Below are 133,974 nucleotides of genomic sequence, written 5' to 3'. Positions count from 1 at the left end.
GTCCCAGTTTCCTCCCTTGTAATCTGGGGGTAATAATGGGGCCCCCCTCGCAGGATGTGTGGGAGGGTGCCTAGCCCTGTGTTTGGCACACACAGTGGGTATTTGAAACACGTTCATCTTTGCCTTTTCCCCTCCATCCCATCCCTTCTCCCTAATCCTGGCCCTTTTCCATTTCTATTCTCCTGCCCCCACCTCTACCCTGGGTACTTCCCGGCGCTCTCCTGCCTGGGCGGGTGGGAGAGGGAGCCTGGCTTAGGTCTGAGGAGGACTGACCACTGTGGAGCTAGTCCTGCCAGACCAGCCTTGGTACTTGCCCACAAGGCCACACCTAGGCCTCCTGCCTTTTATAAATAGTCCACAGGATTTGGGGAGTGAAGTAGGTAATGTAGAATGGGAGAGGCCAAGATATTTTAACCTTGGCTTATTTTTGCCCTCAATCTGACTCTTCCAGGGTCTGAATGGTCAGAGATCGTTGTGTAAATTGCTATGCGACTTTGGGCAAGTCCTGTTCACTCTCTGGGCTTCAGTGCACTGTGGGATAGAAGTGAAGAGTGCAGACCCTGGAGCCAGATTGTCTGAGATGGAACCCCCACCTCCACCACTTACTAGCTTGGGTTATTACCCTCTCTATGCCCCAGTTTCCTCAATTTTAAAATGGAATTTATATTAGATGTAGTTTAAAGGATTAGATGAGGATTAAATAAATTAGTTTGTTTAAAGCATTTAGAAGAGAGCCTAGCCCATAGTCAGCACTCGGTTAATCTTAGCTATTCTATGTAAATGGAGAGGCAGAGCAGGGTGTGCCTGTGGGGAGAGCTGGATCTTCCCTATGGGTATTCTAAAGTCCTGAAACCTCACATTCCTCCTCTTTGCTGACCTCTGGATAAAATGAGATCAGAATCTTGTAAACAAGGTTCTTGACTGTCCCAGAGAGACACTGGGAAACTAATCAGACTTTCAAAGCCAAATGGAACCCTCAGAGCTCATTGAATCCAACTTCTCGTGGTGTAGGAAGGGCGGGGGGGACGGGAGAGACCACAAGGACCTCTCTGAGATCACAGAGCTGTCCTGAGCTGTAGAATCACAGGTGGGGATGTGTGGGGCAGAGAAGGGCTTGAGGGGGCAGTGGGATGGTGGGGTGCTGAGGGTCAGAGCTCAGGCTCCGCGCCCTCAGGACAGCTCGGTTCAGGCACCCGCCCCATGGCTAATGTACTTGAATCAAAATAACTCTGTGAATCATCTCAGTCCGTACAAAATGCCCCCTTTATTTTTGAGGAAGATTAGCCCTGAGCTAACATTTGCTGCCAATCCTCCTGTTTTTGCTGAGGAAGGCTGGCCCTGAGCTAACATCCGTGACCATCTTCCTCTACTTCCCATGTGGGATGCCTACCACAGCATGGCTTGCCAAGCGGTGCCATGTCCGCATCCGGGATCCGAACTGGCGAACCCTGGGCCACCAAAGCAGAACGTGCTCACTTAACTGCGGCGCCATGGGGCCAGCCCTGATGCTCAGTGTTTAAGTGACTGTTACTCGCACTGAATTCTATGATTTCAAAGCCCCGTGACATAGGAACTACCATGGTAACTATTTTACAGATGTGGAAACTGAGGCTATGGAGCCAAAGTGATTCGCCCAAGGGTCATAGCCATGGAGCTACACACTGACATGCAGGTTTTCTGACCTGGGTTTCATTCTACCCATCAATTTTAAAATTCATTTTTTGTATATTTATTTATTTTTTTGAGGAAGATTAGCCCTGAGCTAACATCTGCTGCCAATCCTCCTCTTTTTACTGAGGAAGACTGGCCCTGAGCTAACATCCGTGCCCATCTGCCTCTACTTTATATGTGGGATGCCTACCACAACATGGCTTGCCAAGCGGTGCCATGTCCTCACCCGGGATCTGAATCGGCGAACGCCAGGCCGCTGAGGCAGAATGTGCGCACTAAACCGCTGCGCCACTGGGCCGGCCCCTCAAGTATGGTTCTTGATGTCTCGGGAATCCTTTTGGGGAAGATCACCTCAAACCCAGTGATAAGCTCCCTGCATTTCTTGGGCATTTGGGGGAGGGGGAGCCCTTCTCCAGGAACCTTTTGCCGCACACCAGGCCTGATGACATATTTGAACTTCACGGAGATGGTCCTGCCACCCAGAGTCAGGGGAGAAGAAGCAGCTGTTTTCGGAAGAGGCAGGGAAGGAGGGCTTAGGGCCTGGGGTGAAGCTTGTGGGCCTGCCTTGCCCACACTTCAACCAGGGCCTTGACTTGGACAGGAGGATGGTGAACAAATGGAAAATGGGGAGAAACTAGGAAGGGGGCCACCTGAAAAAGAACTTCTATCTCTCAAAAACAAAGTTTATAGTTGATATGAATTTATCAGTAAGTAGTATAACAGTGTAATATAAGAGACAGGAGGGGCCGGCCCGGCAGCTGAGTGGCTAAGTTCACTCATTCTGCTTTGGCGGCCCAGGGTCTTGCCGGTTCAGATCCTGGGTGCGGACATGGCATCTCTCATCAGGCCATGCTGAGGCAGCGTCCTGCATAGCAGAACTAGAGGGACCCACAACTAGGATATACAGCTATGTACTGGGGGGCTTTGAGGAGAAACAAAGTTAAAAAAAAAAAAAAGATTGGCAACAGATGTTAGCTCAGGGCTAATCTTCCTCAAAAAAGAAAAAACCACTGAGTGTCAAACTGACAATTGTACTCCTCCCAAGTCCAATAGATGGCCAGGTTCAGGAATCTATTCAAAGGGCCTTGCCAAGCCAGGAGCAGGGGAAGGTCAGAGTGCGGTTCTAGGAATGCGCTTCAACACGAAGGACTGTAAACCTCCTTGGAGAAATGTGCCACCTGGGAGGGTACAATAAACCAGGCGAACACAAAGATTCTCTCTCCCCAGGGATTCTTCAGCCCTTGCGCGTGCAGAGGACCAGGTAGAATTAGCTGGAACACAGATGGACTTAAGTCAGAAGAGGTTATAGGTCATCGAGTCCACACTCCTCCCCCTCCTTCTACAGGCAAGAAGACAATAGCCCAGTAAGGGGTTAAGGGCTGAGCGACAAGGACCAGGTATTCTATTCCCAGCTCAGGGCTGCTCCCACCACACCAAGATCAAAAGGGAGGGTGTGCAAGAGTGGGTTTACGAGAAATAGATTGGGCCAGTGAAAGAATGCCTCCCGTAGCGACTGTTTGGAAAGGGCTTCAAAATAGGAGCCATTGTGATAAAGAAGAGGAGGAGGAAAAGATGAAAAAGCATTTCTTCTTCTCGTATGGATTATGGATCAAAGCTATTTCACGTGGATTAGCTTGTTAATGCGTGGTGTGATGGTGGAACGTCACTGATGGGGCATCAGAGAGCCCATTCCCATCACCCGGCTCGGCCACGCAGAAGCTGTGACCTCGGGCAAATCCTCTCTCTGATCCTCAGAATTATCATTTGAAGTGTGAGGACAATGATGCCTACCCCACAGAGCTGATCCTTGGGGACCGGTTTCGGTAATGGATGTGGAGGGAGGTTGTATACTCTGTAAAATGCTCTACAAATGGCAACACAGCAAGGTGGTCATGCTGGTGAGGGTCCTGGATTGAGACCTGGGTTCCAGCCCCTGTTCCACCAATCACCGGCTCTGTGGCTTAGACCATTCGCTTAACCTCTCTGTGCCTCAGTTTCCTCATCTGTATAACAGATGTGGTGGGAATCAAATATGATAATGCACGTAGAGTGTCTGGCACAGTTCCTGGCACATACTAAGCATGCAACATACTGTTAGTTATTACTAGATGAGTGTGAGGGACTTTCTCATTTAATCCTCACAGTAATCCTACGAAGTAAGATTATTATTGTCTTATTGCAGATGAGGAAACTAAGGCCTAGAGAGAAGAATTGCTTACCCAAGGTCAATAGCTAATTAAAATATAGTGAAGCTAGAACTGGAACCCAAATGCCCTCTAACACTAGATGGCAAAGATGAGAATCACGGCGTAGGGCGGGCGGCAGTGGGAAGGTCTGTCAGTGGAGTCCAAGGGACACACTTCGAGGATCAAGGAATTAGATCATCTCTAAGGACCTTCTGGGCTGATCGTCCCCATGAGGGTGAGAGACCAAAGCCTGAAACACAGGACAAGGACGGAGTCTGACCCAGATGCCCTAAAATATTTTGGAGTTCAGGGTGAGGGCCAGGTGATTCCCATGGACCACAGACCCTGTAAGAAAAAGGAGCTGATGTCCAGAGCTGGTCAGCCTTTCAGCTTAGGATCTCTCCCAGATCCTTCCCCCCAGCCCGTTTCCACCCTCACCTGCACTTTACTACCTGAAAGGAAGAGAGAAAATTTTCTGAGCCACACCCCTCCCCTACGGAGGGTGGGGAGCAGGAGGTTTGTCTCTGAACAAAGGTAAAAGACAAGGTGTAAGGGGCACTCCCAAATCTATGCCCCCCCCCTTTGCTCATTCATTCATTCATTCATTCTTAAACAATTATTTATTGAATACCCTCTGTGTGCCTGGTACTCTGCTAGGGGCTGAAGTTACAGCCGAGAATGAAACAGACATGGTCTCCGACCTCATGTTTCTTACCTTCTAATTGGGAGGAGAATGGGATAGATCATAAATGGTAGATAAATAAATGAATGAAATCACTTAAAATTGTGAAAAATAATAAAAGAATAACAAAACAAAGTGATGGGAGGGGGCTCCCTTTGTCTACCATCCTCAGGATAAAATCCAAAGTCATTAAAGCCTGTCTCCATCTGCCCTTGTTCACCTCTCCAACCTGACCTCTTGTCACTTCTCCCCTTGAATTCCATGTTTCAGCCATGAAGAAGAGGGAGTGTCAAGGCTGGAAGGGGCCAATCAGCCTTCGATCCAGCGGTCCCTTCAGGTCCAGACACTCTTTCCCTTTCTCCCTACCTCCTTCGTGTCTCCCACCCAGCTAACTCCTCCAAGCTTACTGGTTACTTCTACCTGCAAGACGGCCCTGCTGCCATTGCTCCTGCTGAAGTGACCCCCTCTGTGCTGCCATATCTCCCTCTGAGAGAATCCATCACCCTTCACAGCTGGTTTCCTGTTGTTGCCTCCCCAGACTGTGAGCTCCTTGAGGGCAAGAGTCACGTCTTGTCATCACTGAATCCTCAGGAGCTGGCACAGTGCATAGCACATAGTTAAGTGCTTCGTAAACACCTGTTGCTTCCTACAACGCTTATTAAACACGTGGCTTAGTGAGCTTAAGAGCTCAGTAATATGAGGAAAAGACATTGAGGAAGACATGGCTTTGGAGACAAAGAATGAATCGGAAGGAAAAAAATAACAATTCCTCCCTCCTTTCTGCAGTTCATATTCCAGTGTCTTTTCAGCTCTGACACTCTATCAGAGCCTCCTAAAAGGCTCAATAATTCTGATAGAATTATTGACCCCATCTAACAGCTGGGGAGGGTCACGTCCAGAGGGGTGAATCTACTTTAGCTGAAGTTACCCAGCCAGGTGATGGTAGAGTGTATCTGAGTAAGGTTAGGGCCCCAGAGAGGTCGGGCCCAACCCCCTCATCTTGCAGGGGATGTGGAGGGGGTGGTAAAATGCAGACTCTGAACCAAGTGTCCTGGCTCATTTAAAACTCAAAGTAACCATTTGAGGGTGATGGTAACCACAGAGGAGACAACACGATTGACCCACAGTCCACCCTCACCCGGCAGACCCTCCGGGGCACTAGGCTATTTGTCCTTGGGGACTCCTTCCCTGGGGTCAGTTCATGAGAAACTGTATGCTCATAGACTGACTGGGATGGACAAAACCTCAGAATTCTAACTTCTTCATTTCAGGGTTGCAGGGAGTCCAAGGCTCAGAGAGAAGGGTCTGGTCTATAGCACATCCTGAGATAGAATCAGGACTCCAGACTCTCAGGCCAAAAACTTTCTCAAGGATACCTCACAAGTCCCCTTGACATGAACCTTCTGAGCTGGGGAAGGGGTCAGAAAGATGCGGACCTGCCCTGGCCATTTGTTAGCTGTGGTCCCGTTGGGAGAAGACAGGCAGGAGGGGTGATAAGCTACCCACCCCATCCGGTTGTCCTCCTCTAGAGTTCATTAGTTCCCTCTAGACCTCACTGGTTTTGTGCACTGTGAGTTAACCCACAGGAAGTAGGATGTGGGCTGTTCACTGTTTATTGACTGTTTATGAAAGTGGTTGTTGCTACGCCAGCACTGTAGTCTCCCAGCTAACAATAACCTAGGGAGGATGGAGGGCAGGTGGAGTGAGGCTGGCAGAGACATAGGTAGGGCTCCCTGCTACTAAGAAATGGGAAAAGGGGTACACATTTTGGGTTCTAGCAACATATAAGGACATCCAAAAGAATGGAAGGGACATTTTGACTTAAAGCTTAGGCGTGACTCTCATAGATGCCTGTATTTGCTGTGGGACCCTAGACAGATCATTCAGCCTCTCAGAGCATTAGCTCTCCAATGAGAGGGCTGAATGAGATAGTTTCCAGGGACGCTTCCTCTTTTGATAACTCTCTCTCCAACTAAGTGGGCTTTGGAGGGAGTGAGAGTCATTACCTCCATTTCAGGTAAACTCAGCAAATCTAGTGTTTTCTGGGCCAGGTCCTATTGAAGTTTCATTGGGAGGTCTACAGAAAAGAGTTAGCATAGCAGGCCGGAGATTGCTATCCTTAGAAAGATCTGTTTGCACGGTTGGCCTTTGGTTGGCATCCAGGAACTTCGGTTTCTGGAGGATTTCTACCATTCCTAGAACTGATAAGAGTGGCTTACTGTGCCTAAATTGTTTGCACAAACAATGTGGTTTGTGCTGAACAATTGCTTTCTCTCTGGGAGTCTGGAATTTGGGTACATGCTAGGCAGAGGATGCCTACATGGCTAGCCCCCAGTAAAAGCCCTGAGCCCTGAGTCTCTAATGAGCCTCCCTGGTAGACAACATTTTGCATGTGTTGTCACAGTTTGTGGCTAGAGGAATTAAGCACATCCTGTGTGACTCAACTGGGAGAGGACCTTTGGAAGCTTGTGCCCGGTTTCCTCCAGTCTTCTTTCCATGCACCTTTTCCCTTTGCTGATTTGCTGTGTAACCTTTCGCTATAAGAAATCATAGAGTGAATATGATTGTGTGCTGAGTTCTGAGTCCTCCTAGCAAACCACTGCACCTGGACGTGGTCTTGGGGACCTCAGACAGCAGATAAGCCTAGATTTCACAGAGACAACCAAAATCCTATACCAATTTCTTATAAATACATAGCTTTATTCAGGGCCGTCCAATAGAAATATAATGTCCATTGCATACATAATTTTAAACTTTCTAGCACTGGCATTTTAAAAAGTAAAAAGAAACAAGTGAGATTAATTTCAAGAATATATGTTCTTTAAACAAATGTACAAAAATATGGATATTTCAACATATAATGATATAAGAATTTATTGAGATATTTTCACATTCTTTTTTCATACTAAGTCTTCGAAAACCAGTGTGTGTTTTACACCCATAGCACAGCTCAATTTGGACTAGCCACATTCCAAGGGCTCACTAGCCACACCCAGCTGGTGGCTGCCATGTTGAACAGCACAGGCTGCGAGGTTAACAGCAAGGTTTCTGGAGATGGGACATCTGGATCAGACACCTGGTTCTGTCGCCTACCAACTGTATGACCTTTAGCAAAGTTACTTAACCTCTCTTTGTATTAGTTTCCTCATCCGTAAAATGGTGATAATAACATTAGCTACTTTATGAGGTCGCAGGGATATTTCAAAAAGTTAATAAATCTAAGGCAGCACCTGGTACGCATAGGTTTTAGGTGAATGCTGGCTGTTACTCTTCTTATGCAAAAACTTGGCCGTTGAGATCAACTTGTCTAACTCCTTGTTCTGTAGACGAGGAAACTGAGGCCCAGAGTTTGGGAAGCGCTAGTTTCAACAGCAAAGGATCTAACCACCTTTCCTCTAGATGGACTTCCTGTCTCCCAGCTGGCTCTGAAAGTAGATCTGCCAATTATTCAGGAAACCAGCAGCTCCAGGGCCCCACCCGGGTTCTGCAATCCCTTCTTGATTACAAAACAGGGCCACTGTTTGAAAGTTTCAGATGGAGGCTGGGTCTCCCTTCTCCTTCTCTATCTGGACCCATCTGTTGGGCTGGCTGACTCCACCACTGAGTCCAGTGCTTACTCAGCAATTATAGGGCTGCTTTCTATTGTTTTGGCTTTTAATAGCCCTGCTTGTTTATTAACTCATCTCCTATCTTCCTCAAAGACACACAGCATCAGCACTTTTTTTTTTTTTTGAGGAAGATTAGCCCAGAGCTAACTATTGCCAGTCCTCCTCTTTTTGCTGAGGAAGCCTGGCCCTGAGCTAACATCCGTGCCCATCGTCCTCTACTTTATATGTAGGACACCTGGCACAGCATGGCATGCCAAGCAGTGCCATGTCTGTACCCCAGATCTGAACTGGCGAACCCTGGGCCGCCGAAGCGGAACATGCGCACTTAACCGCTGTGTCACCGGGCCAGCCCAGCACTTTTTTTTAAACCTTCTTTTAAATCATCTGCAGTCCCCATTCATCCATCAAGCAGGTAGGTAGTGAGCTCCCTGTGTATGTCTCAAAAACAGAGAGTGAAGACCTACTGGGTGCCCCCTTGTCTGGGATGCAGTGGAGCACCTTCTCAGGCTGGGGGCAAAGTTAGCTTATGATTCCTCTACAGCGTCTGTCTCCACCCTTGCCTTCCCGAAACCCAGTGCAAATCATCTATTCTTCTCTGACTAGCTCACTCAGCGTAACTCATACCTCTCGACTCTTGCTAGCAACTGGACTCAGACCAGTTTTGTGGGTTCAAACTTGTTAGCACATGCTGACCTGAAGCTCTGCTTATTCTAAATGCCAAATAGTGTTTTACTGACATTCATTTATTTAATAGATATTTATTGAACATCTACTATGCAGTAAGCCCTGTGCAAAGTGCTGGGAATAAAACCTTTGCAGACCTTATGGTTTAGTGTAGAAAATAGACAAAAAAGAAATGACAATAAAGTACAACAAAGGGCTGATGTAGAAAGTGTCAAATGCTCTAGGGACTATAATAAAGCAAGAGGACCTGAACTCTTTCCTTAAGAAGTAGCATTCAAGTTGAGACCTGAAAAATGGTAGGAGAGAACCAGTTGAAGAGAGAGAATGTGGAAGGTTCCAGGCAGAGAGAACAGCATAGACAAAACCTGGAGGGGAGAGAGAATGGCCTGTTGGAGGAACTGAAAAGAAGTCCAGTACAGTTCGGGTAGAGAGAAGGGGAGGAGCATGGCAAAAGATGAAGAAGTGGCTAGATTTTTGAGGACATTGTCCGAAGCGTTAAGGAATTTGGACTTTGACCTGAAGGCAAGAGAAAACAACCTGAGAGAATCTTTCAAAACATAGGATTCCTGGGAACAAATCAACCAAATGTACTGAAAAGGCTGATGGTGGGAAGCCTGGGAAGTACTGTTTTCATTCTCGTCTCTATGGTCTTTTACCAAGTCTCGGGGCTCCTTTGAAAGTAGTCCGTAGCATGAAGGCCCTCGTCCATGCCCGGCCATGCTCCCCCTCCTCCCACCCCACTGTCCAGGAAATCAGTGCTCCTGAGTTTGGTGCCACATAGACCTTCCTTAGACCCTTTGGAACTGTAGAGACACAGAGACCACCACCGAGAGATTGTTGAGGCCCTTGTTTAACAGATGGACCAGCTGAGGCCCAGAGAAGGAAAGTAATTTGTCTGTGGCCCCACAGCAAGCCTCAGGCCTCTGACTTCTTCTTGTCTCCCTCAAAGAAACTGAACACTGGGGCTGGGGCTAGGGTGAGGCAGGTCAGGCACATAGGGTGCAAAATTTAAGGAGGCACTGACTCAGGTGCCAGCTCTGCACTTGCACGGCCCGATGGGCCCACTCGCCTCATCCTAGTCCTGGCTCTGTTGGATACAGCTTATGGGCAGGGACTGGAACTTCCAGAAAACTCTTTGACATCTCTCATAGTGTTAGTATTTTGAGGGTGACTGGATGCCTATGGATGCTAATGAACAATGGATTTCTGACAAACTAATAGGTATGCAAATGTTTGTATCTTTGGGTAAATACGATCTTCAAAAGACAGCAGAACAAAGCGAAGTGGGCCTGAGACCACAATCTAGAGACTTGGATTCTGGGTCCCTCTCTGCCACCGATCCGTCATGAGAACTTGGGTAAATTGTTCTCTATCTCCAGGCTTCAGTGAAATGAGCTGGTTGAATAAATGACATTTATTGGGCACATACTGTGTGTCAGCCACTGGTGACATGCTTCTGAGCTTTAACTCATTTAAAGACTTCCTGGCCTTCAAGGTTCCCTTCACTCTAACAGCCTGGGCTTTGAGGTAAGGAAGGCTTCACAGAGAGTGTGGAACTTGAGACAGGCTTTTCAGATTCCCACGGGGACAATAACATCTCAAATTATAGGAAAGACATAGCACCTCAAGGCTCTTCTTCACCAGAGGAGACTTCCAGAGGGCACCTATTCCTGCGACTTCCACCACCAAGATTGTGGCCACACCAGCTGCCTCAGAAGCGCCTTTGGAAGGTGGCTGAAGGCAGATTCTCAGCCTCCTCTCTAAGGATTCTAATGCAGTGATTCTGAAGTGGGGCCTGGGAATCTGCATTGAAAGCTTCCTGGGGGCCTCTGGTAGTCAGACAGATTTGGGAAACACTGATCCCAACACATTCCCCCATCTGTGGACAGGATCATGCCTAGACAGCCCAGACTAGAGCTACCTGATCTGATCGTAAGTATCTCCAAGCAGAGAAACGAATTCATGGATTGATTAATGTGGCAAATATTAAGTACTTGTTGTGTTCTACGCCCTATGCCAGGTGGTGATTAGGGTCCCTATTCTCAAGGGACTCCTAGTCTAGGTCTGTCACTTACTTTAGAGGCAAATCACGTAGCCAGAACCAGAAAGGCCTTAGACATCATCAACCAATCCCATCATTACACATTTGGGGAAACTGAGGCCCAGAAAGGGAAAGGAACATGTTCAACACTACACAGGGAGCAAATGCATTTTCTACTCCCAAAACAGCTGAAGTATCCCAATGTTCTTCCCAGGAAGGGGCTGCCTTCAAAATCCTAGGATACCCACCCTTTGCTTCTTAAGCCCTAAACCTATATTGAGTCAACGTTCCTGGAAGTCTAACTTCAGATCTTGCTAGCATTTTAAATACTCAACATCCCTTCAACCAGAATGGAGGCAGGAGGGAAGAAGGAACACCAGGAGGAACGTAAATTGATGCAACCACTATGGAAAACAGTATGGAGAGTCGTCAAAAGATTAAAATCAGAACCACCAAATGATCCAGCAATTCCACTTCTGGGTATTTATCCTGGGGAAAACATAAACACTAATTCAAAAAGACAGATGCACCTCTGTATTCATTGCAGCATTATTTACACAGCCAAGATCTGGAAGCAACCTCAGTGTCCACTGATAGACGAATGAATAAAGAAGATGTGATATACATATATATACAATGGAATATTATTCTACTATTTAAAAAGAACGAAATTTTGTCATTTGCGACAACATGGATGGACCTAGAGGGTATTATGCTAAGTGAAATAAGTCAGACAGAGAAAGACAATTACCATACAACTTCCCTTATATGTGGAATGGAAAAAAACAAAACAAACGAGTAAATAAAACATAAACAGACTCACAGATACAGAAAACACACGGGTGGTTGCCAGAAGGGGGAGGGGTTGGAGGATGGGCAAAATAGATGAAGGGGACTAAGAGGGACAAACTTCTAGTTAAAAACTAAGTTCCGGGGATGTAAGGTACAGCATAGAAAGAATATAGTCAATAATATTGTAATATCTTTGCTTGGTGACGGATGGTATCTAGACTTATCCTGGTGATCATTTCATAATGTATATAAACTTCGAATCACTATGATTAGCCCTGAAACTAATATGATATTGTATGTCAATTATACTTTAATAAAAATAAATAAAGTAAATAAACATAATCATAAAAATAAGTAAAGCAAGCAAGCCTAGGGGTAAGAAATGCTCCCCGGGACGTAGGCAGTTCTTCGGGGCTGCTTAACGCCCTTTCCCTGCTGTGCTGGAGGACATTGCGCCAGCCTCTTCCCGCACTTTCGAGCCCAAAGATGAGGGGGCCGCTTTGAGGGTTCACAAGGACCTGGCTCCCATCCCTCTGCCCAGAGACTTGCTTATGTCACTGTCGCCCGGAGCCTGGGGAGGGGGAGAAGCGGAGGGTAAGTCGTGCCCGCCCCTGAAATGTCAGCCGCCCTGCGATTGGCTACAAGGACTCCGCCCAGCCGCGGATTGGTCATCGCTGAGGGCTTGAAAGGTGGCTGAGAGCGTCGCACACCTCAGACGGACCGTGGCTCGGATCGGACAGCTTGTCGGGCGAGCCCGAGACGCGCCCCCAGCCCACCATGGCCCGGCTGTTCCGGGCATCCTGCCTTCTCTCCCTGCTCCTGGCCGGCTTCGTGCCGCCGAGCCGGGGACAGGAGAAGTCGAAGGTGAGTGAGCCTCCGGGTGGGGGCCGGGGGAATGAACATAGCCCCCAGGAGTCCATCTCTCGATGGCGAGGCACCCCTCTTCCCGGGCTCCCCTCCAGAAGGGCAACACCTAGGGGCGGGGACGCCCTTAACTCGGGTTGCCTCCCTCTCTGCTGCCGGGACCCCCGCCCCTGGACCGTCGGTCTCTTAGCAGTTGCATCTGTGGGAGCCCTGGCTGCCCTGGGTGGGCAGAATGAACAGGGGAGGAAGGTCCTTCTCCCTGAGTTCACGCTTTCCCCCCAATGGCTACCTCAGGGTCGCCTTGCTACATCCATGCCACGTCTGTCCCTGAGCTACTCCCCTCCTGTAGGGCCTGAAGCGCGTGGGGGCGAGGAAAAAGGCCTAGAGATTTGGCGCCTGGTTGGCTGCAGAGGTTCCCAGGGAGACTGGCAGGCAAGGAGAATGCGCAGAGTGGTCCCGGTCTTGAAGAATTGCCGCGGGGCCTCTTCTAGCGCAAGAATGATGCAGGTGGAAATGCTCCCTTGGATTCTAGGGCATTGGTGGAAGAGGCAGAGGTCTGTGAGAGAAAGAGCTTTGGGTTGGCAGTGCAGAACACCCAGCACCCTGACTAGATCCCTAATCCTTTCTGGGCCTGAGTTTCTCCATCTGCAGGCGGTGGGGGTGGGGCAGGGGCATAATGAAGCTGACGATTTCAGAGGGGATGCTTGAGAAGGTGCAACATGTATACGCTGTTCTCTGAAGGGTTTTCTGTTCTGGGGCTGCCTCACTACCCCCTACCCACTGCCCATATTGGCTTGAGCAAACCTGGTAGTTGGAGAAAACTGGGGACTGCCAGCTTAGAAGGAGAAGCAGAATTCTCCTGAGCCTCAGTCTATCCTCAGCAGACCGTGTGACCCTTGGCTAGGGTGGGGATGCTGAGGCCAGGAGGAGGGGTGACCCAGCATGCTTATCTCCTTGGACCCTATATGCCAAGGTGGGCCCCGTAGACCTCTCCTCTTTCCCAGAATGGGGAGGCAGAAGGCAGGCATAGGGATAGACCCAAAGAGAGATTTCTGCTCCAGCCTCCCAACACACATGACACACACGCACGCACACACACAGACCATGCTTGTGTAAGCTCAAGAAGAAGGTTTGAGCTTTTGTGTTTCTAAAATCCTCTGGGTCTTTATTCTAAGATCTTTTGACTCAATGATTCTGTTTCCAAAATCCTGTCTACTGCTCAGGAAACCCATTCCAAGTGCTGAATCCCTTCTGTCTGTTTCAATCTCCCATCCTGTTTTCAGCCTAAATCCCATTCAGTCTGCCCTCCTTGGAGTCAGCCTAGAGACTGAATGGCTATGAAGCCACTTCCTCCAAGTCTCCTCCTTTGCATCCAGCTTTGTATATAATTCCCAACTCAGAAGGCATTTTCCAGGGTAGGGATGAGGCTGAGTTTCAAGATTGGGATACAGGGTAGAGGTGGGGGTAGACCATGGACAGGCCAGTACCATAGAGTCAGTCCTATATCCCCAGTTTGGGGACAGCCAGAAAAAGCAAGATTAGGCACTGCCTCAAAAAGGCTGGAGGTAAGAACATGGACCCCATGAATAACTCATCATAGCTGTATGTTCTCTGTAGAACTCAAGTGGGATGGATAGATTCAGAGAGAACAGGATGGGTCTGGTCTCGAAGAGTTCTTAGGGTGAGGTGCAATCATATCAGATGCAACCAGCTAGGACTTGTTGGCTAATGACAGTCTGGGCATGTGCATCTCTCCTCCCAGGTCCTTAGAGAGTTGAGATGTCATAGCCCTGGGTTCTAGGACTCAACCACTTACCTTACTTCCAACTCCTGGGCCAAGGGATGGGGTAGGGGGCATGTGGAGAATGGGATGGACAAAAGGTGACAGCCCCAGAGGGATGTTTGCCTCCTCCCAATTCAAGGGAGGGGCTAGGGGACAAAGGGAATCCTTTCCTTGCTGTGTCACCTCTCCAGTCCAGCTTACAGCTGCTGAGGCTCCCTGTCCTTGCTGTACGAAAGGATTTTGCAGAAGCGGGAGAGAGTAACAACTGCTGACGTGCACGGGATCCTAGTAACCGCTGGTTTCTAGGTGACTAAACCAGGCAGAGAGAATCATGGAACCACAGGCTGACAGTCAGAGCTGAAGGGCCCTTAAGACAGCACTGAATCCGATTCCATCTCACAATGGAAGAGCTGGAACCCCACAGAAGGGAAAGGAGTGGTCACACAGTCAGAGGCAGGGCCAGGCCCAGAACTCAGGTCTCCTGCCCCAAGTCCTGTTCTCCTTGCGCACCCTTGCACTGATGGGAATGGTAAGATGGGAGAGGAGAAAGACACAGACCAGCCCCCCAAGCCCATGGGGCCCTGGCTGAGGCCCCTCTCTAACACTCAAGCCGTCAGAACTCTCCTGTCTTGTCCAACTGTGGGAGGACTGAGGCACCCTCGCTGCCTCTCCGCCCCACCTCCTCTGGCCTCACTATGTAAGGTGCCGGGCTCTGGAACTCCACGGGCCCAGAAGAGGGAAGGGGGCTCACGTAAGGACTGGGCTGCAGTGCTCAGTGGTGAGTGCAGGCTATGGCTTCCCCCACCAGAGGCCACCCTCTGACCTCCATCCGTCTGAACCCACAGCACAGGCCTCACTGGCCCCAGCAGAAAGTGTAGAGGCTTTGTCACTGGTCCCTCCTCGTGGAGACACCCTGCCCGGTCTGCCTCATTTTCTTCATACTAGCTGGGGAACGTTGGGGCCCATTTCCCTAGATGCAGGCAGAATAATCACCAGCCCTCGATGTGGGGATTTCTTTCCGAAAGGCTTTCAAGGCTGTTTGATGTGCCAATAGATTCTCACAGCCATTTTGGGAGGCAAGTGGTATTCTCCCTGCCTGTCAGCAGGCAGAGGCTCAGAGAGTGAAAGTGACTTGCCCAGGGCCACACAGCCAGCAAAAACTAAAACTTAATGAGAGATTCCTCTTGCCCTACTCCAGCCCTGAAACTGTGCCCAGAAGCTGATCTTCCTCTTGTTTACAAGCTTCCATTATGTGGCCAATTTCCTGGCTTTTCCCCTCTCCCTTTCCCAGAGTTCATTTTTGGATCAGGCTGGAGTGGAGGCGGCGGGGGGGCGGGCAGAGAGGCCTCACCTTCCAGCTGCTAGACCTCTGTGGCCAGCTGGGGTGTGTTTGTCGTGACCTGGTTGTTGGTATTTTGACGTGGAACTGACCACAGCTGCGGCCGAGGAGGCCCAGGGGCTGGAGGAATGTTGATCTTAGGTCCCAGGCCTGCTTCCAGCACCCACCAAAAGTCACAAGGCATGGAATATTAGACTCACGTAAAGCAAGGAATTTGCCCCGAAGCCAAGAAGAGAGCTTGAAGCTGTCAGGGACTGGCTTGGTGGAGGGAGCCCAGCTTCACCTGGCTCAGCAGGCCTGCAGTGGTATCTTCAAGACAGCGGCCATTTTTCTACACCCTCCTGGGGCCACACCGTGCCAGCCCAGATGGCTCCTTTCACCCACTTGGGCCCAGGTACCTCACCTCAACAGCCAGTCTTCCAGGACTGATGGGAGGAGAGGGCATGAACTTGCTTCTCTAACCCTAACCACCTTTCTCTGTCTCCGGATCTTTAATACTCGTTTGCACTCGATTTGTTTATTGTCTTTCCACCTCTGGTAGGATGCCAGGGCCAGAAAGGACCTCAGCAATCACCTGATGCCATGGTTGCCAGCTTTTTCCTCTCCCCTCACAACCGGTCCGTCCGCTGATTGTGTGATTGATACAATGGCACCCTTTCAAGAGTAGACCCAGATTTTTGTAGTCTGTGCCAAAAACTGTAGCAATGAGATAGGAGTAGAGTGGAGACAAATGCAGTATCCCGCTTGCTGGCAGGAGCCCCATTGCCTCCTCTCCCACTGAACGTGACACTGTTGAGCCATCAAGGTTCAGAACAGCTGATCCAGTTCAAGGTTCTGAGCTTATAAATGAAGAAACTGAGGCCCCGAGAAGAGAAAGGGCTGGTCCAAGACCACACAGGGAGTTCACGGCAGAGCTGGACACGGAATCCTGGCCCCCTGTCCTACAGTCCATTGTACGCCGTCCCTACTTGTTCTGGAGGTTGACTGGAGCAGCAGTAGGGCAAAGAGGAAGGTATAACAGTCATCGAAGCCACGGCTCCCTTACAGAGAACATCTAATGTGTGCCAGGCACTGTTGCTTTACCCTTCCCATCACATGCAGTCCTCGCAGAGGCCTTTCCTCAGCCCGGGCTCCTATCCCCCTTCCCTGTGTTATGACAACAGTCTCAGCTTCCAGCCCTCCAGATCGAGAACTTCAGAACCACCACTCTCCACTCTGCTGCTGCCTCCCCTCGGTTCAGGTCTTCCTTCACAACGGTCGAGTTCAGGACCTTGTCATCACTTGCCTGCCTTATGGCAACAGCCACCCAACCAGTCTCCACCAGCCCATGCAATGATGCAACCACCAGCATCAGGGTAGTCCCCCTCGGAGCCTGGTAAATGTTTATAAATTGACATGTAACGCAGAAGTAATGATCACAGTAAGTAATTCTCCAGGGTCACATGGTGCTCACCAGCTTAGTAAGTGTTTTCAGCATCATTATCTTGTACAAGGAATTAGGAGCATTCTCTAGTCCAGTTCCAATTCTTAGAGTGGTCTCGGGCAAGTCAAGACCACTTGGGTAAGTCAGTTCCACCTCTCCCTGTTGAGATCTTTCATTATCTTGAAAAGGGTGATGTCCAAGTTTCCTTCCAGCTCTAATGGCTCCCTTGTGCTGATCTTCTGTTCCAGACGGACTGCCATGCTGGCGTGAGTGGCACCATCTATGAGTATGGAGCCCTTACCATCGATGGGGAAGAGTACATCCCTTTTAAGCAGTATGCAGGCAAATACATCCTCTTTGTCAACGTGGCCAGCTACTGAGGCTTGACAGGCCAGTACGTTGGTAAGTGCCCACTCCCCCGCCCCCTGCTTTATTTGGGGCTGTTTCTGCCAGTTGGGCACATTTTAATCACAAGAGCTTTTTTGGTGCAAGGGGGAACGGGTGACAATGATCATGAGATTCCAAGCCCTGTATCCCAATTCTACTGTGTTCCATGGGTTTATGAAGATAATTATATAAGCCTGAGGTCTGATCATCTTTGGACATGTTCTAGAAGATTCCCAGTTGCCCTTCTTCATCCCTGGGCACCTCAACTGCCCTCAAAGCAGAAAGATGGAGGAGATTGGGTTTGTGCTTGGTTGTGTTTGTGTCCTGTCCTCTCATTGGAGTAAGAAATGGTAGCTTTAGCTTGCTGAGAATTTCTCATCTGCCCTCAGCCCCATCTGCCTTAGTGTTTCTCTTGGCTCTCATCTGGAAAGCAGGCAATGGGCCTGAGGCCCCAGAGTGTGTGTTAGTGGCAGAACTGAGCTTTTCACTCAGGTTTCGTGATCGCTAGTGTCCTCACTCCTTTCTCCCTAGCTGGGGCAGAGTAAAGAGCCTGAGGGAACAGGCAGGTCAAAGGCCTCTGACAGTATCCACAGGAAAATGTTTTGGGACTGAGCACAGTCTGCTGGTGGGCACTGTGGGGAGCCGAGGGCAATCTGGCCCTGAATGTTCCACCTGGCAACTACAGGCAAATTCCTGGAAGTGGAATGACAATATGCTGGATGGCCCACTGGGCAGTGAGGGCTCTGTCTGGCCCCTGGAATAGAGCAGAGTGCGTCTGTGTGAGATGGGCTGGGTGGAGGCACTGCACAAGAGGCCACGAGGTGCTGAGGGAACTGGGGAGCTGGGCCAGGGCCTCCATGGATTCCTGAATCCCTAGAGTATGGGAGGGTTGTGAGGGCCCCGTCCCGCCCCATTGCCACACTCACTGGGGGATCTTGGGCAGGTGCCTCCCCTGCTGGGCCTCAGTGATTTCAGCTGCACAGCAGGTGAGCAGGTAGAGTGGGACGGCTGTGACAGGGCTCCTCGCCAGGCTACCCCTGTTTCTGCTCTCTCCCTGGCCCAGAACTGAATGCACTACAGGAAGAGTTTGCACCATTTGGTCTGGTCATTCTGGGCTTCCCCAGCAACCAATTCGGAAAACAGGAACCAGGAGAGAACTCGGAGATCCCACTCACCCTCAAGTGAGTGCTCACTCAGCGTCCTGAGAAACCTCCTCTGGCACAGCCACCCTGTGTCCCAGGCCAGGCTCCGGCTTCTCCTGCACTGGCCCTGGCTCGGGATGGACATTCCTCAGCCACCAAGAACTACTCTCCCCTTCCAGGACCCCCAATTAGTGGAATGAGTGGAGGAGGGGACAGGAAAGGGAGAGGGACAAGGATAGCTGGCTGTGAGTGCATGATGGGGGCGGAGGAGTGTAGCTGGGGGGCAGGGGTGACTGAGAAGGCAGCAAACGGGAAAAAGATGACTGCAGACCTGCATCACGCCTATGCCCATTCAGTAGTCACTGGCTCCCACTGTGGGATAAAATCCAGATTCCCAATGTCCCTCCCTGTTGTGTGCCTTCCTCTCATTTCTGAGCCCTGTGCCCCTCTCCTTGGGACCCACATAACATTCCTTGTAGGTATGTCCGGCCAGGTGGTGGCTTTGTCCCCAATTTCCAACTCTTTGAGAAAGGGGATGTGAACGGGGAGAAAGAGCAGAAGTTCTACACATTCCTGAAGGTAAGTGCACAGCCACCTCTGTAGGAGCCCCTGTGCCTGGTGACGCTGGCTCTGGATAGGGCTGCAGCCACTCCCGGCTCCAGCCCACGTGGAGACAAGGCCTGTGCCACCCTCCCCTGCTCCTGGGCCCTTGGGGAATTTCTTAATATCCGACTATTGTTCCAACCAGAGGGCTCTGCAGATCGAAGGATCTCATCAGCCCATTTTATACCTGAGGCCCAGGCAGGGACCCAGACGGAAGAAGCCAAAGGTCTCACAATGTGCCAAAGCTGGTTCTGGGACTCAGTTTTCTAACTCCCAACTGGTGCTCTTTTCTCAGGGCCAAGCTGTTCTCCTACCCCCAGGAAGGCCTGGGGAGGACGCGGGTGGGAGGGGGAGGGCAGGAGGGGCCCCAAGCAGGGTTGACGCTATTCTCATTCCTGCTGCAGAATGCCTGTCCCCCCACCTCGGAGCTCCTGGGCTCACCTGACCGCCTCTTCTGGGAACCCATGAAGATCCATGACATCCGCTGGAACTTTGAGAAGTTCCTGGTGGGGCCAGACGGCAAACCCATCATGCGCTGGTACCACCGGACCACGGTCAACACCGTCAAGATGGACATACTGGCCTACATGAGGCGGGAGGCGGCCTTGGCGGCCAGGGGGAAGTAACTGAGGCCCGCCCCACCCCATGTCCACCATGCAAGGGCTGGGGAGGGACTCTTTCAGGAAGGAATCCATGTCTCTAAGCACACCACACTCCCACCATAAACCCCTTACTATTACACAAGGCCCCAGCCCGACACAAACATGTGCATACAACTGTGTCTGTTCTGCTGTGCGTGTAGCTGTTGGCACACACACCTACAGGTGTGTGCACATGTGTCTACAGCCACATGTCTACCTGTGTGAATTCCCAGGAATGTGTACCATCTGTGTGCCCACAGCTGTGTACTGTGGAGAGCGCTAGAGAATAACTCCCCTTTCTCTCCAGTTCTCTGTTCCAATGATAACAATTCACTTTCAGCTGAGCCCAAAGGAAAAACCAGCTCTCGACTCATTGTTCTGCTCTAAACTGGACCTCAGCCTTGGGACATCTCCCACTGCCTCTAAATACTACGAGTGAAGTGCCCAGAAGTGTCTGGGTCTATCACACTGCCCAACCTCCCTCCTCTCCATTGTGCAGCCTCTCTCCTTCCTGAAGGGCCCTCCTGAGCCCCAACCCCACCCCATAGTGCTCCGAGAGCAGCCAAGGCAGATGTGAGAGCAAGGGCTACATTCCCCATGTCAGGGGTGGCATCTCCATGATGGAGGGGCCCGAAGCCCTGGTGGGCGGACCTCCCCAGAGCCTGTCTGAAGGGCCAGCCCTTAGTGCATTCAGGCTGAAGCCCCCAGGCAGGGACGCCACCCCCGCTCCTTTGGGGGACATGCCCTCTCCCCTCACCCTGGCCCATGGCATTAGACTCACCCCTGTCTGCCCAGTAAAGGCCTTTCTGCAGCAGCTCAGTCTCCTGTGATGCTTCCTCAATGGGGCCGCCCCAGCTGGAGGGGAGGTGGGGAAGTGGAGAGAAGAAAAGAAATGAAGGGGGGCTGGTGTGGTGGCACAGCGGTTGGGTTCGCACATCCTGCTTTGGCAGCCCGGGGTCCGCCAGTTCGGACCCCAGGTGTGGACCTAAACACCGCTTGTGAAGCCATGCTGTGGTAGGCATCCCACATAAAATAGAGGAAGATGGGCACGGATGTTAGCTCAGGGCCAGTCTTCCTCAGCAAAAAGAGGAGGATTGGTGGCAGATGTTAGCTCAGGGCTAATCTTCCTCAAAAAACATATATATAAAAAAAAGAAAAGAAAAGAAAAGAAATGGAGTACTTCCAGCCCCTGCTTTTTGGTTCCTATCTGGGCCCACGCTGCTTCTCTAACTCAGCATTTGGGGTTTATAAAACCAGTTCACATCTACTCTCATTCCCTCCCACAATTCTCTATGGCACCTGGGGCTGAGATGGGGCGTTGCATTTGACAGGTGAGGAAACTGAGCCTCATGGAAGGCCCAGGCCTTGCCCAGTGCCTCCTGATGGGGGAGGGGCAGGACTGGAATTTACACTCAGGGCGCCTCTCAGCCCAGGCCCCTTTGATGCCCCTCGCTCAGGGAGGCTCTGGGAAGGGCCCCGGCGGATTATCTGTCAAGAGTAATGGCGAGGCTCTGGGGACTGGGGGGCTGGGGGCACCGAGGGAGGGGACCGGGGAAGTAGCCCTCTGAGTGACCGGGAGGGGAACATTAGCAGGGGCATGAAAGAACACCAGTCAGAGAATGTTGATCATCAACTTGGATTTATGTCCAAGATTCGTGCAAACAGCTGTCCAGGGACAGACACCCTAGTCCGGGCCTCTGGCACCACAAGCCTCCAGCTGCAGGGCCAAGGGCTTGGCAGCTTCAGGCTGGGCCCCTCAGCGGATGTGGCTGGCATGGCCTTCATCCAAGGCTGCAGTGGCGCTGGCAAGGCTGTGGTGGGCAGAGGTGGAGGGCTCTGCAGCAGACTGTTCTCTTCTGCTCCCGGAGGCAAACGTGCTCTTCCCGCAGCCATTCATAGAAGGGAAGGGATGGGTGTGGGGCAGGTCCTGCTACTACAGAGCTTAAAGCAAAAGTATACGCAGACGTGAAATGAACATGGTCCCCAGAGGGGCTGGAACCACTTCTGGGGAAGTTTTGAAAGGAAGGGGTCTCGGCTGCATCCCACTCTTGAAACTGATGTCCCCCGGCGGCTTCCGCAAAGGATGGCAGGTCGAAGCGGGATGAGGCCTCTCTCCGCTCACTTGGTGGCAGGGTAGTGAGTTTTTCCCGGGCACTCCAAACAAGGGGCCCAAACGGAAGCCTTCCGGGTGGAGCCTCTGCAGTCCGTCAACAGTTCAGGGCAGGGCCAGGGCACAAGCTGGCCACCCATCTGTCTCAGCCTCCGGTCTGGCTGCGGCCCTGGCCACACAGAGCACGTGGCCTCTAGTTTTTCAGTAATCTGAGATCAGCTGGCTCTGCAGGATGGAGATGGAGCCCAAGTGACGCAACCTGGTCTCACTGAGGCCTCTCACGGTCATTTTTTGTGGACTCTAAATAAACAAAAATTTTGAATGCTTAGATTATGTGCTACACTAGGTTTCAAAGTCCTATGGAAACCAATATAGTAACAGTGAAAATAAGAGCTAGAGTTACTGGGTGTTAGCAAGTCCTAGGGCCCAGGCTAAGTGCCTCAGGTCCATCTGTCAACCAATCTTCGCTCAGCCCTATGAAGCGGGCAGATGATTAACCCTCCATGGAGGAGGAAGCCAGGGCACAGAGAGGTTTTAAAAATCTGGCCCAAAGTCCCAGATCTAGGAAGTGCTGGAGCCTAGCCAGTCTGTCTCCAGATCCCAGAAGTGGAGCAGTTCTGGGGGAGGGGACAGTCCTGTCCACTTGGCGACCCTCTGCCCCTCATCAAAGCAGCCTCCAAGGGGCTGCACAGAACCTCTAGGACTCTACAGAGAACCATTAGGAAATGACTGAGCAGCTGGGTCCTTCCTCCCCACCACTAAACCCTCCAGACCACACTCCCACAAGTCACCCTGCAGCCTCTGCTCACACACCTTCTGGAAGCGGCACTCTACGTCCTGGTCGAGCCGGTGCTATTTCTGCACAGCTGCGACCCTCAGAAAGCTCCTCTTCGTGCTGAGATGGGCTCGACCTCTGCATCGCTCCCACCCACTGGTTACCTTTCTGTTCCCAGAAGCCCACAGGCAAGGCAGTGCCTTCTGCCCAACGAGAGCCTTGCAGAAAGTAGTCACTAAGGGCCAGAGTCTTCTCATGACTAGTGAACACAGTCCCATCCCTTCAACTGTTTATGGTGGGCACCATGGCCAGAGGGAGCTTTTCAAAATGCAAAGCTAATCTGTCATGCTGCTCTTTAAAAGGCCTTTAAAAATGTCCAAGGACTGGTCATCATCCTTAAGCCCCCTGCCACAGTCAGCAAGGCCCTGCCTGGCCTGGACCCCCCCACCTCCCGACCCTGCCTTGCCTGTCTCTCCTTCCCCACCTTGTTCTCGGCTCCAGCCACAATTGCCTTCTCTTGATCCCCATTCGGCCAGAATTCTTCCCTCCCTCCCACCAAGGCCTTTGTATGTCATTTCTCTGCAAGAACATCTTCCACTCCTTCCTCTTCACCGAGTGAATGCCACTCCCTCTGTGGGTCTCCACGCCAAGGTCATTGCTCCCCGTCCTCTTCACCGAGTGAATGCCACTCCCTCTGCGGGTCTCCACGCCAAGGTCATTGCTCCCCGTCTAGGTCAGCTTCCTCGGTTATCTCCTCTGACAGACACCTGCTCTTCTTCCTTCTGGGTGCTTGAGTGCAGTATGCCTGCTGGTGTGACTCTTTTTTATTCATTTCTGCCTCACTCTCTAGACAGGAAGCTCCATCAGGACAGGGACCACACCTGCTTCTGCTCTCTCGGCTCCCCCAGCCCTCAGCCCAGCTCCTGGCATTCAGACACTAAGTTACAATGAATGAATGAATGGTTTCGATCCCCTCACCCTGGAGGTACTGTCCCTTTCCTCTCAACACTGTTTCAGAAAGCTGGGCCTCTCCTCCACCAAACTCAGAATGTAGCAACACCATCCCCCAACTGGGGCGATCCTGGCAGATAAGAAGTTATCTCCCCCAGGGGGAAGACAAGACCCAGTCCGAGAGATCAGGATCACCTGGTTCCGTAGGCCTGGCTGTGGGCGAGTCCATCACTTGGGAGCTCTGATTGTGCATCCCTCCACAGGCCGGCCGCCAGGTGTATTCTGGCTGCAACAAAACTGGGGCTTAGTGATCAATAACCACACTCAAAAATGAGAATAGCAGCTACTGTGCCAGAAGAGCACTAAATACATACTAATCAAGTATAACTGAATCCTCTCCCTAACAACCCAGATTGCTACCCCCATTTTACAGGTAAGGAAACTGAGGCTCTGCGGGGTTAAGTAATTTGTTGAAGGCCATCCAGCTAGGAAAGTGGCCAAGCTTCAATCTGAGTTCAGGTCTCTATAATCCCAGAGCCAATCTCCTAAGCCCCACACTACACTCCAGTGTTTAAAGAAGATGTGTGCAAGGAATGGTCATGGGGGAGAAGCTGGAAGAGAGGCCAATAGGAGCTGCTGTCATCGTCCAGGTGATGTGGCAGACGGATTGGAGAGGATGGGACAGGTGACGGCAGCTCTTTGAAGAATGATAAGCAAGGAAAAGAAAAGCAAGCAAAAAAAGAGAAGAGAAAAGAAAAGGAAAGGAAGCTGAAATGGAAAAGAGAAGAAGAGGCAGGGGAGAGAATGCATGGCGAGGATCTGGTACCTGGTCACAGGTGGGGCTATGAAATAAAGTTGAACCCAAACTCATCATGACCCCCTGGCCTGGCTAGCTGGAGGGAGCCCTTCCCGCCCAACTCTCTTCCTCAGCCTTTCCTGTCTACACCGGTGACCCTCAGCCCAAGCTTGGGCTGCAGTGTCCTGCCCCTGGGATGGCAGGGTGGGCCCCGACATCTGCCGTGCACTGCACCGCTGTTCAGGAAGGAGCCGAGGATGCAGTTTCTGCCCCCTCACTTGACCCTGCCCTCTGGAAAGAGTCTGAGGTGGCCTCTGTGTGTATCCCAGAGTGAAGGAGGGGCCAGACTCACCAGATGAAAGAGGCGTGAGTTGGGGAGTGGGGGCGGGTGCTCCATGGCCATGGGGGGTGGGGGGTAGCGGATCTGGGACCAGTCGTCAAAGCCGTGGTGTGGCATCCTGGCTGGTAAGGGCCGGTACATATAGGGGTAGGCCCCGCAGACGTGCTCCGGGTGGGGCTCCACGTGGTAGCGCTCTGCCGAGGCCTGCAAGAAAGGCTGACGTCTGGCTCTGGCCTGTGACAGGCTGCACAGGCCATCCCCAGTGACACCCATCGCATCTCCCATTCTCTATTTGGAACTTAGTTCTCTGAAGGCAGGGACATGGGCACAGTGGCTGGTACACGGGGACAGAATATCAAGTGATGAGAGCTAATGTGCCACGAGCACTTACTCTGTACCAAGTGCTAAGTGCTCTCCCTGCACCCCCATCCGTGAGTGGGCCCCTGAGCAAGCGCGACCCCCCATCAGACTGCAGACCCTGAAGAAGGCGAGACGAGGTGAGTGCTGCGCGTCTCTCAGGCCTCCTCACCTTCGCTTTCCTCTTCTGCTGTTTGAGGGCTTCTTTCGCCTTTTCTTCATCTTTGAATGCTTTTAGCTGAGAGGAGGAGGGAGAGAAGGCTGTTGGCACAGGTGCTTCCTGGCCAGGCCTGGACCCAGGGCCTAACCAGCCTGGAGGGCTGACTGCTGATGCACACGGCCACCAGCCTGGGGTGTCCTGCCTGCCCAGCCCCGGGGAAGGGCCTGTGGGGCATGCACAGCGCAGGTTGGGGGCTGCAGGTAAGGGCTGAACCCAGGTCAGGAGGGCTCCCGGGAGCTTCTGTGCTTCAAAAACAGGATTACTATCTCTTAGTTCCCCGTCTGCGAGAAAGTGGGCGCCTCGGGGCCAATTCCTAAATTTGCTCTTTAAGGCATCAAAACTGAAAGGGGGCAGGGTTTGCTGAGCTACACAGAAGTCCGGTGGCAGAGCTGGAAGAACCAGTGAGTGTCCTGACATGCAGTCTTACCAGGGACCCTCCAGTCCACGCCCCATCCCATGAGGACAGGCCAGTTGCCTCTTGGCAGGTCCAGCTGCTCTCACCTGGGCGTTTGACATGGTGACCTGGGCCTGCAGCTTCTCCACCTTCTTCTTCAGCTCTTCCTTCTCCTCGTTCATCCGCTCTCGATCGCTGCGCTCCCTCTGGAAATCCTCCTCAAAGATCTTCACCTGGAGGCGAAGGCGGGGTGAAGTGAGCGAGGAGGGGCAGTTCTGAGTCGGGGCTCGGAACCGGGCCTGCTGCTGGGAGTCACCGCGGTCAGAGCTGGTGTGACCCCGTCTCGACGTCACGGTGCGGAGGGGAATGGGTGCCCCCCCCCCGCTCCCTACCCACAACTTCTAACAGAGTACTTCTGGGTCCATCTAGTTTACTTTCCGGGATTCAAAATAGGGCTTTATTTGAATAAAGGATGCATGGGGGAAAAAAATGTCAAAAGTCACCCACCAGTCCAATCCTTTCATTCTGTTAAGGCCCACAGAGAGGCAGGGGCCACAAGCCCAGAGTGTGGGTGGAGACTGGAGCTCAGGTCTCTCTAGTACCTACTAGTCTCCCTTGTTAACAGAGAAAGAGCAGGCTTCAGGCCGAGAGCCTTCAATGGGCAAAGGCACTTGGCCAGAATTTGTGAGCACCCTTCCATCTTCATTGTATTTATTGTTGGAGTTGTCATCTATTTATTATAGCAATGCTGTCTTCCATTTACTCCAGCAAAAGTTTTCTTTACAATGATTTTTTTTTTTTGAAGATGATTAGCCCTGAGCTAACATCTGCTGCCAATCCTCCTCTTTTTTGCTGAGGAAGACTGGCCCTGAGCTAACAGCTGTGCCTATCTTCCTCTTAAAATGTATTTTTAAAATACTGGTACATGATAGCCCAGTTGGGGCATAGAGATGGCTAAATCATAAAGGTGGTAGAGGAATGACCTAGTTAGGGATACACTGCTGGAAAGGATAGACCCATAACCAGACAGGGGTCCTGGCCAATGGCCAGAGCATGGAGTACTAACTACAGCTCCCACCGAGCACCTCCGCTCTGGCCTCCTGCCCCAGCCTCACCTGCTGTTTCAGCAATTCGTTCTGCGTGACCAGCTCCTGTTTCCTCAGGAGGGCTGCAGCTCCTTCCGGGCTCCCAAATGCAGCCGATGGAGATGATGGGGAGGCCTGGATGCTCAGTGCTTCCTCCAGGGCCTGGGAATAGGAAGAGAGGAGGCGGGCCCATCAGCAGATGCCCGTGAAGTCAGGCCCCATTGAAGGGGTCATGCTCAGTGACCCCCCTCCTGATAATAATGATAATAATAACCACCACCCAGTACTATTTAATAAATGCAACCCTGTTTATTAACACTCGACACACATCATTTCACCAAATCCTCTCCCCAGTCCCATGAAGAAAAGACTATGATCATCACCCCCATTTTACAGATGTGAAAATTGAGGTTCAGAGACCTGAAGTGATTTGTCCAAAGTCACACAGCTAGTAACCGGCAAACCAGGGCTTCAGACTTAGCATGCACTCTTAACCAGCAGCCTAAACTAGAGTCCGCACGTAGAAGGGAGAACCTCCCCTTCCTTGAGCAGGTGTGGCTCAATTCTTAGCACCAGACCCAGAAAGAATATTAAGTCCTCTGGGGGAAGCTTCAGTGTCCCCGACAGCTGCCCTGCCCTGAGGTTCTGCAGCTTCCGTGGGACTCTTTGGTTTGAGCAGCCCGTTCCCACGAGCCACCCCTTCCAGCCTCAACTCTTCTGTAGACTAGATTTTAATTTCAACTGATTTAATATTTTACCTTTCTAACCCTGAAAGTGGGCTGAAACATCACCAAACAACACTTTGAAAAAAAAAAAGAAAAACTCCCTCCCATTCTACCAGCTCACAAAATCCTTCCCTCTGTGTAAAGTGTCCTCACATCGTCTTAAAAGGGTTCCAATAACTGGCTTTCTCTCTCCACCCTGTGAACCTGTTACTCAGGAACTTTGGAACACCTCTCAGGACTGGCCACCTGCATCACCGCCTGGACTCCAGCCCGCTGGACGGCAGGGCCTCTGCCCGCCATGCGTCAGCACTGCCCACAGTGTCTCCTCGGACAGTGGGGAGACAGAGGAAATGCTTCTCAACTTGGTCCTGGGCCTCTGCTTGGTCTCCTTGACTCCCCCAGCTCAGGACAGATCATTCTTTTCTCTGAGAACAGGTCCCAGGGGCCCCAGCCTTGGTATAATCAATGTTTATCAAACACCAAAACCAAACACTGGGCCAGTGAATGCAAACCCAGGACAGAGCCGCAGAAGCAGAGTGAGGAGGCGGAAGGCAAGGCAGACAGACAGGACGGGGGAAAGGCTGAGTCACAGACGACAGCTCCTCCAGGCCTCCGGGAAATGCTGCCTTTCAAGCTCCCTCCTGTCAGCTGGCTTCCTTAACCCCTGCCCTGGAAGGTGGGCAGGGCTAGAATGATTCCAACCAGGGTTCAGATAGCAAAACTGAGGCCCAGAGAGGTTACAATGGCTAAGTGGGGACTAGAACCAGGCCCCAGCCCTGGCCTGGCCCACTGCCACTGGCCGTGGCTCAGAGCACTGCTCTACCCAGCCTCCACTCCGGGCGCCCATCTCCCTGGGTCCCATTTCTCAAGGGCAGGAACCCTTCAGCCTGTGCTCATCCACTGCCTCCAGTGAGTATTTCCTGAACACGTGCTGGGTGCCAGGCGCCAGGCGTGGGGCCAGGTGCTGGCGGTACGTGCCCCGGGGAAGACGTGCACCTCCCCCCACCGGACGGGAAGACAGAAGGTTAAATAAGTCATCCCAAGAAAATGCGGGAAGGGTACGAAAGAAGATGCTGGTGCTTTGGGCACATAGAAAAGGGTGACCTGAAGGAGACCCAGGGAAGGCTCGCTGGGGAAGTGGTGTTAAAGCTAAACCTGGACGGTGAGAGGAAACAGCATGTCCCAGGGCTGGCGGCTCAGCATGTGGGGAGGGAAAGGCAGAGGCGGCGAAGCACAAGGCCACACAGAGGCCCTCAGTGCCCGCACCCTGACCCAGGGGTTGCCCATCTTGAGCTGAGGGTGGGGGACCCTGGAGATGGGATGGGCATTGTGGCTGGGCTCAGGGAAGCCCTGCCCACCCACTGGACTGGGGCCAAGGCCCCCACCTTGTTGAGACGCTGGATCTCCTTTTCCTGGTACTCCCGCTGCCGGGTGAGCGGGCTCAGCTGATCCTGCAGGTACTTGACCTTCTGGCGCAGCTCCTTGGCCTCTGCTGTCAGCTGCTCCTTGTCCGTCTGCAGGGAACACAGGGTTGGTGAGCAGGAGCCTCTCCAGGAGGCTCAGACTCCCCGCACTACCTGCCCCCACCCCCAGCCATGCCTCCTTTCGCTGCCACTCTCAGCAGTCCCCACAATGCTCACTCGCAAGGCACGGTGGCTGAGAGCAGTAACGCCCAGACCGTCCTGTCCTCCAAGAGGCGGCTGGTGGAGTGAAAGGCCCTGGTCCTCACACCGCCTCCTCCACCAGGGAGCTGAGACCTCGGGCACTGTCACAGCCATCTCTGGTCTAAGTTTACCTATCTGCCATAGGTCATGGGGTCTCAACAGGAGTCATGGATGGACTTTGGGTCTGTGAGCCCCAAAAATGAATGCAAAATTTTGTCTGTGCAATTTTCGAGAGAGAAAAGCCGAGAGTTTCTACCAGATTCACACAGGGGGCTTCTGTGACCTACAGGAAGTGACAAACCATGGAGAATCTCTAAAGAACCTGTCAGCTCTTACAGTCTCTGAGCCTAGAGGAGGGAAGGCACTCAAAGAAACAAACACTGCATAAGGAGAAAGTGTCCCTCCACAGAGAAACAAAGTTCTGTGAGGTTAAAAGAAAGAACACTACAGCTAAGAAGAAACCAGGGAGAGCTTCAAGGTGGAAGCACTGCTCCCACACCACTATGGAACAATCAGGGCTTCTTCAGTGCAAGGGCCTCAGCTGGAATGCCCTTTAGAGAGCACCAAGTCCTAGCCCCTTTAGACAACCAGAAAGGAATGTTCAGAGAGGGGAGGTGACTTCCCCAAGGCCACACAGTGACCTGGGGCTAGAACCCAGGTCTCCTAATTCCAGTGCTCTCTCTCTCTCCCCCTGCAAGTCCAAGGAAGTGTTTAAAACAGGGGACGGCAGTCAGACTGCTGAGGACAGCCTTGGTCAGGACTTGTGGGAGTTGTTCTGGACTCCCCACTTGAGAGGCTCCAGATGGCCTCTACCGCCACATGTCCTGTGTCCTCGTCTGCAGGGCCATGCTCTGTCTTGACACGTCCCACCTCTGCCCCAGCTGAGAGGGAGGAGCTGTCAGATTCCAGGGACTTGTCTCGCCTACCGGTAGGAGCCAGGGGAAGGGACCAAAGAGCCGGGGTCCGGCTGCGAGTCACAGGGTGTGACTGCACACGAGAGAAAAGACAGGCAGTGTCCTTCCCAGCACACATCTTCAGGGTGAGGAGTGGCCACCGAGCAGGCTGGCCACTGAGTTAAGGCTCCCGGGTGGCACATGCCAACAGGAGGGGACTCTGAAATGTTCATGAAATTTCAACCCACGGTGAAAACGTCCATTTCTAAGTTTGGCAAAGGCAGCCCGTGTCCAGTTCCCACAAAGCAGAAGACATGTCGACATAAATAAAACCTCCCGAGAGTCTGGGGCCAGATGACCTTTCCTCTTTAAGCTGCAACATGACACCTGCCTTGGCTGCTATCAGTCATACGCATGACAAATCAGAGGCTCCTTCTTCGGGGGACCTATTCCTGGAGCCCCCAGGCTGAACCGGGTCCCCCTTATGCCCTCTCCCTGGTCCCCGTCACCTCCTGCATGGTACCTCTACATATACTTCTGCTTGTTTGCAGCTGTAATTAGTTGTTTAGTGTTTCTTCCCCCTCAAGGGTGGGCTGGACTGTTGACCACTGACTCCCTGCCCAGCACAGCACCGAGTGCACGATCTGCTGAACCAGGACTAGACAAATGAATACAGGAAGCTTTGTCTGATATGTTAGCCCCTCCTGCACAAACGGCCGTCACTACTGCAAACATCCAGCAGCACCGCCCTCATGAGGGTAATCCAGCAGGCCTGCCTGCATCTCTCCTGTATTCTGTGCTTCTCTGCACAGTCCCCTGGTCCATAAGATTTTAACTCAACCAAAAGCTCTTCTCTAGGAAAACAAGAAAAAAGGAAAAGCAACAGGCAATCCAATCTCCTCAATTTTCAGATGGGAAACTGAGGCACAGGGAAGGAAAGTGCTTTTGCCTACAGCCACACAGCCCTCTAGCATGGGAGTCCGACTCCCATCCCCGGCTTGTTCACTCCACTGGGCTCCCCACTAATGCGGAGGGCAGGGCAGGCCTCCCGCGCTGAACCTCAGGGACCAGCAGCCACACTTGCCTCCTCCATTTCAATCTTGGACTTGGCCAGGAGGAGCTTGCGGTCAAAGTCGCGCTGCTTCTGCTCCCGCTCGGCCTCCAGGTCAGTCACCTGCTTCTGCAGGTCCGCCAGCTTCTGGCGCAGCTCAGTGATCTGGGTTCAGAGGCAGGGAGAAGGAGTGTGTGAGAGCAGGAGCAAACGTCCACAGTGCGAAACTGCTGGGGAGGAAACAGCAAGCAGGAGCCTGCGGATGTCCCCAGAGCGCAGCCGAGAGCCACGGTTCAGGCTTGAGTTTCCAGAACCCCCACGTTACCTTCTGCTCGTACTGCTGCTTCATGGACCGGAAATGCTGGTCCCATTGCTTGTTCACTTCCAGCAGCTGTGGGGCGAGACGGGGGTTAGCAGGAGATAAGCAGAGAAGCCACGAGGAGAGTCAACTCCACATGGACCAGCTTCCCAAGGTGCGTGCAATGTGTGCCAACGGTGGCTGCAGACACTGCCTCAATCCTTCGCTTCTCAAAGACACAACGTTCCTCAAAGCAATTCACCTTTACCAACCGCCACATTGTATCCCTGCCAGGAAAGTGAGACTAATACCAAGACACAGAAACAGTACACAATTATGGAACACACACTTCTTCAGAGGGCAGTTTGGGACTATGGATTAAAACTTCAGGGACCGGCCCTGTGGCACAGTGGGCAAGTTCGGCACATTCCACTTTAGCAGCCCAGGTTCGTGGGTTCTGATCCTGGGCGCAGACCTATGCCACTCGTCAGCCATGCTGTGGCAACAACCCACATATAAAGTGGAGGAAGACTGGCACAGATGTTAGCTCAGGGCTAATCTTCCTCAGCAAAAAAAATAAATAATAAAACTTCAAGTTCACATTTTCTTCAACCCAATAATTCCATTCTGAAAATGTAACCAAAAGAAGTGCTTGCACAATTGTGCAAATATATATGTACAAGGCTGACCATCTTGGCAATGCCTGTATTACAAAAAAAGTCTGGAGGAGAACCTAAGCATAGGAGCTTGGTTAAAGGCATTGTGGGACAAACAGAAAATGGAGCACTGTGCAGCTGTTAAGAAAATCAAGCATCTAATACATGGCCTTGTTTCTAAGACGACACTAACTATCTGCCATACTCTTATTGTAACAATTCCTCCAGGAGGAAAAACAATCCTACATCATTAAATACATAAAACCATGGGAAAGGGTATCCTAATTTCAGAAACATTAACATATGATAAAGAGTGCTCAGAATTCAAAGACTATAGTACATGTTTAACATATAAACAACTATCCTCAAAGATATGGTTAATTTTAAAGAAAGAAGAGTGGTCATCTGCAATGCAGTACATATCATTTTTTCTGCTTATTTTTAAAAACAGATTATACATTAGTAAGTACACAGAAGAAACTGAGGAATATGCAATGAACTGCTAGTAACTGTGGTCATCTCTAGGAGGTGACATTCTCGATCTTTCTATCATGAGCATTACATTACTTTTGTAATCAGAAAAAACACCTACAGCAAAACAAAAAGAAAACTACAATGAATATGCACGTAGACAAAAAACTAAAGGAGGTCTGACTTCCCACTGTGCCGGGGGACCAGGCCTATAGGAAGGCCCAGGGACCTGGAGAAGGACCTGAGCCGGTGGAGAGGAGGGGCTGAGAGAGCAGACGGGAACTGGGCTTCCACCTCCCGTCTGGGAATACAGGCCTGGGGGTGGGAGACGGAGGAGGAACATGCACGAGGCACAAGGAACAGCCTCAACTTCTGACGACTTCCAGCCGGTTAGAAGCAGTGCTGCAAGAAGGCTCGGATCCTCTCGTTCTCTGACAGTCCCTCCCTGAACCAGCTGTGTGGTGACAGATGAATGCCAAGCCCCCATTCCTGATGCTGAAACTTGCCTACTTTATCCACCATGCAGGACTTCCCACGGAGCCTTCCTAAAGGACCTTCCTGCCAACAACTCCAAGCCGTGCCCCAAACGCCGCCTCCTTAGAGTGACCCCTGGGGGCAGGGGGACTGATCAAGAAACAAGAGCCTGGGACAAGGCAGCAGGTCTTCCCCATGGGCAGATGGCTCGGAGGTCACCATGGCAACTCTCCACAGTGGCTGGGACCAGCCAGGCAGCCAGGGAGGGCCTTTATCTTGCCGGTCCCAGGAGGGCAGAGGGGTCTTCCCAGACCACCGCCTCCCCCTCCCGCCACCTACCTCAGTGCGCTGCTGCTCCAGCATCTTCACCTTCTTCTCAGCTGCACCCAAGGTCCCCATCTCTGGGGTCTTACTTGCTGTCACACTAGCCTGGGGAGAAACACAAAGGGGCCTTCAGCAAAGCCTCAAATAATTCCCTCACCCACTTTGCGCTCCTCCAAGGCCCCTCACCCCTAAGGCCTAGCCCTTGTCTCCCACCTCTCTATCCTTCCACCCACCAGGACACTGCCACACACCCAGCCATAACTAAGCCCCCTTCAGGAAGTCTATCAAAATCATTACTCCCCCTCCCTGACCCACAGTGGCTGCCAGACCCTGCCCCCCTCCTCCCCTCCCCACGGCCACTTCTTTCCCTGCTCAGGCTGTGTCTCCAAGGCACTGCCCACTACCCTCCCCTCCCCCCAAACAAATCAGCTCCAAATCCTGTGACCTGGAAGGCAAGAGTTATATGTTTTTTAACATCTCATAAAATGTTTATTTTAAAAATGTTTTTAGGGGCCGGTCTGATGGCGTAGTGGTTAAGTTTACATGATCCGCTTCAGTGGCCCAGGGTTCACAGGTTTGGATGCTGGGCATGGACTTAACACTGCTCATAAAGCTATGCTGTGGTGGCATCCCACATACAAAATAGAGGAAGATTGGCACAGATGTTAGCTCAGGGCCAATCTTCCTCACCAAAAAAAAAAGTTTTTAGAAAGATACAAAAATAAAGATGTCTGTCTATGTGTGATGGGTACCCATACATGTACTTCCTAGCTCTGTCCTCTGAGAGGGCCCAAAGCAGTGACACTCCAGGAGCAAGGAGCACACCTTGTGCCCAAATCTTGGTTTCTAAATGCCATTCTCCAACAAAAAGAAACAGGGCTCCCTGGAGAAGTGGTTAATTCCAGGGCTGGAGCAGGGAAAACAGAAGGCAAGTTCGGAGCATCTTATGGTGCCTGAAAGTAAAGAAGTACTCAATAACGATACTAAGAAGAAGGGCATGTCAAATGGGCACAGGAGACAGCTTGAAAGAGCTTCTTACGGCCAAAGGTGGAACAATTTGAACAAGAAAATAAATCACGATAATACTGGATTATAACCCAAAGAATAAAATAAATATCCTTGAGTCCACACTGGTAGAAAGGAATAGTTAAATAACAAATAAATGGGGGAGAAGGGACGACTCTCCCTCACAGAAGAATTCTAGGTAGCGAATGAAGAAAGAACGAGGGAAATACAAAATCGCACTAGAATGCTATGGTAATCATAATTGCAACAGGTGCAGTCCACCAACGGATGCTAAAATGAGAGAGCCAAAGTTTAAGAAGAAACAGGATTTTCACACAGTCTCAAACTTCCTCCTCAAAAGTAAATATTTATTAATTACAAAGGGAAAATTAGTCACTTGTGGTGGAGAAATCTGACAGACATCCCCTTAACTGAGTGACGGAGGCTGACAGTAATAAGACACGCTGACCTCACATGCCCCCGACAGGACGCACTGCGAGGGCGCGCTGTCACTCCTGTGGTCGTCCTGCCCGAATCCAGAACCTCAGTCGAATCATGAGAAAACACCAGATAAACCCAAACAGAGGGACATTCTACAAAGTACCCGGCCAGGATAACTCAAGAGTGTCAAGCTCCTGAAAGGCAAGGAATGCCTGGGGACTGTCACAGACAGGAGGAGACTAGAGCAACGTGACCACTGAATGCGGTGTGGGCGCCAGGACTGGATCCGGGGGCAGGAAAAGGACATGAGTGGAAGCCTGGTGAGAGCTGAACGAAGCCTGCAGCTGCGGGCAGGGTGTTGTGCTGGCGTTCACTCCCAGATTTTGATCACTGATCAGGTAAGATGATAAGGGGGTAGGGATATGGGAACTCGCTGGACTGTTCTGGCAACTCTTTCGTAAGTCTAAAGTTATCTCAAAACAAAAAGTTCTAAGTTTTTTCTTTAAAAAATAGGAAGGGCTGCTTTGAAACAGCAGAACAAGGCTAGGAGCCCAGAAGTTGAGCCCCAGCTCCACCTCCAAGGCCCTGCATGATGTAGGTCGAGACCCACACCCTCTCTGGGCCTTGGGACAAGGAGAAGATCAAACAGGGTGGGCTCTGAAGGCCCTGACCTCTGATACCCTGGGGGACTGTCAGCACTTGTCCTGGGGTCGCTGTCCACATTTTCTATTCCTTCCTTCCAGTCCACACTCCCCTGTGGCTTGGGGTGGGGCCTGGGGACAGAGCTTGTGAGGCTCAAGCGCCCCCTACAGGCTAAGGTCTGTAAGCACACCACAGACCCAGGGAGTGAGGGGAGCGGCTGGGGGAGCCCCCCACAGACCATCGCCTCCTTTAAGACAGGCGAGAGATGGGCCTGCGCTGAGAAGCCTGCTGCCTCCTGTAGGGAAGCTGTGCTTAGCATTACTGGGGAAGGAGAAAGAGGGGATGACTGGCTTATGGGGGAGCACTCAACCTCCACAAAGGAGAGGAGTCAGCCGGCGGGGCTGCTGGCGCCAAATCTGCCATTAAGAGCAACCGGTAACATTCACTGTTCACCACGTGCCAGGTGCTAAGCGTGCTTTACATGCACCACATACTGAATCCTCCAATCCCCCTTTAGGGCAGGTATCATCATCTCCGTTTTACAGAGGAGGAAACTGAGGCCGGAGAGTTTACGTAACTTGTCCAAGGTGGCCGCACTCACAAAGAGCTGGAGCTGGCATTCAACCCACAGGGGACTCCAGGGCACAGGTTCCCCACTGCCCGCACGGCCCACCTCCTCTGGGACCTTCCTGCCTGGTGGGGCGGGAAGAGCATCTGGCCTTTCCGGGAGCCAAGTGCGATGAGTTGATACTAAAGGGTTGGGAAATGTGAAGAGGCCTGCCCCTAGCACTCCAAGCCCCAGGGGAGCTGAGGGGCGCCCACGAGTCACTCCCACCAGAAGGTAGACAAGGCAGGCTGGAGGGGCTTCCCGGGCAGCGATTCCGAGGCCATTTATCTGCATGTGTCTCTGCCCTACCCCATGTCTGCCTGATGGCAAGTGATGCAGGAGTCTTGATTACGTGATGTCACATGACCTCTCCGAGCCTCCTGCCATAGATGTGTCACAAGGTAGCAGTTCCAGCCCTGCCCACCTTACATGCAGAGAGAGGAGATCCAAATGAGGTAATGGATTTGCAAGTCCTGGGTCAACTCTACATTGCCACATAGCAATAAGAAATTAAGTAATTAGCATAATTACTACTATTACATAGGTGTGGGGTTTGTTGAAGATGTGAAGTCCTGCTGCGCAGCCATTAAACCCCATTAAAGGGGAAAACGTGTCAGTTAAAAAGTTGGGGCTCAGCTCTGCAGCAAAGGGGAAGGCACAGGCCAGGCAAGGGAGGCGAGTCAGCTCCTGCTTGGGAACTGGATGTGAGTCATAGCTGGGAGCAGCGTTGGGAAGGGGGCAAGTGGGCCAGCTCCGTGGCATCCCCAGGCTGTGCCAAGGTTGGCTGGTGCCCTCCTCTCTCCATGTCGGAAGCTCCAGGATGCAGTCCCAGGAACTTAGCAGAGTCGCTGAGGGCCTTTCTCACCTAGCAACCTAATTCTGCCAGTAAGATCTGAGATGTTAAACTGCCTTTTGGGAGCCACCCTGTAGGAGAGACCTTGATCAATGGGTTTAGGGAATGTGCCCACACTGAGCAAAGGACTGGACGCCACCTTCTAGCAGCAACGACCAAAGGGACTGCAGCTATTCAGCCTGGAGAAGGGGCGTGTGGGGGCCACGGAGCCACGGTCACGGCCAGCAGCCTGAACGTGTGTCCCAGGAAATGCCATGCTCCGTGTGGCTGAAGGCAGAATAAAGGCTGAGGAGTGGAAGCTGCAGGGAGGCGGATGTCAGGACAAGCTGAGGAAAAGCCATCTAACAACTAGAACCTTCTAACCGTGGAACTAGCTGCAGCAGGAGGTACTGAGCTCATCGTCACTGAAGGTGGCAGCAGAGGCTGGGCACCAGCGATCGAGGAGGCTGTGGAAGGAGTTTCTGACCACATACCTGCTGCTGTCCGGCCACCCCCTTCTTGATCGCGCCTTCCATCTTTGGCGAGCCTGGCCGCCCGGAGGCGCCCTCTTTGCCGCTGCTCATCAACAACTTCTTGAGCTCCATGTTTTCCTCCCTGGTTGGGGGCAAGGAGAGAGGTCACGTTGCTGGCCCTGGGTCAAGGAGGCTGGGGGCCTCTGACCTACTATTCATCTGAGTTGCAGCTGAGTCCTGGGGAATAAGGACCCTGAAACCTGCTCTCAGGTAGAACCAAAAAGGGCATCTGTAAGCCACTTCGCTGGCAATCTGTGGGCTTCCCAGGAGTTCTAGGACAGAGACTCTAGAACCCTAGAGGGGTTTCCCCAACTGTGGATGTCTGTATACAAGTGATCTTCAGGATGTGTCCACACTGCACTGAATGACCCTCGGTCACACTGCTGAGAAAGTTACACCCTCTCCAGATCTCTTCAAACTTCCAGCATAGAGCATGGGGAAAGCCTCAGTTTGGTGCCAGGAGGTCTTGAGCACCTTTCTAATACCTACTAGTCTCCCTCGTTAACAGAGAAAGAGCAGCCTTCAGGCCCAGAGCCTTCAGTGGGCAAAGGCACTTGGCCAGAATTTGTGAGCACCCTTCCATCTCCATTGTATTTATTGTTGGAGTTGTCATCTATTTATTACAGCAATGCTGTTTTCCATTTACTGCAGTGAAAGTTTTCTTTACAATAATTTTTTTTTTGAGGATGATTAGCCCTGAGCTAACATCTGCTGCCAATCCTCCTCTTTTTTGCTGAGGAAGACTGGCCCTGAGCTAACATCCATGCCCGTCTTCATCTACTTTATGTGTGGGACGCCTGCCACAGCATGGCTTGACAAGCGGTGCGTAGGTCTGTACCCAGGATCCAAACCGGTGAACCCCAGTATAATAATTTTAAGTAAAAACACGATTCAAACTAAACTCTTAAGTAAATAATAAGGTAGGTGATACTGGACATAATAAAGGTGGCGATGCGGATTAAGGTACGACTGGAATATGGAAAATATTTCTTTTTTTTTTTAAAGATTTTATTGTTCCTTTTTTTCCCCAAAGCCCCCTGGTACATAGTTGCATATTTTTAGTTGTGGGTCCTTCTAGTTGTGGCATGTGGGACGCCGCCTCAGCATGGCCTGATGAGCGGTGCCGTGTCCATGCCCAGGGTCCGAACTGGTGAAACCCTGGGCCGCCGAAGCGGACTGCATGAACTTAATCACTCGGCCACGTGGCCGGCCCCTGGAAAATATTTCTTTAAGTCCTATTTGAAGGCTTGGTTTCCACATAATAATAGAAAAACAGAGAAGGTAAGTGGCTTTCCCAAGGTCACACAGCGGGGACTTGTGCTATTGCCTTCTAATCATGAGTCTGTCCTCCAACCTGGATTTTGGGATTCATGGATGGAGTCATTATGACTATAATACCTCAAAACTTTTGGCCATCCAAAAGTAAATAAGTATATGCTGATTCAAAATGGCCCTGTGACCCACTAGTTACACATTATCGTGGCCATACTTAAGAAATTTATAGGGGCCAGCCTGGTGGCACAGTGGTTAAGTTTGCACGTTCTGCTTCTTGGCGGCCCGGGGTTCGCCAGTTCAGATCCTGGGTGTGGACATGGCACGACTTGGCAAGCCATGCTGTGGTGGGCATCCCACATATAAAGTAGAGGAAGATGGGCACGGATGTTAGCTCAGGGCCAGTCTTCCTCAGCAAAAAGAGGAGGATTGGCAGTAATTAGCTCAGAGCTGATCTTCCTCAAATAAATAAATAAATAAATAAATGTCATTAAAAAAAAAAGAAATTTATATTCTTTCTCTTTCTGTCGATTCTAAAATAAGCAACAGGAAGGGGAGAAAGGGAGTGGCAAGTCCTGGCTATAACACAGAGCTTTCCTGCATGTACCTGAGCCCAGCTAGCACCCAGCAGATGATTCACCCGAAGGATCTCAGACCACAGTGCAGGCAGGAATTAGAGCCACTCCAGTGAACGGGGAGCAAGGAGGCCCAGGTTCTCACCGTGAGCCCTGAAGCAAGTCCCTGCCTCTCGTTAGGCCTCGGTCTCCCTCTGCACAATGAGGGGTCTGGCCCGCCTGCTCTCAAAGGGCCCTTCCAGGTCTGACAGTCAAGTTGAGGGGTTCTCAAGTGCGATCCTGGGCCCACCTACATCATAACCACAGGGGCCCGTGGGAAAACGCAGACGCCCAGGTCTCGCCTCAGACCGGCTGAGTCAGAACCTCGGCAGGGGAAGGAGGAGTGGGAGAGTGAACTTGTAGTGCCTTCCCCCACCCTCAGTGATCCTGCACGAAATCCGAGCCCCACTAGCCCAGATGAGGAATCCGACCAGCCTCAGGAAAACAGAGCAGGACGGGTGGTGGCCAGCAGGGGGCAGCAAAGTCCTGCGTCCTCGCCAGCAGCCAGCGAGCCGCTGTGAACAGGCCACCGGGCAAGCTCCCGAGGAAGGAGTGCAATTTGTACACACCCTTCTGAAGCTCTCTAGGCACTTTATGAACAGACGCTCCCCAGGTATTAAAAGGGCCAAAGAGGAAATGCCAAGGGATCCAGGTAGAAGGACCCAGAGACCCATCACCCAAAGCAGGGCTCTGGACACAGACCTCGGAGCCCTCACTCCAGAGACCAGCGCCGCGCAGCACGGCCTCCTCCTGCCCACCCCGGGGCCTCACGCCCTCCCTGAGGAGCCGGGACTCACCGCAGCCTCTCGGCAGCCTGATCCCGCTGCTCCAGGCCCTTGTCCAGCTTGGCCTTCAGGGCCTCATTCTCCTTCCGAAGCTGCTCACACAGGGTCTGCAGGGCAGAGAGGTAGACGGGGATAAGGGAAGGGAAGGGATGCACCCCAAACGCATGCTGATGTTGGAGGACAGGGGAGGGGCTGCAGTCAAGCCAGGTCCCAACACTTACCCCCTTTGCCTGGCCTCACCCAATCCCTCTCAGGACGGCTGGGAGCCAAGCCGCGAGGCTCATCCAGGCCCTCTACACATGCTCTCCCTCAGGAGCCAGCGGTGAGGACGCCTGACCAACAACCAGCCACAGGGTCTCCTGGTCCTCCAAGGCAGAGAGCTCCATCCCTCCTCCTCCTTTGCTGCTGTTCCCACAGCCTAGAACACTCTTCGCCCCCCAGCCTTCCCCAGACTGACTTCTACTCCTGCTTCAAGTCTTAGTCTAAATGTCACCTCCCCAGAGAAGTCCTCCCTGACTTCCACATCTCAGGTGTTAGGTCACCTCCCTTATCCTCACTCAGCCACCTGCTCTCACCCTTCTTGGTACTCAGGACAATTAGAGCTAAAGAACTGTTTGGGTCATTGTTCTTAATAACCCTCCCCCCCCCCCCCCCACTAGCCTGAGACGCCCCCACGGTGCCCCCGCAGTCTCTTGTCCACTGCCTGATCCCCAGCCCCAGCTCAGGACCTAGTACAGGTCCACACTTAACTGCATGAAGGAAACCACAACTGAACGACTAAGTGGCCAAACGAATGAATGAACAAGTGACAAAGTGAGTCCCAGGAGGCCTGCGAGCTCAGCCGATTTGGAGAGTGTGCGAGGCTTCCCGTGCCGTCGAACGGCAAGTCGGAAGACAGGGCGCCGGGTCGAGACCTTGGCCAGTTCCTCAGGAGTGGCTCAGGCCTCCTTCACCCCGAGACTCAGTTCCCTCCTCTACAAAATGGGGGCAACCATTCCTTCCTGCCTCCTTTCCAGGGCTGCTGTGAGCACAAACAGGACCATGACGGTGTAAGCGCCTTGTGACCTGCCAGGCACTCGACAACATTTGAGGACTTATGCTGGAAGGGCTGCAAGGTGGGGGGCATGGAGAGGACGGCCAGACACAGGGCCTCACTGATGGGGAGGGAAGGGAGGCGCTAACTAGTGACGCTGAGGCGCCGTGTCAGTCCTAAGTGACCCAGTCTTTAACAAACACGTAGCGAGCACCCACACGTGTCTCGTCCATGGCTGGGCGCTCCTCCCCTCCCTGCTCGTTGGAGCCTCACAGCTTCCCCAAAGCTACGTAATGCGTCTCTATTTTAAAGGTGGGCTCATGCAGGTGAAATAATTTGCATGAGGTTGCACAGCTGTTAAGAGTCACCGCTGGGATTAAACTCCACCTGTCAGACCTTAAACTGGTGTCTCTCTCCCCCGTGATAAAAGAGCAGAGAAGGGAGGCAGCGGCCTGTGAGCTGGGCTGGCGGCGGAGACTGGAATTCACCAGACATTTCACCCGCTTCTTCCATTTCCATTTTCCAGGCGACCGTGTGACTAGTTCTAGCCAATGAAAGAGGAATGGAAGTGACAAGGGTCACTCTGGGCTGGCCCATGCACAATTCTCTGGTCTTTTTTCCTTGTGTCTATGGCTATTGCTGCCTCACATTCCAAAGGGCATGAGATGGTGGGGCCTCCGTCAGTCTGGGCCTCTAAGTAAGCATGGAGCAGAAAAAAGCCCCTGCCACACAGAATAAGAGGGAAGACTTTTATGTTATCAAGGGAGATTTCAGAGTTGTTTGTTTCCACAGCAAAATCTAGCCCTTTCTGACTAACATAAGAGAGACGGGAAGGCTGAATGGAGGAGACAGCCCAGAACGGGAGGGTGGTCGGGCACGAGGGATCCGAGGCTGAGAGAACAGAACACTATTCTGACTGGTTCCAACGCCCAGCAGAGGCCCTGTGCCGTACCTGGATTTGAAAATGTTTGTTGAGTGAACCAAGAAACAAATCAATGAATGCATAAAGAAGAACCGGATTAATCTGCCTCCACCCACAGGCTGGGTAAATACCCAGGATGCCATGGCCCTGGGCGAGGCCTCCCAGAGGACAGAACACCCTGCTCCTGGTCACTGTGGGAAGGCCAGGACAAGGTCTCACGTGCTGTTCACCCTTCCAGTCTAGAGCACTGTTTCCTCGGAGTCCCTGGGTAAACGCCCTGGGCACAAAGCAGCCAAAGTAGAGAGGGCATCATCTTAAGGCCTTCAAAGGGCTTGACATAGCTCACGTGTGTGGTCACCTGCTCATTCATTTGTTCATTCACCAAATGCACATTAAGCACCTACTAAGTGCCAGGCACTGGGCTATGACAGATGTACATGCCCCTCTTGTGAGGCTCACATTCTAGCAGAGAGCGCAAGGAAAGTACACACAACGTAAAGAAACCACCTAAGAAAACACGCTCATTCCAAACTCTGACAATGGCTAAGAAGGAAACAAACAGGGGCCTGATGTAAAAACAACAGAGGTCGGCAGGACCCCTTTTACGAGGCCTGGTATCGATGCCCTTTTCAAAGCCAGAAAGCTGACGCTCGACGTGACCCCGGGCAAGCGATGCACCGGTTCACCCCACAGGGCTCGGCTCTGACACCTCAAGCCCCGCTCAAGGACGCGTGTCCCTCCAGGCCTCCCCTGTGTCCCCAATCACTCCTCCTGCCCGGCCACTCGAGGTGGGATCGGGGTCCTGAGCTCTCCCTGGAGTCCTCTGCTCCCCATCTCTCTCCTCGCACCTTGTCTCCAGCCAGGGCGTCCCTCCTGCTCTTGTCGACCCAGGCCCTTCCCAAGGTCACACATGGTGGATCCCCCTTCCACGGGGCACGTGAATGTCTGCCGATGTGGGGGAGCCCACAGACCAGTGACTGGCCGAGGATGGTCTGGGACAGAGGAGGAGACTTCGTGATAGCTCCGTCACTAAGATGACAGGTGCTCAGGTCCTGAGCAGGTCCTCTCCGAGCCTCAGTTTCACCATCTGTGAATCCTTCTCTACCCCCAAACCCTCAAGGCTAACATCCCCTTACCAGTATGAACGACTGATGATAAAATCCTCACAGTGACCACGTGTCAAGCACTTACTGTGTTCTAGACTGGACTAGGTGTTCCATTTAATACTCACAGCAAGCCCCTGAGGGAGGCATTCCCAGCCGACAGGGATAGTGAGGGACAGGGAGGATAAGTGACTTGTCCAAGGTCACACGGCAATAAAGAGTCACCACTGCAAACCCTACCAAGAGCAGCAGAGCACTGTCTGATCTAGAGCTGGAAGGGGAGAGGACGGCGCAAAAAGACCGGGCAGGGATCCGCCCTGCTGACACAGGGTGGCTTGGAGTTGGAATCGCCTCGACGGCACTAACAACAAACTAGAACCCAGGACCGTACGCCTCCAAGGCCTAGTCTGGCCCAGGAAGGAAACGTGACCTCATTTCCATGGCACAGGGAGGGTTATGAAAGGCAGCCCCCTCCATCGTGGAGGCAGAGAGGGATGGTAGTTAAGAGCATGGACTTTGGAATGTGACAGATTGAGGTTCAAATCCTAACTGCACCATCTACTAGATGGGTGACCTTAGACAAAAAAATATCACCTCTTGAGGGCTGTGTCCCCATCTGTGAAGTGGGGATAATGATGGTCCTACCCCAGGGGGCTGGTCCTTGCCCCCTCCCTTCTCCTGCCTGTACATCAAAAACAAAGGCAGGGCTGCCGCCGACCTGCCCACCCGCCATTTCCCAATTTCCTTCCTCTTCCTCGTCCCTTCCCACAACTTCTTTACCCTGCCCACTACCCTAAGCAAGAAGCCCAAAGTTGGCCCCCAGCATCACCCTCAGAAGCCCCCTGGTACCCAAGCGTTCCCGGGACGACCTGGAGGAAGCCGAGGGGAAGCACCCCTGCTGAGCCCAGGCACCCTGCCTGACGGCCTCACCTGCAGGATGGAGGTGCGCTGCTCATTCTTGTGCACCTTGGAGGCCAGCCGGTTGAACTCGAGGGCCATGCGGCCCAGGTGGGTGAAGAGCTGGCTGTGGTCCGGCTCCTCAGCGCACACGCTCAGGGTGGTTTCCAGGCGCTGCAAGTGCAGCATCAGGTTGGTGTCCTCGTGGGGCAGGGGGCCCAGCTCCTGGAGGGGGGAAGGGGACATGGATCACTCTTCACCAGGGTCTGAGTAGACGTGGCCAGCCATTCTCCCTCTGCTTCCCCATTCCTCGTGACTCAGTTTCCCCCTGTGATCCCAGCTCAGCCCAGGGAAATTCTCCAGTTACGCAGGTTCCCTGTCTGTGGCTGACTCACAGGGCAGGAGCTGGGCCTCCCAGGCCACAGGCTGGCTTACCAGCAGCGGAGCCACCCTCCTCCCACATGCTGGGCCTCACTGAGTGCCTGTGGGTAAATCACTTGTCCACTGGGCCTCAGAATGCTCATCTATGAAATGTCCACACACCCTTCCCGCCCTCCACCTCACAGGGCGCTTATGAGGGGACTGACACTTGGAAGCAGCACGCGCAGGAGAGGGGTACCAGTCTATACACAGCACTGCCTCTTCGGCTGAGGGAGTCCTGACCAGGGAGCCACACAGAAACCAAAACAGTCCAACTTTTATGTCTGTACACATGTCTTCCAGGGAATGGTCCAAGCACTCACCAGCTTCTCAGAGGACCCAAGACTCAAACAGGCTAAGAATCATAGCTCTAAAGAGTTCAAAGAATCGCAACCTAGTAGAGTACATGAGAAAGGAAGCATCCTGTGCGTAGGACAGCCCACTCTTGACCATCACTCAATCTCTCCCTCTTTCTCCACCTCCCCTCTGTCTAGAATACTCTTATCAAAGACAGTGCCTTGGTTATGCCACCACCGTGCCCAAGGCCCACAGGGGCACCTGACAACTAACTGCCAAGCCCAGGCCCCCTGCCAGGCGTCCAAGTCCTCATCTTCCTGGCCAGAGCCCCACGCACCAGGCCCTGCGGCTCCTCATTCTTCCCTCCCGCAGTGAGCCCTCTGCTCATCTTTCCCCGCCCTGCCCACGCCGCAGCTCCTCTAGCAGGCTTCCCCTAACACCCATGGGAGTCACAGGACATCAGAGCTATGAGGGGCCTCAGGGTGCAGGCTGGGGAACCAAGCTCTGGAGAGACGGACCCTGCCTCAAGTCACCCAGCGAGTCAGTGGCAGAGTCAGGACTGGAACTCAGGCCTCCTGACTTTTGATCTGGTGCTCTGTCGCACTGACCTCTGAACTCTGCCACAGTAGAAATGCCCCAAAGCCACACCATGGCACTCAGTGAATGCCCCTGTAACATTGTGAGCACCTTATTCTAATAGGAGTTAACGCTGCTACCTCAATCCTGCACTCAGCCCCCCAATGCCTCTTTCCACAAAGGATCGGAGGTGGCGATGCTGCTCTGTGTATGGCTCATGAATTGCTTTATTCCTCTGATTTCTCCAACGAGGGCGACAAGCTCCCAGAGGGGCAGGGAGGCTGTCTTGTCTTTGCTCAGCACAGCCCAGGCACGTGGTGGGGATAGGATGAACTTATTAACAAGATGAAGTTACTGGTCTAAGATCAAAGAGTGAAAGATTTTCTGAGCAGGGTCATCTTGCCTCCTCAGCCAGCTTCTCAGGGCCCTTAGGGACCAGACAAAGGGACAGAACTTCCCAGGATACAAAACACAGAACCTTTCTAATACTCAGAGCTGCCTGGTGTGGTGATGAGCCCCTCGTCACTGAAGGCATGCTAGTGTAAGCTGGATGACCAGACCACTTGATGGGGAACTTGCACTGGGGACCGACAGACACAAGATGCAATCAGTGAACCAAATTAGCAACATTTGTCCCTCAAATCCTTGGTGGAACGAGGCAGCGGGGACCAAGGCGTCAGTGAAGTAAGGTCAGCCCACTTACTGCCTACATAACAGACAAAAAGTCTCAAAGTGGGGAGGGAGAGAGAAGGAGGAGAGAATAAGACTTGAAGACTTTTGAAGAATGTTCCAGACCTTTTGCCCTTGCAATGGTTCTCCAATAAGCCTGCCATTGTAAGATAAAGCAGGACATCACTGGAATAAAGGCAGCAAGTAGGGTAAGGGACAGAATGAGGATGCTGGGTGGACAGCCCCGAGCTGGAGGAGTGAGAGAATGAGTGTGTGTGTGCACGTGTACCTGTGTGTGAAACGTTTAACGTCCTACCTGGACGCCCTGAAGGGGAGGCTGGGAGGAACAGCACGCCTGCACAGAAGGGTAGGTCACCTGCCTTGAGCCGCTCTGGGCCTCTCGGACCCTCTCCACTCTACCTGGGCTCGGGACCCACAGGCCCGAAGGCTGACTCACAGTGTGTGAGGTGCCCTGCATTGGTGGAGACAAGGGGGCTGGCACTGTGCCCAGGCTTTCACAATGGTCGGGTGCCTGTGCGGCCCAAGTCGGGGAAGTCACCAGCCAGGGATTTGCATATGTGAGCGAGAAGCATCCCCTGCTCTGGCCCCTCGTGTATCCCCAAGTGACTCCAGGGTGCCCAAGGGACCTGTGCGGGTCCAGTGGCCCTCACCCAGGGCTGGGTGAGTGAAACAGAGAGGAGACATGGGACATGCCCGGGGACCTGCCATCCACTCACCATCGTGTTCCTGGTGCGGCTGCCACTCTCTGGTGGTGAATTCTGGTCATCGGTGGGGACCACTTCAAATTCAGAGGAGGAGCCCTGTGCAGAAAGGGGGGAAGAGGCTGCCTGAGATGAAAACTCCTGGCCCCTCCCCTGGGGCCCCGCAGCTGAGAGCAGCGAGGGGGCAGAGAATGGAAGGACCAAAGCCCTCTCACATCCGAATCACTCGGGCAGGCCCTGCGTGCGGAGGCTGGGCTCACGGGGCAGTTACACTTCATTTCATGTGAGACCACAAAGCAGGAGTCCCAGGCTGCCTGCGGCCCACTGTGTAATATGATGCCATGTCCTTTTTGCGGCCAGTTTCCCCATCTGTAAAACGGAGATGTTGACCAGCTGACCTTGAACTGCTAGCACTTCAGGATTGTATTTTTCTTAAAGGCCTTGCACTTTTAAAAGATTTTCGTGAACTCCATTATTTCTCAAAGCAACCCACGGAGCAGTCAGAGGGTTACATTCCCTGTAGACAGATGAGGAAACTGAGGGAACATCGTTAAGGCAAAAGTAGGGACTGTACCCAAGCAGTGCAAACCCAACACCCCTGCTACAGCACCAGAGCTGTCTCCCAGGCCAGGGCTCACCGGCTGGTCGCCTGGAGAACACACAGTTGGTATGGCTACTGCCAAGTGGTCCTGTGCCAGCCTTGCCGACCCTGTCCCGGAGGTCCCAGAGGAGCAGACTGATCTGGGATAAGTCCCAAAGATGTGCCAACAAATCTGGAGAGACTTCTTCAGGATTCACCCAAATCCAGGGTGGCCAAGGACACCCAGACGTTCTCACATCTCTCAGCCATTGCAAGCAAAGGTACTGGTTTTCAACCAATGGATAGGCCAATGGGCCCTCTGAACCAGCAAGTGGCTCTGGGATTGCTACTAAACCTGGTCTACAAAGACTATGCCAGCCTTCCTTCGTCCACGAAAGGGCAGACGGATGGGAGAATCTCTGTGCTCAGTTTCTGCTGAGCCTCATGGCCGCCAAGAACCCAGCTCTGGATCTTGACCCTGCCTTAGAAACTCCCATTGACCTCTACCTTCCCTCAGTGTTTGCGTGACCTTGGAAAATGCTCTTCTCTCTCTGGACCTGATCTGTAGGATGAAGATGCTAAACGATATGATCACTTGGGTCCCTTCCAGTCTTAGGAGACCAAGCAAAACTTCTCAAGGCAAATCTCTAGAAGACAGTTCCCAAGCCCCCTTTGAGATGTGAGTTCCACGTCACAGCCATCTGTTTTCCGAGCACTGTGCTCAGTCAACATTACACATCAGTTAACATTGCACAACTTAGTAAACGGGAGAATTCCCTGTGCACACAAGGGTCTTCCTGGTAAGTTTTAACTATGACCTTCCTTTGAAAACGGGGAAACCAAGGCCCCAAAGAGATTGAGATCAACTTGCCCAATATCACCCAGCAAGTTAGAACTCAGGCTTCTTGACCCCACCCCTCTCTCTTCACATTCCTGGATCTGCCAACAGGACCTTAAAGTCCAGGCAACCTTCAGCTGCGACTGCAAATGCAACTTACGCTGGATGGAGGTTTCTGGACTGGCTCTGGCTTCTCGTTGGGGTGTGCGGGGTCAGCGGGGGGTGCTGGGACGTCTGCATCCTTTTCTAGAGAATTGAGAAAAACATGGGTGAGCAGCAGGGAAAGGGGACCATCCCCTGGAGGACAGCCCTGGCCAGAAGGGTTCTCCCACAGAGTTCCCGACTTGAGTCTGGGCAAATGGGAGGAGGTCCCACGGGGCCAGAGAGCCTGGGAAAACAACTGGCCGTGGAAGGATGGGGACAGAACCTGGGCAGAAAGACTACCTTCCCTGGACTTGCCGGGAAAATCCCAAGGTGGCCGCTGCTCCTTGCTACCCTGGACCTGCCTCAGTGATGACAGGGATGACAATTTACAATTAACGAAGTGTTTTTATAATATTTTTTATCTCAGTGGATGCTCATGACAGCTCTGTATCCCCATTTTAAAGATAAGGAAACTGAGGTGTGGAAAGGTCACCACCTGGCTCACAGTCACAGAGTCAGGAACTGCAAAACCAGGACTCAGACTTGGCTCTCCCTCCCCCACCTCCTTGGGCTCTAGCCTGGCACCAATCTGGGACTCAGAAGACACTGCTGAAGGGACAAGTGGTGGCTGACTACGCCCCCTGACTGCAGCACAGATGACTCAGACATCATCACTTTCCTCCATTTGTCCATTCAGCACATGGAACCACCAGCCAAATGGAAGGCTGGCGCACTGGCCTGGGCCGGGACCGCAGGCGGGGCTGCAGCAGGAGGCAACCTTAGCCCCAGGGGTGGGGACCGCTTCCCTCCACTTCCCACCTTGCCCTGGACTTGGAGATGCGCCACAGGAATGCATGGTGACCACACACAGGACTTTAACCCTTAGTCACAGTCAATGTTCTCCTGTAATACGCAGCATATATGCAACCTCACATCTGAAATACATAGCAGCAGGCAAGTCCAGCTTCTTCCATGGGTCTCAGCTTCCCCAAATGTAATATGGAAGGAGGGGGCCAGACCAGAGAGCTTCTGATTCCTTTGCCAGCTCTGCATAAACCAAAGTAGCTGCCTGGAGCCCTGGGCCTGGCACATAGTAGCTGCTCATCAAATATCTGCTGAATAAATATGCTGACAAAGATCCCGGAGCCACCTCTCAGGTGCAGTGGACAGTTGTGATCTACCACCAGTGTCTGCCAGGGCCTCAGGGGTGCTGAGTCACCAGCCATTTTTGGACAAGATTATTTTGAAGTCCCTTCCAAACCTGACCTTCTCGGGATTCTGTAGCCAAAACATGATTGGGAGGATGGTCTGTGGCCTAAGGATAAACGAGGGAGATGTGGATTTCTGAGTAGGAAGGGAGAAGGTCCCCTGTTAAGGGTGTGGAGAGCCAGGAGTGCGGGGAAAAGTAGAAGACAACCCAGGCCCCACGTACCTGTGAGCTCAGCCAGGTGGTCGAAGGAGGCCAAAGACGGAGACGGAGGTGGGAGCAGCTCACCGTCCTTGACCAGCTCCTCTGCCTTCTGCCGCAGCCTGGATGCTTCCATCTGAGACTCTTCCAGAAGCTCCCCTGGGGACACAGAGGGGAAAGCAGGAGCGAGAGGAATCGCTCAGCTCAGTGCACTACTGCTCCCAGCCCCACGCCCTAAGCCTGCTTCTGCCTGGCTCTCTGGGCCCTGGGCTTCGGTGCCACCATCGCCTTGTGGGCTGAGTGGGACACACATCATTCTAGCTCCCTGCCAGAAACAGGCCAGATAAGGAAGTGGGCCCTGCAGTCAGGGAAAAAGGAGTGTAGGGGAATCTAGAACAAACTCCTGGCCCCCAGCACCCTTTTCTGGCCCCACTCCCACCACACCTGGCCGAGGACTCCATAGAAAGCCAGGGGCTCTGTTAGGCCTACGATCATGGCATCCTGGGGTACCCACAGCCTACACCCCACAGTCAGGGCTTGCCTCCAGGGAGGAGACCCTCCATAATACCGCCCCTCGGGGCCTCAGTTTTCCTTTTCCGACAGGTGGGGAAGGGGAAACTCCAGCCTCCCTCCCCGGTCTGCCATCCAAGCAGAGATCCGCCAGGCAAGGAGAAAGTATTTGGAAAATCGGGGAGTTGTGCTCGTCCCCAAAGCCTGAGACCAGAGAAGGTGGAGCAAGACAAAGGAGTAGTTGTAGGAGCTTGGAGGAAAGAGAGCCCTCTGGATGGGGACATCAACAATGCCTCACACGGAGGAGACGGCATCTGAGCTGGGTGCTGACGGAGGGGCGACTCAGTCACATGGAGGCGAGTGGGCTTGCTCTAGGCCATGTGACAGCCGGAGCAAAAGCCCGGGAAGGAGAACCAAGGGACCGCCCCCCCCCCCCCCCCCCGTTTCCATGTCCACAAACGGGGTCTTCCAGCTCCCTCTCTCCAGCTCCACGCCTCCTTCTTGGCCCCTCACAGTATTCTGAGTCCTGTCATCGCGGTTCTGGGGTGCTGGGGATTCAGGGCTGGGAAAGGGCCCACCACGCTACAGAAGAGCATGAAGACCCAGCTGCAGGGCAGGTGCCAATGTGGGACCGGGAGGGACAGAGGGATGCTGGGGCAGAGGCCCACGTGGCCGGCGCTGCAGGGACAAGGCCTGCGGGAGAGTGCACGGTCTGCTTTACCTAACATCTTTATCCCTTGCATTTTTTCCTTCAGTCGGGAATTCTCCTCCACTAGGCGCTCAAAAGCCGCTGACGCCTCTCCCGGAGGCACGCTGCCCCCAGGGTCGTAGATCCGGTATGGTCCTCTCCCTTCCATGAGGGTGGCTCAGCCCCTGGAGTGGTGCCCACCTGGCTGTAAGGACAACAGCAATATATCAGGGGGCTGGCCGGGCCATTGAGGCATCCTAGTCAATCAGTGCCCCAGAAGGCAGTCCCCACAACCCAGAAGAGAACACAGCACTTCAGGCTGGTCTGTCCACCGTACAGCAGAGCAGGACAGTCACCTCCTTTGATCGGGACACTGTGCCTCTATTAATGCAACCTAAGAATGGCATCAATTTCTTTTAGCAGCCTCACTGCACTGCTGGTTCATTTGGAACAGCAATCAACTGTGAGGTGCAATGTGGAGTACAGGAAGAGCACTGAACTGGGAGTCAAAAAACTTGAGTTCATGGAGCCAACCCGGTGGCGTAGGGGTTAAGTTCGCATGCTCCGTTTTGGCAGCCCAGGGTTTACGGATTCAGATCCCGGGTACAGACCTACACACTGCTTGTCAAGTCATGCTGTAGTGGCCTCCCATACACAAAAAATAGAGGAAGATGGCACAGATGTTAGCTCAGTGACAACCATCCTCACCAAAAAAATAAATGAAACAAGTTGAGTTCATATCCTGTCGACGGGGTCCCAAAGGAGAGGGATGCTGGCTCACTGCATCCTCAGCACCCAGCATGGTATTAACTGTGACATGAATGCCCAATAAACACTGACTTAATGAATAAAAGGTCTATCCATCAACTCACTGTGGGATCGTGCAGCCCCTTCCCCTCTCTGAGGAGGGGAAATGAAAGCCTTACACTCAATCAGTGATCTCTACAGTGAAATGCTCGTGCCCTAAGGGATACGCAAGTCAATCCAATCCAAAGTTCCATGTACATGCACATTGCCTTTTTTAAAAGAAAGAAGAGGAGGAAAAACCCTGACTGTGTTTAATAGACTAATCGACACTGCCACCCTCCTCCTTCAGTCTCACATCATGTAGGGTCTGTCCCTTCCGGTTTTAATGAACAGAAGAATTTTCCATCGAACCACGATCTACCCGTGCTGCAGGTGTTCTGCATTAGTCTGTTCAATCTCATCTGCTTTATTTCATTTGAAATTACTCTGTGAAGTGACTTCAGAATCCTAGTTCTGTGACTTTGCAGAGCAACTTCTTTCTTGCACTCACTCCTTCATTCATCCAACAATTATTTATTGGGCATCTACTCTGTGCTGGGTCCTAGTCTAGGTGCTTGGAAATTATCATCAAACAAAACAGACATGAACCTCTGATGGAGCTTACAGATGGATAGGTGGGTAAACACAGTATTAGGGGTGATGAAACCATCTATGGACAAAAATTAAGCAGGAAAGTTTGAGGCCGGGACTTGCATTTTAGCAGAGACCTGAAGGAGGAGAGGGAACTAGCCACACAGATATCTGGAGGAAGAATATTATAGGAAGAGGGGACAGTAAGTGCAAAGGCCCTGAGGCTGAAAAACTGATCCAGCTTCCAGCCCTACAAAGAGCTCGCCAACACGAAAGAGCTCCAAAGGCCTCCACCGGGGACCTCAGAAGGACTTAGTCACCACCCCCAGGGCAAAAACTGTTTGTCAGGAATCCTCAAAGGCCCTTCGAGGACCCACACAGTGAGCTCACTGAGAGAAAAGAGTGAAAAAGGACTAATAACCACAGCCACCATTCCTTCAACATCTGCTTGCCAGACACTGCATTAAACGCTTCGGAAGCATCCCTTCAGCTAAGCTGCACGACAACCCCAAGATCCATACTTAGTTATGCTCATTTGATAAGGGAGGCTCAGCGAGGTTACGTAACTCAGCCAGGGTTACAGCACTCCCCTCTTCTCCACTGTTTCACTTTCCATGGTTTCAGTTACCCGCAGTCAACCACCGTTCAAAAACATTAAACGGAAAATTCCAAAAACAAACAACTCATGAGTTTTCAATTGTGCACCGTTCCGAGTAGTGTGATGAAATCCCACACCGTCCGCTCCATCCTGCCCAGGACGTGAACCCTCCCTGGGCCCAGCATCCACGCTGTGTACACCACCTGCCTGTGAGTCCCCGCAGTGGTCTTGGTTATCAGATTGACCGTCGCAGTATCACAGAGCCTGTGTTCAAGTCACCCTTAGTTTACTGAATAATGGCCCCAAAGCACAAGAGTAGTGATGCTGGCGATTCGGATATGCCAAAGAGAAGCTGTAAGGTGCTTCCTTTAAGTGAAAAGGAGAAAGTTCTTGACCTAATAAGGAAAGAAAAAAAATCATACACTGAGGTTGCTAAGATCTACGGTAAGAATGAATCTTCTATTCATGAAATTGTGAAGAAGAAAAACAGAAATTCACGCTAGTTTTGCTGGCACACCTCAAACACGTAACTACTACTGGAAAAAACAGTATACATAGGGCTCGGTACTATCTGTGGTTGCAGGCATCCACCAGGGGGTCTTGGAAGGTGTCCCCTGCGGATAAGCGGGGACTACTGGACACAGTCAGCACGAGAGAGCCAAGACGCAAACGCAGCCCTGCCTGCCTGAGAAAGCTGAGCGAACCCCCTGCCAGACTCTCACAGCTCCCCAATCAAGACTCAGGCCGGAGCGGCAGACGGCGGGTTCAAGCCCGTTTGCAGGGGGACGCCAGGCTAGGGGCCCTCTCTGGACTGTCCCCCCCGCCCCGGTAGCACAAGAAATAACAGGGATTTTGCCCTGAAGGTCCCCATTACTGGCCCCTGCCACCATCTCCTCCTACTTCTCTAACATTCCATTCAGGATGATTCTAGACAGTTGAGTGCAGTCTGAGTCCAGAGCGTACTCTCACAGGACCACTGAGCTGGACACACTGAGGTATGCCCCTCTCTCCCCCTCACTTATTTGCCCTTATGGGATGACGTGGGCCAGAAAGAAAAACACCGTTCCGGCGAGCAGGGCCCCTCCCCCAAAGACTGACAAACAGAAGATGAACAACACTTCGACACCCACACCCTCTGGGCCCCATGGAGGAAAGGACAGCTGTCCACCTGCCGACACAAGTCATCACTCAGCTTCCCAGGGGGACTTGTTTGTACCTTGAAAGGTCAACGTTACACAGCAGAGCAACCAGGCACTGGAGTGCTCAGCAGATCAAGACACAGTGGGGGTAGAGCACTCGGCACAAAGACTGGCACACAGCAAGGTGCTCAAAAACGCTGGGAGACATGGCGGGGGTCCTTCCTCTGTGCTCCCCCCTCTCCTCATGTGCCTCCCCAGCAAAGCACTGACTGCCAGGTACAGTACGGAGTGTGCTTGACTGGTGTGAGCGTTTGCGCACGGGACTGAGAGTTTCCTGGAGGGAGGAGCGTGCTTTAGTCATCTCTGTCACCAGCACAGGTCTGGCACTTGGAAGGCGAGCCACGACTGAGGGCTGAATCAAGTTCACAAACAGGGAGAGCGAGAGCTGGAAGGAGCTTGCAGCCACCTTTGGTGATAGTGGCAGCAGGAGTCCTGGTTCCTGCTCAGCACTCCACATTCACCCTAACAGAACTCACGGTTGACACTGTGTGATGAGTGAGACATGTTTTTACTCCACATCTTGCTTGCCCAGTAGATTAGAAACTCCATGAGAGCAGGGGCCGAGTCCATCTTGTCTCCTAAGGTCTATTCAGAGTGGTCCAGAATGGAGCCTCAATAAACCTCTAATCAGAGCAGAAAGGCAGAGAGGACCAGGAGGCCCTGCCTCTGCTCCTGCCTCCAGAGAGGCCAGATGCAAACATCCCAAGAGCCTGGCCGGGACCTGCTGACCAGGGGCACTCTAGACGACCATACACTTCTAGGATCAGGGCTGGCACAGCCATGCTCCCTCAGAGATGCCCAGATGTAAGCCAAGCGCAGAGCAGGATGCAGGACACAGGAACTGAAACCCATCTCCACATCCTCCAAACCACGAAACGCTCAGGCTCACCCTCAGCCCTGGGGAGCCACCAGGGAAGCAGGGTCAGCGGAAGCAAAAGAGGGGCAGGCAGGGCATGCTCCTCGACTCCAGCCTCGCTGGGCAGAGCCCGGGGGCGGGGGAGAGAATAGGCTGCCGGGGGGTGGGCAGAGGGAGCCCAGACGAAACAGTCTACTGTGCGAAAACCCTCTCTGGAGATCAGAGGAGCCACCCAAGGGACAGCCTGGGCTTCTGGAGGAAAGAAACACAAAGAGAGAAATGGGGAATTTCCGTGTCTGCTGACCTCATGCCCAGATGGCCATCGGCAGTTCCAAGATGACTGCTGGGCAGATGGGAACTCTCCTCCCGGTCAGTTTGGTTTGTATAACCTTTCCTGGAGAGGGGAATCATTCCCAGGATGACAGAGCCGCACAGGAATCTCCAAGGGCAACCAGGCGAGTCCCCGTCACCAGGCGTTCAGAGGCTCTGAACGAGGGGCTGCGTCGCTCCCCTGACCCCCAGGCTGCCGGCGCATTTCCCGTCCATCCATCAAAGGCCACCGAGCGTGTGTGCAAAGGTGAAAGGAGCCGTGGGCCGGGCTGCACGGGGCAATGCCGGATCAGCACCTAGGCATCCCGGGGCATGAGCTCATCGGACTCTCCCTCATTGTGTGAGGGCACTGAGTCAGGGCCCAGAGCACAAAGACCAAGGTCACACAAAAAATCAGGATGGAGCTGGAACCAGAAGGTCCCTGCGCTCTCTCCAGTCTGCCCACTGCCCCCGCCCTCCATTTATACTCCTGCGTCTGGATCCCACTGCATAGTAGAGGCCCCCACTCTCCTGCCTTGTTCCTGCGAGGTCTGGCCATCTCCAGCTGGGCCCAGTTCTAGCAGCTGCAGATCAGCAGGGGACCCACCAGCAGTGGGACACCAACCCACCTTCCCAAAACAGAAAGAGCCGGTGGTGAAGAGGCAGCGAACTCAGTCCTTGTTCCAGAACAAGAGCTCAGCTGAGGAGGGCCTCCCCGAGGGGCCTGGCAGCGCCTGCAGGAACCAGAGAGGCTCGGTTTGGGGGCAGAAGGGGGCGCACAGAGTGTGAAGATGGAAGTGATGCTGTTGAAACGGAGGGAGCTGTCAGCCTAAAAGAGGAGGAGCTGGTGGTGTGACACAGAGACAGACGAGCAGCTAAGGGGGTCTGAGGAGGGTGGGAGCGTGGGCCCAAATCAAAGCCTCCACTGGAGAAGACCGCTGAAAAAGGCTAGATTTGGAGTTAAATTTACATTCCAGCCTCTGCACTGAAATGCTTCGCCCACCTGAGGCCGTCTTGAGATTAGCCACGTGCTAACTAGGGGGGCTCCCAGGCCCCCCACATGATATGGATTTGCATAGCCAGCAACATTTGCAAAATACCTAGTAGTTTCTCAAGCATTGTTTTTCTGTCTGATTGTCACACAGCCTTGGGAAGAAGGCAGGGCTGATGTCTGTTTGACAGATGAGGAAACTGAGGCCCACCTGGGAACTTAATCAGCCCGATCTAATGCCACTGGGCACTGGCTGCATCCTGGGGCGAGCTATACCCTGCACCCCTGGGAGAAGCGAAGTTCTCCCTGCCCCACAGGGAAAAGCACGAGCCGATTGCTGGTCTTGGAAGTCGGGAGGGAGGTCATGGCAGCCAACGGCCACCTCCTCAGGCAGAGGCAGGGGCTGCCAGGGATGCTGGTGGGTAGGGGTGATGGAAGGGTGAAGGGAAGGCTTTCCAGGAAGGAAAGCACAGGACAGAAAGTGAGAAGTCCTAGCCTCTACTCTGCTGCCCGCTCTCATGGCCACGGGCGAGCCCATCCGCTCCCTGCACCTCAGTTCCCTCGTGCGCAAAGCGAGGAGCCTGGACTGGAGAGAAACCAGCTGATGTCTTACAGCTGGCCTAAGGACCAGCAGAGACCAAGCCCCAGGAGCCAGCAGCCTGCCAAGCAAAGAGAGAGGATGGGGCACACTGGAGATGAGACAGCCTAGGAGTTGGGAAGTAATAACGGTCGAAACAGGACGGGCTCTACAGTGAGGCCTGCAGGCCCATGGCCCTGAGTGGGAGCCCCCCTTCTCTGTGGCCCCTGGGGGGCCTCACCAGCGCTTGCCTCACCCTAGTCCCAGCTCTGCCCACCCCTGCAGGCTGTGTGATCCTGGACCAGTCCCTCCCCTTTCCTGAGCCTCAGCTGCCTCATCTGCAGAACAGGAATAATAACAGAACCTACCTGGTGTCAGATTAAAGAAATGAGATGAAACAATACGTATGCAGTTGGAAAGGGGTTCTCAGTTTCTACTTCCTGATTATTTGATTTATTTAATGAGAAGAGTATTCATTTTATAATAATATTTCAATACCACTAATAATAATGGGTGTATAGTACCAAGCTAAGTACCCAACACACAGCAGGTTCTTAGTAGAAAGTTGAGGCAGCCCCATGACCGCGCCCAGCTGAGCTAAGGGCCAAGTCTCCCCCTCACATAGTCCCTCTTTCAACAGAGTTTTTAGGTTCCTCACTAAGCTAGGCCGTGGCATCCACTTAATTTCTGGTAACTGCAAATAACCGTGAAGCAGGGACACGGGTATACCAACACGGCTCGTGAAGATGGAGCTACAAGAAGCCCACGGACCACAGGACCACACTTATGAAAGACCGGCAATCCTCGGAGCCTCATTTTCCTCGACCGTAAACAGAAATAGCCTGCAATTCCCCCAGGGATCAGAGGAAGCGAGGCGGCACAAGAGCACCTCGCAAACGAAGCAAGATCTGTCCACGTTCACGGGTTACGATGATGACCTCCAGTCCTCCCCACCCCCTCACAGTCAGGGAACTGTGGCCCCAGGGCCATCCACCCAGGGGCAGCCTGCGGCCTCTTGAGGACTGTCAGCAAAGACACAGCACTGACTTTAGACGGCGCGTACCCAGGGAGCCCACCCGGCATCCTTGCCAGCGAGGAGCCAAGGACTTAGTCTTTGCAACCACTTGGGTAATGAAGAGGCTGCAGGCGAGGCCGCGCTGTGAGGAACTGGGGCTCAGGACTCGGGGGATGTAGTCAAGCCCTCAGTTTCCTAAAAGGAGGGGTTTGCAACAATAGCAATAATATAACATAGTAGGGTAGGCTAGACAATAGCAACAATATAACGCAGTGGGGTAGACTAGACAATCTTCAAGGCCCCGTCTAGTTCTAACATTGCAGAACTTGCCAGTTACAGTCACCCCTTTCTAGAACCTTCTGACCTGGAGGGGTTACTCTCCCCAGCTCCAATCCATCCTAACAGCCGGGTGGACGTCCCTGATCCATTAGACTTCCCACAGTGCTATCAGGGCTGCTGTCGCCCCGTCAAGAGCAGTCAGAAACCCCAACGATGTCTGCAGCCCTTTGCCGGGTCCTGCCCTCCTCCCTGACACGCACCCAGACTCCAGCCAGCCTGAGGGCTGTGTCCCTCAGACACGGCACACATCTCCCCCGTGTCCCCTCCCTCCCCTCCCCTCCACTGACTCCCCACAGAGGGAGCCCACTGCCACCACTCAGCCTCCAAGACTCAGGCTCCACACCACTGGCCTGGGGACAAAGAGGGGTGGACCAGAGCCCTCAGCTGGCTGGAATAACTGCGAAAGAAGGCCAGGCAGCATCTAACTAAAGCTGGGAGAGGGCCTGACAGCTGTTAAGTGCTACCACATGCCAAGCACTGGGCTGCATCTTTATGCGTATGACCTCATTTTCTTCTCACCACACAGAGATAAAAATTAGTATCCCTATTTTCTAGCAAGGAAACCAGTCCTCTAGGATAGACAGCATTATCTCTATTTTTCAGATGAGGAAGCAGACTCAGAGACGTTAAGTCACTTGCCTAAGGACACACAGCTGGTTAGTGGCAGAATCCACCCTCGACCTATCAGACTCCACCACCAGTGCCCTTTCCACTGGCCGGCACTGCCTGAGAGGCAACAGGCTGCAGCTCAGGGGAGGAAACCAGCCCAGCTGTCTGGCTCTCTGGACCTTGACCCCAAGTTCCCAGGGCCTGCCTCCACATGTCTCTAACTTTGTATGCAGCCAGGTCAGTGTGCCCCGATCGCCTGCTGTCACCAGGGCTTAGAATCTCAGGCTGGAAGGAAGCTCAGGGGAAATTCAGGCCTGTGCAATCCAGTCCCCAGGGGACTACCGTTGACCAGCTTCAGTGACCAGGAGCTCAGCAACTTCCTCCCCAAGGAGCCTCCCTGGGCAGCCAGCACTGGCTGGATTTGGGCTACTCCCAGTTCTGCTTCCACTTCCCCCGCTCTGCTCTCTGGGGTCCCCAGAATAAGGAACAAGATGCCCCTCTGCTCTGTCTCAGCCCTGAGGAGATCTGGAGGCGGCAGCGTTCTCCGGCGGCTGACGGCCCTTGTTCCTTGCACTGCTCCTCACAGGGACTGCTTCCAGACCCCTGCCCAGCCGCCCCCTCAGCCCTCCACCCCACCCACCTGTAGCTGGTCCTGAAACTGGACACAACACTTCAGGTGTGGTTTGCCTGACCAAACAGCGGAACTTTCACCTCTACCCTCATTTCTATTGATGTAACCTTGGATATACTGGCTTTTCTTATAGCTGGGTCACCCGCAGTAAAGAGTGTCCTTCCTCAATGATGTCAAAACCGGCTTGTATGCCTCAGTGGCTGAGAACAAAGTTCTCTCATAGAAAAGTATGCTTGAGGAGGTTTCAATTATCTAAAGGGCCAGAGGTAACTGACTGATTCAATAACCTCCTATCTAAGAATCTAGAAATCTTTGCCTCACTGTACACAGGGGCTGGACAAAGATATGCACTGCCACATGCTTTGCAACAGCAAAAATGTCCTGAATGTCCATCAAGAGAGGATTGGCTTAATGAACTATAGTATTCGATGGAATACCATGCAGCCATCAAAAAGAATGGAGCAACAGAAAGATACCCACAAAATATCTCTAAAGGAAAAAAGCAAAATATAGATTTATATGTGTAATAGGATGCTACTTTTTTAAACAAAACCACACAACTACATATATATATGTGTGTGTGTGTGTTTGTATGTATGTGCGTATATACACATATATATATATATAATCTTAAGTGTGTATTAAAAAAAAAAGTTCTGGGGGCCAGACCCATGGCCCAGTGGTTAAGCTCACTTAACTGGGCTTTGGCGGCCAAGGGTTTTGCCAGTTCAAATCCTGGGCGCAGACATGCTCAACAAGCCATGCTGAGACGGCATCCTACATACCACAACTAGAGGGACCCACAACTAAAAATACACAACTATGTACCGGGGGGCTTTGGGGAAAAAAAGAAAAAAATAAAATCTTTAAAAAAAGGTCTGGAAAAGTACACACCAAACCGTCCCTAGTAGACAGCTCTAGAGAAGGACTTGGGACAGGGTACCGGAATCAAAAGAAACTTCTATTTTACCTGCAATTGTTTAACTCTTTACAAGGGAAACCTGTAACTGTAGAGGAGAGTTTCAACCTGAAACCTGCCGGAAAGGATCCGCCTTCAGGAAGGTCAGGGCTGGCCTTGAGGTGACCAAGGCAGGAAGAGAAGCAGCGGACTTTGGATGACCCCCTCAGCAGGGAACAAGTGCGAGGCTTCCCGCCCACTGCCCGTGGGTCCTCACACCAGGCCTCACCCCTGCTCTGCTGGAGAGGCAGTCGAGTCCAGACAGGTACAGAGCTTGGCTCAAGGCCGCAGAGCTCCCAAGGGACAAAGCAGAACCCCCACCTAATCATCACATCACTGGTCCCCGCCCTGTGCTCCCCACTGCCAACAGCTCCTAAGAAGGGCTGAGAAGGCAGCTCAAGCAATGCCAGCCCACGTCCCTTCTGCCCCTGCACCCCCCTGCTCGGCTCCTGGGCTCCACGGGGCACACACTCATGCCTAGAAGCCTGGCTTCCCTCCCAGCAGCTGGCACCTCACTTAGCCCAGGGGCAGTGCCTCAACTCTCAGCTACAGGGACAAAGGGCACTAGGCCCAACCTTGGGACAAAAGGGATGGGTGACTCGACTGTCCCCAGTATGCCCAAAGCTGGTTTATCCGATGAAGGGTTTCTCCAACCTTGTACTCCCCACTCCAGGGGGGAAGAAGACAACTTTTGAGAATTCCTCTTATGCCAAATATGATGGAAAGACGGTTTAATGGGTTCAAATCCTGGCTCTGCTCCCTCGCCAGGTGACCCTGAGCAGGTCTCACTGTCCTTCCTTCTCCCTACAGAAATGCTGTGAGGACCAACTAGAAACCGTAGAGCTCTCTGTGGACCTTCAAGTGCTCCCCCAACAGGAGCCATAATGGTTGTCAGTGATAACGCTGGGAAGGGGACGGCTGGAATTGGGTAGGACCACTCAGATAAATGCCAAAGATGTCTTGTTTTAACAGCAAAGGCTGGAAACTACCTAATGAAGAAGAAAATGAATAAATATATTGGGGCAATTTCATGCCAGGGAATACTACACAGCCATGAAAAACGGACTGAACCAGAGGTAGAGATATAAACATGGATGAATCTCACAAATATAATACCAAGGCAAAACACGCAAGTTGCAGAAGAATACAGACAGTATGACAGCATTTAAATAATAATTTAAAACATACAAAACAATATTACATATCGTTTAGAGATGCATATATTTAAAATAAAACTAGAGAAATGCAAGAGAATAAACTCTAAATTCAGACCACTTGTTACTTCTGGAGGGGAGCAGAGGGGGAAATTTCAGTACACAGGCAAAGTGTTATTTCTTAAGCCAGATGGGTGGATGCCCAGGTGTCTGCATGTTACCCTCTACGTCTGAAGGATTCCTTCATATTTTCTAAAAGTCAGTGTTGCCATCCTCAGACTCCTGTTCCTCTTCCCAGGGGCTGGGATGGGGGGTAGCACTTGCAGAGGGAGAAGTGGGGGTGTGGAGGGACCAGGGCTCCTCAGATCGCTGACGGAGCTGGCCACGATGGAGGCACAGGGCCACAGTCTGCGGGCCAGTGCAGAGCGGGGAGTGCACTCTCCAGTGTGGGTGGAGACCAAACCAGAGGCCCCTGACTCATGGGACACCCCCCATGCCCGCCCTAAATATACCAGCTCTGGCCTCTGAGTATGACTCCTTGGTGACACGAGTCCCACAGCACCCCCCGCCCGCCCCCGCACACACATCTGCCTAGGCCGGCCGGTTTGTCCACCCCATAGCTGCTCAAGAACACAGTCAATGCTCTCAGGGGAGGTCCTCGGGGAGAGAAGAGTTCAGCCCTGCTGGGGGACAGCCCTCAGACCAAGAGCCCACTGCTCCTCAGGCCAGTCACCAGCTCCTATGGCAAGAGTGATTGTCCTTGGCCAGTCAGAGGGGAAAACATCCAGCACTTCCTGCAACTGGCCGGCCTTGCTGGCTGCCACGGTCTGTCTCTGGGGGGGTGGGGAGCTCTGCTCCCCACAGAAGAGGAGCTTCCCCCTGCTTCCCTCTACCTTCCACCTGCAACTCTCCAGAGGGCCCCAGACACCCTCCTGTCAAAGAGAGATGCGGAAAGGAGGGCAGGCACAGTGGGCAGGCAGGTGCAGCAGCGGCAGGCTGGAAGGTGGGCACAGAAAGGCCTGGCTCGTGGGAGGAGATCAGAAACTGCCGGAGCCAGAGAGAGGGTGGCCCAACCCCTGGGCTGCAGAGTTCTTAGAGCTGGACGAGAACACCGGTCAGACGCCAGCCAATGCAGGCCCTTCATTTTGCAGCTGGGTCACCAAAGCCAGCAAAGGGAGAGATCTGCTCAAGGCCGCCTGGGACAGTAGTGACACCAAGGGCAGGCAAACCCGGGTCTCCTGGTGGCCAGGTGCGCACTCTTTTTAACCACACCACACTCCTGCCCTCTCTCTCTCCTTCCCCTTGGATGCACACCCTCCAAGTGGTCAGGTGAGCAATGAGGGGAAAAAGAGGAGGAGAGAAAGGAAGAACCCGTCGGTACCCAGGTGAGGCAGGCCCCCAAAAGCGAGCCATCAGTAACATCACGGGAAGGGGGTGTCTGCAAGCAGAGACCTCCCTGACTCTGGGCGTGGGGGCCAAGCAGGGGCTGGGGAGCTGGAGGCTGCTGAGGGAATTCGGGCCAGAGGTCCTCTGAGCCCTTCCCACATAGAAGCTTCCACTATTCCAAACAGGGACGGAAAGATGTCCTAGATAAAGCAAAGGGCGACGCATCCAGAGAGGACACAGCATGGTCCACCACAGCAGAGGGTTAAAGGCAAGTCATCCCAAAGCACGGAACGTCAGAGCATCCTCCTCATCTCCTACTGAAATCCTCTCGATATCCTCGTGAGTGTCATCATTAACAAGATCAGCCACTAGCATTTACTGACCCCTTACCCCGCTCGGCCGGCCGGCGCTGAGCGAGTGCCTGACTGTCTCACTGACTCGCACCACGCCAGAAGGCAGCACCAGCACAGACTCTCACAGATGAGGAAGCAGGGGCAGCACCCACCCAGGTGCGCCAAACTCGAAAGCATGCGTTCCACACAGGGTCTCTCAAAGAGCGGCCGGCCAGCAGCAGCAGCATCGCCACCACCCACTGGAGCAGACGCTCAGGGGGGCGCAGCAACCTGTCGAACGATCCCCCAGGTGATCCTGATGCACGCTTCACTTTGCCAACCAAGTGCTCTAAACACTTCCCAGTGCGGCAGGCCAACAGGGAAAAATCGACACTTCTCTGCCTGGTAGAGACGCTTCTCAGATCCTCACCCCAAATCCTCTGCTCAGTCTACTAAGTTCCGGAAGGGGCTGAGGCCCTGCTCTGCATCTCATCATCTTTCTAGGGCCTGCCTTGATGTCACCCCCTCCAGAAGCCCCCTAACTACCTGGCACCCCCAAACTGCTCTGCACTCCAGTCAGATCGACTGCCGGGCACTTGCGGGCACTCAAGGCCTTTCCGATAGCGCTCCCCACACATCCCTCCCCATACCAGTACAAGGTCCTGGAGGGCAGAGCCAGCTCCTCACGCAGCTGCACAGCAGCTGCGCATCACGCCACTCTGGACAGCACCGGGCCGTCAGAAATGTTCGCTGACTATCAGAAGGGGAAAAAATGCCTCGGGGAGCAAGTTCTGGTTCTCATCCTGACTCTGCCCCTACCTCTCTGGGATAAGCGCCTTCCCATCTCTGGGCCTCAGTTTCCTCACCTGTGAAATGCACCGTTATCTACTTTCTTCTATTATCCATTGAACAAGCCCAGGAGAGCCTGACCCCAGACACCCTTATCCAGTATCAGGGCTGCACAGGCGAAGACTAAGAGCTCTCTCACCCATCTATTCCAGGAAAAGAGAGAGACAACAAACAAGTAAACACTAAAAATTACCATATGCCAGACACTAAATTCTATACCTATACTTTCTCATTCGCAAACAAGATTTCAGAGCATGACGAATGTATAAAAAAAGTACAATAGTAATATGACAGAAAGTGAAAAAAGGGGCTACTTTGCATAGAAAGGTCAGGGAAGGCCCCTCCGAGGAGGTGACATTTGAGCTGAGACTTGACTGATAAGGAAGAACCAGCCATGGAAATAGCTGGGGAAAAGTGTTCCAGGCAGAAGGAACAGCACATACAAAGGCGTCAAGGCAAGACCAAGCTTGGCACATTGGAGGGGAAAAAAAGCAAGCTGCCATGGCCAAATCACAGCGAGCGCAGGAGTGAGTAGTACCCAGGGGTACCCAGAGAGGGAGATAGATGGCCGACCTCCTACAATTCGGAGGTGCTCAAATCAGGTCGGCCCGACCCAACCCAGGACATCCGGGCCCCGAGTCACAGGCAGCACTGGGGGTAAGGGTATGAGTCAGACCCCACGGCTTCCTGGGGGCCCAAAGGACCTGGTGTGGGCATAGGGGCAGGTACCAATCCTCAGCATGAGTGCCACGCCATACCCACGGGACACCTGGGGGGGGGAACAGGGTCACATAAGTCGTAGAACACCGGACACACACAGCTGCAGCCTCCAGAGGGCCATGATCAAGTGCTTCCGTGAAGTGCCAGTCTCTGATCCCATTATGTCCCCAGGACACAGCCAGGACAGAAGCCTTGGTCAGTGGAAAGGGAACAGGGCCCAGGGTTCAAGGCTTACTAGTCTTGGACAAGTCTTCACCTTTCTGAGGCTCAGTTTCCTCATCTGAAGCTACTAACAGTGACTATCTCCTGGGGCTGTTGAAAAGGTTAAAGGAGATACTGAAAGTAAAGCACTGTGCCTGGCAAACAGTAAGTGTTCGTAAACGTAAGCTGTTATTATTACTAGTATTGGTTTCTCACTGCCTCACTTCCCTCTGCTATAGAATAGAAATATTAATACATCACAGGATTGCTATGAGTTTGTACTAATAAATACTCCAATATTCATTGTGCAATATTCATTGTCGGGAATAAAAAAAAAATTTGAGAGTACCCTTTCCTGACCTCTCATCAGATGCCGAATTCCCCTCGACCATACCCCATTGTTTGGAAAATGAGTAAGTGCTGATTGAATTCCACTTTGACTGTAAAATAAAAATGATGCATTAGGAATCCACAGATTTCCCTGCACTGTCATTCTGCAAGGGGGTGGGGACGGATGTTGCTGATTCTTCTGCATCATCCACAAAAGTCCCCCCCAACCAAAACACAATCTCTCACCTAGTCACACAAAATTCCCACCCACTCCCATACACAATTAGTGAACGTATAATGCAATCGCTTCCATACACACCATTACACACACATGCACACCAATGTTCGACAGTAGAAAATTCACCCATATGTAGAAAGTCCACACCCAAAATCGCTGCCAACAACTCACTACAGCTACCCTGCACACGGCACACAAATGTTGTCTCCAACAGTGTGCAAAATATGGTCAACACAAACAGTATAGCCACATACTGAACTCCGGAGCCAAATGCCAGGGTTCAGCACCTCGGTTTCCTAAACTGTAAAATGGGGATGATGATAATACCACTACTCCTTTTGAGCATGGGTGTGATAACTAAATGAGTCTAAGACATGTAAAGAGTTTTGATCAACACTTGGAAAGCGCCCAATAAGAGTTATTTTCCTCATCATCGCATGTGCACACTGCTTCCAAAACTGGTCTCGCACACTGTAAACAGACCCATGCCCGCACACTCCTCCGACCCGCTGGGCTGCACGCTATGCACACCGCCTGCACGCCGCTCCTAGACGTGCTCGCTCACGCAGTGCGCACGCGCGCCCACCGCCCTCCCCGCCTGGCAGGGATTCCCCGCACCGCCCGGCCGCCCGGGGAGGCGCCTCGCGCCCGGGATCTCGAGCGCCGGGACCACCTGCCCAGGCCTGACCTCCCACCCGGCGGCCGGTCACTGCCGAGGCTCTGAAAGGCCCGGTCCCCGACTCCCGTCCTCTCGCTCCATCCCCGCTCCGGCCGGGCCGGCTTACCTGAGGGTGGGGGCCCTGGGGGACAGCGCCGCGCTGTCCGCGTCCAGCCCGGGGTCCAGGGACACGGTAGTGGCCCGGGCCAGGCTCTGGCTCGGCGGTGCTCAGCGGCTGGGGCAGGGGGACAGGGTCGGAGACAAGGAAGTGCCAGGGGCCGGGCCGCCCCACCCCTGGGAAAGTCCCCGGTGATTGACAGGCCGCCCGCCCAATCGCATCGCGCCCTCCCGGCGGTCCCGCGGCCGCCAGGGAGGGACGGAGAGAGGTAAACAGCGGCCGCCGGATGGCCCGGCCCTAGAGCCGGCCCGGTGGCCACGGGGATCTCGTCCCGCAAGCCGCCCCCTCGGCGGCCTTCGCGTCGGCCGGGGACCTCCCCGGGTCCGGGCAGCCCCGCGCCGGAAGCCCCGGGCCTCGGAATGAGGCTGGGGCCACCCCGACAGCCGGAATTTCAGAACGGGGACGAGCCGCAGAGACCACCCCACCCCTTCCGAGCGCGGAGGGGCACACAGGCCGAGCGGGGAGGGACTTGCCAGCAGGCACGTAAGCGTTTCGAGCAGAGCCAGAGCTCCGGCTCGGCGCCCCAGAGTTCCGTCCAGGGCTTTCCTGGACTTCTGAGCAGAGCTCGTAGAAATTCCGAGCCGAAAGGACCCTTAAACAAGCTTATCGTTACGGCTGATTTCTTTTTGCTTACGTACAGCCCCAGCCATTGCAAGCACTTTGCACGCATCACTTTAATTCGCGCAGCCACCCTAATGAGATGAGTTTATCCCCCTTTTTACCATAAGTAAATTAATATACGCGGCACAGAGAGGTTAGATGACCTCAGTAAGTGGCCCAGTCAAGATTCAAAGCCACGTAGGCAAATCCTGGCCTGCCTCCTACCCTGCCTCCCTGTATGTGGGCCAGATGGTCCAAACAGGCAGCTTCCCAGACCCACAAGGAGCAAGAACTTGGTTTAAAGTTGGGAACACTTTTTTTTTTCCTTTTTAAGCCCATCATTTTATTTAAAAGAGGGTAAGTTTTAATTTCAAAAAGTGGAAGGGCCTAACCTTGAAATAAAAGACAGCGCTTTAAATTGGGTAAATACAGCTTTATGAAAAACCTTTTGCAAAAGCCTCATTTCCCAGAAACTGATGAAAACTTAGTCGTTGACAGGCCCTCTTCCTCGGAAAGGATTTGGGGAGCTATTTCATACAGGCCCTCATTTTACAGGAGAGATCCGTCAATCAACTGTGACTGTGTGTGAAAACACACAACACACACACACACACACACACACACGCCTGCCCAACTATATGCCTAGTCCAAGGATTCTCCTTTCAGGCTTTGTGACATCCTGGGATGCCTTCAATTACTACAAACGTGTTACCAAATTCTCAAAAGAATATTAATTCTAGCTCATTTGAATTATGAAAATAAGTACACATATACCCTGATTTTGAAGAGACGGAGGGAGACAGGGCTGCAAACACCAAACAAATTACCACTGAGTGTTACCAACGGGGCAGGGTACAGGGAGATTAGAATCTCGGCCCTGTTTATTCAGCAGCTCTGAGGCATCACCTCTACACAGTAGGTCCCCCCAAACCGGTTTTCTTCCTGTTCTTCCTCTGTACTTCCCAATTTGCCTCTTCCTAGAATGTCCTCTTCATAATCCCAACCCAAGTCTTCTCATGAACACTGAAATTTACTTTAAAAAATGAGTTGTCTCCAGATGTTTGCATTTTGTTTCCAAACTTTGTCAACTGTTTTTATAAAATGTCTGTGCCTTAGAGAGCTAGGCAAATAGTTCCATTCTCCAAAGTGCCAGATGACTCCTAGGTAGGCTTGTTGGACAATGCTCTAGTATGACATAAAAAGGTCACACAGTCATCTTTTTGCCTGCTTTCTTACTTTTGGATAACTTTTCTTAATAATTACAATGCGTGAGAAAACACGTCTCTTCGAAGCCGTGACTGTGCCCACCCCTTCCGTCCTTTTAAGTCTTAGTTTGACTTCAGAACATCCTACTGTGTTAGAGGCCACAGAGACCATTGATAACAATCCCCTATGTAAACTGAGGCCTCAGTGTAGCAACCGACTTGTTCAATACCACACACACTGGCTGGTACAACCAGGGTTGGAACCCAGGACCTTGGCTGCCAGTCATATGTGCTCTTTCCACTGCACCATGTTGTCTTTACAATGTCATGATTTTTCTTCCTTTCTCACAGAAACTCAACACTCATTATGAGCAGAGGTTATGGAGCTAACTGATGGGGTTCTGATACCTTCTCAACCACTTACTACCTAGGTGGCTTCTCTAAGCCTCACTTCCTCTCTGAAAAATGGAGATAATAATTGTACCTACCCCTCAGGTGATCGTGAGAGTAAAGGAGAAAATGCAAGTAAAGCTCAAAGCTTGGCACACAGTAGCATTCAAGAAATGACAGTAGTATCATTAGTAGACGTGGATTACATGCATTGGGCAGAACTTCACTTTTAAACCCAGAAATGCAACCTCCCAGGTTCCATCCCACCGTCCACATCCTCTATGGAAACCTAGACTCTGGGGGCCTGGCAGGGTGGGAAACAGGCCCCCAGCCGGGCATCCCCTGCCATCCCCAGATCTGGAAGGAGATTCACAAGCTAGGAAGCTGGGCCCGACGCTGAGAGCTGAGTGACTCAGGCAGCTGGGGACCTCTTGCCCTTCCAGATTGGTGACAAGCACCGAGCAAGGCCCCACCAGGGAGGAGAATCAAAAGGCCTGTGTTTTGTTTTATTTTGTTTTGTTTTCAAGCACGCAACTTTGCTCCCTACTCCCTCCCCCTCTACCATGTCCACCAAGGCTGCTCCAGAGTCAGACCTAAATCCACATTTCAGGGAAATAAAAAAGACACCAAAAAACCCACCTATAACTGAATGAGCTCTAAATCAAGTGCCTAAAGAGGAGTGGAGGCTGCATATTAAAAACATTAAAAGGTAACATTTATGGAGTATTTGCTGTGTGCTAGGCCTGACTTTTACATAACATATCTCCCAACCACCCTCTGAGGTCAGTACCACTATCATCCCCATTTCACAGATGGAACTGGGGCTTTGAGGGGTTTGATCATTTGCACAAGGTCTTATTCAGCAGCAGGTAAGGGGAGGATGAAGACCCAGGCTCTGAAACTCTGAATGCTCTTAAGCATTACGCTATGGAGTCTTGCCAGCTAGCAAGACGTAGAACTCAAAATACCAGTCCCTAAAAGTCATTAGAAAGGATCAAACCCAGGCTTTTCCTTGTAGAGATGAAGCCACTGAGGGCCAGAGAGGGCCAGGGGCTTGCCAGAGGGAGGTCTTAAAGCGAGTTTGCAAGTAGCACTCGGGACTAGAACCCAGAGCACTATTTCCACAGCCGGCACTGGTGGGCAATGGAGATCCTAAAGCGAGCAAGCACGTGCCTCTCTCCATCAGCTGAATTAGGGAGTCAGGGCCTTGGCTGGGGGTAAATGAAACTCAGGGGGAGCAGCTCCTGGATTAGGAAAAGAGCAATCCTGGGCCTGGGTCCCTTCCTTTGATCTGGTCGCCCGTCTCCATAGCCTGAGGCAATCTCGGGAATGTAAAACCCTACAACCCTATGGTGGATTCTAGGTGGTTTTCAGCGTTGGGTGTGTGTGTTTATGAGAGCGAGATTTCCGTGATAGTTAAATGAGAATTGCGTGTCAAGCACATGATGTTGACTGAAATTGTACTAGGTAATCATATTTTTTGGTAAGGAGTAAATAAGTGAACAGAGTTTACAGTCCCCGCTTCCCACCCCCAGCCAGAGAAGGTATTTTTAATTCTCCCTACCTCCCTCCCAAATAAATGCAGGAGGGAAGGCTACGAGGGCAGTAAGATATCCATAACCTTTCACATCCATCTGGCACCTTCAGGTGAATTAGACCATATAATACGCACCATTTGCCCCTCCTCCAAGAGGCCTGTTGGGTAAGGGTTAGGGCGTGGGCTCGAGTCAGACCTGGGCAGATCACAGCCCAGCCACTTATACCTCGTGATGGCTCTCTGCCTGTTTCCTCCTCAATAACATGAAGGCCAGAACAGTGCCCAATGCACAGAGTAGAGAGAACGAAATGCCACAGTGCCTGGCATCATTGAAAGGCAACAATGATAATTTTGATCACCAGCCCCGTAGGGTGGGCAGGGTTGTTTATCTCCTCTTTCCAGCGAGGCCCCCAGGGCTCGGAGCTGTGGAGGAACTTGCCCTAGACCTCACAAAGTGTTCTCAGAGGCACCGGGCCTAGAAGGCATTCCTCCTACTTGTTCTCTAGGGTCTTTCCTGGATTCCTCTCTCTCTCCATCCCAAATGTTTCCCCTGCGTTCCTGGGCCTGCCTGTTACTCTAGGGTTTCTAGGGCACCGCTGGAGGAGAGGAAAGGGCACAGTGACACTTGGGGAAATTCCCGGCCTCCAGCATACGCAGCCTAGCCAGGCCCCTCCCACAGCTCCTAGGAGCCCCAGGCCTCCCTGTCTCCAGGTCAGGGTGTCAAGCCAGATATGGGTTTGGGTCCAAACTTGCTGCTTGTCATTCTCCTGAAAGAGGGAAGAGGTCTGCCAGGCCGGGCCCGGCCCTTGAAGGAGGCAGACCCATGGGAACCAGAGCATTTCCTAATCCTGGGAAGCCCTGACAGAGCCCTGAGAGCACTCCTCCGTCAGCCTCACCCCACGTCCTCTCTCAGGCTCCCTCTTCTAGGGCCCCTCCCGCGTCTCCTTCCATTATTCTCCAGCCCAGAAGCCACTACGACAGTGACTTGGCCTCCACTCCTTGCCCATCCTAGCCAGGGACTTCCCTGGGCTGGGCCTCTGACCAGCTTTGGAAAATGTGGACTGTTTGTGATCAAAGAGGTGGCCGCATCAGCACTATCTGCCAGCCCTTCACCCACTCCTAGTGCCTCGGGCTCTCCGTTAAAGAAAGGTCCAGCAGCCCTGGGAGTCAAGCAGGTGGGAGAGTGCTCCAGAAATCCATTTGCTCCAGTGCTAAGGAGGGTCCCACCTTCCATCCTGTTGCCAAGGGAGGCTGGGGGAGACTCCCACCTGGTCTCTTCCTGTCTAGCTTTAGATGGCTAAAGGGCCCAACACACACCCACACACTCAGCCTCAAAAACTCACACACATTCACATCATGACCCAGACACTCACAGACACCCACAGACACACTCACATAAACACGCTCACAAACCTTGGCTCACATGGACAGACACACATACACCTCCGTAGGTCTGACACACGTTCACAAACACGGACACTCGTTCTCACACACAGAAACACATCCGCATTCACGCTGGCAAACCTACTCCCTTTTCTTGGGGGAAGGATAAGACAAAAATAGACCTTTCTTTTCTTACCCTTTGGAAAAACTAGAGGCGACTAGAGAGAAAAAGACTGGCTGTAAAGGCAGGGCAAGAAGAGGAGGGCAGGAAGAGGAAATAAGAAATGGAGGGAGAGAGGCAAGAGGAGAATGAGGCCAGGCAAGGAGGGAGAGAGGCCCCGAGCTCAAGCCCTGGGTTGGGGGCCAGGGAGCTGGGCGGGGAGGCAGCTGACCCCAGCTGGCAGGAAAGCGGGAGGCCCGGTGGCTCTTGGCCCAGAGCTGGGAGGGTCTGGTGGCTCCGGCCCCCTTGTGCAACAAGCCCTTCCCCTGTCCTGGGCTGGGTCACTCACCTGGGAAGGCCAGGAGGAGACGAGGGTGCATGCGGGCGGGGGCCGCGGCCTTGTGAAGGCTCCTCAGCTCGCTGTGCTTCTGCAGGAAGGAGGGCTGGGCTGGGCTGACTTTTAGGCAGGAGGGGAATTCCCCGAGATGGAGGAGCCAGCCGCCAGGCAGCCCCACAAGGCCCAGCTGAGGCCCCATCCCGCCCCCTGGCAGAGCACAGGGCCCTTTGTCAGTTCCCCACCTGTCACTTCCCAGACTGACTGTCGCTTGTGTGAATTCCAGGGAGGGGAGGGGGCTCTGGGGACGAGCTGGAAGCCTGATGATTCTGGGGTTGCCCTGGTAACTGGCCCAGGGGCCACCTGGCCTGCCCACCCTACGCCACCCCTGGGTTCTCCCAAGGACCTCTATTTCTTCCTTTGCCTGAGTTGGGGGATTCCAGCGCCCAGAGTCCTGAGGAAATTGCCAGATGGCCAGCCCACATCCTCCTGCCCCGTTCCTATCCATCTGTTTCCACTTAGTCTCCACGGAACCTCCACAGGGAAGGAAAAGCCCCCTCCTTTCCTCTGTGCTGGGTCTCATTTGGATGTCAGCCTACCTGCCAGGGACCAGCCCAGCTCTGCACTAGCCACCTGGTGCTTGGAGCCTTCCTTCCCCATCCTGAGCCTCAGTGATCCCCTCCTGTAAAATGGGATAATGAGCCCGGCTTTGCCTGCCTCCTGCGATAGTAATTACAATAAAATGAGGGTTTGCGGACATCCTTTGTCAACTATTGACTCCTTTACAAACAGAAGGTCTCGCTTCATTATGTTCAGAAAAGATGCCTGGGGAGGGTCCGGGAGGGGCCCATCTGGATAAGCTGGCCTTTCTCGATTGTTCGTGCTTCCAGAGTTTCTTCATTCTTACAGCAACATTATAGGCCACTGAGGATACAGGAATGGGCGTCAGACCAGCTTCCTGCCCACTCAGAGCTCAGACTCGGGGGCTGCCCTGTCCAGTCCAGTAGCCAGTAGCCACACATGGCTATTTAAATATAAATTAGTTAAAATCAAGTAAAATGAATAGTTCAGCTCCTCAGAAGCACCAGCCACATTCCCAGTGCTCAGTAGCCACTCTGGCTACCACAGTGCACATGTATAGCACATTTCCATCATCACAGAAAGTTCTACTGGGTAGCACTGCTCTGGGGCCTGTAGGCAAATTAATAGGTAATTACAATAAAGGGTGGTAGAGGTGTGTTTTGGCAGGAGAAATATAGGCAGCCTGGACAAGGGAGCATCTGGTTGGGATTTGGGGATCTGGGAAGTCTTCCTGGAAGAAGTAACACCTCAGTTGAGACCTGAAAGTAGCCAAGCAAGAACATAAGGAAGGGTGTTCTCAGCAAAGGGAATGGAATATGCAAAGAGAAGAGAGCGTACATTCAGGGAACTGAAAAACGTTCACTCTGAGTGGAGCATGGAGTTTGAAGCAGGCAACAGGGAAGTAAAGAGGTGGGCCTGGAGAAATAAGCAGGGCCAGGTCACAAGAGGCCACGTTGATCTCTGGGGGAGGAAGGGTTGTCGGGAAGTAGAGGATGGGAGCGAGGGAGGGGGAGGGTCCGCTGAATCCAATCCTCAGCTGCTTCCTGCCCTTCAGGTTGGGATTGCACGGGGAATGCTAAAGAGACCTCCAGGCCCAAGGGCTTCATGTCACAGATGAGGAAGTGAAGGCTAGACAGGGGAAGTGACTTTCCCAGTGAGTAAATGGAGGGACTTCCTGACTCCTGATCCAGTGCTCTTCCCCACGCCACGCTCCGTCCCTCAGTCACACTGGCCACTCTTTAAATGTTCAATAGCCACATGAGGCAAGTGGCTACCGTACAGACTGTGTGGATAGTTCCATCACAGCAGAAAGTTCTACAGGGCTAACAGCACCAATCGTTGAGCTGGACCAGGCACAAAGGATGATCTGCTTCCCTGCACATAGACCCTTCTCTCTGCAGGGAGTAAGAATACGCCTTCCCACACCCACGCTGTCAGATGCTCCCCTCTCTGCCATCTCACACCAGATTGCAGGGCCTCCCTCACCTGTGTCCCCAACAGATCAGAAACAGGCATTTGGGTTGGTGGCAGGACTCAGCATCAGGGAGAGAGATCTTGTCCCTGGCTCCCTTTGAGAGGCTTCCTGGGGGCCTGGGATCAGCCCCCTGGGTCATCCAGAGCCTTCCGTGAAACTGAGGACTGTCCCTTCCTTGAGGAAATGGAGTTTCAGATTCCTCATCAGTACAATGTGTCATTCAGCCCTGATGTTCCTGGATTGCAATATGCCCTCTATACATGAGATTTTCTCATCAGAGGCCACAATTATCACAAATCCTCTGTGAGTTCATGAACCCCGGCTTCGACCAGTTCCCACTGATGGAGTCTTACATGGCGGAGGGGCCTTGAAGGCTAAGGAGGCTCAAGGAGCTGGACCCACAAGAGCTGGAATCTCCACTTAGGACCACCTGGCTTACACATTCTGGCGGAAGATTAGCTCTGGGCTTTCCCTGCTGCAGTGCTGAGAGCAATCAGCTTCTCCACCTTCTCTCCCACCTCATCCTTCTTCCGGCCATGAATTCTCTGAAATTGCCTTCCCTCTTCAGGCCTTGGGATAAACATCAAGGAAGAAGAGGCCCTTGGATTGGGCATCAGAAGAGCTGAGTTTGAGTCCTGGCTCTGCTGTGCGGACCTGGGCAAGTCCCTTCCCCTCTCTGGTCCTCAGATTCCCCTTCTATAATGTGAAGGAATCAGACTAGATAATCATTAAGGAGGCCTTCCCTTCTGACACTGTAAGAAAGTCCAAAAGTTCAGCAGAAGGAGAAATCAGGTCAGGCCAAGATGGTCAGGACATAATGACACTAATAGCTAATGTTTAAGATTAACATGTGCCGGGCACAGTACTAAGTGCTCTTAAATGAATTATTTCATGCATTCCTCATCACAACCCTATGAGATTGGTACTGCTATTTTACAGAGGAGGAGACTGAGGCTCATAGTGGCTTAAGCCAATAGCTAATAACTGGCATAGCTGGAGTTTAATTCAGGTAGTTTCCAGAGCTCACCTGGAGGAGAGAAGACCTATGCTGGACCTCAAAAGATGGATGAAATTTGGATATACACGGGGAAACTCTCCCAGGCCCACTCCTTTGATGCTTCGTTATCCAACCCCACCTCTCCCACCCTGACATCTCTGGTCTCGTTGTTCATGTTGTGGGAACAGCATTGGGCCAGTCTCCTAATGGTCAATCCATATTTGTGTAACGAATGAATGGCTCTGACTCCAAGGGTTTCCTGACTCACCAGTTATGTGGAAAGCTCCCTAAGGATAGAAACTCCGCATGCCATTAGGACCTAGCCCAAGACTCTGGGAAGATTTCTGGCTCCCACCAGAGACCTGAGATATCAGACTCTCTTGGGGGTGGGGCCCTAGAGGCAGCATCTATAATAAGTTCCCAGGAGTGATCTTAGTACGTAGCCGGGTGCCAGAAGCCCAAGCTCCCTAAGCTGAGTCTTCCAGCTCCAAAGTGAGAAGTAGCTGCTGGTCTACGGGCAGCCAAGGAGAAGTCACTGTCGTGAGCCAGCAGAAGGTACCAAATGTAATGTGCTTCTCTGGGCCACCCAAGCATCAAATCCATGACTTTTGCAAAAACGCTTTGAGTCCATAAGCATCTACTAGGTGCCAGGCCCACTACTGTTACTAACTCACTACGTGACCTCAGCAGTAATTTCCTCTCTTTGTCCCTCATCTTCCTCAACTGTGAAAGGCGGTCAATTCTCTTTGACCATCTATAACCCTGCGAATAGCTGTCTGCATAGACGGGGTGCCCATTAGGGTAATTTCACAAAGAATATCATAGGTCAGAGGTTCGTCAGTTTTAGTGTCCATCAGAATCATCTGATCCATTTGGTTCGGGGTGAGGCCTTGCATCAGCAGTTCTCAATCCTGGCTGCACATTAGAATCCCCTGGGAGCTTTCTGAAAGTAAAGATGTCCAGGCCCCACCCCAGACTAATTACATCAGAATCTTGGGGGGGGAGGGGTAGCCTGGGATTCGTATTTAAAAAGCTCCCCAGGTGATTCAAAGTTGAGACCACTGCTCTCCAAGATGCCCTTCTAACAGTTGGTTCTGGTGCAGGTGGTCCCAGGACCTCACTGCCCTCCTTTTTGTACCAGGGAAGGTGACTTCTCAGCACCAGGGTGAGAGACCATGAGGACAACAGATCTTAGAATCTGGAGACAGGAGAGCTCCATCCCACTCTTTGTGGGTCACAGAACGTTATACGTGGTGGATGTGAAAGGAAAATTAAAACTCAAACCAACCCACCATGAAGAGAGGAGGTACATGCAGTTCTGTTAGCATCTGAAAAATGGGATTCAGGGACACATTTTGAAAAATTGTGCTTTCCAAGGAAACAGATACAGGGCAGTATGTTGCAAGGTTCTTGTCAAAGGAAGAAGATCCAAGGACAAATGTTGCAAGACTGTTCTGCTAAAGGAAGTGGCTTTTAGCCCATCAGATCTGGAACAAAGCTTAGAGATTGTCTTGGCCAACCCCCTGGCTGGACAGAAGGGGAGACCAAGGCCCAGGGAGAGCAAGCCATGGGCCCAAGGTCAGGCAGAGAGTTGTTGAGAGCTGGCATTACATTCCAGGCTTCCCAACGCCCTCCTGCCTGCTGTCCTGCTCTGTGCCTCAAGTATCCGTCCCTTCTGTTTTTGCTCCAGGTCCCCAGCCCACCCTCTACACTCCCACCCTCTCCGACAGTACCCAAGGGAAAGGATGGGACTAAATCTGTGAGCCCAGACCTACACCTGCCAGACAACAGGGGCCAAAGCCGGGCCCGGGGGGAGCTGAAGAGGAAGAAGCAATGTCTGATGATGTGGCCTGACCTCAGAAAGGAAGCCTGGTCACCAAGGGGAAATTCCCCGGGGTGAGGTCTCATGTCTATGCAAATGTTGCATTCCAATTAACCTGGACCCCCGGATGGGAGAGGGGCGAGGGCAGAAAGGACACTGGGAGAGACAGGGAACTGGGGCCTGAAACTCCCGGGGTTCCGGGCATTGTGCAGGCTCCTTGTATGCTTAATCTCATTTGGTCCCTGAAACACCTCCTAAGGAGGAGAGTTGGGAGCCTGAGGCCCAGTGAGAGGAAGTTACATTCGCCCAAGAGAAGGCAGTACATTCCAACCCAAAGGGAAGGCCAGCCCTCAGGGAGAGGCAATGATGATGAGGAGATGGGGCTGCTGCTGCTGGTGACAGTCATGACGCTGAGTCCGAGAAGTCTAGCAAAGTTTCATTTTAGGTTTCCATCTCACTCACCTGGGGAAGTTTATCCTGGGAACAGCTAAAAGGCATCCAGGAGGCAGTGACCCTGCCTCCCCTTGGGCAAATCCCAGCCTCAGGTTTATCAAGGGCTAACAGTAGGGGGCGTGGCAGCTGGCACTGTTAACCCTTTCACGCCAGCTTCTAGAATACTCCTAGAAAGGGGAACAGACCGAGATGGAGGCCCTTGAAAGAAAATCTCTCGCTCCCTCCTGCCTCTTGACATGTGACTCACCTTGAGCCTCACTACCCCAAGGAAGCCTTCCCTAGTGATTCCACTCGTTTCCAAGCTGATCCCCCTTACTGCCTGGCTCTCCAGGGAGCTGGACTTGCCTCCCAGAGCAGGTGGCAAGTAGGACCAGAGCTCAAGTCAGGGCAGTTAGGCCCAAAGTCTGCCCTGCATACAGCCTGGTTGTTTCTCCTATGGAAGAACGTGCACAAGAGCAGGCAGGTCACTGACTTCTGGAGTCGTGTGCCGCACGCTAAGGCTGTGTGCCCAGAGAAGTGTGAGTGTCTACATGCCCAATGTGTGTGAAAAGCACGTTTGGGGACTTATGCGAGGCATTTCCTGAGTGGCCAGTAGGATGTGCGTGGACAATAATCTACATTCTGTTTGTGACCAGCAGTGTATATGTGGGTCTAATCACTTTATTTTCCTCTGTGGTCGACAATGTGTGTTTCTGGGTGTTACTGGCACTGTTTCTGATTCTGGGTGTACATAGTGTCCTTGTGGGGGTGACTGGCAGTGATTTGGAATTGTATATGTGTGATAAGTTGTTTTTATGGGCTTTGAGTGTGTGCCAGACGTATGGGAAAGTGGGAATGGAAATCGCTGGCCCAGCACAGGCTTAGGATCTCTATGTCGATCCCCCACCTTCCCTGCTCTCCTGTCAGGCCCTCCCATCCCTGCCCATGGCTATCTCCCGTTCAAGGTCCATGGCCATCTCGGTGGAGTAGCCACTAGGGGATTCTGCTGGCAGCTGGCAGCACAATAGGCAGACGGTGATAGCTGGGAGGAAGGGGTGGGACCATCCTACAGAAGGAAATGCACGTTCTGGAAACTGCTACAACAGCTGGGCCTGGGGGAAGGGCCCATTCCCAGATGGCTCTGGTTTAGGGCTTCCTCAGTCCTTGCCTAGCTGAGAGGAGGGCAGCGGGATGGCCTGCACCAGGGGCCTTTGGCCTCACATCCTGCCTTTAAAAGCACTTCCTGCCCCTGGATTCCTAGGTAACCACACCTGGCTTCACATCTGCCTCCCTCTCTCACTCCCCTTAGCAGGTGGGGCGGTTCCCTTGGTTTCTTGCTCCCCCATGACTTTCTTCTCTCTTCTCCACCTCCGCTTCCTCCCCTCTGGCTCATGTCCTCATCCCTCCACATCCGGGGACTAACTGCAAGCCTGTCCAATGGTCTCCCGCCACTGGCCCCCAGAAACGTGTTTCTAAAGGACATCTCTAATCACGCTAGTCATCAGAGGCTGTTGAGAGAGCCTCCCCTCTCTGAGTCTTTCTCCTGTATGATGTGGACTCCAGCCTATTTACTAAGGACAAAGAGCTGATATTTACTGAGTCTTTACTATGTCCCAGACAGTGTGCTTAGGGATATGTGAACACTGCCTTATTTAATCTTCCCAGCAACCCAGAGAGATAGAAACCTTTATCAATCCCCTTTTACAGATGAAGAAATCAAGGCATACAGGGGCCAAGTGACTTATCTACTTCCACGTAGTTGACTAGGATTTGAATCCAGGCCCGCCTGCCTCCGTGGATCTAACACTGAGTGGAGGGCTCAGTTACAGAACTAGAATTCCCCACTTGCCTACTCTGTGAAGTGGGGAAGTCTGCCTTGGGAAACCTGAGGTCTGAGGGGAGTGGGGAGGCATGTCAGAGCCCCGATTTAACACTTCTGGGTTCCGAAACTTGGGTTGGGCAACTTGACACCCATTCTCAGCTCAGCCTGGCTTCCGCCATCAAGAGGAAGACGAGGACACAGAGGATGTGTCAGCAGAGAGGGCAGGAATCAGGAGCCCCAGGTGCTAGCCCCAGATCTCGCCCTTCCTAACGCCGTGGTCACAATCCTGCTCTCTGGGCCTCAGTTTCCAAACTTAGGAAACAAGACGGTTGGTTTGGATGATCTCTAAGACCATTTCCAGCTCAGTCAATCCATGATGTGCTGCTTCTGTCTTCTGGCCATTTGTTTCCCCACTTGGGCCCTCAGGTTCCTCATCAGTAGGATGGGGGCGACCACTCCTGCACCATGCAAGGGAAGTGATGGCTTCCGAGGAGAAGCTCCGCCCGTGCTCTCAGCAAAGCTGGCGCTCGGTAAATGTCACGAAGATTTAAGTAGCCAACTGTTCCTACACTGCTCTCCAGCAGCAGGAAATGCGACAGTGACAATTCCCAGACAGCTGCCCTCGGCTCAGGTTAAAAGGGTAACCCATCGACCAGCCACTTCCTTCAGACATCTCCTTGAGGCCCCAAACACCAAGGCTGGCACATCCCAATCCAGAGCTTCTGAAAAGCATTTGTCCTGAAGGGAAAATGCGTGGCTCGAGGCAGGAGGGGGAGCAGTGAGGGGCGAGAGGGGATGACTCCGGGTTGAAGCCCCCCTCAGAGGGGAAGAATGAAGACCATGGGAGAACGAACAGGGTGTTTATGAAGCACTGGACCGGGGCCAGGACTGCAGGGGTCCAGTTCTGTCTGCTACTAAAATGCTCTGTGACCCTGGGCCAGTGGCTTCCTCTCTGTGGAACTGACAGTTGTCTGTCTGTAACTGAGGGAGGGAGGTGAGAATTTCTGAAGGCCCCTTCCACACTTAGAACATCACAACCATCTCCTTTTCTCCCACTTTGAGACAGCAGTGGTTTGGGCTTCTGCTTTCTCTTTCCTTTTAGTTTTAATTTAGTCCCTACCACTTCTCTCCATTGACCTTTGGCACAGAAGCAATCTCCGGTGTCATTTAAAGTGGTGTTCCAGAGAGAGCTGCGTGGGAGGGACGCTTGAATGGACACTCTTAAGGATTAGCACCACAACGGTCTAACTTTAGTACCTAGTACGTAGCATGTATATGGGAGGCGTTTGATAAGTACAGGCTGCACGAGTGAATGAATGAATGAATGACGTGCCTCAGATTCAGAATAGTGGCTACTCCCTCCCCTGCCACAGCTCCAAGAAAAAAATGTGGTTTGTTCTGCAGGACCTGGGTCTCAGTGGGATTGTCGCAATAGCCTCCCAGTTGGCCTCCTTCCTGCATGCATTCTTCTTCAGCGCATGGCTAGATGCACACTTTCCCTACCCAAGCACCTCCAAAGGCTCCTGGGTTCTAAGATAAAATCCTGACATACAAGGTCCGCTATAATTGGATGCAAACTCCCATCTCTGATCTCATCTACTTCACCCCACAAACCCTGAGGGCTCCCTCCCACTACCCGCCAATCCCAGAATGCAACCCACTGGAACTGAAAATTAAGTGAAAACTGCACGTTGAGGGGTTAGAACAGTGTCTCGTACATGGCAAGTGCTCAGTTGAGATATCCTCATTCCTGGTTTCCAGGAGTTACAGAAATTCCTGGTTTCTCCGCTTTGTGTTCCCCTCAGCCTCCCGGAGCATTCCCATTCTGTTTCCTCAGATTCCATCACTTTTCCTTTCCACTCCCAGCCTATTTTGCCTTTGGTACATATTTTTAATTTGTCTTTGGATGCCTGTGTGATCTGCAGTGGACTGACTTCTTGAAAACAAAGCTCGGAAAACATCTTGGAGGCCACCTTTCAGCTCCTACAACGGGGCCTGGCTCAGGGCTGGTAGTGCCAACAGCTGAATTCAGCCAGGCAGGACCCTGCTGAGCAGGTCCATGCATCATCTCATGTACCCTACAAATGCTGAGACAGGTAGAACTGGGAGCTCTGTTTTACAGACAAGGAAACTGAGGCTCAGAGAGATGACATGCTCACAGGTAGTCAATGGCAAAGGTCTGACTCCCCAGCTCTGAACCGTTTTAATTTATCTTTCAGTAATAGTTAAATTAAGTTGGGCAAACACCCAAAAAAGCTGTCAGCTGACCGTCATGGGGATTGTGCTCACAGCCTGGAGGAGGGAAGGAAGTGGAGAAGACACAACAAGGTGAACTGTCTTACTTTCAGCCTCATGATGTCAGAGACGAAGACAGGGCTCTTCAAAACTGCTGGGTCCAACCCCTCACTGTACAAATGGAGAAACTGAGGCCCAGTGAGCACAGGGGCTGGTCCAAGGTCACACAAGACCAGACCCAGCAAGTTCCTCCCCACCCCGCCCATGTTGCCTGCACAGCTCCTACAATAAACACACGCTGAAATGCCAGGATGAGGCACACAGCCAGGATAGGGAGCAGAGCCCTCCAGCCAGCAGGCACCTCGTACCAGGGTCGCTGGACAACTTTAGATCCAAGTCTCAGAGCAGAAACAGAGCTGGGGGAAGGGAGAGAGAGAAACTGCAGTCGAGTCTACTGCTTATCAGTGATCTTCTCGAAGTGGAAACTTTCCACAGGCCTCCCCAGATCACGATCGCATCTGGTGCCCTTGAAGAGTTCAAAAGAGGAAGTCTGGTTTTGGTTGTAATGGATGAAGACCGCAGAGAAACATCCAGGCCGCAGAGGGAGGAGAGGGGACCTGAGACCCAGAGTGGGCTGGGCCAGCCTTCCTAGGCTGGATGCAAGCTCTGACTCTCATTTGGGATTCCCAGGAAAGAGCATGAAGATGGAACTCACTCCTGGGCAGGTTAACACCCCAGGCTCTAATGGGGACAACCCAGGCTGCAGGTTCTCGGTCCAAAACACAGATCCCCATTGGAAATGTGCTTATTGTCTGTATGTCTCTGTTTTATTTAAAGAGAGAAGTGGTAAAGGAAGGATTTGGAGGGACGTCCTAGAACATCCATGTTAGAAGAGAAAGCCAGTATCTTTTTGTCCAGCCGTCTCATTTTGTAGATGAGAAAATAGAGGGAGGGAAAGAGATTGACCAAAGGCCAGAAAGCAAGTCCGGGGCAGATGGAAATCTGAAGCCAGGTATCTGGACTCCTGGTTCAGTGCTCTAGCACAACAACCTGGATGGAGGTGGGTGGTGAAATGGCAGGATTGTCAGTTGGCCGGAAGATATTTACTCCTCCCTCCCCTCCCCCAGAACACTCAAATTGGCACCTGGCACCACACCCCACCATTCAAAGCACACACATCACTCATTTCACAGACAGGAGGCTCAGTATGTTTTAGGATTTGACAAAGCCCAAACCAGGGCAGGGGCTGTGGCAAGGGACAGAAGCCGGGGAGGGCTGAGGAGGAAGACGAGGATTGGAGATGGATGGCATCTATGGCAACGGTTCTTCAGGTGCTCAGATGTGAGGAGTGACCGTGCAGGGCCCTCAGCGACCCGTGGTAGTGGGAGCCTTTCCTAAACCCCAGTTAAAGATAAGAGCCCACCCCTGACCCCCTCCCCCCACCCCTGTCTCTTCCTTAGTCCCCGGAGCTAGAGCAGTCAGGCTTGGTCATGGCGGCTGGGGCTGTTGAATTTCTCGGCAGAGGGCCCCACCAAAGTCGGTGCCCTAGTCCTCGCCCCCACAGACAGCCAGCAAGGCCTTCATGAAGTCTCCGGAGGTGTCGCCCTGGCAGGGGCAGAGGGAGAGCAGAGTGAGTGAAAACAGTCCTGTTGGTCTCGGTGCCCTCCTCCCAGCTGCTCACAGCCTGGATGTCTCCCCAACACATAAATGTGACCATCCCTGCTGTGGCTCCCCGTTACCCTCAGGAAAACATCGAAGCTCTCAGCCTGGCTTCAAGGCCTTTTGTGATCTGACCCTCGTGAAACTCTGTGGCTTCACCTCCCCTCTTCCTTCTGGGAGCATCTTGGTCATCTTTCTACCTTTCTACCCACCATTCCTCCATCCAGGACACCCTCTGTGCCACCCCAAAATCTGGTCTGCCATCAGATGCCCCCTCCTCTGTGAAGTGTTCCTGCCCTCTATTCTTGCCTCAAGCACAGTGAACTCCTACCTCCTTTGGCTCCCTTCACTCTGCTATTACCCTCACCTCACGGCCATTAATACATGTGCTGCAGGATTCCCCATTCCAGCAAACACCATCAAGCACTTACTGGGCACTGGGCCCTTGCAGGAATTAACGTGAACATCATCATGTTCACAACACATCATAATGTCTGGCATACAGTAGGGCTGGGGGAGGCCAGACTTTCTCCCTCCTTTTGGTGGATCTCCTGTCATTTCTATGATACATGTTTTTTTCTTTTTTTTTTTTTGTAATTTTTGATATATGATTAAAAAATATATCATCGTTATAAACAATTCAAATCAAAGGAAAGATGAAATTATAAGTCTCCTTCCCATCCCTGACCCCTAATTTCCTAAATCAAGAGGCAGCCACTGTTACTACAGTCATGAGTCACTTAACGACAGGGATAGGTTCTGATAAACGTTTTGTTAGGCGATTTCCTCGTTGTGTGAACATCACAGAATGTACGTAAACACACCTAGATGTTAGAACCAGCCTACTACACACCTAGGCTATTGGGTATTAATCTTATAGGACCATTGTTGTATATGCAGTCCATGGTTGACCAAAATGTTGTTACGCAGCACATAACTGTATTTTCTTGTATGGTTTTCCAGCAAGTCTGTGAATATACAACTACGTATATGTGTATAATGTCCTTTTTCTACACAAATGGACACATAGCAGTCACACTATTCTGGGTCATACTTTTTTGACTTAGAAAAGATCCCAAATCAGCACAGAGAGCCTCCTCATGCTTTTTCATGGCTGTATTGTATTCTATCGCATGGATGTACCATAATTTATTTAATCAGCTCTGTATGGAGAGCTTCCAATCTTTTGCTACTATAAACAAGGCTGGCATAAATATTCTCTTACATGTCTTTGGGAACATGTGTGGCTATGTCTGTAGGATAAATTCCTACAAGTAACATTACCAAATCCAAAATGTGCACATTTTAAATTTTGAAACTGCCAAACTACCCTTTAAAGATGTGCTACCAATTTACATCCCTGCCAAGTCTGGGTGAAGCTGCCTGGGGCATTTCCTACAGTCTTGTCAACCAAGTATAGTATCAAACTTTAAGATCTTGCCCAGTCTCAAAGGCAAAAAACTGGGCTCCATAAGTGAAAAAAGTCAGACACAAAACATCACATATTACATGATTCCATTTATATGAAATATCCAGAAAAGGCAAATCTATAGAGACAGAAGGTCGCCTGATGGTTGCCTAGGGTGGGAGTGGAAAAGGGTAAAGGGGTACAGGGGTCCTAGTAGGGTGACAGAAATGTTCTAAAACTGGATTGTGGCAATAGTTGCGCAACTCATTAAATTTACTAAAAATTATTGAATTATACCCTTAAAACAGGTGAATTTTATGCTATGTAAATTATACTTCAATAAAATTGTTTTAAAAAATAGGCTCTTGCTTTATTTGGAAATCTTTAATTATAAACCTTTGATCCATCTGGAATTTATTTTGGCATAAACAATGAGGCAGGTCTCCTTGCATTTAGCATATCCTGGCTGTTCTAACAGCTAACTCATTGAGAAAAAGACTGTGGGAATGAAAAGGGCTTCTATGCTTACGTTCAGGGATGTGACACTCACCCCCTTCCCCATGACCTCTAACCCTTCCCCTCACCTCAATGGCTTGGTGGAGAGACTTGTCGTATTTCTCAATGAACTCCCGCCGGATGTTGAGCAGGTCGATCTCGCTCCGGGAGACTATGATCCTGGTGAGGGTCTTCTCATCCGTGCCAGCACCCTGGCGGAGCGGGCCGAGAGGGAGGCACAGGACGGGAGGGCAAACAGGGCCAGGTCAGGCCAGCAGCAGAAGGTGTCCACCTGCCCCACTCCCTTTGCTCTCCAAAACCAGTGGGATATTCTGCCTTTGTCTTCCAAAAACAGTCCTGACCCAAACTCCCCTGTGCCTAGGACTGGCCCGATAGAGGCAAAAACGGCCTTGTGAGTTGAACAGCACACCCCTAAAACTCACATTCCCCTGGAACCTTACCATGTGACCTAACTTGGAAACAGGGTCTTTGCACACGCAATTAGTGGAGGTCATACTGGATTAGGGTGGGCCCTAGATCCAATGAGTGGTGTCCTTCTGACACATGGACACACACACACAGAAGGCCACGTGAACACAAAGGCAGAAACTGGAGGGATGCTTCTAGAAGAAACACCAGGGTCCTGGCGACAACTAGAAGCCAGGAGAGAGGTGTGGGAGAGCTCCCCCTCAGAGCCTCCGGAAGGAACCAATCCTGCCAACACCTTCATTTTGGACTTCTGGCCTCTAGAGACGTGAGAGAATAAATTTCTTTTGTACTCAATTTGTGGTAATTCAGTACAGCAGCCCTGGGACACTAACACGGGGGCCAGGGAGTAGGCACGGGTAAGGAATATGTGGGTAGTCAAGGCCCACCTTTGCCCCTAGGGAGCTCGAGCTGACACCAGCTCAGGAGTCAGAGCTGGCACACGGTGAGCGCTCAGTAGACAGCTGTCACGTTTGCGGACTGCAGGCTGAGAGGGGGCTCAGGCTCGCACCCACCAACCAGCTGCTCAGGCTCTGTCAGCCCCTGAGACTCTACCTGCTGGGCCGAGAGGGCGGCCAGGGTGGCGTGGGTTTTCAGGAAGCCAGGGCTAGTTCCAGAGCTGAGCCCCTGCCACCTTTTGTGATCATTGGTCATAGGAGATACTGTGTCACCTGCTAGAATGTGAGCTCCAAGACGGCAGAGACTGGGTCCTACTCAGCCCTGAGTCCCCAGAGCAAGTGTGTCAACCTTGGCATTCGGGGCCTGATCATCCTTTGTTGTGGGGTTCTGTCTGTGCATTACAGGAGGTTTAGCAGCATCCTTGCCCTCTACCCACCAGGTTCCAGCAGCAACACTCCCTAAGTTGTGACAACTAAAATGCATCTGAATATTGCCAAAGGTTCCCCGGGGGGCAGAGTCACCCTGGTTGAGAACTACTATCTTAGAGCCAGACATGGGGCAGATGCTGATAAATATCAAACGGGTAGAAACAGCTGCCACAAGTCCTGATCTGGCGGATGGCGCATGTGCGTGTTTGTGGGTGGGCAGAAGTACTTGAAGGGAGAAGACCAAATGAGCATGTTTTCTTACCTTCATGGATTTGTAAAGTTTGTCGGCAAAGAAGAGAGGCTTGTTCTTGACACTTTGAACTGGGAGGAAGAGAAGACAGATGCAGGGAACTTGGTCAGAGGAGGCGTGCCCAGACCGTGGGCTGGGCCTCCTTCTCCTATCTCCTCTCCCGACAGCCTGGGCCTGCAGGTCACTGCCAACCCTGGGGTGAGACTCAGGGCCTGACACCTTCACTTGCCCTTTCTGACGCCACCTCCTCTGGCTCATCCTGGGCTGCAACTCACTTCCTGCTAAGGTGCTTGCAGATAAGCAGGAGGACTCAAAGGGAAGAAACCCCCATGAACCCAAGGCACGGGACCTCAAACTGCTAAGTGCATCCGAATCACCAGACAACTTGTTTACAACTCAGGTTTTAGGTTCCACCCCAGAGATTCAGACGAAAGAAATATTTCAGCAGCAGTTCTCAAAGTACGATTTCTGGACAGCTGTATCAGCATCATCTGGGAACTTGGTAGAAATGCAAATTCTCACGCCCCGCCCCAGACTGTGCTGAATCTGTAACTCTGATGGTGGGTAATCAACTTGTTCCACGTTGACACATTCCTGGTTTTAGCGCATACCAGGATGGTTGGTCACCCTGCTCTGGTGCAGTCTAATGTTTGAGAACTACTGATTTAGAGAAATACTATGCCAAAGAATGACTGTCTGATGGTATAATTTAAGGCACCGTGCCAATCCGTGGGGCTGAGTGTTGCCCCAGGGCCTTTACGCTCGTGCTGCATCGGTGGCCTCTGCTCCCCACCCACCCCCAGCCCAGAGACTGCCTGCCTAGCTGCACCAACCCCAGCCCTTTCTCAAGGCCTGGGGGTCTCTGGCCCTCAGCAGCCGCCCATATGGGGGTGTCTCAGACAGCTTAAGGAGGAGGAGTCAGACAGCAGTACCAGAAAGCTGGAATGACTCTGGATTCTAAAATACCTTCAGGAGGGGACCAGGGGGGCAAGAGGCTGGAGCTGCACCGCCCAAGATCACGGTGACGCAGAAGCCCATCACACACCCGCCCCTGTTGCAGGCTCAGGAATACACAACCTTCCCAGCTCCTCGTGCAGCTCCCTACCCCTCCCAAAGAAAACTCTAGCCCCTTGGCCCAACAGTCAAAGCTCCTGCCTCCCTCTGCTATCTCATCGCCTTCACTCCCCTCTTCTCTGAACAGACTGGAAATTCCTTTGTGCCTTTGTCCTCCTGGTGTGAAGGAGTTTCTTATCTGCCCTCCACTACTTCACCTCCCCAAATCCCATCCCATCCCATCCTGCAAAGCTGTACTTGATGTGCACGTCCCCCATCATGTCACCTCCTCCAAGAAGCCTGCCCTGACTCCAGGCCTAGGGCTCAGTCTGGTTAAGGAGCAGACTGGGCAGAAACTTCCATCCTGTGAAACCAATCCTGAAAGCCTTGCCCAGAACCTGAAGCCTGCCCATGTCCCCAGGAGGACCCCAGGCCTGCCATGGGATGGAGGGATGTGGAGTGGGGGGGTTGTGTGTGTGTGCATGCATGTATGCGCGCGCACACACACATCCCAGACGGGAGGAGAGAGGAAAGAGGGAGAAACATGAGGGCAAGATCTGAAAGTGTCTCCAACTATTCTGGTAATTACTAGATGAGCTTTGGGCTCAGGCAGCCTCTGGTGTGCGCCCTGCCTCCACCACTGATACTTGACCTCTCTGAACCTCAGTGTCCCGCTTTGTAAAATAAGCTGACAAAAGCACCTCGTGAAGATTCAACCAAAGCTGCGTGCAGCTAACGTCACACACGGCCTGGCAGGAAATTACAATAAAAGCTAACGTTTATCCAGTGTGTCCTATGTGCCAGGGGGCGGTGTTGTAAGTGCTTCACGTAAAAGCAACTCATCTAAATCTCACAAAAACCACCCTATGGGCTGGGTCCTATTATTATCTCTGTTTTACAGAGGGGGAGACTGAGGCACAGGGTTTTTGTGACTTGCTCAAGGACATAGAGCCAGGAAGTGGCAGAGAGGGATTCAGCCTAGAGTCACCAGGCCACACTGCCCCCTGGGTATTGCCCCACACGGGAAAGGCCCTTGAATGCTAAATAACAGCAACAATATCTCTCTTTCATCTATTCTGAAACATCTTTTTAAAGTCCCTGAAATCAAAACTCATCTTATAATTGACGGCAATTTTGTGAAAACCTTCCTTGATACCTCCAGGTAAGAAAAAAAAAAAAAACATGCACCAAGGCAATGCATTTTATAGTAATAAAGCGAGACACTCCTAACCATTAATACTAATAAAAACAAGTTCCACTTTTGCCCATATCTACTCATCCATTTTTACAATGGAGAAATTGAGATCCAAAAGGGGAAAGACTTTTGCAAAGCCAAGAACTCAAATTACATAGTAAGAGAGTAACCGAAGAGATCCAGGTGCTGGGAGGAGGGGAGAGTGTGAGTGTGCGGTGTGAGTGTGCATAGCTGTGTATAGCATGTGTCTGTGTGTAGTGAGTGTGAGTGTGTACACCCCCCCAGTCCTGCAGGACACTGCGCTGCTGCCCAGCCCTGCCATTGCCCTCGCGGCGGTCACTTCCCCAGGGAGAGCTGTTTCCTCATCCTGCCCTGTAGCCTGGGACACCTCCTCACGTCACCCCACCGAGTACACGTCGGCAGGACCCTGGAGCGGATAAGTGGCAGTGTTTATTTTCCAGCACTAGTAGTAGCTTAGGAAGCTGCCAAGGCCACACTCGTCCAGGGAATCTCACCATGTTCCCTGCACTCCCAGCACTTTCCCTTGACCTCCAGCCCCTTCCCTTGGTCCCCGCCAATTACCAATGGCCACAAATGCGTCCCTGACATCCCCAGACATCTCCTTCTTGATGGTGTGCTCCACGTCATAGTTGGTCATTTTGACGAACTCCTGGAAGACTGGCCCCAAGAGAAGCCCCAGAGGTGGGGGGTTAGCTTCAATTTAGAGGGAGGGGGGAGATCACCCCTCTCCCTCCCACCTGGCTCCGCACACTGGCTGTGCCCCAGGACCCTGGAAAGGGGCAGCAGGCACGGCCACAGCCCAGGCCTAAGTGCACTAAGCAGGATCCTTGTGGCAGGGAAGTTCTGACCTTAAGGCTGCCCTGGGCTCAGAGCCAATTCTGCGTCAAGTCAGACACTGCCCGAGAGCTTCAGACAAGTTCTGGGAACCCAGGTGAGGATGGTAGGAGCATGGGTCCTAGTCTCAGCTCTGTCCCCGGCTCACTGAGCGACCCTGGATGAGCCCCTCCCCCTTGCTGGGCCTCCCCTTCCTCCAGTCAAGGTTGGATAGAGACTAACATAGGTAATCATAACGATAACACTGAGGAAGCCACTATGCGCCAGGCACTGTGCTAAGTGTTTTCTATGTGTTGTATTTTTTGTGTCGTCCTCCCAACAATCATGTGAGATAGAACTAAAATCCCACTTTATAGAGAAAGGAATTAAGGCACAGATATTCAGTAACCTGCCCAAGGTCACATGGCTGATAAGCAGGAGATTCGAATCAAGCCATTTCAGCTCCCAAGTCCCCTCTTCTAGCCACGATGCTAAAGCACCTTAAGTCTTTTACAGAAAGGGGCCAGGCAGATGCACGTCAAAATGTAGTGTCTCAGTGGAAAGGGCACTTCATGACCACCTATGTCAGAGCCACTGCATACAGTGTGCCCTGTGCACGTGGCAGCCTGTGGCTCAAAGACGTGTGTGTGGTCCTTGTGCCATCACCACCCTCATTGCCTTGTTCCTGGCAGGTATCACCAAAGGACCATGACACAACCTTTGAATCCTCAACACAGCATTCTAGGTAGCCACTGCCAATCTATCGGAGTTGGCCGCGAAGGAGAAGGGAGTTGGCCGCGAAGGAGAAGGGAGTTGGCCTGAGGCTGGCTGACACGTTAGCAGTAGAGCCAGGACAAGACCGCAGGGCTGCTGGGGTCAGCAGTGGGTGGGTGGGCAATTGGCTCCTCTTGGAGCTCTCAAGAGCGGCTCTCATCAGCTCTGGGGATCTTCCTGCTGGACTGGGAAGGGGAGGGAGCCAGGCCTCACCTCTCCGGAGGTGCTGATAGCTACGTGTACACAGGATCGTCATGAAACGCGTCTCCAGGGAAGTTTTGTCCCCGCTGGACGTGTCTGCTATTTCCTGCAGAGCCCAGACGGGGGTGAGGGTTTGGGAGGGAAGATACAAGAAAGCCTTGGTTATGATTCACTTCCACGGCTTTCCCAAGGCTGAGGGCAGGGAGAAGCTGGGCAGCCCAGTCATCGGAGGAGGCTGACGTGGGCCCCTTCTTCCTTCCTCTGCCTCCACATTCTCCCTCCAGTTCCCAAGGGCCCTGTGGACCGCCACACAGGGGCTTCACGTGGGCACTTCCACCCTGGCCTAAGGGCCACATCCTTAAACCCCTTGGAAGTCTCCTTCCATTCTTAAGACCCCTGGAAAGCCCCTCTGGGGAAGCGTGTCTGTGTACATGTGCAAGGAAAAATGGCCTCACCAGTGTTCCCCCAAGGGCAGTAAACAGGCAAACATATTTCAGTGCACCATGTAGGAATGTTTCCACAATGGTCTTCTAACCAGCTACTAGTTCTAGTTACAGTGATATGAAGTTTCCCTTTAAAATAACTCATTTCAGGTTTGAAAAAGAGAGTCGGTTTAAAGAAAAATATCCACAGCTGGTGGTATGTGGCACAAATCATATGGAAGGTGAGTGGCTGAAGTTTTAGAAACACTTGCCTGGCCCATTTTTCACCCAGCGGGGTTCTAAGAGGCCCTGAAGGGGAGAGAGAGAACCTGCGGGGTCCCCAAGTCCCTGCCTGACTGCCCCGCTCAGCCCCGCCCAGGGCTCAGCCAGACTCTCCCGCAGAGAGGCCGTTACATCCACGTGAAGAGCAGGACACTCACCAAGATCTCAGCAGCCACCTGAGAGTGGGGAGGGGAGAGAGGAGGGAGAGAGGGAGGCAAGAGTCAGAGGAGGCTGGGAGAGGGTGGCTCCGGGGACCCTGGGGGGAGGGGGAGGGGCCTGGCTCAGGGCGGCAGAGGTCCCAAGAGGACCACGTGGGAGCAGGGAGGAGGAAACCACCTCTCCCCGACTTTAGGACTGGAACTCAACATGGGGACAGGCCTGGGAATTAACTACAAAGCGCTCACTCAAGGGCAAAGGAGGGGACACAGAACAGGGTACTCTACCCATTGTCACCCCCAGCCACCTAGGGCTACTCCAGACCTCAGTGTGCTCGTCTCCACAGAGCCCGAGGAGTTAGAACGTGAGAAGTGCTGAGCTCCCTGCACCTTTTACCACGTTCAGACTTGGAGGGTCCTTGGGAGACCTGCCATGTTAACCGCTCATGTTACAGACAGGAGAGCTGAGGCCTGGAGGGGAGGGGACTCTCAGAGGGCCCACAGCCCATCAGGCGGGAAAACGCGAGCTGCTCAGTCATCTTACAAGGGTGAATTTTAATCACTGCCTTAGACCCAGCACAGAATTCTGTCGTTAGGACACTATTTTGTGAGTAATTTTGACTTGGAGCGCCTGGGAACAAAACACAGCCAGCCTGTGAACCCCTGACAGAGTTTTGCCTTTGCCTATTTCTCCGAAACCCTGCTGACCACTTTGCTCTACTGGGTAGACGGAAACCATCCTCTTTATAAGCCTCACAACAGCCTTATGCTTTAGAAACCTTCTTTTCATTATATGAATTGGCAATGCCTATCAAAATTTAAAATGCATGTGCTGTTTGATCAAGCAATTACCTTGCTAGGAAAGTGCATTACAGAAGCCCTGGCAAGTCTTCCGAGACACCACACAAGGGTGTCAACTGCAGCATTCTTTGTAACAGAGAAAAATGGGAAGCCATTAATAGATGGCTTGTTGAACAGGCTATGGTTCATCCAATAATGGAAATCCATGCGGCTCTCAAAAAGAGTGAGACCAGTCCACAGAGCTGATAAGGAGAGTTTCCATTTAAATTAAGCAAAAAAGTCTAGCATACTGTGTATAATAGTGTCTCTTTTATCAAGATAGGAAAAGATAAACACACACTTGCTCTGACATACTTCCTGGCAAGTCACGCTGAAGGGATAGTCAAGATGTTGTTGACAGTGGTTCCCTTTGAGAAGAGCTGTGGGGGAAAGCTTTCACATTTTATGTTTCCTGAAATTTCCTGTTTACATTTTCTCAAAATGAAAATATGCTATTTTTATTTTTTATTTTAATGTCAAATAAGGGGTTGGCCCACTGGCATAGTGGTTAAGGTTGCACGCTCTGCTTCGGTGGCCAGGGGTTCGCCAGTTCGGATCCTGGGCACGGACCTACGCACCATCCATCAAGCCACACTGTGGCAGCATCCCACACAGAAGAACTAGAATGACTTACAACCAGGATACACAACCAGGCACTGGGGCTTCGGGGAGAAAAAAAAAAAAAAAGAGGAAGATTGGCAACAGATGTTAGTTCAGGGCCAATCTTCCTCATAAGAAAAAAAAAGTAAAAAAGTCAAATAAGAGTCATCAGGGCTACTAGGATTATGGGATGCTCCTGATTTTCATTTATACTTTCCTATATTAAAGACAATGTAGTTGACCCTTGAGGACATTATGCTAAGTGAAATAAGCCAGTTAGAAAAGGACAAATACTGTATGATGGCAATCATGTGACGTACCTAGAGTAGTCAAATTCATAGAGACAGAAAGTAGAATGGTGGTTTCCAGGGGCTGGGGGAGGAGATGTGCAGTTACTGTTCAATGGGTACAGAGTTTCAGTTTTACAAGATGAAAAGAGTTTCGTGGATGGATGGTGGTGATGGTTGTACGACGACGCGAATGTGCTTAATGCCAATGAACTGTATACTTAAAAAAAGGTTAAGATGCTAAGTTTTATGATGTGTTCTGTGTATTTTTATTATGTATTATGTTTTATTATGTATGTGCATTTTACCACCATTTTTAAAATGTTACGCTAAAAAAATACCTAGCACTATTATTTTTTTTTTAAAAAAGAGGGAGACGTTTAAAAAATTAACCAAAAAAGAATCTAAAGTGCCAAGCATTCTCCATCGATTTGGATCAGAGAACCCTGGACATGTTGTTTTTTTTTTCCAAAGCAACTTTAAGACAGTGATATTTGTAATGTGAAAAATGCAGTGGGTTACTAAAATAATTTTCCAGATATTCAACACAAAAGCTGTTCCTTATTAGCCTAGCTGCTTCATGTAAAAACTAGCCACAGAGTTATCATATGGCCAAGCTGTTCCACTCCTAGATGTATATTCAAGGGAAATGAAAACAAATGTGCACAAAAACACAAAACACAAAAACTTGTACACAGACATTTATAAGCAAGCACCATTATTCGTAATAGCCAAAAAGTGGAAACAACTCAAATGTCCATTAGCTGATGAATGTATAAAAAATGTTATATATCCATACAGTGGAATTTTAGTTGGCAATGGAAAGGAAAAAGTACTGATAAATGCTGTAACACAGACGAATCTTGAAAAGATTACAGTCAGTGACAGAAACCAGTCACAAAAGGCCACATATTATATGATTCCACTTATACGAAATGTCCAGAAAAGGCAAACCTATAGAGACAGAAAGTAGACTAGTGGTTGCCTAGGGCTTGGGGGGTTGGGAGGAAATGAGGAGTAACTGTAACATGTACAGTTTCTTTTTGGGGTGATGAAATGTTCTAAAATTGACTGTGGTGAGGGTTGCACAAGTCTGTAAACATCCTAATGACCACTGACTTGGTACATTATAAATGGGTCAATAGTATGGTATATGAATTATATTTTAATAAAGCTCTTATATTAAAAAATAATCTGGGGATTGACTTATCTAAAAATGGCCACAATTCTGCATTTTGCTCTGGCTCTATAATAATTAGATTATCTAGATTATTTATTGCTCAAGCTGGAACACTCAGCGTGAAAGGGAAGCTCTTAGCTATTCCTGTGGGGCAACAGGTGAACACAGGACATATGTCACCTTGTCCATAACAGACCTGGACTCCCAAGAGGTGTTGTGGACGCCCGGGGGAGAGTATGGGATGGAGGAAGTGTGGAACAAGCAAACACACACAGCCAGTACAATGCGGGTTCTCTCTCTGGGCGGACTTGGCTCTGTGTATCAGATGCCTTCCATTTTTATACACATATTCCTCCAGCATTCCCATTTCACCTCTAGAAATCTAATCTAAGGAAAAAACCATGAATGTGCTAAGTGTTGGTTATTAGGGAGAAGGCTGCTTAAATAAAGTTTGGTAGATTCTTAAATGGAATGGTATATAAGCTGTTAAGTGATGTCAATTTTTTAAACATAATATGCAACAGTAGTCACAGAATATTCATTTTTCACTGCTATAAATCAGGAGTTCATTTTTATATATACATAAAAAGACAACTAGCATGACATATTCCAAAATATTAACAATGGTTTATAACTAGTAGGTTATGGATTCTTTTCTTTGGTTTTTGTCTATTTTCTAAAGTTTCTACGAAAGAATATATATTACTTTTTTTTTTAATAAAGGTTTTTGTTTTGTTTTGGTTTGGTTTTTTTTGGCGAGGAAGGTTGTTCCTAACTCTGTGCCAATCTTCCTCTATTTTGTATGTGGGACGCTGTCACAGCATGGCTTGACAAATGGTGTGTAGGTGTGTGCCCAGGATCCAAACTCATGAACTCCGGGCCGCTGAAGCAGAGCATGCGAACTTAACCATTACACCACTGGGCTGGCCCCAAGAATGTGTATTACTTTTGAAATAAAATTTTTCTAGTTATAAGAAAATGGCCCACACTAAGACCAGGGTCTAGCCCCTATGAGGCTGGAGAGGCAGCTGAGCTGGGCGGGGCGCTAGCTCCCTCCACTGTTTCCACCCAGGTTCTCTCTCGCCCCTTTCCTCCTGCAGAGCCGCTGCCAGTGAGGCCCACCGCTGCCCCCTCCTGGCAACAACTGGGAGCAGAGCTCACAGGTAGCAGACACAGGCGGAAGCATTCCAAGGAGGATGAATTTCAGGGTGGAGGATGAATGTGGGGTGATCTCTAAGGAGGCGGCCAGGTTTAAGGATCCTCAACAGCACAATGGGCTGCTCACAGTAGTCCTTAATAAGTATCTGTTGAATGAGTGAATGCAGTGTGGCCTCAGCAAGCAGCCCTGGCAGCTGGGTTCCCAGCCTCGCCCCCCATAAACGTACCCACAGTGCAGCTGGAAAACCACACCGAATGGAACCCTGCTGCTTCTGACAGCTTTGTTCCAAACCAGGGCCTGGACGACTGGGCACCAGCAGCTACCTGGTTTGGAAGCTGCAGGAATTACTGTACTGGGTCCTGGAGGATACTAAAAGCTTTGGAGTCAGGTGGGCTTGGGTTCAAATCATACCGCAGCTACCTAGAAACGGTACTCTTGGGTAGGTAAGGAGCTTCATTTTCATTTAGGGAAAAAAGCAGGTCTAATAAAGTATAAGGTAGTCTTAGCACTGTGCTGGGTACTTAGCACATATCCTAACAGTCCTAACAGGACTCTGTCTGTCTTAGCTTACAGCTAAGGATCCCTCCAGCTCAGATGCTGCTGTGACATTCCACACCTCTGCTGGCGGAACTGGGAACAGAGCCAGTGCCCCCACTCCTAATGCATCAGGGCTCTTTTCAACCCACCAACTGTAAAAGAAGGGGGCTGGATCCACCGTCTGTGGTCTATGCCCGACCCCGGGACCTAGAGCTTCTGAGGGGCTGGGGATGGGGCAGGAGAAGAGGAGACCTGGGTCAGGCCAGAGGGTGCTGAGAGCAAGCACAGGTGAGCGGGGACAGTGCAGACAGCCTCAGCAGGGACCACCCAGCCACAGGGACCCTTAGGGACAATGGATTTGGGGTTGTCCAGCCCCCATGAGAGGCCATCTCCGGACCTCAAGCTCCCCATCCTAAGAAGCAGGACAGAAGCAGAGAAGCCAAGAGAGCCTAGAGCGCCTCTGCCCCCACACTCATTCAACAACAAATATTTATTGAGCTCTGACCCTGTGCCACTTTGGAGACATCAGTGAGTAAAACAAAGACCCCAGCCCTTGATAAAGTCACTTTCCAGGTTGTGCCAGGACACTCCCTTTGACCTCGGTCTCATTTCATAGATAATAAATCAAGACCTTTGGCACTCAGGCCCCCATCCCAGCAAGCTCCCAGATCTGCTCCTACTGGGTCAATTCCACCTGACCCACTGATTTGCTGTGTGACTTTCAAAAGTCATTCACCCTCTCTTGGCCTCCATTTTCCCACTGTAACATGAGGAGTTTGACCTGGACAATCGATGAGTCCCTTTCAGCTCTGAGGGTCTAGGGTTCCAGGCCTACTCTTCACATAGGAAATGCCAGTAAGACCAGCACCACACTCTCGAGCATCTTTCTGAAAGCTCTGGAAACCCTCATAGCCTCACTTCTAAGGGTGGAGAGGTGTAAGGGGCCCAGAGTCTAAACGTCTGTCAATCAAACCAGCCAGGTCCCTGGCAGGAGCCTCTCCCGTCCCAGACAGCCAGGGCCTGGCATGGACAGACATCAGCTGGAGGCACCGGGGAGTCTCACCTTGGCATCGTCCCGGGCCTGGTCCCGGTCTTCTCCCCCCTCGTCACGGTTGCCCTGCAGCAGGACCAGCGAGAAAGGTCAGTCCCCAAACATCCACCCTCGGTGCCCATCAGCAGCCACAGGGCCTTGCTCAGCTCCTCCACCTTGCTGCACCCCCTCCCTCAGCTGAAACTCGCCTTCACAGTAGCGGCTATAAGCACTAAATCTGGAAGGCACTGAGCCGAGGGCCTGACCCAGACAGTGAGCCTGCGGAATGGTGCACCAGGGCCCGGCATCTGAGTGATGGGAATTCAGGAGATGGCGACAGAAGCTCCTGGGTAACAACACAGGGAAAGGTCACCCATGTGGCTTTGTCCTGTGAGCAGGGGGCCCAAAAAGTCAGTCTGAGGGTCATCGAGATGGCTGCCCAGAGAAGGTGGCACCAAGCCAGCTTTGAAAGTGAACAGTGGGGGAAAGCGTCACACAAGGCAGTAACGGCCTCAGTGGTGGGACTGAGAAGGCAAGAGGGAAGACACCCTCTCCTCCTCAGGAGTGGGCTCCCAACTCCCCACCCTTCCCCCATCCCAGACCCCCAGAGAGCCAAGCAGGCCTGGGCCCATGAGTTCACCCACCGTGGCCAGAGAGATGAGGATCCTCCTGAAGTGGCCGGATGTGTCGGAGCTCAGAGCATCCTCCAGGGACTTGTGATAGTCTGAGACAGAGGAATGGGGGTTGGGTGGTGGGCAGCTGCTGGTTAAGAAGGATTGGGTGGGGAGGGAGGGATGGTCCTAGAAGCTCAGACAGTCTGGGCAGAGGTGATGGGGATGAAGGCGTTTGTAGTTGGTTCCTGGGAGCATCCAGCCATCCTGCTGTTCATCTTGACATGGACATGCCCATCTATCCATCACCTCCCTCTGCTCCTGTCCTGGCTGAGGTCTCATTATGTCTCTCCTCTCCCGTACAACAGCCTCCCTGTCTTCAATCTCTCTTCCACCTTCCCTCCTTTATGGCAGGTGCTGAACCCAAAAGCACAGCTCTGACCGTGTCACTCCCCTGCTCAAAAATTCTACCATTTTAAAGCTCCTTACAAGGGAAAAAGTTTAAATATTTTTGACCAGTACTCGAGGTTCTTCAGAATAATATGGAGTCACTTGTTGAAAAATTATTAAGAATTTTGAGATGGCGATAGGGTAGCATGCAACCAAGCACAGGCCATCTGAACGCAGGGCCCCATGCGACTGCATAGGCTGCCCACCCATGATGCCGCCCTCCCTCTCTCCAGCGGCCTGGACAGTCACTCCTCTGACTCCCAGCCCAACTCTCTTCTACCTCCAGGCCTTTGTCTGGCTGGGACTCTGTCTGGGGCAGCCTTTCCCAGACACAGGGCTGGGCACACCCAAGACACTTATCAAAGCACTATGGCCTGAGAGAAGGGAGACAGGGCAGAGCTGTGGGGCAATGCCAGAAGCTGGGGGACCAGGCTCTTCTCCCACCCGCTTCCCAGTGGGACTGGGTCTCAGGCCTCCCACACGCACCTTCCTTATAGGCCTCATTGATGGCCCGGATTTCGGCATTGGTCCGAGTAGCCAGAATTTCGATGAGAGCCTTTTCATCTGTGCCAGCTCCCTACAAGGTCAAGGCAAAGAAGATGCGAACCACAGCCCTGACCCCTGTGCAGATGCCCAAGGGGCCAAGGTCAGGGAGGCCCTGCCTGCAGAGACCACCCAGGAGGTGAACTCTCAGGCCATTAGGCCTTCCTGGATTTTCTCCCCACCCCCAGATGTGGCCCCCAGACCTTAGCACAATCAGGGATGACCATGCCAGCTTGCCAAGATTTCTAGAACCTTCCATGAGAAGTGTTTTGGATAAAAAAAAGAATATATGGCATATAAGTATATGTATATAAAAATGCATATACACATACATATCCTGAATGTAAATATTTATACGTAAGCATATAAGAACAGAGGACAGGCTGGCCTGGTGGCACAGCGGTTAAGTGCGCACGTTCCGCTTTGGCGGCCTGGGGTTCGCCGGTTTGGAACCCGGGTGCGGACATGGCACCGCTTGGCAAGCCATGCTGTGGCAGGCATCCCACATATAAAGTAGAGGAAGATGGGCACGGATGTTAGCTCAGGGCCAGTCTTCCTCAGCAAAAAGAGGAAGATTGGCAGCAGATGTTAGCTCGGGGTTAATCTTTCTCAAAAAAGAACAGAGGATGTGCGTCACAGTACAACAGTGACTGTGGTCTCTGAGCGGGTGAGAGATCATAGATGGTCTCTATTTTCTTTTTTGTTCTGTGTATATTTTCCCAAGTTTAATGGTGAACATGTATTAACTTTTCAGAAGAAAAACAGTTCTGTGCTTTAAGGAAAAATATAAGCTGTATTTGTTTATATCTGTATTTGATGAGTGATGCTAGGACTCATACGGTAGGGGCTCTGGACTAGGGCAGCTCGGGGACCCGCTACTGAAAGGTCCCCAATTTGGGGGAGGGGAGGGAGGTGGACAAGACTGGTTGATTGACAGATTCGAATATCTGGGTTTTTTAAATTTAATTTAATTTTTTTTTTTGAGGAAGATTAGCTCTGAGCTAACTGCTGCCAACCCTCCTCTTTTTGCTGAGGAAGACTGGCCCTGAGCTCACATCCATGCCCATCTTCCTCTACTTTATATGTGGGACGCCTGCCACAGAACGGCTGAAGCGCAGGGATGATTGTTCCCATTTCACAGCCCAAAGCTCAGACACTTAGACAGTGTAGGTGGTCCAGCGCCACACAGTGAGTTCGTGGTAGGGCTGGACTAGAATACAGACTCCAATTGCTATTGTTTTCCTCCCAGATCCATCCTGCCTCCTCCAGCTGCTCCAGGAGACCCCTCTGACCCCTCTGGTCACTGGGCGCCTGAATGAACCAGAGTAAATGCCAAGACTTTGGTGCAACTCCTGGGAAGAAGGAACTCTCCACTGGAGGTGCTGGCTGGTCGGATATACACAAGACATCGTGCTACCACAGGGAGAAAGGGTGCTTGAGAGTGAGGCAGCCACAGAGGAGGGCTGAGCCAAGCAAGGCGGGGAGAGGCAAGAGTCTGTGTACATTATTGAGTCCCCGTACATTACTGAGTCCCTAGATTCAGCCATGTCTGAAGCCAGATCAAGTCCTGTCCTTGTCAGTTAGAGGAGCCAACATCCCCTTTTGTGTTTGTGCCAGTTTGAACTGGGTGTGGGAGGGGCTCTACCAAGGAGTTACAACCACCCCACTTGGGCTCTAGGGAGCACCTGTGTCCCCCCAGCACCCACACAGACTGGACTCCATCCCTTTGGTGCCCACGCTGTACCTCCATGGCCTTCTTCAACTGCTTAGCATCGTAATGGGCAGGTGGCATCATGAGCCCCAGAATCAGCCTCGCCAAGTCTCCAGAGATCTCGGACTTCAGGTCAGCCATCAAGTCCTGCAAAGGGCAAGCCAAGGTCTCACCAACTTCAGCACTTGCCCACCTGTGACCCGGGATAGGGACGAGGTATGGACCGAGGAAACAGGGGCTCCATGTGGATGCAGGGGATCAAGGGAGCCTGTGTCTGTCTTTGCTGACGTTGGGTTTACTGTTTAGAGATGGTGGGGAAAAAACAGCCAGGAGGAAGACCTGCTCTCCCTGGAGACAGGAGACAGGGAAGGAAAGGGGGCAGCACCATTTCCATCCTGGGGGAAACTCGCCAGCCAAAACGAGATGCCACTAAGGGGCAATGATGACTGACACTCAGCTGGGTGCCTTGAACCTCTGCACGGAGGGAGCTGTGCGCCGAGATGCCCCAAGCACTGCATGAAAACAACTCGTCTCCATGATCAGCCCAGGCTGAGCCTCCATCTCCTCCGGGCCGTTCACAGAGAGCTGCTGATCACAAGGAACTGGGGCAGTGGAGAGGGGCGTTTGCAGGCAGCCGAAACCCAATGCTGGAGATACTCCAAGAACACGTGACCACACGGGGCCCCACTGCCATGAAGACCCAGGGGCTCAGCTGCGCAGAGCTGGCTGTGACAGGTGGAGCTCCCTCTGAGGAGGAGCGTGGATGCGGGGCCCAGTGCCCAGGCTGAGCCCTTACCCGGCCGAAGTGAGACTTGAACGTCTGCCGGATCTGCTGCCGCTGGGCGTTGCTGCGGTGCGTGATGATGTCGATGATGGTGCTCTCGTCAGTTCCTGGGTCACCGAAGCCACAGGGCTCAGAGGAAGGCCTGTGGCCCAACTTTCCCCATGTTCCCAAAATAATGGGCCCCATCCATCTTCGTCAGGGTAGAAGCCTAGCTCGGCAGCCACATGCCCCAAGCCCCTACAGGAGCCTGCCCGCTGGCCGCAGCCACTAAGTGCCACTGGATTCCTCCCTGCACGTCCTTCTGTCGCATTACCAGGGGAGCATAGAACACTGGGTTTTGAGTCAGGGCCTCTGGCTCTGACAATGGCTGTCCCCTTGGGCAAGTCCCCACCCCTTTCTGGGACTCAATTTCCACCCCTGTAAGATGATGAGGCTGGAGTAGTTACTAAGGCACCCTTCCCGCCAGACCACCCAAGTCCTATTGGGGACCCTATATCCTTTCTTTTCAACTCCCTGAAAGCTGGGCCCCAAGCCCTTCTGGCCACAGCAGGGTGTCTCTGGAAGGCATCAGGATATGGCTTCCTGCCTCTTGATCAATGTCATCAACCTCAGACCTGGCACAGGAATCCATCTTTCAAAAGCATGTTTACCTGTCATCTTACAATCCTAGGTATTACCATTCCCGTGAGACAAACAAGAAAGAGGCCCCGAAGGTAAAAGACTTAACCCAAGGCCCCTGGGAGATGCTGTTGGGCAATGGAAACCAAACCCCAGATGCTCTGTCCCCAGTGGCCTTTCTGAGGACAGGCCATCCACCCAGGGGGTGGCTCTTCCCACTGGAAGCGGGTGACCAGCAGGGGGCGCCCTGACCCCAGAATTGGGACTCCTGGATTACAAGGACTGTATTTCTTATTTTACACACAGGAAAACTGAGACCCAGAGAGGTTAAAGGACTTCCCAAAGTCACACAGTGAGCCAGTGGCAAAGCCAGGGCAAGAACCCAGGCCTGAAGCCCTACTACTTTCTTCTCCCCAGGACACTGCTGCTGAGGGACTGAGGACACCTTGGTCGGCAGGAAGGGTTTGTGGCAAGTTCCTTATTAACTCCCACAGCCCCCTCCTCCCTAAACGCAGGGGGCCGGGAGGCTCCTTAGAAGGGTGGAGACTCAGGGTAAAGTCCTCCTCATCCTGCAGACCCTGGTTTGAGGCCTTGGCTCTGGCCCGTACCTGGCCCACTGCCAAATCTGCCCCCTGCTGCCCAGAGGCCAACCCTGCCCCTTTCATGCCCCCCTTACCAAGGCCCTTCATGGCTTTCCGCAACGCTTTGGCATCTGCATCAGGGTTGAAGCCATCGGCTGGGCGCACAGTTCCTTTCAGCTGCAGGATGCAGAAAGAGACTCAGCAGGGGTCTGGAGGCCCCCCCGGGGGCCAGGCCAGAAGAGGAGCATGCGAGGGAGGGGTGGCTTCCCCACAAGCACCAAACCAAGCACTTCAGGGGAAAGAGGCGGGGTGAAGGCGCAGCAGACAGACCCCTGCCCTAGAGCTGGGAGAGGGAGAGACAGACCTGGGCCTGGGAGCAGGGCAAGTGCTGGTCAAGGGAGAAGCGGCTGGGCTCCTGCCCCAGGAGTCAGCCCCGTCCTGGCGCCAGTGCGGCCTCCCCGGTCCCTCAGCATCCTGCCCTGTCCACAAGGCCCTCTGCCTCTTAAAGAGCCACTTCGCCTGAAAAGGCAACCTAAATGTTCTGAAATGCCAGAACAGAGTTTCGCAAATTTCAGTCACTCCTGAGTGACCTTTGCAACGTCTCCATATCTGGGCACATGCTATGCTATTTCTTAATATTTTTACTTAATTCAGCTTCTTTTCCATTTTACTTAAATGCATTCATTTTGAAGCTCATTTAAATAAACCTAAAGGAAGGATTTTTGTCCATTTTGTTTTTGAATATATCCTACAACCGTGCCCAACACAGAGTAAGCACTCAAAAGTATTTGTGAAATAAGTCAATGAATGAAAATAATTTTATATCAGTCTCATAAATAGAAAGTTGGCTCATGTGCCATAAACAGATGATAACCCACGAAAATAAATGTAATAAAAAATCATGGTGTCAAGTATCACCAGATTTAACAAGGTGTCATTGTTTGTCAAAAGCTCTGAACTTGAAGTCAGCTCTCTAGCTCTGTGTTTGTGAAAAAGGAAAATCAGCGAATGCGGCACCCGATCAAGGCTCTTTCTTTGACATAATCAGGCAGGCTGAGGTACGTGAAAAAGAGTAGCTTTCTCACTCTGTGAGGGTCAGTGGTATTTAATGCCGTGCAGGCTCCCCTCCCCCACACTGAATTCATTTCTCATATAACTTGAGATCTTCCGCAATGACAGTTCTTGCCTTATAATTCGGGAAACGCTGTCCTAGAACGTCAGAGCTCGAGAGCTGTTCAAAGGCACTGAGACTGCCATGTCTACACCTTCATTTTAAAGATGGAGACAGAAAGGGGCAGGGACCTGCCAAAGGTGGCACAGCAAGTGAATAACAGAGAGAATCCAAGGTTCCAAACACTTTTCTATGGACCAAATGCTACCGGTCCCTGGTACTGTTTGCCTCAAGTACTTCTGTGAACCCTGGGTCCATATTCTCATTCTTTGTGGACCCCGGGTCTGAGGATGGTCAGGACCACCTTGCATCATCAGTGCACCCAGGGGCGCCCATCTGTTCTCAGCTTTCATGCCTCCAAAGCCCAACTGTTGGACCTAGGATGGGACAGGCCCCTCCAAAGAACCAGGTCTCCATTCAGCAAGCCCTGTGAGTGGTTAGTGGGCCAGAACACTTCCCAGCGGGTTAGAAGTTAATGCAGGAACCAGATGCCCACACCAGAGTGCCCGCCCACGAACTCATCACTCCAAGAAGAAAAGGAAGCTCAGATGTGAGGACCAGTGTCTTGGGTTGGCCACCAGGGGGCAGCTGGGTGCCAACCAGAGCAGCGGGAAGGTGCGAGCAGAAGAGTGGAAGCTCGTGGTCAAGAGGTCAAGCAGGAGGTGGGGAGGGTCTGACCTCTACTCGGGCCACTGCACTAAGCTCCCACATCTGATAGGCCACCTGCGCTGCCTCCGGGAAGAACTGGCCAGCAGCACTGGAAGGGAGGGGGTTGGGGAGAGGATAGGAGGGAGTGTCATCGTGGGCAACATGCCCCACATACAACACACACAGACACAGACACAGACACACACACACACTTTAAGAAAACCCATCTGGCTTTACCTCCTCTCCAGACTATGCCTCATCTATTCACCAGAGCCCCCCCTCCACTTCTAAGAACCTTCGACCCTCTCTTGAGACCCCTGCAATCTGGCTCTGCCTGGCAGCCTTCCTGGCCCAGGGTCCCAAGCAGGAGAGGATTTCTCTAATATTTCACCCTCCTCTTTCTTCCCCATAATTTGAGCATATCTATCCAAGTCTTCCCTCCCAAACAAGTCAACGATCAGCTTACAGCCACGTCATCTCTACATCTCCTCCCGCAAAGCACCTACGGTTATCACGTGCGCAGTGAATGTCCGCTGAACCGCATGGGCCCCTAAGGCACTCGCCAAAGGTAGACAGGAGGCTCTCACATCCTTATTAACTGGATCCTTGTGAGCTCCAGAGAAGGGAAACCTGAGTACCACAGTTCCTCTCCTAGCACATAAATCCAGTCAAGTCACGCCCCAATTTAATCTCTTCAATGGCTCCCTGTTACCCTTAGGAGAGGTTCATATGCCAGGAAGAGGCCCCAGGCCCTGCCCACCTCTCAGCCTCCCTCTCTCCCCGGCACTCCACAGAAGTGCGAGCATGGTTACATAAATGAGCCAGGCTGTGCCTTCTCATCTCTAGGCCTTTCCTCCACACCAAACACTCTCCTCCAGACCCTGTCTTCACCTCCGCTTCTTCCTCCTCACCTTCCTCCTTGGGTCTCAGCCTCAATACCTCCAGGAGCATCCCCCAGTCTGGCAGAGTCCATCTACATGTGCCTTCACGGACACGAGACTCTCCGCATCAGAGGACAGCCCCGTATTCACACCCCGGTCGCATGCCTCCCCAGACCGTGGGCTTCACCAGGGCCTTCCCCACCAGGCCTACACACAGACGGTGCTTCAGACAATATGCTGAATAAGTGAGGAGGCAGGGCAGGCACCTGTGCTTTTTCCATCTAACAGACGAAACTGAGAAGCGGCCATGAAGTTGCAAGGCCTGGACCCTCATATTCTGATTCCTGGTCTACACCCCCAGACTGACTTTCCAAGTTCACCAGTGCACAGGAGACCATACTTGTGTTCACACACACAGACACTCAGACACACAGATATCGGCAAAGGCCATCTTTCACCTGTGGGGTGCTCCTGGCTCCGAGGAATCCCCGAGCTTATCCATCCATCCATCCATGAGGATGAGGGCCAGGAGAGTCCTGGCCTGCCACCCCCCCCAGGCCATTCTCTCCAGCCCAGGGTCACAAAGCCACTTACTCATCATCTCCCCCACACAGCTTCAGCAGAGCCTTCTTGTACTCGCCAGAAGTGTCATTCTGGAAAGAAAGAGGGAAAGGTTACCTCTCACCCAGACCTGGGTTCCTCTCAGACAAGGAAGGAAGGTTCCGCAGTGCCCCAAGCAGGGGAAGGCTGAACACTTATTCACAGCAGCCCTGACGCCCCTCCTCTCTGGAGGTGGCTGAGACCCCCAAACAGTGGTGTGCTGGTAAGTATTCAACAACTGGCTCTCTGGGGAAAAAAGAAGAAAGCCCTGATTTGTAACAGTTGCCATTTCTGTGGTGTAAATACTTCTGACAATGGGTATTTCAAGCTGCCAAAATGACTTCCCTGAAGAAGGAAGTCAAGAAGAGATGCTCACGGCTCTTCTTAGCCGGTGCAAGCTGGCCCAGCACACCACTGCCACAGACAATCCCCAGCTCCACCCTCCCAGGGGAAATCATCCACGAAAATAGGGCTCCGTGAAGGAAAACATTGGGAGATGCCAAAACTAAACAAAAAAATGTATGTTTGGTAGACGTGGCACATCCTGCATCCCCTTGGAGCTTCATAATGGACAATATACTAAAGTCTATGAGAAGTTCTCAAGTAAAGAAACTGGTTTATCTTTGCTTATTCTAGTTTTTTCCAAATATTTCCCATGAAACATCTTTGCACATAATACCTATAAAACTCCTCTTTGGATACACTTTGGGGAACTCAGTTTGAAGTTATAAAGCTTTATCTCACTCACCCAAAAAAAGGGAGGAAAAACCCAACTCTACACCTGTGTCTTGACCAAGTCCCGTGGGGTGGATACCCCAGAGCCATCACCCGGCCCAGGGCCACATTAGCACTCATTTCTGTTCTTCATGTCCTGCCCTGCTTCTTCCAGGAGACTGAGCTCTCGGTGCCCTTGGGATGGAGTCCTCATCTCAGATCCAGCTTGCGTGCCCTCACGACCCAGCCCTGCCTTCCTCTGAAGAGATGCCTCCCGTCTCACTAGTACCCCGACATTTGCTTCTCTGATGAGTTGCCTTAAATTCCCTGAATGTGCCACAAGGCAAGGGTCCTGGGACTCCCAAGAGACTCCCAGCTTTCCAGGCCAGTTCCTTTTCTCCTGGGAGTGGTTCCCAAGCCCTCTGTCTCGGCAGAAAGCTCTCTGTCCCCTGTTAGCTGCGCTCACCTTGATCATGCTGTACAGAGACTTCTCATACTTAGTCCGGAATATCTCCCGAATGTCAAGCATGTCCAGCTCGCTACGGGAGACCATGATGCGGATCAGCGTGTTGTCTCGAGTCCCCAGGCCCTGGAAGACAAGTAGGTTTGGGGGAACAGGGAGTTGAATGAGGCTGGAGTGCTGAGAGCCCCCAGCTTGGCTGAAAATACAATTTCCATAATAAAATGTTGAAATTAAGAACAAAGCAGCACAACACTGCCATTCCTTCTGAAGCTCCCTGTGCGTCCCTGTTGCTTTCATCTCCTCCCTCCCCCTTGTACGTCATTCCCATCCTTGATTTCCCTTATAAGTTTACCTAACTTTGTAACTCGAAGCAATATACTGTTTAGGTTCACCCATTTTGGAACTTTGTAAATCTACCACTATGCGTGTATTTTTGTCACGCTACGCCTGATGGACATTGGGTTGTTTCTGGTTTTTTCTTAACACAGACCATACTGCCCTGGAGGTTCTTATGAACACACGTGCACAGGCAAACATCTCTCCAGGGCCGAGCTGGCCAACCTCACTGTGGACTGGAAGACAAAGAACGGGCTCTGGTCCACTTGCCCTCCTGGGATGGTCACACAGGGGCCTGGGCCTGTGGCCTCCGGCAAGAAACAACTACATTCATTTACCCTGGTGTGCTATGGAAATTCCTTAGTGTCTGTGTGTCACGTGTGTAAAATACAGGGAAGCACTGTTCTCAGTACACCCCTAGTGTGGAATCACAGGGCCACAGGGATGGGAGAAGCATCACGGATCTTAGCAGATAATGCCAGAGTGTTTTGCACTTACCTATGTACCCTAGATATAAACATTCTGGTTAATTCATATTTGTTAAAAGTGTGGGCTTCCAGTCCACCGGGCCTGATGCATCAGGTGCAGGCTGTCACTGTCCCCTCTGATCAATCAAGGGCAGGTATTTGGGTGGGAAGGTGTGCGACCAGCCAGCATCACAGGCCCTGGAGCTCACCTGGGACAAAGTGCCATCACTCTGTCCTGTGGCCAGTCCCTTGAAGGATCTCTTTGGCCAGGGGACCACAAGGACTTGCCCGAGAGTCCCAACGGTCCTCTGGGAGTGGACAGAGACCTCCTCTCCCAACCTCGTTCACACCAAGCCAAACACGCACCTTCATGGCCTTGAAAAGCCTTTCAGCAAAATACTCCGGGGTGCTCCGGATGCACTTCACTGAGGAGAGGGAGGAAAAGGTAGTTATCCTGGCTGCCTCGGAAAGAGGATGGGGTGGCCTGCCCCTTCTTTGTTTCCATCCCTTGGGGGCCACCAAGTTCAAACCCAGGAAGAACCCTGGCTCCTGATAACCCACAGCCCCAGAGCACCCCAGACCCACCCACTTGTATTACAAACCCAGGGAATAAAGAAATCAGGAAATCGGCCTGTTGTAAGGTGGGGAGTGCGTTGCAAAGACCCACTTCATCTTTCTAGCCCTCTGGAGTTTCACAGGGACTGTGCTGGGTAGGGGTAATCTGCAGTGGAGTTGAGAAAGGTGTTTCTTTAGATTCTGCTACAGCAGAAAGGTGCCGGCTGTGGAAACACTGGATCCCGCCGGCAGATGGGCCAGAACCTGACTACATGTGACAGGGGTGGCGAGGGACGGCTCTGGGCGGGAAGATGAGGGCCGGGCTGGAGCTCTCTCCCAAGAAACACATACACACCACCTACCCCAGGCTCAGATATATCAAGTCTTGGTGTGACTGGCTTGCAAGGGCTTCTGAGTCAGGCAGTCCATCCCTGCCCCCATTTATCACATGAGGAAACTGAGGCCCCGTGAGCATAAGTGACTTGCTCCAAGTCAATCACAGATTTGGGTTTGAATCTTGACTCCACCATTGACTAGTCAGCTCCTGGCATCCCTCATGCCGAGAGCACCCCCAATTCATTACAAAACGGCCCCTTGGCAGGTGAGGCAGCCTCTGTGAGACACAGTTTCCTCATCGTGGAATGGAGATGATGAGTGCCACTCCTGGGTCTTTTTAAAGACTAGACACTCAGCACGGCGCCTGGTGCACAGTACACGCTCCACACAAGCCCGCTCTCCAGGTCATTATTCCCCCACCCTGGCTCAGTGCCTTTTCACCCAGCACACACACTGAGGCAGGAGGAGCAGGAAGGCAGCGCCTGAGGCTCGGCTCCCTGCCTCCCAGGTCTCAGCCATGCTGCCCTGGCTAAACCTTTAGAATTCACCACCCATCTGTTTTCTCCTTCCCATCTCATACCATATAATTCCCCTTTTCCATTCCTAGCCCCTTGTTCCTGGGCCAGAATCCCAGAATCCCTCGAAGACCCTAGGAATGCCATGTCAGGACGTACCCACAGCCAGCATCAGCTTCTCAAAGTCCCCGGATAGCTCCCCTCGGATGCTGGCTTCGATCGGCTTCCCTGTGGTCTTCAGATACTCATCAAACACTGAGTCAGACAGAGAGACAGGGACATCGAGAGTGTCCCATAACACTAAGAAGAAACAGGGACTTCAGGAGGGAAGGCACAGTGGCCAGGATGGGAGTACCGACACGAGGTCGATACTTCAGGAGGTGACAGGGAGGCCACACATCACCAGCCGCTGTGCGGTCATGCTGCGTATGCTGCAAGGGACTGTGGACACTGCAGGCTCCAACACAAAGATAGGACTGCTACTTAGATGGAAGCGCTGAGCATCCTGTTAATGACTCTGGCGAGGGGCTAGACAAACCACTGTCTAGTCAGATCAGGACTCGTGTTTGGGCTGTGGATGAAGTAGCTATCATGCTCCATTAGTAAAGGAAAAGAGAAAGGAATTCTTGGCACAACCCCCAGGGGGCAGCTGTGGGTCTCTGGAGCTTACCCAACCGAAGATGCTGCTTGCTGCGATTTCCCAAAATGTAAATGAACTGGGCTTCATCTGTTCCCCATTTCAGTTCCCCTGCCTCGTACAAGTCCTGAAGGGGAAGAAGTGGGACTTAACTGAAGGAGGAAACCTCAGGAGACAGGACTCCTGGCCAAGTCACTTACAACTACTGCCAGATCCCTGAACAAACCAGTAACTGGTAGTGTCAGGACCTCTGCATACACATATACATATGCCTGTCTCCCTTTCTTTCTGAGGAAACTCCTACTCAAGCTTCAAGGCCCAGATTAAAAGTCCCATTTGTTCTCAAGGCACTTCCTGATGCCCCAGGCAGAATTCTCTTCCCCTCCTCCCTCTTCTAGGTTCCTATAGCTTTCTGCTTCTTTATAGCTTTGATCCACTGTATCTTACAATGATTTCTTTATATGCCTGACTCACCACTACTGTGTGGGCTCATGAAGGACAGGGACTATGTCTTAGCATTCCCTGTATTGGCCTCCACGGTGTTACTGCCACACAGTAGGGGCTCAAAACACCTGGAATACATGGTATGTTGATAGAGAAGGTATTTGTGTGATTAATATATGCCTGTCTCTCCCAGTACTAACTTTGTTCATTGGTGATTCCCCAATGCTTGGCAAAGTGCCTGGCACATAGTAGGTGGTTCAATAAATATTAACCAACTGAACGAATAAATGAACAAATGATGAAAGCTCCAATATACATCTCATCAACTATATAGAAGCTGGGTATCTTTCAAAGATAACTTAAATCCTTCCTTCAGCAAAGCACTGTATAAATGATGGCTATGAGTCAGTTATTTCTGGTATTTGATGCAAATTACTTCTCCTCCAGCCCATGTCCGATCCCTACCCTCTCCCCTGGCTGTGCCTCGGGGACCTCCCCCAGTGCTTGTTTACCTGGACGTCCTGGTGCACCAAGTCTTCACTCACTACGTCGTCCTCCTCCCTGGTTCCCTGGGCAGAGAGACAAGGGACATGTGCCTCAATTACCAAAGCCAGGGGGAAGGCCTGGATGCCGGCGGTGGTGACAGAGAGCACTGGGAAAAACATGGCGGCCTGGAAGTGTCCAGGAGCAGTGACTTACAGCTGCCCCTGGATCAAGACCACAGCACCTATTTTAGAGGGAAATCAGAGGTCCCCCCCACTGGTTTCTCCCTTCATCCTCGGAGCTGGGACCAAACAGGGGTGCCCTGAGAATAACCAAGGCCCTTCTAGGTGCTCCCATCACACAGGAAGCCAGAGCCTTGAACTGAGATCTCTGAGGACAGGGCGCCTGCCACAAAGTCCTGCCGTGGCCCATGACGCCCCCAACAATGATGTGGCAGGGGCAAAAAGTCTGCACATTTGTGTTCTATTAGGAGCTCCCATACCCTAACCCAAATAACCACCAACGAGGATGTGGAACTCGGGCCCTGAGATCTGAGCTCACAAGCTGTGAAGGCACCAAATCCTCCTGGTGTTTCCGCTGCTCCGCCCTCGCCCTATGCCCCACCTGACAGCGGAGGATCCTCATGGGGACTGGAGCAAGCCCTGCCGGGCTCCACGATATGTGGGCAGAGGTCAAGCCTTGCTTATCTCCTCTTTCCCCCGGATTGTGCACCTCAGGATCTCAACCCCCTGGTTCTGGGACTGAGTTTAAGAAGACAGAGCCACACACTTACAATCGGGCCACCTCACCCCCCAATTGGTGTTAGATCTTGAGGAGGCAACATCCTTGACTCCAAGATTCAGGCAGGAACTCTCCTCTCCAGAACAAGTAGCTTTGAAAATGGGGACAAAGGTCACACTTGCCCATTCCTGACGATTCGGATAATTAGCCAGTAGCTTAATATGGGATGTGGATTGTTACGATTAACTTGAGGAAAAGAACTGGGAACAGCTGATGTAAAATTTGTGGCGGGAGAGGAGTGAAAGAAACACAGAGGTGGCTTAATTTATATAGAAAGCTTCATAAACGTTTATAAAGCTTCATAAACGGAGCTGGGTTTGAGCCATCTCAAAGCCTGTTCCTACACGGCCTGCGGTCAGAGATTCCCGTGGGGCCGGGGAGGTCAAGTGAAGCGGCAGAGTGGGACCCACTCTCCAGCCCACTGCAGTCACACTGAATGCAGGTCTGCTCTTGCCAGAACTTTCAATTATTCAAAAGAATCCAGAAGTCTGATTTTCGAGCACAATCTCCCTATTTTTAAATGTTAGTAACTAACTCAAAGTGTTTTCTTTAAAAAACACATTGCACGGGAAAATGAACAGAGAACCCAGCGTGGCAGGTTGAAGTCAGCACAGGACACGGGCGTGCAGCCTCGTTATGGTCTTTTTCGTGGACTCTGTGGGTGGAGGGAGGAGCGGGCTCGGCTGTGGGAGACGCAATGCAGGCAGCCCCAGAAATGCCATGTGTCTGCCTGTCCTGAGGTCCGTGCCACCTCTGGAGAAGCAAAGGCAGGAGGGAGGCCCAGAGAGGTGCAGGCAGGGGTGTGTGTGGAGAGAGGAAGGAGGTCACAGGAGAGGACATTCCCAGGCACAGGAGAGAAGGCCGTGTGCAAAGGGAAATGCGGGTCACGTGGACACACCTGCCTGTGCAAGCCAGGGGGAACAGAACAGACCCCCGGATGCACAGATTCTACCCCCAGGTAAGCCACAGAGAAACCATCTCAAGTTCGACGATAAAATGGGCAGTTGGGGAGGGGCAGCCACAGTATACAAGAAAGACTTTATACTTGAGGAACCACCAAGGAGCCCCTCACAGACCACCTGTCCGGGGGAACACGGAGAAGGTGCCCACAGCCCTCGGCCTGCACGCAGGTAGGGAGCTCCGGGAGGGTCTTAGGGCCCCAAGGTGGACCAACCTGGAGCAGGACCACGAGCATCTTCTGGAAATGGCCAGAGGTGTCACCAATGACATCAGCCTCCAGGTCTCGCTCGTAGGCTGCAGGGAAGGAACACAAGCTCTAGTCCCATGCCCAGGAGACCCCAGGGATCCGGGATAAAGGTCCCTGCTGCCCCTAAAATGATCAGCGTTTGTTACAAATCCCAAACCCAGTCTCCATGACGGCCATGGCAAGACCCAGGGTGTGTTTTCACCATTCTTTGTACTGACCCACGGCAAGATGGGATGTAATCCACCCCTTTCTCCATCCCCACCTGTGCCATCCCACTCCAGGAACCGTCTCATCTCCTGGACAGTCACAGCCTTCTGAAGGTTCTCTCTGTTTCTGCTCTCACTCGCTCTCCAACCCACAGCCACAAGGCTGACTGTCTTCAAGCTCCTATCTGAACCTGGGCTCCCCTGGTTCCCACTGCACTTAGAAGAAAACACTGTCTCTTTCTCTTGGCCTTCGAGGCCCTGCGTGATGCTGCCCTGCCCTCTGCCACTCTCGCCTCGCTCTGCCTACCAGGATCATCACTGCCCCAGGGCCTTTGGACTTGCTGTTCCCTCTGTCTCCCGGGATCTTCTCTCCACTCCTTATACAATTGGCTCCTTCTCATTTCCTCCTAAGACAGGCTTTCCCCGACCACCTGTTCGAAGCAGGTCAAGTCTGCTTCTTGTTATCTCATCTGTTTCCTTCATAACACTTATCCACGCATGTCATCACAAGTTCACCTATTGATGGTCTGTGTCCCTCGTTACCTCCTTAGTCTATAACCTCTGGGAGGCAGGGACCACGTGGGTTTTCCCACCACCATATCCTGAGAACCTAGCACATTGTCCAGCACAGAGCAGGTACTTCTAGGATGGATGGACAGATGGACAGACAGATGGACAGTCAGAGGGAAAGAGGAAAGAAGGTGGGTGGATAGTCTTTAGGTCCCCACCCTTGCAATCACCCTCATTTCATATCTGAAAAACCTGAATGGCCCCTCCTGCCCGTCTCACCATCTTTGTATGCTGCCACCAGCTGGTGGATCTGCTCGTTGGTGCGGGAAGCCAAGATCTCAATGAGGCACTTCTCATCGGTGCCAATGCCCTGGGAGAAGAGAGGGGTACACGAGTCACGGGTGGGGATGGCTGACCACCAGCCATGGGTTGGGAGCCTGGAGCGGCCAGAACTATGAAACCCCCAGCACTCAGGGTGCTCCAACCACAGCTCTTATGCATCGATCTGGAGCTGCTGCCTGAGAATCAAAAGACACAGGTTCGAGTCCCACCTCTGCCCACAGCTTGCTTTGTGATCTCTCATTAAGACACTATCTTTCTGGGCCTCAGTTTTCTCCCTCTGTAGAACGGAGATGATACTGGTTGTTCTGCCAAACTCCCAGGGAGATAGAGGAGGTAAGAATCTCTCACCTTGCTAAGTTTTTCAGTTTATGCAATGAATTCATGTTTGATGGCTCATCTGAGACAAAGATCATAGCACGTTATAAACTGTAAAGTCCTGGGCACACTTGACAGCTTTGATCTCTCCCTGCTTCCTAGGGAGCAACCCTCTACCTCAACCAGACCAAGCTGCTCCTCATACCTGAACACACCGCCACAACCTCTCCTGCCATTTCTTCTCCAGCTTAGAAGGATCTTACCACTCTGATCAACCAATCCTCTCCAGGCTTTCGAGCCCAACTGGATCCCCTCATCTTCTACGACACTCGCTCAAGCCACCCCAGGCCCAGGGCCCTGCCCTGTAACCTCTTTCAGAACGCCCTTGGCCTTTGGGCCGTGTGTCTCCACATCCCTATATCCTGCTCCCTCAGGACTGAGCTGTTGGTGTGGGGGTCTGGGCCAAGGGCCCCCTTTTATGGGGTGTGCCCCACAGCAACATGTGTCCCACATCTGTCCCTCTGGAGGAGACCCTCGGTGCCCCTCTGGGACAGGGTTTGGGCAAGCTGCCTCTTGAAGCAGAGCACGTCTGCCGGGTGGGAGCAGGGCTCACGGAATACTTGCTAGAGAAGCAGGAATCTTCCCAGTAACCATGCCCACCCCCAACACACAGACACATGCTTCTTACGGAGACAGCGTCTTTAATTTCTTTGGCGTCACAATAGGCAAGCGGCCTCATCAGACCCACAATCAGTCGTTCAAACTTCCCCGTCAGCTCATACTTCAAGTCAGCGATAAGGTCCTGGGGGGAGAGGGAGGCGGAGGAAGAAGGAAGAGCAGCTATAACGTAAGAATTACATTTAATAAGCACTCACTCAGGCACGGACAATTCAATCAGCCCACTTAATCGGCCCTCTTGGAGCTAGGTACTCTCATCAACCTTAAGAAACAGGCTTAGAGACGTCAGGCAACTTCCCAAAGTCACGCAGCTGGCATATGGCGGTGCAGGAGTCCAGCCCATAGCATCGTGCCCCTTCCTCACCATCGTTTACTTGTTTACTGTGTGTCTCTCCCACTGTCTGTGGGACCCAGGGTGACGCTGCACAGGTCTTAGTCACCTGCGTGGCACTAGCGCCCAGCACAGGGCCCAGCACATAGCACGTGCTCTAGACTCTCTGTGGATGAATGTTCCCTGACTGAAGAGGAGAAAAAAGGAGGCAGAAGAGCCAGCAGAGAGGCTGCCCTGGAGTAAATACTCAGGAAAGACCTTGAAGGCACACATGGCTGGAACCATTCACCCGCCCTCCGGTGGCCATGGTTACCTTGCCATAGAGGGACTTGTAGCTCTGGATGATCTCCTGCCTCTGCCTGTTGCTGCGGGAAGTGATCAGCTCCAGTATGGCCTCCTTGTCACTGCCTGGAAGAGGGGAGGCACCCGTCACCCTACCCCAACCTGCCTTCAGGAAAGCCACCGGGGCTGCTCCCTGCAGTCCAGCCTTCTGCCCACAGGGCGGTGGCATCAGGGGAGCGGGGGATCTATGGAGACCTGTCAGGCCCCCACTGAGAGGGATCACAGCACACACAGCATCTGAGCTCAGAGGGCCCACGATCCAGCTCCTCATCACACAAATAAGGAAACTGAGGCCCAGAGAGGGGCAGAGACTCACCCAAGGTCTTACAGCGAGGCTGGCTTAGAAAAACCCAGGTGTCCTAACACCCAGGACAGGGTTCTTTTCATGACAAGAAAAATAAAAGAGAAAAACAAGCACTTAATTCAGGGTGGTGGTTACCCCCAAGAGGAGAGGCGGCAGGGGGACCTGCCAAGGAGGTTTCAACCATCTGAGAAGGCAGGTGCTGTTTCTCAGCTTGGGTGGCAGGTGTACAGGTGAAGCTTCTATTATTCTTCAGACCTTTCTGTTGGTCTGGAATATTTCATTATAAAGTTATAAAAAAATAAGAAGAGGAAACAAAAAAAGACGAGTTCATCTCACCCCCACCCCAAAAGGGCTCTGGGCTGTACGCACCTGTGGGGACACCCCCAAGCCCCAGTGAATCCCACTCCCTTTCCTGGGGGCCCCCCTCCCAGTGGCCAAGCACCCACCAAAGCCCTTCATGGCGGTATACAGGGCCTCGGCATCCTGGCTGGGGTTGAAGTCAGGGAAGTCGTGAACGGAACCCCGGTACTTGGCGCCCTGTAGAGAGAAAAGCAGAGGGTGAGCTGCTGACTGTGGCCCCAGCCCCATGCCGCTCTCGTAACCCTGGCCACAGGCTGAGCTCCTTTCCCGTAAAAGCAAGCAGGGACCTCAGAAGGCCTAGGTCAGCATAGGGATGACTCTCCGGGCACCTCCTGCCGCCACCTGCCCCAAAGCCGGTGCCATTTCCCCAAGGGAGGGTGGCTCAGTAAAGAAGGCCAGGGCCCTGCACCACTTTGCTAGGACCCAGCAGAGATAAAAGCCAGCTGAGTGCAGGGGTGCAAATGATCCAGGCAGGAGAAACAAGAGCCTCGCATATTTTAATGGCACTTTGTGGTTTACAAAGCCCCGTCACCTCCATTAACGTGAGTATTTTAGCAACTTGCAGAAGCACTTAAGATGATCTCTATCAGAGAAACAAAGAAGCCGAGCCCAAGGAAGGGAAGCAACTTGCAGAGGGTCACACAGACCCCATATCTCCGGCCTGTTCCCCTCTGTTCTCCAGCTCCAGAAACCTTGCAGCCATCAGCTTCAGAGGGTGGGGGCTTGGCCCAGGGGGGCCCAGAGCCACCCTCCAATTTGCCGCTAAGACAAGGTGCCGCCCCGCTGGGCCCTGTAAAGCAAGCTGTGAACTGGCATCTGAGGACAAGCTGGCTGGGTCCTTGGGGCGAAGGGGCAGAGAGGTGGAGCCAGAGGATCTTCCACACAGAACCTGAAAGCACAATGGGCTGGTTCACAGAGAAGTCAGATGTGGGTCAGCTACAGGGCCCCAAGAAATATGGGGCCTGGGACAGTGGTTGAGAGCTGGGAGAGCGGAGGATGCCAGAGCCCAAGGTACTGAGCACACAGCACGGTGACAGGGCACTTGCTCAGCCTGTGCCAGGCCCGATGCTGACGGTGGCAGACTAGGGAAAAAGACCCAACCCTGTCTTTCATGAGCTTCTGACCCAGTGGAGGAGAGACAAGCACACAAATCACCATAAACCTTGTGATAAACACCCTAAGACAGAGGCAAAGGAATGTGGGAAAACAGTAGAGGCCGATTTCAGCACGGGGAGGGAACCAGGAAAGGCTTCACAGAGGGAATGTGGGTGGCACATAACCTGTGCCTTAAAGGGGTAAGAAGTAGACAGGAAAAACGGGCCTCCGACCATCGCCTGCATCTCCCAGCGCCTGCACTGCGGACCTGGCCAGACATTTGCATGCTCCTCAGTTTACGTCTGCAGTTGCTGGCTCCTCCGAGGTACGCAGGCGTGGGCACGGGGTTGCTATTTAAAGTTCTTACAGGGCAGTGACCAGAAAGACACGGCCCTCTTCCCGCCACCCGTGAATTCCCTGCAACCTGATCACAGCCCTGGGCAGAGAAGGAAAGAGCAACACATGCCAGCTACCCAGACCAGAGCCTCGGAAGGAGTTCAGCGAGCATGGATGGTGGCTTTCCCGCCAGAGCGTCCCTGTGCCTCGCTACACCCCGCACGGGCCGGAGCCGGAGAAATCCCTGCTGACCACAACACCTGGGGCAGGCAGCTTGACAGAGACCTGAGGGCAGCACCAGGTCCATCCTGTCCACTGCACAGAGACAGAGCAAAGGAGGCACTCAAGTGTTTGCCACAGAAGAGACAAACAAGAAGACAAAACAACTGGTGTCCTACAGGAATGTGACTTCCAAACCTGTTTGTCTTTCTCTCTGGACACCCTCCAACCCAGGAGTATCAAGAAGCAGAGCAGAGAATAGGAGCTTCTAGGATGGACGGACAGCTGAGAAGGCCAGAATTACAGTTACGGCTTTGCAAGGCTCCTTAAAGACCCCTTAGTTCAGCTTCCCACTTGTTTCTTGACTCCATGGCGGGTGGGGACTGTGCTATGAATAAGACAAATACAGATTATGGGCAGCACCTGGCAGAGTGCTGGACACAGCGACACAAAGGGGCTCAGTAGCCGTGACGGGGTGGAAGGAATGGATTAAGACCCATGATGGCTCAGGCTGAGACGGAGGATGCTGAAGGGGGAGGTGGTGGAGGAGAGCCCTCTCCTGGCAGTGGGTTTCCAGCCATGCTCTCTCCAATGCCAGCGACTCTTGGGACCAGCGTTGCAGTATGCAGCTTTGAAAGATGCCAGGAGGGGCCAGGTCCTCTATGGTCTGTCTGGGCCCTTTGACAGGCTAACCTGGTGCTATGACCCATGTGTGCTTTTCTCTCTACCTGTCTGAGCCCTCTTGGCCTAACCCACATTCACTCCAGCCTTCAATCCACTGTGCCAATGGTAGGACCTGCCTCCCAGTGCTCACTTGGAATAAAGGAGGGAAAGCCCTCTGAGAAGCACATGAGGAAAGCTGGTCTCCTATTACCACCTGTGTCCCAGCAGACCTCCAAAACAGAGAGGGAAGGTGACATATCCAAGACCACATAGCAAGTCAGAGGCCCAGCTAGGAAGAGAACCCAAGGTTCTTTCCAACAGATCAGGCTCTCTCCCTTCCCCTCAGATTCCATCCAGGTGGGGCCTTGAGTGAGGAAGGGACAACATCACACAGCCCAGGGCTTCTCCCCTCATTAGCAACGTCCGTCTGTTCCTCCCCTTGGATCCTGTACCATTTGCCTCCTCTGCTGGAGCTGGCTCCTTCTAGGCAGGCCCATGTCCTCTCTGTGCCATTCTGAGCCCATTTTCAAGGCTATCAATAGGCAGCAATCCATCCAACCCGTGAGACCCTAAGTGCTTCTCGCTGTCTTGGACACTCACGCTTCCAGGGCACCTCAGGCTACCATGCCACTCATTCATTCACGCAACGTTTCCTGAGCACCTGCATAATGCTAGGACCAGGGACCACTAAGAGCTCACAGCCTGGCCGGGAGATCATGACAATTCCAACTACAACACAGTGTGGTAGATACTATGCTAAGGGTAACACGGGAGCCAGGAAAGAGAAATTCCCTCTAGAAAGCTCTGAGAGTCTGCCTTGCTCACTGATGAACTCCCCAGGGCTTGGCACAACCAGGCACTCACTAAATATTTGTTCCGAGACGGACGGGTGCATGGATGGAATATGACTGTGAATATATTCTCAGCAGATCAAAGACGACTTCTTGGAGGTGAAGACTAAGCTGTGTCCTAAAAGATGAGCAGCAGCTGGCCCCAAGGGGTTGGGGGAGGGAAAAGGCTTCACAGAGAGGCAAGAGCAGGCAAGCAACATGCAGGGCAGCCAGCCCAGAGTCTCCAGTGCTCAGTGTGGATGCCCAAAGCCGCCATGATCGTGGGATTGGAGGTTACCAGGAGGTAAGGAGAAGAGGAGAGGGTGGAAGCGTGTCCCCAGGAGGAAAGGCAGAGGTCTCAGCAGGGAGCTGATGCCCCTCTTTCCTGTTGCTGCTCCTCCACCTCCTCCCCCTCCCTCCTGGCACAGCGCAGTGGTTGGGCAGGGTGTGGGGAAGGGGCTGTGGCTGATGTAGTGCCACGTGGGGGAAGGAAGTCTGCTGCCTGACACAAGGCTTCATCAGACGTTCCCTCAGAGACAGGCCTAGCGAGCAGCAAGGCTGGGCTCCCCTGTGGGTCTTTGCAAAGGAAAATAAAGCCTTCCAGGGAACTGCCTGCAGACTAGTTATCCCAGGACCCCATAGGATCACAGCCACTAGAAGAGGGGGTGCACAGGGGGCCTTGGCAAGGGTCACACTCAGAGACAGAGAGACGGTCCTTCAAATCACCCATGGCTGGTCATCTTCACACCAACTTGGAGAATTTTACATCTCCAAGCGCCACCTGTGCAGCTGTCCCCACTTCTCCACCTCACTGACTCCCTGTCACTCCTGCAGCAGGCAGGTTCCTGGCCTCAGGTACCCACGATGAGTAGGAGGCGAGGGGAAAGCAGAGCAGAAGGCACTTTCCACCCTGAAATATTCAGCAGGTCACAGTGCCAGCTGGTGAGCAGCCTGGGCCTTGGGGTTTCATGGTCCTGGGCCCCACCCAGGCTGCTGCTAGAGGAGCCCCGAGGCTTCTCGGGAGCAGAAGTGATGTCACCCAAAGAGATGGTGGCCCGGCCAGGGCTCCAGCTGAGAGCTGCCTCGCCTGGGCCGGACTCAGGCCTTGTCTCTGCAGCTCCTGGAGCTCCAGGTACCAGCTCCATCCCTCTCGCCCTGTCCTCAAGCGTTCCATATGCCCATCATCACATTCGAACCCAGACCATCCCTGTGAGGCTGAGGCCACAGAGCCAAGCCTCCGGGACCTCTCTGTGATGCCGCGCTATGTCTTTACATCTTTGGGCCTCAAGTCCCCCTGTTCTGGAAGGAAAGACAGAGAGAACTCAGCAAGAGGAATGTGGGGTGATCTGGACCAGACGAAAGAATGAGTGGCTTGTTCTGTGCATGTGTGTGTGTTGGGAAGGGGGAACTAGAAGCAGAATTGGGTGCTAAAACTGGAAGCAAAAGACACAAGCTTTGGCTGAATGGAGGAAGACCTTTCCCGCTCTTCTCCACACCGTCTTCTGAACTTCCTCCCCTTCCCGAAACACCTGCCCTCTGAGCACGCCAGATTACTTTCACCGCCCTGAGCACACGACATTCCCTCCCTCTGGCCTTCTGTCCCAGCATCTGCTCCACCTAGACCATCTCAGCCCCTTGCTCTTCCCGAGCAGCTCCCTCCAGGCAGCTTCCTGTTACCCCAACCGGCAGGCCTCTGCACTGCCTTTACTGCCCCAGCAGAGCATCAGCACCGTGCGTGGGGGATCCCAACTCCCTCCATGGGACGAGCGGCCCCTAAGGCTCTGCCACCCTGGGACTCTTGCTTGCAAGATGTCTACTGGCCCCTGGTCCACGGCAACAAGAAACCACAGGTCAGCCAGAAAGACAGCATGGTCTGGGAGCACTGCACCAGGAGTCTAAAAGATCTGCGCCCTGGGTCCTGGCCCCTCTGATCTCCTGGGGCCTGATCAGTCCACTTCGGGCACCTAGAACCCTGTAATTCAAATGCCTCTCAGGAAGTAGATCTGGGATGACAACACATGGGAAGTGAGGAACAGCAAAAGTTCCGCCCTGGCTCTTTGCCCATAACCACTAACACTCTCTCCTCCTGGCTGGAGAAGCAACTTGTGCAAAGGATGCTCCTTAGAGGCTGAGACGGTGACCATGGCTAGGAGTCTCTTGAGTACGAATCCTATGTCACATAATACACTGCGTTCTTCTAGAACTGTGACTAGACAGGGCCTTACGGCCCTTGTCCGCTGGGTGGCAAGACAATAGACAGGGACAAAGTTTAGTTTTTACTAAGCTCAACCACCTCATAATGAAAGCTGAGGCCCAGAGAGAGTAAAGAACTCAGCCAAGATCACACAGCTCCTGTATTATGTCTGTGGGCAGGAGCTCTGTGACTGACGTGAGGGACAGACGGGGCCAAGTCAGGCATCCCTTAGTTCTATTCTCCCTTTCCGATGCCATCATCACAGTGACCACGACTCTTTCTCTAAGGCCAGCCAACAGGGACTACTCTCAGCAAACCCTGGCACAGAATGACACCTTGCTCTGACCAAGGACAGAACCCAGCTCTGGCCACAGAGAGGAGTAAAAGCTCTGATGCACCTCGAATTCTACTGCCCAGCAAAGTGGCCACACAGCACGAAAGACCGGGATCTTCCAAGTCAGGCAAATTGAATCTCAAATGCATGTGACAGGGAACATGTCCACCTCGAGAGCAGAGGACCCTCTAATGCTTTTGCCTGCACTATCCATCTCCATTCCTGGGGGCACCACTCTTCGGCCACTCAGTTCAGCTGGGACTGACTCTGCCACCTGGCTCCAAGTTACCCAGGCCCAGCCAATGAAAACCAGACCTGGCACTTTCCTTGGAATCACGGGGAATAAGTTATGTTGTTACTCTCAGACAGGCGAATGAGCTGCTGCTGGCTAGCGTGCTCAGGCAGGGAAGAATTTGCCCAAGAATGAAGCCACCCAGAGGAAGCACAGCTCAGAGGCCAAATCCTGACAATATCGTTTGGGCCCCTGGATCCAGCCAGACCTGAAGCCATTGGATTTCTCAGTCATGTGAGCCAAGACATATCCTTTCTGCTTAGGATGTTGTGTTTTGTCATTAGTCACTTGCATCTGAAAGAGGTGTGACTTATAACAAGAGCAAGGAAAGCCTGAGAACTTATCCTGCTCCTTTCAGGCTGAAGGTACCAGGGATCTCTCCAGCAGGCCTAGTGACTCAGGGAGGAGCCCAGACCCAGGGAAGGCAGAGAACAGCCTCGGAGGGGAGAGATTCCTTACCTGTCCTGGTTTGGCCATGGTCTCAGTTTCTGTAGCAGGAAACACTGTGGAGAAGAAAGACATCTCATGAGACTCCCCTGTGCTCTGCTGTCTTATTTTCTTTCTTTCTTTTTTTTTTGCTGAGGAAGATTGGCCCTGAGCTAATACCTGTGCCAATCTCCCTTAATTTTGTATGTGGGCCACCACCACAAGGCCACTGACAAGTGGTGTAGGTCCATGCCTGGGAACCAGACCCAGGCCACCAAAGCAGAACACGCCTAACTTAACCACTAGGCCACCAGGGCTGGCCCTGTTTCCTTCATTCTTTCCCCCAAATTTCCTCACCCTTCCTTTCTCCCAAGGGCATATACGTCCGCTGCTGTCTTCCAGCTGCCTCCAGCCCTTCAGGTTAAATTACGCCCAGAGACCTGGCTCAGGGCCAGATGCACTTTTCAGAGGACAACCCATAGATAGCAGGTGTCCAGACACTCACACCATGATGGAAAAGGGACTTGGAACAGAGAGGGGGAGTGGGCACCACCACTGACCACGTGACTCCTCCAGGCTGCGTAGGGCACTTCCCCAGATGTTGTCTCCCTTAATCCTCGCAGCCATCCTTCCCAGCATCAGATTCCCCTTTTCTATAAAGGAGGGAACCGAGGATGGAGGGTCAGGGGGTTAAATAATTTGCCCAAGGTCACACAGCTTAGAAGTGAACTCAACGAAGTGCTGATTCCAGAGTCCATGCTATCTGCACCACACGTGTTCTCCTTCCAAGTCACCAAGGACGGTTTCAGAGCCCAGGGCTTGAGGGTCTGCAGAAGAGCAGAGCCAAGGGGCTGCGGGTCCCCTGGTGCAAATATCTAAAGGGCTGTCCATAGTTCCTGGGTAAGGCAGTGAACACTTCTTCACCATCTGCTCGAGTCAGGCACCACACAGCAGTAAACAAAAGAGCTTTTAAAAACTCTGCTTTTCTGGGCCTACTCTGGAATGGGAAAGAATAACAAATGCAGACGTACATCAGGCTGCGATAAGAACGAAGGAGAAAAGATGAAGCTTGGTCAGAAGTGAGTGACAAGGGGTCAGTCCCAGGTGGAGTGGTCAGAGGGTCTCATGACCCACGTGGACACCTGCGGGCAGTGCGGTCAAGGAGCTCGGTGTGGCGATGTGGAAACAGAGAATGGGGGTGGGGACACTGTTGGGATGGGGGTCGGGGACAGCGCCTGCGTCCACTGTGAAGACTTTGGACTTTTCTCTGATGGGACAGAAGGTCATGGGGGGTGGGGTGTGACTGAACAAACAGGACACAGGATCTCACTGCGGGGGGTGTCAGGAGTGGGGTCTACAGTGAAGGAATAAGAAACAAAGATATCTCACCGAAAAAGAAATGAGAAAAGGGACGTAACTGGTTTGGAAAGGGGAAGAGCACGGGGAGGGGCTGGGCTAGTGAGCACCCACAGCAGGACAGCAAAGACACAAGGGAAGCATCTTCTCAGGGTTAGAGGAGCAGAAAGGACCGGCGCTTTCCGGTTTAGTCAGGACGGCACAATTCCATCTTTATTAACCATGTCTACATATTAGTTTTTAAAAGTAAAAATAACTACCAGACTTACTCAGTAAGACCTACAAGGAGCTGAACTAGGAGAGGGGAGAGACCAAGGAGACGTTTCAGCTCCGCCTTCCAGTTCTCCACAGACCACGCCCCCCACTAAATACTTACGGGAGATCGGGCCCTGACCCCAGTCCACAATCCTGCTCTCACTCTGGGGTCACACGTGGGGTGACACAGTGGGGAGAACACGGGTGTTGCAGTCAGACAGGTCTGGATTCAAATCCATTTTGTCATTTATTAGCTGTGTGACCTTGAGCATCCTGCTCATCGCTGAGTTCAAGGTTATCTCAAGGGCGAAATTGGGGCTTTCCCTGTCCTGCCTCGTAGGCTTGCTGGAGGATGAGCCATAACTTAGGTCAAGGGCAGAGCACACGAGGCCCGGCCGAGAGATGTTCTCAATAAATGGTGGCATTCGCTGTGGGAAGTTCCGAGGACAGGGCTTTGTCGGGTTTGCCCTTGTGTCCCCACTGCCTGATTACGAGGCCTCCAAACTGCAGTCAGCAGACAGACACGAGACGGACAGAGATCGGCCTGCAGCCACAGGGGAGTTCGAGGAAAACCTGCGGTTCCCCTGACAACCAGGGGCCCCTGAGGCAAACTGCAGCCCTCACCAGGAAATGGAAACTGCCCCTGACAGCGGACAGGGGCCCACACTGCCTCCCGGGTCTGGCCGGGAGCCAGCTCTGGGTTTCCTCAGGCCTGGGCAGAGAGTGAGGGAGTCCCAGGGCCGGCAGACAAACAGGGACCTCAGGAGGCCCAAGAAGCCAGCTGAGGCCTGTCACCTGCACCTCCAGCCTCAAAGCATTCTCCTTTGGCCTTGTTGCTGGAAACTTCAGCTGCTGGCTGCAGCCCAGGCCTATCTGGACCAGAGCCCCTTCCAAGGAGAGACGGCTCAGAGGAGGGGCCTCGGAGGCTTTGGGAAAATACTCTCGGCTCCAAGAGCGGTGGATGTGAGTCTTGTGGGCACATGAGAAGCAAGCTTCCTCCAGAACTAGATGCTCAGCCTGCAGTTTAGGGGGCTGGACTCCCACAGCCCCTCCTCTGAGGCTCAGGGAAGCTCTGCAGCTTGTCACAGCGGCGCCTTCCACCCTGGCTTTGCAAGGGGCTCTGATCCCTCCCAGAGCAACCCACACCACACTTCTCAAACTGGCTGTTACATAAATGTTTTATATCCAATGTTTCAGAATCCCAGAGGGCCCCTGGTGAGCCACTCCTCCAAGCCCCTCATTTTCGAGACGGGGTGAAGCCATGTCAGGGAGGATAAGTGACTTGCCAGGGCCCAGACAACAGCCAGCCTCCTGACTCCCGGCTCCAGGTCATAACAGGCCTCCACACAGCCTTGGGCCAGGGCTGCAATGGGACGTTAGGAAGAGTTCATGGGAAAAGACCCTGGTTCTGGTTCCCATCTGTCTGTAATCTCAGACAAGCCAGTTCTATCTCTGGACCTCAGTTTCTACATCTGTATAATGGGAATAACACCGCTCCCTCTTTGGGAAATCCAGCGTGGACGTGGGAGGCTTTTATAGATTTCAACCAGGGATTTTCACAGCAAAATCTCAGAATATCAGTCCTAGGAGGGTCCCCCTGCATCCCGGTCACAGGATTCCTCTCTATCTCCAGCCCTCCCAGCCCATATGCAAGTTTCATCACCTTGGTTGAAACAGCTTCTAAAGGCTGGCAGCTATGGCCACTCTAGATGTGCGCCTCTCTCCTCCCAGGAACCCTGAATCTCTTCTGACCTGGATATCTAAGAGGACTGATCATTCCAGAACCCATTCAAGGGTAGGGTTGCCTGGGGGCTTTTGCAGATGTGACCACCCCCACCTTAGACCTTTAGACTGCAAGCAATCACACTACTTCCTTCCTCTTGGGAGCTCAGGACTGACTCTAGGAGGAAGGTCTGGGGTAGAGAAGACACCAGAGCTGGAGGACCTGAGGCTCACCATTGCCCAACCAGAGAGTTGGTGGAAACTGAGAGCTGGACAGGGATGGGGTCTTGTCCAAGTCATGCAAGAGACAGAGGCCTGGAGATCAGACCTACCTGGGAGTCACAGCTCTGCCTCTTACCAGTTTGTGGTTTAGGTAAATTACCTTAATTAAATCTCAATTCCACATCTGCAAAATGCATATAAAAAAAATATCTCCAGGGGCTGGCCCGGGGACGTAGTGGTTAAGTTTGTACACTCTGCTTCTGCGGCCCAGGGGTTCACAGGTTCAGATTCCAGGCATGGACCTACACACCACTCAACAAGTCATGCTGTGGCAGCATCCCACATATAAAATACAGGAAGACTGGCACAGATGTTGGTTCAGGGCCAATCTTCCTCACCTCCCAAAAAAAAAAAAACCCTCCATGTATTGAGAAATAAATGAAACAATGGATGAAGAGCCTTTAGCACGGTGCTTGGCACAGAGTGAAGGCTCAACAAATGGTAGCTTTTATTATGATAAATCCAAACATTTACAAGGGAGGCAGTATGACATTATAATAAGAAATGCAAGCTTTGCAGTCATGGCCTGAGTTCAAATCCTGACATTGCAAATTCTTAGTTTACGACCTTGGGTGAGTTATGTTATTTCTTCTGACTCAGTTCCTTCATCTCTGAAATGACAATCTCATAAGATTTTTGTGACAATTCAATGAAGTATCGTAGGTAAAATACTGGCATGGTATAAAACTGGAACGACCAGTTACAGATTAAATGTTTAAAAAGTGGTGGCTTCTGTTATCACAACCAGCATTATTAGAGCAGTGGTCTCCCTCGTGGGGTCCTGGGCACCACAGTTCACTGGGCTGCAGGACGAGAATATTACACCTCTCTAAATTTTTTTGTCTTGTCCTTGTGTGTTCCATTTTTTATGTCTGTTATGCATACATAAAGTTAAGACACATATTAGGGACTTGGGCTTGTTGAAATACACGGTGAAGAGTGTGGACTCAACGGAAGGAAGCCGAGGAAGGAGGAGAGAGAGGGGATGTCAGGCAGAACAGCAACACCAGCATAAGAAAAAGAATTTTTGTCCTCAAAAGGTAGCTGGTGGGCTGTGGAGGACTAGAATGCACTTTTAGGGAGGGAGGAGCTGTTGAGTGCAAGGGGGTGAAACCAGGCGTGTGTGGTGAAGGCAATTTGAGAAAAGTTAAAAAATAGCCTGGAAGATGATGCAAAAAGTCACCCAGACTTCTGTGCCCCAGGAGGACCCAGGGAACTCCAACCTGAGCCGTGTCACTGCTTTGCCCACTCACTCTTCCCCAACGGTCCCCTTCAATGCAGGCCTTCTTAGCTCAGCATTCAAGGCCCTTGGTATCCTTCTTGACTTACCTGCCTTCATCTTCCTCCCCTTCACCAACCACCACACCCTCTCCCCCCTAAACCAGGAATCTCTCCCACCAGTATTTTCCATTCAGCCCTCCGGCATCAAAACCAGTGCTTTTTCCATTCTGGCTTCATCACGACCACCTGGGGAGTTTTTCAAACTTACCAAAGTGTAAGGTCAACCTCCAGAGATTCCGATTCAACGGTTCTGGGGTGAGGCCTGAGTTGTGGTAATTTTTTAAAACTTTTCTAGGTGATTCTGCCAACTCTTCTAGGAAGCCAGGAGGGACTTCCCCTCCTTGAACCCCCCAGTACTTTAAACCACCTACACTTGACTGGCCTGGGTCAACCACTGCAGACGCATCATTCCTCTCCTAGACGGAAGCTGCTGGCTTCCAAGGTGTTGTAGAAAAGAATCTGTACCTCCGACTCTCCAGATTATTTGATTTTAGTCTTTCTTTGTCTTTGAGCTCCTTCACAGCTCAGTAATTTGTAGATAACTGATGGTAACGCAAAATAATTCTTATAAGACATGCTCATTCTGTCCTGTCTGGGAAAGGCCCAAGTGACTTCCCTTCCCCTCGGGTGGAAAAGCCAGTTTGCCTCCATTTGCACATTCCTTTCAATATAAAGGTGTCTACTGATTCTCTTCTGCCTGGTCCAGCCATTAATTAAGCAGTAGAAGAAAATCTTTTTTTTTTTTTTTTGAGGAAGCTTAGCCCCGAGCTAACTACAGCCAATCCTCCTCTTTTTGCTAAGGAAGCCCATCTTCCATGCCCATCTTCCTCTACTTTATACGTGGGACGCCTAGCAGTGCCATGTCTGCACCTGGGATCTGAACCAGCGAACCCCGGGGCCCCAGAGAAGCGGAATGTGTGAACTTAACTGCTGCACCACCGGGCCGGCCCCTATAGAAGAAAATCTTTAGCACATGATCATTTTTATACCTGTGTGAGTTATTATTTTACCCTTCCTTAAAAATTATTGTACGATATGCTACTTTGTTGCATCCCTACCACGGGGTGTGGCTCAGAAGGACTGTGGAGTGAAATGCACTGAGTTGTTTTAATGCTTTCTTTAGTGACCCCCTTGAAAAAATCACAGAATAAAAGGAACCATCCAGCCTAATGGTTTTTAAACTGTGCTTTATTCCTTGTTATATAGCCCAGACAGGAAATACCTCGAGGGGGTAAGTAAGATGCCCAAGGTCACAGAGAAAATTAGTCATTAAGCAGGGGCTCATTTTCAAAAAAAATATGTACTGAGCATCTCCAGCATGCCCACTGGTAGGAGTTGGGAGTAGAACAGAAAATGAGACAGATGGACCTCCCGCCCCCATGAAGCTGGCAACCTAGTGCAGTAATCTGCAGGGTTTTTTGATCCTATACACCACCAGTAACAACAGAAAAAAAATTAAGCATTCATTATGATAAACAAAAATATACTCTTTAAGCATGAGATTAAAAGCATATATGATAAGAGGTCTAATAGTTTCTTCCTGTGCCCCAGGAAATCATCTTTAGCGGCCCCCAGGGCGTATGCACCCCATGTCAGAGGCCTTGGCTTATAAAATCTAGACCCTTCCCTGCCCCTTTTCCTGATGGCTCCTCCCTCAGCCCGCAGGAAGACACTCGGACCAGCCCCACCACCCTCTAGAAGCCTCGCCTTTGGTGAAGCTGGAGTCAATGCCACTTCTGGCCTTGCGCCTGGGCAAACCCCCCAGAAGGAGGCACTCGGATTTCTTAGAGAGCAGCGCCTTTCCCTCTCCTGACCCAGAACCATTGATCCTTGGGCTGGATAAGGCCCCAGGAGATTACTGGGCTGCCCTGGGTTTGGAAATTGGACTGGCCTGGGTTTGAAGCCCAGCTCAGGTCACTTGTGTGAGGGACAGCAAAGTGTAGTGTATCACAGTACAGAGGCTGGAGCCAGCGTGGCTGAGCCTGAAGCCTGGCCTGCTCTTTAGAAGCTGTGTGGCCGTGGGCAAGTACTTAGGCTCAAATGTAAAGTGTGGGATAAAAACAGTGCTACTGCAGAGGAGCCGTGGTGAGGATGAGCAGAATTAAGACATTTCTAGTGCTTAGAAGAGGCCCCGGCACACAGGACACCATGTAAGTGTTAATATTATTTCTTCCCTAAACTTTTGACGGCCCATTTCCACATCTGCAAAATGGGCATGGTGAGAGCATCTAACACATCAAGGGTGGAACCAGGGCAAGTTAGAAGGGTTCAAGTAATAAGAGGTTGCTATTTTATTATTATTTAAGCAGTACCAGCATACCCATTTTACAGATGAGGAACTGAGGTTCAGGTCATTTGCCTTCTCAAGCACCACACCCTTCCGAGATGACAACAGCAGTACTTGCTTCTCAGCACACAGTACTCTACAGTTTACAAAGCACTTTCACATCTGCCATCTTGTAATCTCATGAGGGTGGGTATCAACCTCACCCTCACTCTACAGAAGAGGGTGCTGAGGCTCCAAGAACCTAAGGACAGTCACTCCTCCCTGACCAGGATCTGTGGGGGCTTCTGAGCCCAGGAGGAGAGGAAATGGAGTGTGGCTGGATTCCAAACCACAAAGTTTATAAGCATCAAGGCACCCCGCACACACACTTCCTCTCCTCTGTTGCAGGGTGGTGGCGGGTGGACATACATGTTCAGAAATCAAGATAGAGACCACATCCTGCTCTTTGTCCCCCCCAGGAAGTATCTTGGAAAGGTTGGGTGGGGTGAGGCTGGTGATACCACTGGACCTCCCCAGAAAATCCTAGAATAGTACAACAAGAAGAGCCGTGCAGCTGCAACCCATTTGTACCAGCTGGGTGCCCTGGGCACATCCCTTACCCCCGAGAGAGGAAGGGACTAAAGCCCAGAGGAGCAGGAGTGTGCCCAGGGCACCCAGCTGCTTAGCGGCAGGGCAGGGGCTGGGGCTGGGCTGCAGCCGGGTGGCCCAGGGCTCCCTCTGGGTGCCGCAGTGCAGATGCTGCAGACACCGCCAGCACTGCAGAGCTCCCCCACCAGGTCCCCAACTTTCCAGGGGCAGCCCCCTCCTCTGCACATTCACATCCATACTCTGCTCCAGCAACAGCTGGTGCCCTTAACTCAGAAACAGCAAATATTTTGAGTGTCCCAGCAGCTGGTGCCTTGGGAACAAAGGGCGGAAGGCAGAGGAAGATGGGTGAGTGACTGTCACAGCTGCAGAGGGGGGTGGAGGCCTCTGCCTCCCTCCCCAGCCCCACCCAACTCCCAGAATCTTAAATCTTAGAAGAGTTGAATTCTAAAATACCAGCCCTGGAAGCGGCAGCCAATTGAGCAGACTTTGCTACAGATGGGTAACTAAGGCCCAGAGAGGGAACGGGCTCGCTGGAGCACCGCCAGCACCTGGAACTGTAACCCCAGCTTTCCAGTGACCCCCAGGCCAGTGCCCTCTGCACGGCACAGGGCCTGCCAGGCAGAAGGGCAGGGTCCGTGGGAGCTGAAGCAATGTCGGCCATTCACCTGGAAGGGGAAGGGCTGAGCAGGTCAGGATATGCCCGCTAGGTCAGTGGAGCCACCAATTTAAGGTGTGCTTGGAGCAGGGGAGGAGGGGGAAGTGAGGGAAAAGGGCGGACTCTGGGGAAACCAGAGTCCTTTCTCAAACCCAAGAGCCATATGGCCAAATTTGGAATCATCTAGAAGACCCGCCAGGGTCTAGCGAAAAGGAGGGGGGAGGGAGGAAGCAAAGGCTGACTGTCCTCCCAAAGAACCCCTGTCCTTTCCCCTTAGAGGCCCTGCCAGGGAAAGCCAGCTTTCCCAAGCCTGTAGTCACTCCTTGCAGCTGACAAATTAATCGGTTTTCACAGCCATTGTTTCATCTGAGAGGGGCTGCGTTTAGCAGCCCAGGACTGGAGAGGGAAATTGAGGCTCAGAGAGGGACAGCTACTGATTAGAGGTCACACTCCAAGTTGACGGAGCCGGGATTCGTACTCAGGGTATTTCAGCCTGTGCTGGTATTCTGGGAGTCATCTGAAGCCCCCAAGCTTTGGGAAGGCGTAAACTGGGCTTCCGGAGAGCAGGAAGAAGGGTGGGGCTGTGCCCTACCACAGGGCCCTTGCAGCCCACTTGGGAGTCTCCTTTCTAGGCAAGCAGTGATCCGAAGGGGGCAGGAGGGTCCTTGAGGGCCTGAGGTATGGACAGCCAGTCCTTCATCAGCTTGGACCCTGAGAGCCCTCCCCCCAACATACACACAAGCCATTTCATAAGCGGCTGGGGGGTCTGACTCTTCACACCCTCTGTCTTCGGCCTCGGCCACACCCTTCTCTGCGGGTCCTTAAGACTCCCATGCAGTTGCCCCCAACCGCAGACCCTCAAAGTCTCTCCAGGCTCCGCACCCTTCCCCAAACCCGCAGCCCGCAGCCCGCAGCCGGCGCGGCCTCACTACGGGGCCAGCCGCCCCTAGACCACACCCTCTGCAGAGCCGGCCCCCTCCCCCGCCTCACTCCTCCCCTCCCCCAGCCTGAGCGCAGTCCGCCTCCGCGTCTCCGCCTGCTGCCCCCCGGACACACCCAGCCCGCGCCCCTCTCGGGTAACCGCGCCCTCGGTGCCCGCGCCCCGCGCCCGCACCTGCCCGCGCCCCTCCTGCTCCCGGGCGCCCCCTCCCCGGAGCCCGCGGCCCGCGATGACTGGGCGTTTAGGGCTCGCCCCCGCGTCCCTGCAGCCCCCGGAGGCGGTCCCCCGGCGTGATCCTCTCCCCAGCCTCGACCCACTCACCGCGCGGCGGAGGCCTCCTGGCGCGGAGGGGCAGCCGGACAGCCGGGCAGCCGGACGCGAGGACACAGCTCGCCGAGTGGGAGCCCGTTAGCCGAGCAGCAGCGGCGCGGCGCGGGGCGGGCGGGGAGCACAGCCTGCGCTCCGGGGCCGACACGTGGCGCGCAGGGGCCAATCGGGCTCGCCCCGCCAACCCCCCCCCACCCCCCCGCCAAGTTCCTTCTCTCCTGGAATCTTAGAATGTCGCCAGCCTTGGTGGGGGGGCAGAACCTCGGTCACGGCTCAGCCCCCGGACCCGAGACCTAGAGAGAGGAGGGGGATTTGGCCAAGGTCACGCGGCCATTCAGGGCTGGAAGTCAGGGCTCCCGCCTCCCAGTTCTGAACACTTACCCCCCAAATTACTACTACTCGCCGAAGCTTTGTTGAGAAACAGAGCATTGAGGCTTGACAAACTTGGGGCCAAGCCCTTTATCGGCCTGATCAGATTCCGTTCCTCAGTAGCCCCATCAGGTCGGTGACCCTACTTGGTCACTTTCTGGAGGGAAGAGAGCCCAGAGAAATTCAGTTCTATAACCAAGGTCGCACAGCTAGTCAATTGTGAAGTCGGGATTCGAACCTGGACCAGGTGACTCCAGAGGGACGGTATTCCTGCTTGGCTCGGGGGAGTGCACAGTCCAGAGGAAAGGCAGAGCTGTGGGCAAAATGCTAGAACATAAAAAGCAATAAACTGGGAATCCAGAGGAAACTGAGAATGATTGTCCTCCGGGGGATTTGTAAAGACTTCCTGGAGGAGGTGGTGATGCGGTAAATGTCGGTAGTACCTCCCCCCGACACATGCACACTGTCCCTTAGAAATTCTTTAGTGAAAAGATGGCAATCCTGGGCTGCCACTCAGCTGCTGAGTCTCCTTGGGCAAGACACTTAACTGCTCTGATTATTAATTAGCTTATCCAAAAGATAGAGATACTCAAAGCTTTTTCCAGGGTTTGTCCTCAATCTGTCACTAGTTCAGAGACCTCTAAGCTTCCTGTAGTGATACTGGTTGGAAAGTATGTCCTTTCATCTATTCATTCCCCCAACAGACATTTAGCATGGAGCACCTGCTGCTCGCATCACTGAGCTGGGAGACGAAGTGAGTGAATGGGAAGTGGGGCCCTGACCTGCCCTCACGGAGCTTCCACTCTCGTGATATATAGATGGTCAGGTCATAGCTACAATAAAGGTTAGACAGTTGTAATCTGGAAGCTATGACTTGCTGTGATGGCCCTCAGCAGGTGGACCCAACCTAACCTGGACCTCTGAACGAAGGTAATGTTAAGTTGTGACCAGAAAGACAAACGAAATCCAGTAAGACTAAGAAGAAATTAATTACCTTAAGGTGAGATCTGCTGTCAGCTGAAGCAACACCTTCTGAGATAGACTATGGGGGGACTAGGCCCAGTGAGGATGGAGGTGGGGTTTCCTCCAGCATCATAATAGTAGCTGCTGTTTATTGAGCATTTTCTGTGAGCCCAGCATTGTTGTCAGTGCCTTACTTGCAATGTCACATTTAATCCTCACAAGTCATTAATAAGTATTTATTCAGCACCTGCTATGTGCCAGGCACTATTTTAGGAGGCTTATCAGCAAGCAAAATGCAGATGTCTGCCCTCCTGGAGTCTGCATTCCAGCAGAGGGGAGATAGACACACAACAAGCCAACAGGACGATGTGTTAGGAGGTGACAAGTGCTGTGGACAAAGAGAAGAAGAAGCAGATGAGGAGTCCCAGGCTGACGGGGAGAGTTGTCATGTAGGGGGTTTGGCAGAGGGAGTGAGAGCGTGGGATTTGAACAAAGC

The 133,974-nt window shown here is 52.4% G+C and overlaps 3 protein-coding genes across 8 annotated transcripts; 1 reads left to right on the top strand and 2 right to left on the bottom strand.

Moving 5' to 3' along the window:
• The first annotated feature begins 12,370 nt into the window (after positions 1 to 12,370).
• On the top strand, positions 12,371 to 20,660 carry GPX3 (glutathione peroxidase 3). The gene is made up of 5 exons (XM_046667509.1): positions 12,371 to 12,528; positions 17,322 to 17,475; positions 18,524 to 18,641; positions 19,082 to 19,181; positions 19,610 to 20,660. The coding sequence occupies exons 1-5, from the start codon at positions 12,442 to 12,444 to the stop codon at positions 19,829 to 19,831; spliced, it is 681 nt and encodes a 226-aa protein (XP_046523465.1). The 5' UTR covers positions 12,371 to 12,441; the 3' UTR covers positions 19,832 to 20,660.
• An 806-nt stretch (positions 20,661 to 21,466) lies between these two features.
• On the bottom strand, positions 21,467 to 72,215 carry TNIP1 (TNFAIP3 interacting protein 1). Of its 5 annotated transcripts, none has more exons than XM_046666988.1 (18): positions 72,098 to 72,215; positions 51,002 to 51,173; positions 49,795 to 49,929; positions 48,379 to 48,464; positions 46,816 to 46,899; positions 44,150 to 44,341; positions 40,174 to 40,268; positions 37,452 to 37,572; positions 33,446 to 33,535; positions 31,533 to 31,598; positions 31,241 to 31,372; positions 28,985 to 29,113; positions 26,905 to 27,036; positions 25,897 to 26,022; positions 25,348 to 25,413; positions 24,831 to 25,022; positions 23,878 to 23,968; positions 21,467 to 22,256 (listed from the first exon to the last, which is right to left on the bottom strand). In XM_046666988.1, the coding sequence occupies exons 2-18, from the start codon at positions 51,135 to 51,137 to the stop codon at positions 22,222 to 22,224; spliced, it is 1,908 nt and encodes a 635-aa protein (XP_046522944.1). In that variant the 5' UTR covers positions 51,138 to 51,173; positions 72,098 to 72,215; the 3' UTR covers positions 21,467 to 22,221. The 5 variants fall into 5 exon arrangements, with proteins under 5 accessions (XP_046522944.1, XP_046522943.1, XP_046522946.1 ...); XM_046666987.1 differs by lacking the exon at positions 72,098 to 72,215 and adding an exon at positions 66,423 to 66,891; XM_046666990.1 differs by lacking the exon at positions 72,098 to 72,215 and adding an exon at positions 66,423 to 66,891 and having other exon boundaries at positions 23,878 to 23,964.
• A 10,416-nt stretch (positions 72,216 to 82,631) lies between these two features.
• Positions 82,632 to 132,281, bottom strand: ANXA6 (annexin A6). 2 transcript variants are annotated; one of them, XM_046667253.1, is made up of 26 exons: positions 132,141 to 132,281; positions 122,487 to 122,530; positions 116,151 to 116,241; positions 115,372 to 115,466; positions 114,738 to 114,851; positions 113,672 to 113,762; positions 112,644 to 112,723; positions 110,698 to 110,754; positions 109,775 to 109,868; positions 109,264 to 109,359; positions 108,065 to 108,123; positions 106,899 to 107,021; positions 105,713 to 105,771; positions 104,268 to 104,346; positions 102,514 to 102,595; positions 101,232 to 101,326; positions 100,469 to 100,582; positions 98,668 to 98,758; positions 97,765 to 97,844; positions 97,154 to 97,207; positions 91,491 to 91,508; positions 90,641 to 90,734; positions 89,402 to 89,497; positions 86,584 to 86,642; positions 85,098 to 85,220; positions 82,632 to 83,051 (listed from the first exon to the last, which is right to left on the bottom strand). In XM_046667253.1, the coding sequence occupies exons 2-26, from the start codon at positions 122,502 to 122,504 to the stop codon at positions 82,992 to 82,994; spliced, it is 2,022 nt and encodes a 673-aa protein (XP_046523209.1). In that variant the 5' UTR covers positions 122,505 to 122,530; positions 132,141 to 132,281; the 3' UTR covers positions 82,632 to 82,991. The 2 variants fall into 2 exon arrangements, with proteins under 2 accessions (XP_046523209.1, XP_046523210.1); XM_046667254.1 differs by lacking the exon at positions 91,491 to 91,508.
• Between the last annotated feature and the right edge of the window lie 1,693 nt (positions 132,282 to 133,974).

Source organism: Equus quagga, chromosome 7 (genome assembly GCF_021613505.1).
Source record: "Equus quagga isolate Etosha38 chromosome 7, UCLA_HA_Equagga_1.0, whole genome shotgun sequence".
NCBI lineage: Eukaryota > Metazoa > Chordata > Mammalia > Perissodactyla > Equidae > Equus > Equus quagga.
Note: the sequence above shows the minus strand (reverse complement) of the source record. Positions and strands in the feature narration are given on the sequence as shown.

What these genes read in the sequence shown, in the direction of transcription:
- TNIP1 (XM_046666988.1), bottom strand. Translation starts at nt 51,137, where the DNA reads ATGGAAGGGAGAGGACCATACCGGATCTACGACCCTGGGGGCAGCGTG. An exon ending in GCAAGGGATAAAGATGTTAG is followed by an intron (nt 49,930 to 51,001) that starts GTAAAGCAGACC and finishes CTGTGTCCCCAG; the next exon opens with GGGAGCTTCTGGAAGAGTCT. An exon ending in AGCAGCAGTACGAGCAGAAG is followed by an intron (nt 31,373 to 31,532) that starts GTAACGTGGGGG and finishes CTCTGAACCCAG; the next exon opens with ATCACTGAGCTGCGCCAGAA.
- ANXA6 (XM_046667253.1), bottom strand. An exon ending in AAATTAAAGACGCTGTCTCC is followed by an intron (nt 113,763 to 114,737) that starts GTAAGAAGCATG and finishes CTCTTCTCCCAG; the next exon opens with GGCATTGGCACCGATGAGAA. An exon ending in CAAGCAGCATCTTCGGTTGG is followed by an intron (nt 109,360 to 109,774) that starts GTAAGCTCCAGA and finishes TGTCTGACTCAG; the next exon opens with TGTTTGATGAGTATCTGAAG.